The sequence below is a fragment of the Anas acuta genome, chromosome Z (genome assembly GCF_963932015.1).
Source record: "Anas acuta chromosome Z, bAnaAcu1.1, whole genome shotgun sequence".
NCBI classification, from domain to species: domain Eukaryota; kingdom Metazoa; phylum Chordata; class Aves; order Anseriformes; family Anatidae; genus Anas; species Anas acuta.
Genome location: NC_089017.1, coordinates 29,627,589 through 29,771,767, shown reverse-complemented (window position 1 = coordinate 29,771,767; position 144,179 = coordinate 29,627,589). Strand labels below are relative to the sequence as shown.

General features: G+C 39.3%; 3 protein-coding genes across 9 annotated transcripts in view; 2 read left to right on the top strand and 1 right to left on the bottom strand.

Annotated features, from left to right (window-relative positions):
* PSIP1 (PC4 and SRSF1 interacting protein 1) overlaps positions 1 to 8,462 on the top strand; it is a 36,584-nt gene extending 28,122 nt beyond the window's left edge. For all 3 annotated transcript variants that reach the window (XM_068665944.1, XM_068665945.1, XM_068665942.1), the window contains exons 14-17: positions 1,567 to 1,668; positions 1,873 to 2,092; positions 4,801 to 4,912; positions 7,715 to 8,462. In XM_068665944.1, the coding sequence (XP_068522045.1) occupies positions 1,567 to 1,668; positions 1,873 to 2,092; positions 4,801 to 4,912; positions 7,715 to 7,739 (459 nt within the window). In that variant the 3' untranslated portion in view covers positions 7,740 to 8,462. The remainder of the gene's footprint in view (positions 1 to 1,566; positions 1,669 to 1,872; positions 2,093 to 4,800; positions 4,913 to 7,714) is intronic.
* Positions 1 to 36,845, bottom strand: part of SNAPC3 (small nuclear RNA activating complex polypeptide 3) — a 44,359-nt gene extending 7,514 nt beyond the window's left edge. For 2 of the 3 annotated variants that reach the window (XM_068665948.1, XM_068665947.1), the window contains exons 1-8: positions 36,532 to 36,845; positions 28,554 to 28,631; positions 27,421 to 27,505; positions 26,566 to 26,670; positions 26,061 to 26,210; positions 20,906 to 20,988; positions 19,514 to 19,678; positions 18,359 to 18,466 (exon numbers count right to left, since the gene is read on the bottom strand). In XM_068665948.1, the coding sequence (XP_068522049.1) occupies positions 18,359 to 18,466; positions 19,514 to 19,678; positions 20,906 to 20,988; positions 26,061 to 26,210; positions 26,566 to 26,670; positions 27,421 to 27,505; positions 28,554 to 28,631; positions 36,532 to 36,794 (1,037 nt within the window). In that variant the 5' untranslated portion in view covers positions 36,795 to 36,845. Of the gene's footprint in view, positions 1 to 15,691; positions 16,605 to 18,358; positions 18,467 to 19,513; positions 19,679 to 20,905; positions 20,989 to 26,060; positions 26,211 to 26,565; positions 26,671 to 27,420; positions 27,506 to 28,553; positions 28,632 to 36,531 lie in introns of those variants that run through there. The other variant, XM_068665946.1, reaches the window with a different exon arrangement.
* Positions 36,846 to 62,780: 25,935 nt separating this feature from the next.
* On the top strand, positions 62,781 to 140,647 carry TTC39B (tetratricopeptide repeat domain 39B). Of its 3 annotated transcripts, none has more exons than XM_068666507.1 (19): positions 62,781 to 62,910; positions 85,199 to 85,233; positions 110,022 to 110,126; positions 112,722 to 112,853; positions 113,808 to 113,884; positions 115,124 to 115,191; positions 117,209 to 117,273; positions 117,472 to 117,577; positions 118,962 to 119,027; positions 120,439 to 120,547; positions 121,334 to 121,401; positions 121,489 to 121,548; positions 121,874 to 122,035; positions 123,063 to 123,154; positions 123,554 to 123,674; positions 126,097 to 126,208; positions 130,451 to 130,568; positions 135,563 to 135,679; positions 136,788 to 140,647. In XM_068666507.1, exons 1-19 carry the CDS (start codon positions 62,866 to 62,868, stop codon positions 136,882 to 136,884), a joined length of 1,755 nt encoding a protein of 584 aa, XP_068522608.1. In that variant the 5' UTR covers positions 62,781 to 62,865; the 3' UTR covers positions 136,885 to 140,647. The 3 variants fall into 3 exon arrangements, with proteins under 3 accessions (XP_068522608.1, XP_068522609.1, XP_068522607.1); XM_068666508.1 differs by lacking the exon at positions 62,781 to 62,910 and adding an exon at positions 67,255 to 67,401; XM_068666506.1 differs by lacking the exons at positions 62,781 to 62,910; positions 85,199 to 85,233 and adding an exon at positions 95,260 to 95,625.
* The last annotated feature ends 3,532 nt before the right edge of the window (positions 140,648 to 144,179 follow it).

Below are 144,179 nucleotides of genomic sequence, written 5' to 3'. Positions count from 1 at the left end.
AGTGGGAGTGCTTGGATCTTTGCATTGGGACAGATTGTTACCCAACTGAGAATTTACAGTCCGGATTAGCAGGCAGTTAGACAACGGTGATATTGATGAGAACATCTGCTGCAGATCACCCAATTAGAAGGAGGTAGATCATCTTAAGGCAGATGAGAGACACCTTCGATTCAAATGTTCCGGTCCTAGGCGGACCACCCTGCTATCTGCTGGAGGACAGCATGGAGATTACATGACAATCCAGGAAGTTCCTGGAGTGCGAGAAATTTATAACAGATGATCACAGAGCTGACAAGAGAAGACCTCTTGTTGGACTTGATTCTTGTTGGACTTGATTCTTAGGAAAGAGCTGATCAGGGATAGTAAAGGCAGGGGCAATCTTGGCTGCAGTGACTGTGAGATGGTAAGAGTTCAGGACCCTAGGAAGAGGGAGCAGGAGAAAAGTCATCACAGCTTTGGACACAGGAGAGCAGACTTGGGCCTTTAAAGGCATCTGCTTGGAAGAATCCCTTGGGAGATAATTCTGGACATAAAGGGGGAACAGGAGATCTGGTTTGCCTGAATTACCTCCTTAAGATTGGTCCATCTTGACAAATAGGAACGTAAGCAAACATGTCAGCAGGTCTGCATGGATGAACAAGAAGCTCCTGACTAAATTTGGACATGAGAAGCAAGCACACAGGAAGTGGGAACAGACCGGTGAGCTGGGAGGAGTAAGCAGACGCTGTCCAAACATGGATGAACGAACTTTGAGGAAAACCAAAACCCACCTAGAATTCTTCAAATGAGAGTAATGGAGCAAATACCTTACAACACTGGGAAGAACACTGGTTACAGAGCTACAGCAAGGATACCTAGCTTATCATAATTGCATGTATTAATTATTAAAAGTAAAAAAAAAAAATACTAATTTCTATTGAGAACAGGAGCTACAGCTTTGTTCAAGATGTAAAATACTATTGTGACCTGTGCTGGAGACTAACCTTAGTTCTAAATAGGAAGTAAAAGTAAGAGAAGCTGACAGTAAGGGAATTGAGAACTAAGTATTACAGAAGGAAGAATTTAACACAATGGTTCTGAGACATGGACCAGAAAATCACAATTGATTCTGGGTTCCCTCCACAATGTGTCACTCACCAAAGTTGTAACTGAAAGCTCTACACAAATACAGTTCTGTGTATCAGACAGCTGCTTAATTTGTTTAGCTGCCTTCTCAGTGGCAGGTCACATGGAAAAAATTGTATATCGAAAAGGCTGAGTATTTGCAGAACAGCTGTAGGTAACAAACTACTAGAATTGTGAGAGCAGCACAAAGCTTGGGTTGGTATAATGAAGGTATGAAGTTGTTTCTTGGTTTTTGTTTTTTATTTTATGTCATTCAAATAACGTGTACCTCTCGGTATGTGTTTGTATGGATTGTATAGATTGTTATAATATGAAGTACATCATCAAATTAAGGACATTTTAGGAATGTATCATCAAGTGTGGAAATGAATTCAATATGGCTATTTAAGGAGTATTAACATTTAAGTGACGTCATCAAACTAACTTCTTGTTTATCTACAGGATGTGAACAGGTGTATTGAGGCTCTTGATGAGCTTGCATCCCTTCAAATCACAATGCAACAAGCTCAGAAACATACAGAGATGATTCTAACTCTCAAGAAGGTAAGATCAGCGATGTTATTCAAAATACTGTGTTCTTAAATTTACATGGGTGTTATTTATCCCTTCGGAGAGTGAATATACTAAGATATTTCATATTAACTTAAGAATGTCATCTACCACTTGATGGTATTATTATCTGCATGTAAATTACATAGGTATTTACATGCAGAAGTGGAACCGCCTATTTTATCACTTCAATTTCAGATACGGAAATTCAAAGTTAGCCAAGTTATCGTGGAGAAATCTACTATGCTTTATAACAAGTTCAAGACCATGTTTCTGGTCGGGGAAGGAGACTCTGTTCTTTCCCAAGTTCTAAATAAATCACTTGCTGAGCAGAAGCAGCACGAGGAAGCCAATAAAACCAAAGAACAGTGGAAGAAAGGAAGTAACAAAAAAATGGAAAAAGAAAAGGACCAAACAGGTAAATCATTGTGGTTTTAATTTCTTGTAATATAAAAGACTTAGTCTCCAGCCGCTTCTGAGCCAGCTTCCAGAAACACTTGATGTATGAATTCAACTCATCTATACCTTCGCATACCATTTATATACCATTTATACCTTCGCATATCTGAAATAGTCAAGGATAATGCTCCTGTAACTAAGTTTAAAATCCATTGGTAAAACTTATGACTGTTTTCCACAGTTATTTTGCCTTTACTACATGAGTGTAAGGGCTTTTGCAAGAAATTAATTCAGCATTTTTTACTTCGTAAATCTTTTAGCTCCATTACTTTGTGGGGAAAAAAAAAACAAACAAACATTAAGCTTTAGATAGAACGACATCCTACTTCCATTCTTCAAGGAGCTTTTTGGTGCCTACATTGTTTTTGGTTTCCACCTTGCTTTTTACCAGCCTCTTCCTATGTCATGCATACTACTATATGTAGCAGCAGCTTTTAACCACTTACATGCTACTTAGTAGCATAGTTCAGTCTAATAATAAAGAAGTAGTTGTCATGAAGGCAGAAGAAGCCTTTATGCCTTAGCATAAAGCAATACTATTCCAGATTAATTCTGGGTGCTTATAAAAGTATTAGACAACATTGAAAGCCTCCTGTGGCAAGGAGGCTCTTCAGTAACTTAAAGAAAGGAGTGAAATGCAGTAAAGAGTCTTATTTGTGTTTTGAAATAGAACAAAATGAGAGAGACATTCGGAAGCTGGGTTGCAATCAAATTTAAATCCTTGACAGTGTAAGAGTTCTACCCATCCCTTAATATGATGTAGGTTCTTGATGCCCACAAGTATTGGAAAAAAGCTGAATTTAATTGGAACTTGAATCCTGGGAGCAAAACTATTTAATCAAAACTGAAACTTTTATCACTTGGATCTGGAAAAAAGCAAGTAACTGTAACTGAGGCGACTGAGGATGCCAAGGATTCAGAATAACTGTAGTTGTGTTTGCAACTACTAAGGAAGAAAGATGACCTTGAAATCCTGCTGTTTATTGCAAGAGAAGTATGTCTGATGTAGTGGGGGCTCTACACAGATCTTTCCCCAGCCCCGTGACAGGCACAGGGCGGTAGGCTGACCTTGGCTGACGGCTGGGTGCCCACCACACAGCTCTCATTCCCTTTTCTCAGCCAAACAGGAGGCGAAAGTAAGATGAGATGAGGTTTGTGGGTTGAGATATGGATAGCAAGATTGCTCGTCAGTTGCTGTCATGTGTAAAACTGATTCAACTTGAGGATTACTCTACTCTGTTCTAATAGGGAAAAAAATACTGGAAACAAAAGCAAAATGTAAAAATGGGGCATCTATAGCTCCTCTAGGCAACCTGTTCCAGTGCCTCACCACCCAAATAGCAAAGAATTTCCACCTTGTATCTAAGCTAAACCTACCCTCTTCAAAGTTTAAAACCATTCCCCCTTGTCCCATCACTGCACACACTGACAAAGAGCCCCTCCCCAGCTCTTCTGTAGTCCCCTTTAGGTACTGGAAGGATGCTGTAAGGTTTCTCCCTGTAGCCTTCTCTTCAGGCTGAACAACTCAAACTTCATCAGCCTTTGTAGGAGAGGTGCTCTCCATCCCTCTCATCATCCTCATGGCCCTCCTCTGGACTCACTCCAACAGGACCATGCCCTTGTGTCAGGGGCCTGTTGTGGTTTAACCCCGGCAGGCAGCTCAGCCCCACACAGCTGCTCACACACTGTCCCCAGGTGGGATGTGGGAGAGAATCAGAGAGGTGAGAGTGTGAGAACTCATGGGCTGAGATAAGGACAGCTCACCAAACAAAGCAAAAGCCGCGTATGCAAGCAAAACCAAACCAGGAAGCTATTCACCACTCCCTCATAGCAGGCAGGTGTTCAGCCACTTCCAGGAAAGCAGGGCTCAGCACGTGGAATGGCTTCTTGGGAATACAAATGCCATCACTCTGAATGTCCCCCCTTCCCCTTCTCCTCTCTTACCCCAGCTGTTGTTGCTGAGCATGATGCCACATGGTGTGGGACACCTCTGGCCAGCCTGGGCCAGCTGTCCTGGCTGTGTCCCCTCCTGGAGCACCCCCAGGCTCCTCACTGGCAGGGCAGCATGAGGAACTGGAAAGGCCTTGGCTCTGTGTGAGCACTGCTCTGCAGCAACTAAAAACACGTGTGTTAGCACACCTATTTTCATCAAAAATCCAAATCATAGCTTAATACAAACTTCTGTGAAAAAAATTAACTCTCTCCCAGCCAAAGCCACGTCAGGGACCCAGAGCTGAACACAGTGTGCCAGGTGGGGTCTCTTGAACTGTCCATCTGGCTTAGAGTGGTAAGCAGAATTCATGATCAAGTGTATGCTCAGAATGCATACACGCTCATGCGTGCTCAGTCTCTTACTGCTCAGGATATAGGTATGCATTAGTCCTATTATTTGTAGCCTGGCAAAAACAAGAGGAACCTGAAATCTTGAGAAACATTTTAATTTCCCATCATGAAAACTAGGGGATGAGGCTCAGTACATTGCATTTTCAGAAGTTAAAACACTATCAGTTCTTGCTTTTTGTGTTATTTCAGCTGCTAAGCATCAAGATGATGGGAAAACATATTGTTGGAGCTAACATTATTTGTAACATTATTTGGGGTTTCTTATAGCACAGTTTTTTTGCCTACTGCACTTTTTTTTTCTTCATCTGCCCTTTCATTGTTAAGGTTCAAAAGTTCTGAACGGAGGGTCTGAAACTCAAGACACCACCCAATCACAACACAATGGAGACAACACTGATGAAAACAAAGACAAGCCAGAAGTTGGGAGTAAGAAAAAGTGAGTTAGTAACTTTAATGAATTAAAGGTTTGTTGTTACAGTAAAGTGATGTAAACAGAACATGAATAGATTGAAGTTACTTAATTGTGTTGAGTTACTGTTTTATTTACAGGTGTCTTTTTTCTCAGCTTCAGAGAATAATAATGGCATACTTTTTTTTTAAAAGATTTTAAATGAGCATTTTAAAAATTACTTCCTTCACTGCTGTAGTGGAAATTAAAATTAAAAAAAAAAGATGTCTTTTTAGGAGAAAAACAGCATGTAGGGAGGTAGGGCAAAGTACATGCTTTCCACTGTATTTTAGACTACTTAAAGCAAATGATGTCCGAACCAAATTTTACAGAAACTAACAGGATTTGTAATTTTTTTTTTTTGTAAAACCAATTTATCCTGATCAATAGCCAAACTACTTCAACTAGTGTTCTGTAATTATAATTCTGGTATTGCCCAAATGCAGATTAACTGCAGACTAGAACTTCCACCTGTGAAATTTTAGGACTCTATAAAATGTGATGGTACGTAATAATGCCAGAGGTTGATGCATTTATGTTTTCCAAACATGCATATGAATGCTTAAGGGTAGTATTTAAACCTTGGTCTCACTGAAAATGCAGTTTTGTAAAAATAAATAATAATAAAAACGTAAGCAACATAGAACATAAGGAATATGTAACAGAATTTAGTGAAAAATGAGGGAAGGGTCTAAAATTATCCTTGAGCAAAACTGGTTGGTTGAAATACCAATTTGTTTTTTTTCTGAGCAGTTCTGCTCTTGTGTTGCGTGATTCTTTTTGTCCAGCAGTATGTATTACTGCAAGCTTCCCTTTCATTACCATCTTCATACAGTCCAGGAGGACTGTATGCGAGAGTTGCCTGGCATTCTTTTGGCTGCATAACAAATTAAAGATACGAGGGTGTGTATATTAACCATTATTTACAGTAGGGGAAGCTTAAAAAAAAAAAACAAAAAACACCTTAAGATGACTATGAATTTGATTTTTGCTGGGAGGTAGCCTTAGAATTACCGCTTTCTTACTATTGAACTTTCAGAAATGACACTTGGGAATTTTCAGCCAGTGGTGAGGATGCCAGACCCTCATCTGCCTTCAACAAGTATCATGTTAAGGGAGCATAATTAAGGCATGAGTGTAGATTACCAGCATGAGTTATAGAGCATAGCACATTCCTTAAATGGGAGATGTGGTGAAAACACAGTACAGTACTAATAAAGTGCAACACCCAAGCTACTTGAAATCCACAGCAAAGGAGATCAGCATTAAATATATTGGTCTAAGTATTTAAAAATAAACAACTTAACTGGTTGACTAAGGCATCATTTTTCATGGCCTGCTCCTTTCTTCTTTTCTGCATAACCTAACGCAAGTTTTCCAGTGGCAAAAAGAAAACCTCAGTCAAATTTCCCTTTGTATTTACTGTTAAAAGAAAAAGTTTAAGAACATTTGGGTGCATGCATGACACTGTAGTGGACATTGGTGAAAAGAAACCTAAGGTGGATGCTCCAGATACATAAATGACATGCCTACAACAGGCAGGTGAATATAAACAGTCTCAAATAAGCTACTTTTAGGCAATGTAATTTATATTTTTAACATTTCAATAATTGTGATTGTGTGTGTAAAACTTGTAAATATATAGTCCATGAAGGAGCTAGGTGGGGGTGTCATCTTATGCTAATAAACATTTATCTTTTTATGTGTTTGTGGTTTTTGGTGTGGCCTTGAACTCTACACCCTCCAGCACTTCTTCTGACCTAGCTAAACAAGGAAATCAGCTCCACGCCATATAAAACCTTGTACAGCTGCTTGGGAGCAGTTTCTCTGGACTTAACATCCAAGATATTCATAAGAGGTTTTGCAAGTTGTTTTATATTCATTGCTTGCTAACAGATATAAGTTAAGTAATCTATCCACATACCTGTTTAAATTCAAGCAAGCTACAGACTGATGTCTCTCCATCACATAAAATTCCTTACAGTCAGTATATTCTTATGTATATATATGTTTGTTTATTTCTGGTGCTCTGGTTTTTGCAAGCGAGCAATTGGTAAGCAAAATGACTGAAAAAATCATGAATGTTAAAAACTGTTCCTACAGTTTCCACTGCTGAATCTAAGCAAATAATTTGTAAACTTCAAGTGCAAAGCTACCTATTACATTCTGGAATTTTACTTCCAGAATGTAAGGGAACAAAGGGAATTTTACTCCCTTTGTTACTTAGAGGCAAGACATATTAATTGCCCTTCTGAAAAGGTAATTCAGAAATTTTAAAGACAGAAATTGTCTAATACTTCTGTAGTTATTTGTACTTTCTGTTTTCAGCTGGTAGAGATTTCTGTTGCTTCCTGAGGTTACTTAGTGTTTTGAACACAGTGCATTATTTGTGGCTACAAAGAAAAGTATTATAGTTAAGTGAAATGAGCATATTCCACGCAGGAAAAAAGCCAGAGTGCTTTTCCACTTGAGTTGACATTACTAGCAGCAGACTGGGAGGATGACCTGAATGGAACAGAAACCAACCTCTGAATGACTGCCACTCATGTCTGGACGCACATGGTTATGTGGTGACAGTCACTGCTGGCTTCATCTAGTGTTTGGGGGTAGTCCACTTAGGAGAGAAAGCTAACAGGTAGCATCGGTTCCTGCCTCAGTTCTCCAGATTTCTCTACTGCTGAATGCGTATCAGTATCATTTAACTCTAGTCTGTGTAAAAACATTCATCAGAAGTAAGACTCCCTTCAGTGCTTTTACATTGTCATTAATGTTAATTTATTATATTTCTAGGACATGTGGTGAAGAGAGAGCTTGAAAAAACAGCAAAAGAGTCTGCCTTCAAAAACAAATGACACCACTGGAGTCTTTTTATAAAGGGGATTGAAGAGGATTGCTAAGTTTTACATTTGAAATCTATACACTGCTAAAAGTTTAAATAATTTTATAAGCATAGTATTTTGAAGTTAAATTTTGTGGAATTAAACCCCCTTTAATCTTGGTTTAAAAGTATTTAAACACTTTTGCCAATAGTTTTGTCCAGTATTAACAGGTAACACATTTCAAAAGATTAAAATTCCATTTAGAGAAAAAATGCTTATATGTTACAAGACTTAGAGTTGTAGTATATTTTTCTCTGACTACTGTATGTTTGTCTAGTTAATAGCAGGAAAAAGTGTAAATACTTTTAACTGCCTAATTGCTTCATTTGTATAAAATCTCTTCCTATGATACTTACCTCTGTGCATAGTTTTTCAACTCTCGTGGGGATGTCTTTTCACTGTGTTTTGTAGGAGCTGGAAGCAGCATTTTTATAGTTAAAATGTTTACGTGTGAGTTTACTTAATCACTTTCTTAAACAAGCTAAGTTTGTTCTTGCAAAACTTATTGTGCCAATTTACTGCAATGTGACTTCATGGTATGCATTTGGTATGATAAGTTTCCTGAAAGATACCTGGTGTTTTCACCAAAGCTGCTGATGCACACTGGTTGGAAAACAGTCTTGAACAATTTTTAAAATAAAAGAATTTTAAGTGCTAAAGAGAGACTGGTTCTTAATAAAAACTAAAACAGTCCTAGGAACTACATATACTTCATTTTAGTACTATTTCAGTGTTGAGAGCTTTGTCTTGGCATGAACTTGGGGATTTTTAACCTGAATTTAAAAAAAAAAAAGAATTACAGTGAACTCCTTATGAAAAATTCCTAAAGGCATGAAAGGGAATGAGACATGCTTAAGCTTCTTGAAAAACACTTCTTCAAACAATTCCTATGTGTTTCCCTAAGAAACACATCTTTAAACACTTACTTTGTCTAACATCAGACCTAGGAAGACCTTGTTTGTGAACAGAAAAGGGTATTTGACAGAGAATGGACAGGTTAGAAATTAATTTTAATAGTTCTAAGAATCTTCTTTGAGTACTTCCAGAGAAGATGACAGTGTTCCAGGTGTTTGTATCACCTTGTATTGTCTTGCCTTCAAGGAAGCACCAGAAAAACATGATTTGAGCCTGCTGTGGAGACCACTGCTTCTCAATGGGGTCAGAAGCACCTATAAACCAGGAAGAATTTTTAGTACTCTACTATGACCAAAGCAGCATAGTATGTCATAGTGAAAAATCAAATTATTTCTTGCTCACATGCCTATAATTGCCATGGTTGCTTCAGTCAGCCCACCCCTTTTTGTTGCTGCTGTTTAGTTTATCTCTGCTTATACATAAAATGAGTTATTTTTCCCCACTTAAAGTTCAATAAATTGGCACTTCTTATCTTTGTTTGCAGTTCTGCTCACACAGTAGTGCCAAACAGCCAGCTATTCAGTAACAGGAAAAAAAGCAGCTTCACCAGGCACTATGGTGAATTTGCAACTGCAAACTAGTTGACGTTATAGTAACTTGAAACGCTGGCTTCAGGTTTCCCTGTTTTCCCTAATCTGAACTGTGACAGATTTGTTTTAATAATAATGCTTCCTTGCACTGAAGTCTTGCCTTACTCACAGTTATTACTCTGCATCTCCTAATTCTTGAGAGAAAATTGTTTCTTCCTAGCACCACCACCTTGCCTTTTCCTTTCTAATAGGATAGAAAACTAAACTGCATACATTAATCTTAATTCAGGATCACAGTCTTAGCCTCCTCTTCTCTCCACTTGCATGCTTTAAGTAATAACAAAAACTCAATAGTGACCGGAGGCACATGTTAGCTTATACTCAATTCACAAGCAGTCCAAGGTCTACTGTGTAGTTTGCACTAGCTTTTACTATTGTGATGTAACTTTGCCAGAATCTGCCATAAAAAAAAAGAACATTTGCTTTGTCTTTTTCTGCAAAATATGCTACTCCTTCAGAGACTGCATGTGCAACATGAAGTTACTATATACATGGTTAGCTGCTAATGCCTGTCTGAAGTAGTTTGACCACGGCTTACCTGCCCACTTACACAGTGGTACACCTGGATGCTCTTCCTGCTTCTGTATGTTGACCTTATTAGAATCTGTTACAAATATTTAAAGTTTCATTACTCTGTAATATTACGACTAGGCCAGGTAACAGTTAATGTGGAAGATCCAACAGAATGTGTCTGCGTTCAACCGCATTGCTCACCCGCAGTTGGATTTATGCAGTCTGTTTTATGCATTTGTACAGCTGAATCCATAGTATCAGAATACCCTGCATGCCTTATAAAGATACATTCACTATATTGATCTGTTGCAAGTTTTGTAGATGCAAGGATATTTTTACTCCAACATTCTTTATTACACCACTTTCGCCTTCTTACTGTCAATTGATAGAAGCATGCATCTGTAGTGACCTTAACAAAAAGATGATTTGTGCTTCAGTGTGTATTTACAGAATGGTACCGTTTCCCTTCAACCTTCCTGCCTTAAGTTGTGAGCAGCTGCTCTCTTCACAGCTGTCTTAACAGAGAGAGATGTGAAGAGTGCCTGGGGTAAGGCCTCCATCCTGAGATGCATGCTAGTAAGTTACTTATTGTTGAAACAAATAAATAAACAGCAAAGATATTCCTAATAAATGAGGTTCCGCACTCTTCCTCTACTGATTTGCATACTCCAAGAATGGTGTCAGCCCTCAAGTGTTAAATGTAAGGCCTAGTGCTTTTCTTCTTTGGTATGTTTCATGGAGTTTGTCAATAGACCCAGATGCTGCAAGCCTTGGGGATAAGGGAAGAAAGCAGCAAAGATCTGTGGTATGTAACTAAATCTAATAGACAAAATCCCGTTGTTATCATCTATCACTAGTCATCCAAGCAGGTTTTAAAGCATTATTCCACACTACAAACTGTAAAGCCTCCTGGATGCACGTTGATTAAAAGACTGACTGATAACGCTGTTGTGTGCCTCAACCACTTCACATGTAATAAAACATGATTGTTTTTTAAGCTTGAGAAAGTAAACCTTTAGAGCTGAATCACAGTATCACACTAGCTAATGCAGAGTATGTTGTTCAGGCCTTTATCCTGCTAATTACCTTGTACAAGAGTTTTAAATACGAACTTGCAGGACTTACACTTAATACTGCTGCAGCTACACTGCACTGCACTCAATTATAACAGTACTTTATAGTAAGAAGCTGGCTGTCTTGGGAAATTAAAGTCTCAAGCTGCAGGCTTTTAGAAAGGTTAATGATTAAATATTGAAGCCTGTATTTACAGAGCAGAATCCACTTACTTGATTACCGCAAGTTAAACCTCAGCATGGAAAGAAGTCTTAGGTTGCAACAATTGTGTGATTTTGAGCACAGGAATCTCCTTCCCCAAGGAAAGGCATAAACATGCAAGGAGTCTCAGAACTAAATGCTGAAACTGCTTGCAAAGCTTCTCATGGGTAGAATGGGTATGCATTTGTCTAACAAAATGGAAGGTTTTGGTATAACAAAACTGAATACCTTTCAGATCGTGATGTTGCAGGTTTGATTTAAGGTACCATCTTCAACAGCCATGGCAGGTCCCAGCATGAAGTTGCTTTTAGTAGATGGTCATGATGTTTGGCTGCTGTAGATCTTAAGTTTCAATGATCCTTAGTACTTAGTGACAGACTGCGGAAAACGGGGGCAAACTGACAAGGCCCTAGAGGTAGGTCAAAAGACAACAGCATTGTCCTTCAGCTTCCAAGCACAGGTAGCTGCTGCAGATCAGAGTTTGTGTATTTCTACAAGCCGTCACCCTTAGATTGTCACCCTCAGAAGTCTTTATAGAAATACATTAACCCAAAATAAACAGGAATTCTCTCACAGGCACTTCCTGATTTTGATCATTCCTTTGTATCAAAACCATTTCACCAAAAAAAAAAAAAGGCACTGTATTTCACGACTATGCCAAATCCACCTTGTTTTCACACACGTTAGGAAGTAATGTTAATGAGCTAACGCACATCTGTGCTTCACAACTGCTGAAGATACGAAGGGTCAACCATGCCACCACTTCCAGAGGGTAACGGAGCGCTACCAGCTGTATGCTGCTGCAAGTAACTCACGTCCACTGCTACCTACTCAGCTGCTTGAGTTTATTGCCCACCTACAAACCAGACGTAACGTGAATTCACAGAATCTCACTGATTCTAGAATGATTATCTCACTTCCCAGGGTGTTTAAGTATTCTGAGTAGCTTTCTGTGAGTTGTGCCCCTTTACAAGTACTTCTGAGAGGTGAGGACTAGGCTGTCCAACTCTAAGTCTCCTGAGGAATAAGGCTCATCCCTTTTGCAGGAGAGACACAACCAACGCACGTAACTGAGAGCAGAGCTGGTTCTGACAGCAGCACCTCTACATCCACAGAACAGCACCTACACGGCTTTTGAAGACCTCCAGGGATGCTGGCTCAGCTACTTTGCTGGGCAGCCTCTTCCAGCGCTGCACAACCCTTTTAGTGAAGAAACCTTTCCTAATATCCAACCTAAACCTCATCTGACACAGCGTCCTAGAGTCTTGTTCCAGAGTCAAGTTTACTGTAACAAAACACCGCACAGCCACCTTGATTTGCTTCTTCCTCCAGGTGCACAGGGGGCCACTGTGCTGATGTTACAAGCGCTCTGCTAGCACTGGACAGTGACCCTGTTTACACACGCTACATTTTGCTTCTGTACTTCATGCCCACAGTAAAATCAGAGGGACCTCTCCCCTCCTCACCACGAGGACAGCATTCTGTGTCGTCACCTCACTAGCAAAGCAAAAACTTTAGGAGCAAACCTCCAAGACCTTTTGGAAATTTCAGTTGAGTTGTAAAGGTTCACACTGCCAATCACTAAGTCTTTAAAAAAATCAAAGCAAAAAGGCAAACAGAAATTCAGATTAATGCCTTTTATTTAAGAATGCTTTCTAGCTTGTACTTAGTGTGGTGACTCCATGCTTTTAAGTCTGAAATGCACTGTAAAGTTAAAGAAGAAAGTTTTCTGTATTTTTCCCCTAAGATAAAAATTTGTCTATGCAAACAGATTGAAAAAAAAAAAAAAGTTTTAAAAAGGTGGATAAAAAGCAAGATCATTCTAAGAGCCTTCTACTAATCTTTAATGCTATTAATACACAGTCATGCCTGGACTCAACTGCAGTTTTTAATTCTCTAGCCTTTTTGCTTCCCCTGGTAAGTGCAGACATAAGTCTTCACATGTCAGCAGGCAGGACTATTAAAATTTCATTTGAATTTAATTCTAAACATATTCTAATTCCATCCATACCTTTGCACCTAATTTAACACAATAAGGAATTTGTAAGAAACAAACTGATTGTCTTGCTTTTAAAAAAACATAAAAAACAAACACATAGGATTATTACAAATAATTATTTTCTCATTTTTCATTGTGAAATAATAAACTTACTTTGAAGCTGTGATCACTTACATTCTAAGAACATTTAACAATTAGCCAAAACACAACTATCCAGCTGGTGTCATAGCAATTTAATTATGAATAAGCAGCTGGCTCTGATGTTGGATTTCACTCAGAGGAATCGCTCACAAACATTAAATTAAGGTCAGAACCAGCTGTCCTGTGACACCACCTGGGAATTAAAAGCATCTTTAAAAACTATGATTTATTGTAACCTTTCTGTTTTGTCATTTAAGATAAAACTGAATATCAAATAGGACCAGAACACACCACACTGTAACTTCTACTATGAGTTCTCCATTTTGTAGTTCAGCATAGATGCACTCACTTCTTGCACCCAGACTGTGGCCAGATTCTCATTCCTTATTAGAAGTATGGGACTGGCCCTAACAAAATTTCTTAACCTGTCAAAAGAACAGCTGTTGTAACCAATTTGACCGTAACTTTTTACTGGAAAGAAGGTAAATAGGTTAGGTGGAAAACATTTATACTGAGGCAGAATTAGTTTAATGAAAGAATAAATTCACATAATTCTCTTCCTGTTGCTTCTTTTAAAAGAATAAATAAAATAAAAATACACACTGTGGTGCAAGAGGAGTCCAGAAGCTGCCAGGTAAGAGCCACCTCCAGCTGGCTACAAAAGGGACCTGCTGCTGGACAGAGCCGAGCCAGGGAGCAATCCGTGCCTCTGTGGTAACATACTTAGAAACGGGGGAAAAAAAAAAAAAATACAACAGCAGCCCATGGAGAGGCCCCTGGTGGAGCAGGCTGTCCCCCTACAGCCCATGGGTCCCACATGGAGCAGATCTCCATGCTGTAGCCTGTGGAGGAGCCCCCGGTGGAGCAGGTGGATGTGGCCTGGAGGAGGCTGCAGCCCAGGGAGAGCCCCCGCAGGAGCAGGCCCCGGGCCGGAGCTGCAGCCTGTGGAAAGGAGCCCACGCAGGAGCAGGGGTCTGGGGGGAGCTGCTGCTTGTGGGGGACCCATGCTGGAGCAGTTTGCTCCTGGGGGATGGATGGACCCCATGGTACGGAGCCGTGTGGGAGCAGTGCTTGGAGAGCTGCTGCCTGTGGGCAGCCCCCGCAGGTTCAGTTTGGGAAGGACGGCATCCCGTGGGAGGGACCCCATGGGGAGTAAGGTCAGAGAGTGACCGTGAAGGAGCAGAGGAGACAAAGTGACAGGGACTGACCGCAGCCCCCATTCTCCTGCTCCCCTCCACCCCTGGGGGGAGGAGGTAGAAAAGGGTGGATGTGGGGAAGGTGTTTTTAGTTTGGTTTTAGCTTCTCACTGCTCTAGTCTGTTATTAATAGGCAATACATTACACTAGTCTCCCTTATGCTGAGTCTGTTTTGCCCATGATGATAGTTGGTGAGCAATCGTCCTGTCCTTACCTCAACCCACAAGCTTTCTTTTTTTCATCATATTTTCTCCCTCTGACCTTCTGAGGATGGGGAGTGAGAGCAGTGTGGTGTAGCTTAGCTGCCCATCAGTGTGATACCACCACACTACTGCTAAAGAAAAGCAAAACAGAAAAACAAATTAAGACTACACAAGCACAAAAATTTACAGATTGCCTCCTTAAAATTCACCACAATAAGGCATCAAAGAACTAAACAATAGGCAGGTGATAGAATTTCTAAAGCTACGTGATCTCAGCTCCAATACTGAAGAGGACTGGGAAGCTGGCGTGTTATCAGGAGGCGGCTGACAGAGGACAGGGTTGGAGAAAAGATGAAGATGAGGAAAAAAAAACACAGAAGTTGCAGCCAGGAGTGCATTGCAGGGGATTTCAAATCAGCTGTTACAGCACGGCCAAGCAGTTGTGCCCTAACAGGTTGACTTGGGGCAGTGTTGAGGGCAGGGCAGTTCCTCTTCTGCAGATTCCTGCAGGATAAGAACTATCAAACCATCGCACTTCCCAACACCTGACAGCAGGGCTAGGTTCACTACTCCATTTTAAAAATGAATAGACCAACAGTGGGCTGACTTAGAAGACAAACAAAGAGTCACGTCCTTTTTTTGGTCCTGAAAAAACACTGGTTTACATTTACACAAACTAGTGCGCCACCGGAAAGCAGCCAGGTATCTGCGTGATGGAGTTTCAAGGCATCCATGATAATCAAGCAAGCACGTGCATAATTCAGGCCACAGGATCTGAACAGCAGTTCAGTTCATCCAACGCATTACTGCATGCAGGTTATGAGGAGGCAGTCTTTTACACGAACCAGAAGGAGATTTTCTTAGGAACTGGCTGAAACTTTCAAAAGAAAAGCAGTTACTTTACTAGCTTTCCTAAAAGCATGACTAGCTTTCCTGAACAGCCAGATCTCCACTGAAATCCCCTGAATTCCAGATTAAAAATTTAAAAAGCAAGACACTAAATAGGTATATTCTGCCTCAGCAAGCAGAGTTTCAACTTAACACAAGACTAGTAAGTACAAATCGCTCACATTTTAATAGAAACAACAAAAATATAAAAAATTGCACAACAGACACTGATTTTGAACATTCACAACTACATACACTGTAAACATAGTTAATCGAGTTATTTGAAAGGCAGACTACAGTTCAGTATTTGGCAAAATGTGTTTTCCTCTTCAAAAAACAAGCCCTCAGCATCAACATGCAAGGACAGCAGGAGCTTATGGATACAAGCACCCTCTTTTTGATGGAAAGACCTAGAAGATAACCAGCACTATGAGCTGTCTCCTGGCGAGCATCCTCGTCCCAGCAAATTCAATGCACCAATTTCCAACCTTGTTCAGAGATGACAACTGCCAGTTTTCCAGGTAAGATGCCCAAAGACCATTTTGTCATCCTTTGAGGTTAACAGAGTGTTGGATGCAAAAGATTTCCCAAACAAAAACCCTAGCAGCTTTTACACAGGCATTCTCAGGGTACTATCTCTTCAAAACATCCAGATTTTGAGAGTCTAATCTCCAAGCTACTGTACTGTAGTAAAAGCATATTAAAAATGCACTGTATTAAATACACCTGAGCATATTTTTCCATGCTAACTTATTCTCTGTGGATGTATATGGTATACCAAAAAAGATTTCAAGTGCAAAGAGCTCCTTCATCCTCAGAGGAATTAAAAGTTTAACCAAAAATCCTATAGTATGCTCAACGCTCAAGTTGTTTGGTGGTTTTAGCAGCTAGAGCAACAGATTCATTGATGTAGTCCACTGAATCATGCAAGTTTTAGTTGAAAATCCCAGGATCGACATAAGGATATGCAAGAAACTCCCCCAGTTTACTGCCTTCTGCATCATAGTGGAGCATTCGAAAACAAACATCACAGAAGAAACACGGATCCTCTGGTGCCAGACTGTCATTGTTGGTTACCCACCTGCAAGTTACAAAACACAAGTGTTTTCCATGCAAGCCAAACACAGGACAAACATCTCAATGTTTCACTCAGAGGTGGGGATGGCATCAACAAACATCAGTACGGTTACACTGAACAGGTACTACGTACATTGCGTGTTTACCATCCCAGGCCTACAGCCATTTCCTAACCCCTCTGCCTGTTCTGTGTCAATCCCAGCTGACATCTGCCACTGATGCCACTGCCTGTCCTGTGGAACCCTCAGACCCGTGGAGCTCACACAGTGCACAACAACAACAAAAAATGAGTCAGGAATCTTCTGCCCAGCCTCTGGACATTTAGGTCATAAAAGATAAATCTGTTTTACCTTACAGCGAGAAACCTTGATACAGAGCATGCACACGACTGACCTCGAACTACTCTTGGGATAACCAAATCCATTTACAAGTCTGCAAGAGAGGCCTGGGTGATGCAGACAGGGCAAGGAAGGACTGCTGCACACCCCAGCGAACACAAAAATTAACATGAACACAGCTGCCAGCACAAGGAGGGGCTGTCATGTCACTGAGCAATTAATTTATGGTAGCCCTGACAGCTCAAGGCCTCTGGTGATTAAAGATGCTATCTGCACAGATTACAACATACAGGACAGACAGCCAAAGCAGCTCTGGCATCCATGGTTTAGTATCTCCCCACTTAAGCTTAGTGCTTAATCCTCGTTTTAATTTAATGCATTTACATCACCTCTGGTAATGCCCTCCCTATCCCATCTTTCCCCCAAACTGACCCTTTGGCTCCACCCCCCCTTCTGGCCAAATGCCTCACAGATTATAGCCACTTGTGAAGGCATTCTGGGGGCGCTGCTAGGAACCCTAGAAGAGGCTCCTGTCATGATGGAAAATTGGCTCTTTGCCTAATTCCAGGCAAAATCTAAGGCCAAACTAGCAAGGTAACAGAACACAGCTCTGGTGTCAAACGGGGGCAGAGTTTAAGCTTGTTGGGGGGAGAGGGGGCAGGGGATGGTGCAGAGAACACAAGGGAGGCAGTAAGGGTTTTTGTAAAGAAACCATTCAGGTCTATAAAACCAAGGAACCTAGTTTAGTGCACAGAACTCCTTGAGAGAACTTTCTACCATGACTACTGACAGGCTTTCTCATGTCTAAGAAAACAGCACTAAACCCTGCAGTAGCAAGTTCACGTTCTGCTCTTCTATCTGAAGAAAATCCGTGCATCACAAGAAGTTCCTTCAAGTGCACCAGCACAGTACAGAGCTTTCAGGCAGAGGTCTGAAGTTTATCCGTGGGGGAGCTACATGCCCTCTTCTTCTGAAAATCTCCAGATTTGTATACACTGAAGTCAGAGTTAAATGCTGGATTTAGCAAAAGCTCTGTAAGAGAATTTATATCCCGCATCTTTTGTCATAAGGTAAAAATGCATCGCACTCCCCCAACGCTGAGATTTTCAAAAGTAAACGATCAAGAGCCCAGCTGTATGTATGCAAAAGAACCTGAGCCAAAGAATTAACCTCTGCACCATTACAATTCTTCGATCATCCTGAATCATCTCCTCCCATTGACTACACCTGCAGGAAGTCTTTTCAAGGGACACCTGCCTGAAATATAGAATCTCAGAGCACTTACGGATTTTTGGATGGAGATTATTCACATCGTGTACCAAAAACATACAGAGCTCTGATTATTTTTGGAAAGTTAGTAAAAACATCTATAAAGATTTGTTTAAGAAGACACCTTAAAAAGATAAATTATGTAGCATACCTGGCTGTATACATTTTGCATACAAAGCATTTTCTGGTACATAACCAGTGTTTCTTGATTAACAAGGGATAGAGGCTCCTGTCCAGGCAATCATCATGATGAATAAGCCTTGAAGGAAATAAATAAATACACAAAATACAATAAAAACTCAGACACATTGGAGCTGATCTGAACATAAGCATGGATGCAGGACTTCAATTCCAGTACAAACTATGACTTTACTTCTGCTTAGCGTTTCTCCAAGTCTTCATCTGTATTCAGATGAGACTGCTCGTTGCACCATCTGTGGCTTTTATCATCAGAAGTAAATTTAGTTTGTGGTACTAACTCAGAAATTCTCAGAGCATCTACTCTAGTCATTCAAGCAAATAATTCAAAATTACAGTTTAAAGCTTATACCTCCTGCGTAGACTAATAGGCACAAGCATAACTAGGAGAATATTCAGAGGTTCACAACCCTGAGATCATCATCGTGTGACATCCAGACCCTTCTTTGGGTTGTGTTCCTCTGAGAGATATCGTTTATTAACAATACTTAGATATATCAGGCTTCTAGGAGGAAAAAATGATCTACAGACACTCAGAGGAGTGCTCTCTCTACCCTTTATATGTTGAGCAGAGCATACGTAACAGTTCTGTTCCTGATGTGGTTGCCACTTCACAGCCACTGTCACCTTCTCCCTCCTGTGCTTTGCCCATCCATGTTACCCCACTATTTCCATTCCTCCATCCCCTTTTCAGTTTCTGCTGCCTGGCACTAAGTCTAAACTACCAAGTCTAGTTAACTGCAGCCAGAGCTGCTATCCGCAGTGTGCTGCCCAGTGCCCCAGAATTATTTTGTAAATTTGGCACGCACTGGCTTTGCATAGAAAAGGCTCTTCACTGTGGGTGCCATTCCTCCCATATCACAAGTCATGTCATTCTAGTAAGAAACCACATTTTTTATGCAGAACAAACTATTACAAAAAGATGCAAGGGAGATCACTTTCCTCCTTTCTAAGGTGGTATATGTAATAAATCTTAAATAAATCCTAGAGAAAGACACGAGTGATCTTCAAGTTAGTCTAAGGGATATTTAGCACTTAACTGTCTGAAGTTTGTCCACTGAAGGCTTGCTTTTAATTGCCTGGCAACTCCCAAACAGCAGAAACTTACCTTATATCCGTGACGATAATGATGTGCTCACAGTTCCCTTGGTGGCAGAAAAGGTATGGAAAGCCAATTTTGAGGGACAAATCATTAAATGTGTAGTCCTCCATTTTAACTGACTGAAGATTTCCATAGCCTCTGTCATGGGCTTCTGACCACTCAATGACTGTTCTGAAAATAGAAAGGTCATCAGCACGGCAAGGCTATAAGCTGCAAACATGCAGAAAGGAAGAATACTCCTTTTCCTTACTTTTTGGGGAACATGCAATGCTCTTCAGTGGGATACAGTTTAACAGGTTGAAAAGAAAAGAGTTCACAACAGGTTGTAATGAGGTAACTTCACAGCAGTAACACAGCTCTGCAGAACTGCGCGCTGTTCTTGTAGAAGACCTGCATTTAAATCCCTACCAGGTAGCTTGATGAGGAGGTCTAGTCAGAGTGCACACTACTGATGGAAGGCACCCCATCCAGGTCAGGTCATTTGCAGCCTGACACTTCTAAAGCATTCCAATTATTCAGGTGATCATCGTTCCTTTGGCCTATGACTTTGTTTTAAAGCTGTTGGTTTCATTTTTTATTTTTATTTTTTTCCCCAAGAAGAAACAAGGGTGACAACTGCACAGCTATTTAGGATTGGAAGGGCACTGTTACAATTATTTTCAGTATACTCCTACATACGTGCCATTTCACAATAAACTATATATTCACTATGAACTGTGTATGTCATCACAGCCTTTTCCATAAAAATCACTGTTGCTCATGGACAGAAAGAGAAGCAGCAGCAAAATAATTAATTTATTTGAAATCACATACCGAGTTTGGCACAACAGGAACACAGTTCAAACACAAAGCTCTTTCATACCATTCTAACAACTTCATCTCCTAAGTCTCACTACTGTGTCATTAAGTCCCCACTTCCTCAAAATAACGGCGTATTGCTTAAATGGTACATATAGTTCCAAATAAGAGATACCCGAGACTTTGGGAATGCTGTCTTGCATTTCTTTTCCTAACGGTCTCTTTTCTGGTTTAACCATGAAGGCATTCAGCACAATTTCAAGATGGAGCAGAACAACTGATTCCCACACAGTTGAGCCTGCTGTCCTTCTAACCCATCTTCCACCTCAAAGACAAGTCTTTTGGGTGGTCATCATAACTAAGGAGGGCACTGAAAAAGAATGTTTTCCCTTTCACAGCATTCCAACACATCAAAACAGAATTTGTGAGACACAACTGCATTCTTTCTTTTTATAAGTGATATGAGTAGAAATGAAAAGTCCATTCTAGATTTACACATTAACCATTCCAGTCTTAAAAACACCACAAATCATAATAAAAATTTTACTAAATTTCCTGTCCTTTAAGGTTTTCGATAGCCTACGTCTATGAATACTGTACCTGCTCAGATCTCTGCACTCTGGATATCTTTTATCGTTATAAAAGATGCCTTCGAAATAAAAGAAAGCAGATTTGTAGAGATCCTGAGAAAGAAAGAGAAGTCTGCATTAGTGTTACAAGATATTTAACACCTTCAACATTACAACATTTCTGAGATAAACCTTGCTCCAGTTTTAGATGTTGACAAGAAGGCTCATGCAGTTGTTCTGCTGATATTATTCTCAAGGCAATATATGTTATTTTAATTCTCTTATTCCTATCCCCATCACTGCAGTTATGGATTTCTATAAAACACAAAACATCACAAGGAGCACTTGGGATGACAGAGAATAATTGCAATCCTGTCGCCTGCATGTGCACACACACACAACAGAGACAAGATAGCTACACAGGAGCAGTCCCTAGTCACATCTACATAAACAAGACAGACATGCAATTTGGGAAGGTCCAATCCCCTTACCTCTGGGGAAATCAGAAGAAAATCAAGCTTCCTTCAAAATGCTTCCTTAATTACAAAGTTTGTCACATGCAGACAGGCATGCCTGGTACCAACCTTCTCTATCAAATACTATTAACAAGTTGTGGCATTCATATCAGCAGTGCAAGCATTGTCACTTTCCAAATCATCCCAAGAAACTGAGCTAACCTATGAGCTGTCCTCACATACATAACAAATTCTGCAGAAGAACTACATAACTATTTAAGGTAAAGTCATATCCAGCCATAAAAATAGCTCCTGCAGCATGCATGTTCTTGAGAAGGAACAAAATATGGAGAAAATATCCTACTCGAATAACACAGTTAAGTATCGTTATGTTTACCTATCCAGATTGCTTGCACAGCAATATTCAGAGAGCTGTCCTTTCCCAAAACTAAAGTTAGAGCCATACTTTATTTCTACAAAATAGTAACTACGTGTGTGGTTTTGTAACTAATAAAGCTATTACAATAGGAGAAAGAAATGGAATAGAATATCATTATATATATATACACAGACAAAAGTAAGATGGGGAAGAACATACATACTTTTTATTTCAATACTTACATCATTGATACCTAAGAAAAAAGTAATTGCTTAATTAAAGCACACATCTGCTTTCTGTAATTCCTTTTTCCGTAATTTCCTATTGTTGGTTTCAAAACAGTCTTTATACAAACAAGCAGTCTGAGCAGAGAGATGACCACAAAATCTGTGCTTTTTTATCCATCACATTTAAATTGTGTTCTTCCAAGTTCTTTTGGAACAAGTCTATCCTGGACCTGGGGCTGCAGAAAAAGGCCAGCTTTGCACTGCATTTATTGTTAGAGATGAGGGGAGGTTGAAGGGCACAGACTGAAGGGCACAGGCTGCTCCGAGCTTCAGAAGGCAGCCGTTTTCCATCTCCCTTGACAAAAGGTCAAGATTCTGGGGAATCTGAGTCAGGTCTTTCCTGATTAACGCTAGCAAGAGATATGACTCACACATTCCTTCTGCTCAGACTTTGCATTATCCTTCAGCATGCAAGGAGGAATGTCTCATCACATTTCTCCAAGGGATCCCCATAATAATAATATTCACGCAAAAGATCAAAATCCTTGTTCTGTGGAATAAAGCACCTCCATATTGACTAGTTTTCTTAAACATCCCCCTTATGTTGCTTTGACTCAAATGCTCGTTTACAAAAAAATTAAAATGGCACAGATGCAAAGAGTAAAATCACAAAACCCAAGATGAAATAAATTCTGCCTACTTACACCAACAAAATCTAGAAAGTCTCCTGCCCTCTGCATCAGCTGAACAGCTACAGATGTTTCCCTAACCAATGAGAGCAAGAACTTGATCTTTCTGCTCAGCTTATGTACCCAAACTTCATTTCAAGAGAAGTAAAAGCTGGCATCAACAGCTACCTTGCATACAACAGCCTCTTTTCTGTAGCTTCTCATAGTGCCACGATGATTTAAATTAGCTTCTAGGATCCTACTAACTGTCAAGAATTTGGAAAAGCTAACACACTTCTAGTAAGTATTGCTACTACTTTCTTTCTAGACCAAAATAAGATAATTCTACCCCAATGACAGCGGATTACCTGCCTGTTGAAGGAACACACACATTTTGTTGTAATCATGCAACTTTACTGACATGCACTCAGCCTATACTCTGCTGTTTGTTGCGATTCCTAGTCATGCTTCAGAAAAAGAAACAGATGGAAGCAAAGCACACCTCTCACAAACAACTCCTGCTGGGAGGCCAGGCATAGCATTCATTTACTTTGTAGAAGTTATTTGTGTTAGGAAGCCACATCTCAACCCTGTCTTCTAGGAATGCTTTGGTAGTCTCAGATGACTCCTCTGCATGCACAGGAAGGGAGTTTACCCTCTAGTCTCGGAATCAATCAGCTACTGCTTTAGTAGCTAGGTAGAAAGATTATTCTACTTAATTTATATAACTGAAAAGATGGAGGACATCTTTCAGTTGTCTTAAACGTGAATGTGCAAAATTTTCAGTTTTATATATACAACAATACAAGCAGAGTTATAACTAATATACTATCAGTGTAATATAAGTTATGCAATATATAATAGATGATAATATACGAACTGACAAGAAACCAGAGCATACTGTTTCCAGAATGCAGAGTACACTGTGGTTTCTCTTCAGATTGCACAGAAAAAAGCAGAATGTGCAGGTTCCAGAGTACAGAGTTCACTATGGTTTCTCTTCAGATTATGCATTATCACACACCATATAAATTATACTACTTTGATAATATGCTATACTATTAATTTATAACATTGGCCAAACAGCTGAGCCTAGAGGGTGGGATCTGTGTCACAAAATCTAGTTGGAAGCCAGTAACTAGCAGTGTACCCCAGGGGTCTACACTGGGTCCAGACCTTTTTAACATCTTCATTAATGATCCAGAGGATAGGGTGAAATATACCCTCTGCAGGTCTAGAGATGACACAAAACTTGAAGGGCTGGCTGAGAAGTCATACGGTCATGCTGCCACGCAGAGGAACCTCAACAGCTTAGAGAAAAGGACCGTCAGGAACCTGATGAAGTTCTACAAGGAGAAGTGCAAAGATAGACACAGCTACTGGATAGAGTCCACTGAAGGGCCGTGAGGATGAAGGGACCAAAGCATCTTTCATATGAGGAAATACTGAGAGAGCTGGAACTGCTCAGCCTGTAGAAGGCTCAGAGGAAATCTCATCACCATGGGTACACAGAGGATGGAACCAGGCTATTTTCAGTGGTGCCCAGTGACAGGGTAAGTGGTAACAGGTACAGACTGAAACACAGGAGGTTCTGTCTATACCTCGAGAAACATTTTACGGTGACAGAGCACTGGCACACACTGCCCAGAGGCTGTGGGCCACTTTCCATCACCTACCAGCAGTCGTGGTCATCCACAGAGGTCCCAGATGACTGGAGACTTGCTAATGTAACTCCCATCTATAGAGAAGGAGGACCCGGGGAACCACAGGCCTGTCAGCCTCACCTCGGTGCCAGCAAAGGTGACGGAACAGGGCATCTTGAATGCAGTTACGCAGTGTATACAGGACAACCAGGGGATCAGGCCCAGTCAGCATGGGTTCATGAAAGCCAAGTCCTGCCTGACCAACCTCATCTCCTTCTATAACCAGGTGACCTGCCTGGTGGATGAGGGAAAGGCCACTGATGTAGTCTACCTAGACTTCAGCAAGGCCTTTCTCACGGTCTCCCACAGTATTCTCCTGGAGAAGCTGGCAGCCCATGGCTTGGACACAGACACTCTTCACTGGGCTAAAAATTGGCTGGAGGGCTGGGCCCAGAGGGTGGTGGTGGTGAATGGGGTGGAATCCAGCTGGTGACCGGTCACCAGTGGTGGTCCCAGAGGTCAGTGTTGGGGCCCATCCTCTTTAATACCTGTATTGGTGACTTGGATGAGGGAATTGAGTGCTTCCTCAGTAAGTTTGTAGATGACACCAAGCTGGGGGGGAAGTGTTGATCTGCTGGAGGGTAGGAAGGCTCTGCAGAGGGACCTGGACAGGTTGGGTTGATGGGCAGAGGTCAATGGGATGAGGTTCAACATGGCTAAGTGCCAGGTCCTGCACTTTGGCCACAACAACACCATGCAGTGCTATAGGCTTGGGGCAGAGTGGCTGGAAAGCTGTGCAGAGGAAAAGGACCTGAGGGTGCTGGTCAATGCTCACCTGAACATGAAGTGGCAGTGTGCCCAGGTGGCCAAGAAGGCCAATGGCATCCTGGCTTGTATCAGGAATAGTGCAGCCAGCAGGACCAGGGAGGTGATCGTTCCCCTGTACTCTGCTCTGGTGAGGCTGCACCTTGAATGCTGTGTTCAGCTTTGGGCCCCTCACTACAAGAAGGACTTTGAGGGCCTGGAGCATACCATACAAGGGCTACAAAGCTGGTGAAGGGCCTGGAACACACGTCCTGTGAGGAGTGGCTGAGGGAACTGGGGGTGTTTAGTCTGGAAACAAGGAAGCTCAGGGAAGACTTTATTGCTCTCTACAACTACTTGAAAGGAAGGTGTAGGGAGCTGGGGATCGGCCTCTTCTTGCAGATAACTAGAGGGTATGGCCTTGAGTTGCATGAGGGGAGATTCAGGTTGGAAATGAGGAGACATTTCTTCTCAGAAAGAGCAGTCAGGCATTGGAATGGGCTTCCCAGGGAGGTGGTGGAGTCACCATCCCTGGAGGTGTTCAAGGAAAGGCTGGACCTGGTGCTTAGGGGCGTGGTTTAGTGGGTGACATTGGTGGTAGGGGGATGGTTGGACCAGATGATCTTGGAGGTCTTTTCCAAACTTAATGATTCTATGAGTTGTGTTCAGAGATGTAAAGTCCATCTTTAGCTTTCCATTACCTCTGGTGTTTCAGAATATTGCTCAGTGTAAAAAACAGTCCACATGGACATCTCTCCACAAGAAGTCACTGTTAGGGTTACTACTTTCCAGCAATAGCACTAATGACATTTCTCTTGACATGCCATCAAAAATGTACGTCAGCTTGGCAATGCCACCAGGAAGTATTTACTTGTGGCACAAACCCCACTCAGAACCAATCTAGCTAAATATAGTACTGGAGGGACAAAAATAAAAAAACAACGAACAAGCCCCTCCCTACTATGTTTTCCAAGTTCTTACACGTAAGTGCTCCAAGCAGAAGGTTTTACCTTGCTGATGTGCTCTGGTGCTTGATCTGGCTGACTGCTGAACTCTCCACCTATCTGGAGGTCACTGACGCAGGAAATGGAGTCTCTCAGTTCAGTAAGCTTCTGGCTGCCCAGTACAAGGACTGTCTGATAGGGTTTGTGATCTTTGTGCTACAAAGAAAACAGCATAAAAGGTTCAAGTGAAAACTACTTCAGTATAAGAACTGCTCTTGACTTGACAGCTTGAGGTATTTAATAGCAGCACACAGAACAACACCTTCCTATTTAAGATTTAAATTTGCCTCAGCCTATTTTACAGATGGAAATTACCAGTTTTATGTAGAAATGTCTTTGTGTATACCAGTACCGTAAGGAAAAACATGTTCTGTAAAAGCCTTGAGAAGTTACCACAGTTGAAGAATTTATCATGCTTCCTCAGTGGTGTCACTGATTTTAAATGCTTGGGAAAGCAGTACATTACCCAAGCAGAGGTATTAGAATATAACTTAGAGGATTTAGTACCAACCTTCTGAAATATGACAGGATAGAAAATGTTCAGAGTTAAAATCAGTTCTCCCTCTTCTACTAGATCTGCTGGATTGTCTGGCCTCTTTCCAATTGCATGTGACTCCTGAAATAAAAAAAAAGATACAAATAGATATTATATTGGCAAACTCTTATATACCATGATCCCTGGATAAAAGTCTGAGAAACTCTGTTCTAACCGTAACTTGTTTTCGACTGTCTTTCTGCAGCCTTCTGAATTAACAGCCTCGTTCCTTCAACATGGAAAAGTGAAAAATTGTGGTTTCAAACATTTCCCTTTATTCCTCGGCTCTGGAGAAACTGAGGTACTTTTGCCAATTAGAGACAGCCAGCTACTGCGGCAAACCAGAATGGCTGAGAAACACGGGTTATGAAGCTCAGACCTAGGGACTTCGCCTCTACTGTTTTCCTCTTTCAGCTCTACAGAAACCAGCTGACAACTATTTATACATGAAAGCTTAGATATCAACACGGGGCTCTGCAAGCAACAATGCTATGCATTTTGTCTAGCTCTACAGTAAGCTCGTACAATGCTCAGTACACTTGACACCCTACACAATGCTTTAGTAGCAGCCAAGTAAAAGCACTCATACAGCAGTAAGGGGCTGGAGTTCCTCCTTACCATGTTTGGTATCAACAGAACAAGAGAAGAGTTCCTGTGTTATCTTCCCATAAAATGTCTTTAATCTCAGTCATTATCTGCAGATTCAGATCTGCAAACATTTACAGTGTACACAGGTTCAGAGTAATGGGGAAAAAAAAAAAGCAACCAGTAGTCGGATTTTGGTTGTGCTAGGCAGCACTGAAATCCTGTGAGACGACAGGGAAATCTTACCATCTCATAGGCAAGAGTTTCTTGCCTGCAAGCCCGATCCACAATGATTCTTTCTTCTCTCCTCTCTAGTACCTTCTTTCTAATTCTGATGGACATAAACACAGGACAAAAACTTCATTAAACAACTTCAGTACACAATCTGTAGACATATTTCAAATAACACAGGGCACTACAGCGCAGCTTTCAAAGAGCAAGATTTCTGGCCATCTTAGTACAAACAACATTTGCAATAATCCTGTCTGCCAATTACCCATACATCATCCCAGGTTGTGGATTTTAGCTTCCTCCCTCCCAATACTCAAATTACAGCTTGTTTGTGGGCAGTTTTTTAACATGAGAGAAAACAAAATGTTGACCCCGCAGAGACCCTACAGACCCTTGCTACCTTTGAGGAAGCTGTTTTTTCTAGTCCTCACGCTTTAGAAAAATCCAATTCATACTCAAGCAAAGAAAAGAAAAAAAAACCAAAACCCTAATATTATCAACCCCTGGACATACTTTCCTAAAAAGAACTTCTAAAAAAAAAAAAAAAACAAAAACCAAAAGAGCGTAACACCTAGAATATCTACTACAATACACATATTTAACCACTGTGTGAATAACAAACCCATTTTAACTTCCAGGACAAGTCTATTCACCCCTTCCTGAAGGTTCCTGAAGGTTTTCAGGAAGATTTTAAAGAACTATATGGCCATAATTTCAGTAGTAACACTTCAGATGTTACAATGGGACTGTGGGTTGCTAGAGATAAGAACTAAAGATGTATTTTTTTATTTTTTATAGTAACCTTCTTCACATGCTCTCAGGAAGTTTCCTGTGTGCTCAAAATGCACTAATTCAGAAGCACCTAGGTTCAGGAATCCTCAATTCCTCCAGGAAGAAAGATGGTGTGTTTTGTGTCATATCTTCATTAAAAAAATAAAAAAAATCCAAAGTAACATTCAAGCAGAAGGCTCATACCAACTAGCTTGTCCTAAAGTGGTGCTTCTGCCCTTAGAGTATTTCTAGACACTGCTTCAGAAAGTACACCATGGCCTAGAAAATGAACATGCAGCTAACCTCGCTGTTGTGTTTGTTTGGTTTTCTTCCCTTCCCTCAAATGAGGATACAGACAATATATGGTAGCAACATACCGAAGAGTTAGCAAACTGCTATCTTCAGGAATAACTTCCGGGTCCTTGTCTTTATCGGAAGACATTAACATATCAACACTAGGACAACAAAGAAAACAATTACTGCACACTTTTTCATACTTAACAAAAATCTCTAAGTTGTTCTTAAAAGGAACAAAGACAGTAAAATGCAAATAAACAAGGCACAGCTTATATAGCCTAAATCAACTCTACTGCCCTCATGCCCTGGTAGGACAGAGAACCAGAAGTAAAAGACTCCTTGAATTTATTCCTGGCTTTCACAGACATTGGGCAAGTTTTCTCTGTTTCGCTTTCTTCCTAACAAAGCACAGCTGCCTACAGAGGTGTAACAAGCCCCAGTAGAGATGTGTGTCCAACACTTTTTATAAAATAAAAACGTCACTTGACTTTTTAAAATCCCCACCCACCTGCTCCAATTTTCTGATGATATATGGCAAAACAGATTCAACCAAAAAGAACCATCAGACTCAACCCATATGGCAAAGCTAACAACTCACCCAAGCACATACAGGCAAGCCACCACATTCACACAAGCACTGACTGCTGTATTAAGGCATTAATTTGCACCATACTTCTTCCAGTGGGAATTAAACAACATTTCTGCTGAAAGTGGTAGGTCCACCCTTCCTTGCATCCTTCTTTTCATCCTCAGACCCTTTTAACACTCTCTCTTTTTGTGCCCATACAGTATCCAAAGTACAGCTAACAGGAATTTTTTGCTATAGTGCAAATCACTGCAGGATGTAGGATGGAAGAGCAGAACTGGTTTGGCTGCAGTACTGATTTAAACAGATTACACAAATGTCATGCTTTCATACCATAAACAAGGATGAAATTTCTCACAAAACCACAGAATGGCCGAGGTTGGAAGGGACCTCTGGAGATCATCTAGTCCAACTCCTCTGCCAAGCAGGATCACCCAGAGCACGTTGCACAGGATGGCATCCAGGCAGGTTTTGAGTATCTCCAGAGGAGGAGACTCCACAACCTCTCTGGACAACCTGTGCCATTGCTCTATCACCCTCAGAGTAAAGAAGTGCCTTCTCATCAATACATTAAAAAAAAAAAAAAAAAAAAAGTCCTTCAGAACACCACATCTGCATCCTGTCACAGTTTTATAATATAAAGTTATTCCACATCACACCACAAACAGACCCAACTATCCATGTGTAGGCTTCAGATTAGACACTATTATACTGGCATCACCTACCTTTTTTTAATCTAAAAACAGACAGAAAAATGCTGATTCAAAAAACAGTTTTTTTTATTATTATTATTTTATTATTAATCAAGGCAAATTTTATCCAACATGAAAACAGTCTGGAAAAAAATACCATTTAAAATAGAGAAGTATCACCCACTTTGAATCAGACTTGATCTGTCTCCCCACTGCTTGCAGACTACATAAAGTCAGGGCTTATATCGCTGCTTATGTCATTGTTCAGGTTGAATCCCAACAAAGCTAAGCAAACCTCTCCATATGGAGAAGGAGAGCACTGGTGGAATCCAGGAGGAAAAAAAAAAAAAAGATTGTACTATCTATTCTCAATGTAATGCATGATTTGGTTATATTCTTTTTCATTACCATCTTCTAATGTCCTCCATTTCAACAATACTAAGCTCGGGAAGTCTATAATTGCAGTAATGGATAAGTCATTAGAGCAGGACTGCACAGGAGTATACAGCAATTGAGAAACAGAAGTCTGGAACCAGCTGCTATCAGCTGACAGTAAGTAAACGTCAGAGATAAGGTTTCGGTTCAGGGTAGGTGGCCTACTTCTGATGATCCAATACATTTATTCTGCACTGACGATTACTTGTATTTACTACTGTTTAGACACTTTCACACCATCCAGATGTACTCTAAAAGAAAAATAAGAATTTTTCTGTGTATTTCAAGTTACTGAGAAGATTCGTTCAGATCTATTATTTTTAAAAACAAATAAAAACAATGCAGCAATTACTTGCAGCCCCTTAGAAAAAGAACCAACCTTATCCTTAGATTCCCGCCAGAGGAACTACAGGCAGAGACAATTAAGTCAGCCCTGTATTGAATGCAGACTGCTGCTAAAGAACAGTCATTTTAAGCAACATAAAGAGTACTTGGAGCATATACAGCAAGCATCAGCTTTAGATAGGGTTGTTCTCCATTCAGCACAGGTCACTGGTATGAACAGCCCACCCACTGAAGTAAATATAGCCCCTGGCAGGTAAAGCAATTCACAAATAACCCTTCTGTGGCCAATAAACACAATCTACATCCCACCAACTTGCCTAGGCTGTTTGTTGAAGTCTTCCTGCACTTGCATCAGTGACCCTATTTACCTAAAAGCCCTGAATTTCTTGAGGTCCTGCCATTTTGTAAACATGCCTAGGCCCTTCGCTCTTTAAGCAACACGTAGGTTGTTTGCAAGATTTGAAACCTACTGTTGTAAAATTCTACCTACATCAAAGGCAACAAAATCCCATTTTGAGAGAGGGAGTTAGGAGAATCTTACCAAGTAGAGGTGGAGTGCTGACAGCATTAAACTGGTGGATGCTACTTAGTGTCTTTGCTAACTGTTGTGCACTGTGCAAATTAATTAAAGCAAGAAGCCTTGGGCCCCTTACCAAGATCAGTCTCTTGATGGGAGTGTGAGCCTGTCTTAAGAAACTTGCAGAAACTGGTTCTGTGGATAGACAAGAGCCAAGGAGCTCTTGTCAAGATGAGGATTTTGTGGTTTTGAGTCTGCGCAAACACAAGTGGTCAACTAGTGGTGGCAAGGAAGAGTCACCAACCTTCACACCCAAAAACCCCGGCGACCACCACCAGGAGACACTGCACAAGTGCAGATGTGAGGAGGTTATGAAAATGACTTCTTGAACTAATTTTAATATGAAGCAGGGACAGGTTATGTGTATGAATAAGTGCATTGTGAAACTCCATGCATATGCAACTCTTTACTGCACATAACCATGGCAAGTTGCCATGTCACGTGCACATGATTTTGGTGGGACTACTCCCTGTGCTGCATAAACATACCTACTTTACAATCTTACTGACTGTGGAGTCTGTTTTCCACAAGTCAGTTTCCCTTCTACACAAGCATACAGTGTCAAGCTCACCAATACTTAACATATGCTTTCCTTCCCACCCATAGCATTAGACAGCAATCTCTGGCTGTGGCATCTGCTGAATGCCCACTAATCATCCACACCAGGAAACAACTCACATTCCCTAGAAAGCAGCTTCAAGAAAACACAATGAAAAACACCTGTCATGCAAGCTGTTTCCTCATTTTCCATGTAAGGTTGGGATGGTGGCTAGCACAAAGAGAAAATGACACTGGATTCCTAGGAGGCTGCGTGGACCTTTGTGAGCCTTGATACTGCCATTTCAAACTCCTCAAAGCCAGAAACCTTTGATTTCTAAAGGAATGTTACATGCAGAATACCTTTTTCAGGCTTTTGAATCAGTCTCACTGTATCACAGGCATTTAAGTCCTGAGAGACCTTGCTACACGGCCTCTTCTGTAGGCCACACTGGAGTAACTCCACTGCAGTGGAACCACACTTGGTCCACAGTCTTAGGAAAATCTGCCTTGGTAAGGTGTATGGCTATTCCCTAGGGGAATTAAGCCCAGGTAGTGGGTGTCCCGTGCCTAACTTACCAAACTGCACAGCAGAAAGCTTGCGCCAGGCGCACCTCACTCCCAGGGCAAGCTGCTTCAAGACAAAGAGTGGTCATACACACAACAGTGCACTCAACTATGGCAGGGGGGAAATAATTACAGCAGATGCCCAAATTGCTTAACGGGCATTGAGATGAACTGTAGGATAGTGACAGGGAACAACAGGCAAAGGTCGCACTTAAATAAAGCAAGCAAAGTGCTACACAAAATTCATGTCCCCTTGGAAGAAGGCTAAAAACACGAAGGCTAAGGCCAGGCCTGTGGTAATTTGGACATGGAAACAGAACATCAGCAAAGCCCTTAATCACCACGGCCTCACTTTTCTCAGAATATTCTGGCAACACAAAAATCTTCCTCAGTTTTAGAAATTAAAAACTTTGAAGATTGCTTAGTATTTTGCCCGATGCTTTTCTGCTAAATCAGATACCGTGTTTATACTACTCTCTGCATTGCACATATTTTGAGGGCTGTACTTTCATCACCTTTGAGACACTAATGCTACGAGATGCTAAATACTAATACGATAAGACACTAATGCTAGCTTAATGCAGCTTTATAACACATCCCTAGAGATATTTACAACTACCCCCTTCTAATAAAACAAGAAGGTGAATCGGGGCTGAAGAGAAATAAGGTACCTGTAAAGCCTCACCTCCCTTGACCTACCTAAAATCCACACTGATCTGAGCCTAAGCCTGTCCTACACCTACCCAACAAACCACTCTGAAGGCAAAACGGAGTAACACAGCCGAGCACCTCCAGCATTAAAACACTTCAGTCTCTCAAACATCACTACTGAAACCCAGTGTAAATCTCTGTGCTGACTGATGGAACAAGGGGCAAAACCTGACTCTCCCAACATCTTGGTTATTTAAGAGAAGAGCTGACAGGATCTCCTAGCTGGGGACTGCATTTTATACCTGCACACAACCCATACAACCGTGGTTTGCACACAAGTTGAACAGCATGCAAACTGTTCTTACTGAGTCAAATTCAAGTAAAGTGAAGGTGCAGTTATTCTCCTGCAAATGGAAAAATACACAGGTGCAAAAAAAGGAGAGATTCAACCACAATACACTGGGATGCACAGCAAGTTAAACAGCATTTAAATATTATTCCATTTCTTCTCACCAGAAGAGTCCTAAATCATGAGGAATATTTAAAGATATACTGTATCACAAATATTGTGAAAAAGACTCCACTATGGGTTTTGAAAAACTTTATCCTGAGTCTAGGAAAGATTCCCTTACTCCTGCTGTACCTGTGTTTACAAGAAAATAGGTACAGCAGGAGTATCCACATCTTGCCATTTCTCTTCTAACCAAAGCAAAACAGCTTAGCTTGCCAGAGCTTCAGTCACAAGTAGCTCACTCAAGAAAATGTGTTTATATCCAACACGCCTTCATGTCAGTGCCTAGGAAACTATATTTAGGCCAACAACAAGTGTGACCAGCAGACTGCACAAAACAGGTCTTGCTGCAGTCCACAGTTGTCAACTCTTCTCAAGGGACGAGTACAAACAGCTCAGGGCAGGCAAGTGAAAGTGATTGGAGGTGGTGACTTGAGGTTGGCCAATGTTAAGGAGAGATTCAAGAGGCTAGGACTATTTAATTTAAAAGCAAAAGCACGTGGAGATTAGGGATTGGGATTCCAGCCTGCATGAGGGAAAAGGTCACACCAGGATGTGCAGGTTTATCTTCGTTCTCCTGCAAAGCCAACAGGCAGCTGCCAGATGATCTGTTCTTTCTCCCTCATAGACCCTCTCTCCCTTTTCGCCTCCCTTTTCCAAAATTTCTTGCTCACAGCATCACTTTCCACTTTTTACTCAGCAGCAAATGGTCAGCACTGCTCCGTAACCCCAGCAAATGCAGACAGCAGATGAAATGTAGCAGTCATAGATGGAAGGAGACAGAAGAGAAGAGCATGGAATAAAGGAAGGGAAATATAAAGCACATAAAATCTACTTGAAATTTAAGCAAAAGTAGCAGCATCAAAGATCAAGAAACAGGGTCACTGCAGAGAGTCAGCCACAGCACAGGAACAGAAACTATACCTACAGAGGGAGAATTTAAAGTCATTCACAAGTGCTGCCACACCAGAACACATGACCTGTTTTTAATGCTAGCCTCTAGCATTACCCTCTATAATGCTAGCATCAGCCTCTATTTTTTCTAAGCCTAGTAATGCTAAAAAAATCCCAATCACCAAAACTATGACAGCTGAAGTAAAGCACTGGGTTAGTTAAGTTAGCACTAGAAAATGTGAGAACGCTTAGCAAGCTTCTCCTCCATAGACAAGGCAAAATATAACTCACTGTCCTGATTTCTTCCTGCACTACAACTGTCCCTAAAGGGCCTGATTTCCGATTGGCTTCCCAAACTTTCACCATCACACACAACATACACACAGGCATGTTTTGGCTCCAACTTTGAACTCGGTGCTCCTGGGCTCCAATTCTGCATGTTTCTTGCCTTTTACTGAAGCAGTGTGGTACGTTCCTACACCTCCTCCTCCCTCTCAAGCACCATCACCATTTAAACAAACAGTAATTACCAGTTAATGAACATAGAATCATAGAATCATAGAATATCCTGAGTTGGAAGGGACCCTTAAGGATCATCAAGTCCAACTCTTGACACCACACAGGTCTACCCAAGTTCAGACACATCTCAAAAAACGTTGCTGATGTTGGCTTTGCTGTCATGTTATCACCACAATTTGAAGTAAAAGCGTGGAAATATTTAGTAAGACACTCACCACACAACTTGTCCGATTTCATATGCACCTTGCACTTAGTGTACCCATATGGATCGCAGCTCCAGCTACATTACCAACCTTTGCCTTCTTGTTCACATCTGAGACTGTCCTGGTTTGGCTGGGATAGCTGATTTTATTTACAGCAGCTCCTTTGGTGCTGTGTTTTGGATTTATGATGAAAACAGCGCTTACATCACACTGGCATTTTACTTATTGCAGAGCAGTGCTTGCATAGCAGCAGGGTCTTTGCTTCATACACTGCCCTGACAGTCAGAAGGCTGGGGATGCACCAGGAGCTGGGAGGGAACACAGCCAGGAAAGTTGGCCCTGAGGAACAGGGGAATGTCCTGTACTATGCAACAGTGTGCTCAGAAGTAAAAAGAGGGGAGGATGACTGGGGAAGGCACCATACTCAGCAACTAGCTAAATATCAGTCAGCTGGTGGTAAGCAACCGCCCTTCTGTCACTCTCTTAATTTGTGTCATCCCCCCTCTTATTATTTTTTTTCCTTTTTTCTTTCCTTCTTTCTTGTTACACTTTTATCTTTCTAAGTGTTCCCCCTCCATCCAGCTGGGGGGAGTGAGTGAGCAGCTGTGTGGGGTTCAGCTGCTTGCTGGGGTTAAAGCACTACAGAGACTAAGTTCATTCTACTCCATGCATGAAAGAGAGCCACCTCCACCTTGCTTTTACAAAAACTAGTACATGCTTCTCCCTCCTTTGAGGAAACAACCATCAAGGGACCTGCACAAAGCCATACATATAGCAACAGAGCTCTGGTGCATCTTTGTAACTGATGAGCTGCGGGCAAACCACCAGCTGCGACGCTTTCTGCAGCAATTGCTGTGTGAAATCCAGCCTTTCCTAGAGGTCGGGTAAGAGCAGGTGATTCTCACTACTTATCTGATCTGGAAGTCTGATGCCTCTCAGCTTTAACATGTTAGATCCTGCTGATCTAGCACCGGGACGGTTCTCCCCTTCCCGTGCTAGCACTACTTTGCAATTCACCGGTCTGCAAAAAGGAGCAGAGCTACATGGGAGCCAGTGCACAACAACATGAGAACCTTTTTTCTTTCCCAGACCCAGTGCCGGCTGGGCAGCTCAGCAAAACAGCACTGTCCCTGCACCAAGCGTCAGGAGCCCAGCCTTGCACAGCCAGCCCCGACAGGGAAAGCAGGCAGAGGCTGAGGATGCACGGGGTCAGAAGTTACCGTAGGGTGCCAGGGCCCATCTAGGCAGTGTTAAGACTGATGTCTGGTTGCTTTCTTCACCTGAATTCCACCTCTGCAACCAGAGCACATACACACACACCCATACACCCTCAGCGCTGTGCAGGGACGCTGTTACCTGCAGCGCGCTGCGTCTTTACTCGGTTCATCACCACGACAAGCCCACACCGTAAGGAAAAGCACAGCACTGCTCTATGCAGAAACGTTTTCCTTCTCCACTATTTATTCCAGAGGAAAATAGAGGGGGGGGGGGGGGGGAGGAGGAACCCACCCACCCCCGCAGTCCCCCCCTCCCGCGGCCACCTGCAGACTGCCCGCAGCTCGGCCGCCGTCTCCAAGCCGCAGCCCAGCTCCTCCGCCACGGCCATGTCCTCCTCCTCCTCATCTTCCTCCTCCTCCTCCTTCGCCGCCAGAGAGAGGTCGGGGGGCCCCAGCTGCTGCCGCCAGGCGCAGCCCAGGGCGCCGACACTGAAGGCACGGCTGTGCAGCTCCCCCACCTCGTACTCGGGGGCGGCCGCCGCCGACATGGCCGGCACGGGCACGGGCACGGGCACGGGCACGGACATGGCCGCCGCCCCGCGGCGCCCCCTGGGGCCTGTAGTCCGCCATCTGCAAACGCGTCACGTCCTCAGGGACACGCCCGCCCCTTCCGCTCCTGGAGGAACGCGGGGGGCTGCGTGGCAAACATTAATAATAATAAATAAAGTCCTTAAAAGCGTGCGGTCTTTCGTCGCGCCTGACTGAAAATTTCTGCTACGGAACCAGCGAGGTGGGGAAGGACACCGGCCCCAGCCATCCTCCTGCTGAAACGCAAGCGTGGTGCTGGCTGAGCCTTTTTTACAGCATTAGGGTGTGCAGAAATATGATGAGTGAGGTTCTAGAGATATGTATGTATATATATACATTGTGTATGTATATGTACGTATGTATGTGTATGTATATATATCTCCAGAACCTCACATATATATACATGTATATATATATATATATATAGGCTTCACACACACACATATATATATGTATATATATATATATATATATATAGTCCCCCCCGGCCACGCAGGATTAATAATGCTTTCAGTTGCTTCAGGAGCAGCATTTTAGAGAAGGTGCAAAGAACCCTGCAGTGCACAGGCGCAGCATATTCTCCTGTTAGAGAATTTGGAAATTAGCCATAGGAACAGTGTGACAAAGCTGCTGTTATCACCACCTGTTAAGAAAGAGGCACAAATAATCCTGGGGTGATCTAACCTGATACACCTTTTTCAAGTACCAATTAAACAACAGCGTTCTCACTCGCTTCAAGTCAAAATACCCTATTACTTCTTTAAGTAGTAATGGAATAGTACTCAGAAAGGAGGGGCAGAGGGTGAGGTTGAGACCAGAAAAGTTTGTGATCAGAGGTCATGTCTCTGAAAGCTACGTGGAAGGGGCAGAATGCCAAGTGCAGACGGTGGTCACAGCATTTACCTGCAGCTTTTGCAAGAGAAAGTCGTTGAGAGGAGTGTGTAAGTACTTAGGAGTGGTTAGAATGTAAGAGCACAGCCTATGATGCAGGACCATATTTTGCTTCACTTAGCAATAACAGAGTGATCTACAGCCATGTTCCCTCCCCAGTTATATTTAGACTTGCACTGCATTTCAGTGCTAAATTCTTTCATCAGCTCTCACTCACCTTTGCCTCTTAATTACAGTTATTATTCCTCATTATGGAAGTTTTGCTAAGCTTCAGTCCATTTTTCCTGCACTCATTGACACTGTTTGTTTCCTTTTCAGCTACACCCTCTGCTTTCTTCATCCATCACATTTGTGCATCATGACACTCCCAAGCTCTGGAGGAAGCTCTTGATTAGGGACTGCTGCCTTCACTTCCTGCTGTATCCTCCCCGAAACCTTGTTGTTCCATGTTGTTCCATGAGGGGTTCTTATTCCAGTTTCCAATGCCACACCTGCCTTTTTATATGTTTGTTGTGATCTCCCATGATGGGCATGTTCTGTTTATGTTATGAACATACCTTTCCCCTTTGTGCACTTGCAACACTACCTGAAATTTGAAAACACCCTATCATGTATCTGTTGTAGCCACAGATGAGAGAAGGCTGTATTGATCTAAATGTTGGCATAAACATTTAGAAACACTTTGGGCCAAAAGTAGTAGGATTAAATCCTATTCTTCCAGAAAACAGTTGTGTAATGTTCAGAGAAGGATATTGGTTTCAAAAACCTTCTTTGGAATACCAAGCACACTAAACAATGTGGAAATCAGTGAGCTGGATTTTGTCCCAAAACCACATGAAAATGACTACAGAATTCTACAACACAAGCCAACCACAGAGCTATCACAGAGGTCTGTGCTGCTGAGGAGCATGTCTGGAAGGCTCTAGAAACTGCTGTGTTCTATTCATACTTCTTGGAATGATCAGTAAGACGTATGAATTTCGTTCACTGCCTCTCTTCCTTCTCCCCATGACAGGTTTGATTTTTTGAGTTCTTCTGTATTTTAGGGGTCTGTACTGTATTACTTAAAAAAAAAAAAAAAAGAGAGAGAAAAGAAAAAAAAAGTAGTACATAAACTTCATGCAGCACAATTGGGTAAGTAAGCTCCAGGAGTAGCTAGTACATGCTGAAGGAGTAGCTAAGGTGAACATACCTGAACATACCATAGCCAAACACATTGAGTGGTGAGTGGATGATATGTTTTCTCTTTCATTTCCCACTTCAATACTAAGAAGTTACATACCTATAAAGCAACTTCACTCAACCTAAATCTTTTTAAGAACAAACAGACCTGTTTATATTTATGGCTTGGAACCAGTCTGCCCTTTATACACTAGGCACAAGGAAAATGGGCATGTTAAAGTTTCCAATAGTTACTTTTCTCTGATGAAGAGACTTCAGTGTTAAAAGAAATTAAAGATGTATGAAGATTTCAAGCAATATAAATTCAGGCAGGTAGGAAACTGAATTCTCTAAGATGGGAAATGCTGAAACCCAAACAGCATTGAAAGACTATCAGAGCTAGATGAGAAGTGGAGATGGTATGCAAGAGGGATGGAAAACAAGCTGGAAAAAGCACATTACATGCAAAGGAGAATAAAGAGAAATTGTAACTAATGTGCTTCTGAAGCAATCAGGTTGTCTGTATTTTGTAATGCTGTGGTACCCTGAGGGCTTAAGAGACAGATTTTTAGAGTTCACATATGCACAACTCCAGTTACAGTCAATAAACATTGTGGATACATAACCTCAGAAAGCCTAAATGATCAAGGAAGTCTAAGGCAAAGATACTAATTAAACTCCTTAGTTCACCACAAGAAACACCCTTCATTCGTTTCTTGATGGGCACATCCTCAGGAATACATAACTAGTTCTGATAGCTTATTACATTCCACAGCAGTACTCAATGTAATAGATGTAGCCTTTATATAATACCTTGGTAATGGTTATGAAAGGGTAGTTCTGTGGCTTAGTCATAAATCATTGTTTTATGTTATTCTCAGTCCTAGTTCACATAACTAAATTTAGGTCATTTAAGAAAAGTGATTTAAAATACTCTGGGCTTCTGCTTCATCCAGAAAATAACCACAAAAACACTAACAGGTATGTCATGAAGTTAAGAAAATTAATGTTTGCAGGCAGTTTGAAAAAAAAACAAAACTTCTGAGAATTGGTGTTGGACATTATTTTTATATGCGCTCTGCGCTGGTGCGGCCTCACCTCGAGTACTGTGTGCAGTTCTGGGCACCACAGTATAAAAAGGACATGAAACTGTTGGAGAGTGTCCAGAGGAGGGCTACGAAGATGGTGAAAGGCCTGGAGGGGTAAGACGTACGAGGAACGGCTGAGGGCACTGGGCCTGTTCAGCCTGGAGAAGAGGAGGCTGAGGGGAGACCTCATCGCAGTCTACAACTTCCTCGTAAGGGGGTGTCGAGAGGCAGGAGACCTTTTCTCCATTAACACCAGCGACAGGACCCGCGGGAATGGAGTTAAGCTGAGGCAGGGGAAGTTTAGGCTGGACATCAGGAAGGGGTTCTTCACAGAGAGAGTGGTTGCACACTGGAACAGGCTCCCCAGGGAAGTGGTCACTGCACCGAGCCTGACTGAATTTAAGAAGAGATTGGACTGTGCACTTAGTCACATGGTCTGAACTTGGGTAGACCTGTGCGGTGTCAAGAGTTGGACTTGATGATCCTTAAGGGTCCCTTCCAACTCAGGATATTCTATGATTCTATGATTCTATTTGGTGTTTTAGTCTAGATTCCATCTTTGTTTACTAGCTCAGTCTGGAGTTCTGTGATACCTCTGTACCTTGACAGACAGAGCATTGTCCGTCACTGTTTTGTAAGCAGTGACTGCCTCAGTACAGCAATACAGAGATACAGAAATGGTTTGGGGCTGTAATTTTTTGAGACAGGGCTTCAACACTTATGAGGCTTAAATAGTTTTTCTTTGCCACACACAGTACTGCACTCCTTCATTGTGAAGATGCATAATCTGCATTCTTGAACTACAGCACCCAAAGCATTGAACAAACCCAGCTGAAAGTATTTTCTGGTTCCATCTGGGGGATTGTTTTGTAGCTTGACCCAAGTTAAGCCACAGTGTTTATACTAGGATCTTACAGAGTGCTGCATCAGTACAATCAACCTGGTGTTCACCAGGAATGGGAGTAAATGGAACTGCTTAGGAGTGTCTTGTCTGTCACTGCTTCCAAAATTCCCATGCTGATGAACAGTGATTCGGGGATGTAAAAGTCTTTGCATCAGACTTTGCATACCTTTACTCTTCTAAAGGCAGCCACTAACATTTTCACATCTTTTTCATGTCTCCCCTCAGCTTGCTCTGCCCTGGGCTGAACAAACCAAGGGACCTCAGCCACTCCTCATACATCTTGCCTTTTAGGCCCTTCACCATCTTTGTTGCCCTCCTTTGGACACTCTCTAATAGTTTTATGTCCTTCTCATATTGTGGTGCCCAAAACTGCACACAGTACTCAAGGTGAGACCGCACCAGTGCAGAGTTTAGAACTGAATTTGAGTATATGACTGAAATAAGGAACAAACAGAAGTCAGACACAAAGCAGAAATGGTATCATAGACCAGACAGCATCTAAGGCCGCTAAGTATATTATGTTTTAGTTACAGTCAGGAGCAAACAACTGTAAATAAAGTAGAATTCAAGCTGCTGCAATTGTTCCAAACATTTATGTCAGCTGTCATGAACACTATTTTCACTGGTACCTTCTCTGGAATTTTATCATAAATATCATGCTTGGATTCAGGCACAAGTTGGAAAGAAAAGCTGCAGGAATTCATGTTTGGACTTGAAACTGTATCAGTGAAACACACAGCTGGAAAGCATAACTTAATTTTCTAAGGCCAAACTACAGGTTTCCTAAGGTGTAGGAGCTTTTTGCCAGACTAGCTATATTATATATCTGACAAAAGACAAAGAAGATGTTTACCGGTACAGTTTTACACAAGGAGGTGAAATAGCATTGAAAAGGCTAGTATTTGCAGAGGTATGTTGTGATGGTAACCCTCTCACAGAATTACTTAGCATTTCGGCAGTGTAAATTGACAGTATAATTGTGCTAAACCCTAAGAAGCTATTAACCACATTTTTAAAGCACACAGGCACTTTTTTCCTTCTCTTACAAATATTTTGTAGCTAGAACATGCAAAGATTTTATGAAACACCAAGCAGAACTATAGCCAAGCTTCTGCAAGATGTCTCATCTGATCCATCATTTCCCTTTGGATGAAGACCCAGTAGAGAATCTCTTGTTTGTGCTGTGTATAACTGTCCTATACGTTTTAGAATTTTGTTTTACAGAGTATGAAGGAAACCTTGTCACACAACATTATAAATCATTGCCCAAATATGTCATTTCTGTTTTATAGACTTGGAGGACTAATCATAAGAGTACTCTGTACTTCTATGGGAAAAAGAAGTTGTGTTGTATTTTTTGATGAATATTTTTCAAAGAAAAGTCAAGTGTATTTGATGTCACTGTGAGCTTCAGTGCTTGGAAATATGCAAGATGATATCTATCTAAAAACATTTTGAGTTAGTTGTGAAACCCAAAGCGAAGGAGCTAGCTTTCATCCAGCTTTGCTTGAAATTGGTATTAGTAAATAATTCCAGTGATTAGCTAGCAGTTAATTAATTAAATAAATCACTATGAATTAATTACTTAAATTAGTAAATTATTCCAATTAACAGGGCCTGGCATAAAGCAAAGTCAGGGCCCTGAACTTTAGAAGAGCAAAATTACAGCTATTTAAAGAACTAGAGAATGAGATCCCCTGGGACATTCTACTTATTGACAGAAGAACTGATCAGAGCTGGCAACTCTTTAAGAACTTAGAGTTCAAGAGGTCTCCATCCCCATGCATAAGAAGTTGAGCAAGGAAGGCAGGAAGCTGGTCTGTCTGAGCAAGGACCTGCTAGTCAAACTGAGATATAAGAAAGAAATGCACAGGCAGTGGAAGCAGGGACACACGGCCTGGGAAGAGTAAAGAGTTGTTGTCTGTATGTGCAGGGATGGGATCAGAAAAGCCAAAGCACAGATGGAGCTGAGCTTGTCAAAGGATGTAAAGAATAACAAGAAGGGATTCTAAAGGTACGTTGGTACCATTTGAAATAAAGTCCAGGGAGAGTATAGTCCCTCTGATAAATCAGAAGAGAGAACTGGTAATAACAGAAATGGAGAAGGCTGAGATACTGAACATTTTCTTTGCCTCATTTTTTATTGTCAGTCAGGCTTTCCAGATCTCTCAAGTCCCTGAACTTCTAGGCATGGTTTGAGGGAGTAAAGTCCTTCCCACTGTAAGTGAAGAGCAGGTTTGAGACCACCTGATGAAATTGAACAGGTACAAGTCTATGGGGCCTGATGACATGCACCCCAGGGTCCTGAGGGAACTGGCTGATGTAGTTGCCAAGCCTCTCTCTATTATATTTGAAAAGTCATTACAGTCAGGTGAAGTCCCTGGTGATTGGAAAAAGGGAAGCATCACTCCAATTTTTAAAAGAGGTAGGAAGGAAGACCCAAGGAACTACAGATGGGTGACCCTCAGCTTTGTGCCTGGCAAGATCACGGAACAGGTCCTGCTGGAAGCAATGTCAAGGCACATTCGAGACAACCTGGTGATCCGAGACAGCCAGGATGGCTTCACCAAGGGTAAATCATTCCTGACCAATCTGGTGGTCTTCGATGATGGAGTGACTGCATTAATTGACAAGGGAAGGCCAATCAATGTCATCTACTTGGATTTCTATAGGGCCTTTGACACAGTCTCATGCAATATCCTTATATCTATATTGGAGAGGTGTGGATTTGAAGAGCGAACCATTCAGTGAATAAGGAATTGGCTGGATGGCTGCACCCAGAGAGTGGTGGTCAATGGCTGTATGTCTAGGTGGAGGCTGGTGATGAATGGTGTCCCTCTGGGGTCCGATGTGGGATCGGTGCTGTTTAATATCTTTGTCAATGGGGTAGACAGTGGGATTGAGTGTGGCCTCAGCAAGTCTGCAGAGGACACCAAACTAAGCGGTACAGATGATACAACAGAAGGAAGGGATGCCATCCTAAGGGACCTGGACAAGCTTGAGAACTGGGACCACATGAGCTTCATGAGGTTCAATGAGTCTAAGTGCAAGGTGCTGCACCTGGGTTGGGACAATCCCTGACATGACTGGGCAAAGAACTCCTTGAGAGCAGTCAAGTCAGTCTATGATACTCTATCAATAAAATCTTTGTGAAACATTTTGGCTTCAGAAAGATATTTCAATGTCAGATTTTAATCATAGAAAGGTTGGCAGGGACCTTAAAGATCATCGAATTCCAACCCCTCTGCCATGGATGGGGATGCCTCCCACTACACCAGGTTACTCAGATCCCCATTAAGCCTGGTCTTGAATACCTCCAGAAAGAGGGCATCTGCAGCTTCTCTGGGCAATCTGTTCCAGTGCCTCACCATTCTTTGAGGAAATAATTTCTTGCTAACATCTATTCTAATTTTCCCCTCTTTTAGTTTTAAATCACTACTCCTTGTCCTATCACTACATCCATCCCCTGACAGAGTCCCTCTCCTGCTTTCCTGTAGGCCCCCATTAGGTACCTGAAGGCTGCTATAAGGCCTCCCTTAGATGTTAGACAGCACTGGTCCCAATACTGACTCCCAAGGAACACCACTTGTTACTAATCTCCACTTGGACATTGACCTATTGTCTACAGTTCTCTGAGTGTGACCATCCAGACTATTCTTTACCAAATCCATATTCTTTGGTATCATATAAAAGAGAGAGAAAAAAAAAGAGAGAGAGGAAGACGAAGAAAGAAGTGGTTCCAGAGACTGACCTGGAAACATGTGAGTGTTTGTTAGCTGCCTTTTGAAGTGAGAGGTGAGTGAACTAGAGGAGATATGCTCATCAATCCAGAAGGGTTGTAACATCATGGATTTGTTATTCTTTTATGGGCAGCATGTCCACTCAAAGAGTTGGATTTAGCCTATATATTATACCATGTTTATTCTATTTCTGACTCTCTAATCTACCTTTATAGAAATACTTATTTATATTTTAGGGTATGTTCTTCACCTGACAGATAACCAACTGTTATTTCTTTCTTCTTCTTATTTATTTATTTATTTATTTATTTTTCCCAAGAGCCTTAGTCATGAACAAGAATCCCATTTTGCCATTTGCACAGAACAAAAATACAGCACAGAGGAAAGAGGACAGGATTAACACAGCCACCAGCATTTGGCTGAGTAGGCAGCTCTGAGGCATTGCTCTGACCAGGGTGCCACCAGTGACACCCTGCTCAGGAGTCCCTCCCTATTCCAGCCCCATTCCTGCCCAACAATGATTGTTCTTATAAGCACCTGAGGGTCTTGTCCTCATCTTACCCATTGTACCATCATCACTGATGACCTCTAGCAACATTTTTTTTGCTACCTTAAGGGATTTCTATCATACCAAATAGTGATATATTCTTTTTGTTGAAAACAAAATATTTGTTGAAAGCAGGCTGTTTCTGTATCTTGGGAAACTAAGTATGGTATGCTGACTTTTGCCAAAGTGAAATCCTTATGTGAGTGACAGAAACTGTCCATGTACCGTCCTTCTCCTCTCACCAAATGCCAGTGAACACAATATTTACTGGATGGCCTTTTTGCAACAAATGCCTACATCCATTTATTTTGCAGAGGAACACTTTTGGTTCCTGGTGTGTGTCTGGTAGTCTCTTACAGCAAGATTGTTCCTGGAGTGGAGAAATGCTGTGTTTTCTTTTCATGAATGTTACTCATCAAGGCATCGTGAACAAGGAGACTATGAGGTAATGTAGGACTGCTTAGATGACAAAGCTGGCTGGGTGGATGCTTGGTTCCTGGAGCTGGCTGGAAGAGTTGTGTTTCAGGAGGGTTCAGGTAACAGCATTTTCGCATAGACTGTATTTTAACCAGATGCTTAGTAAATTCTGCTGAGGCTGTTGGTCTCTCCAGCTGTGTCAGTGACAGTCTTTCCAGCTATCAAACATCTTGCACAAAGCATTGGAGATGCTGAAAATTTACACTGATTAAAGAGAAGTCCAGGAAAATGTTATGAAAGAATAATCTGGTGAGGATTCTTATGTACCTGCACAAGAAATTTGAGCTGCAAAATAATGCAATTTGGGAAACAATTATACGTACTAACAATATTATCATTGTCTTTGCTTTTTCCATTGACAGAGACAGGATACAATAGATCTGAATGGACACTTGGACTCTTTTTATGTTCTTACTGCAAACAGCTTACTGCCTTTTCATTCTTAAAGAGAAAAAGGTGCAGAAAAGTCCCATCCTAACTAAACCTGTTGCACCATCATTGATACTCCCCAGCTCAGATCAATTAACAGGGATTAATTAGGCAATGAGTCTTCTCAGGAAATATTTCACTGAATATCTAAGGGATGGAGACAATAGTAGGAAATTGTGTCTGAGTTTTTGGAAATCTTTTTCTGACACTTGCTAATTTTTCTCTTAGGTAAATAATTTATTCTGATGATACCTTAATAGGTATGATATAGACTTCAATCCTATAGAGCATCCAAAATTCCAACATACAGACAAGTTACCTTTAAGGACTGCTGCCCACAAGTGAGCTGCTTTCTATGCCACTGATAAACAGTACGTGAAGTCAGAGGGCTTGGGAAAAAAATAAAATCAGTAAATTTTCTGAAAAGTCAGGGGTAGCACAGATTATAATGCTAGTAATATGCAAGCTAATGTAGGCTAACTTTTCATTTAACAGAAAGAGTAACCCTAATCCTCTGAGATTTTTGCAAAGGCTTTTAGGTTAGGTTAAAAGTGCGTGCTGCAAAGAGATGATGCTGATGGAGCAGGAAGCATACCACTCTCCACCCTATCACATTCTATGGAGAGGATCTGCCCTCTGATCCTGAGGGATCTGCTAAGAACAATGGTAGTGTTTAACAGAGCTTTTCATATTTTATAGCAACCGTATAATCAAGGACAGAATAAAAACTCACCTGTGGATTCCCAATGGACCCACATAGCTTCCTGCAAGACCCAGTATCACTGCATGGACCTATGAGCATGTGGTCTTCCTTGCTAATTATTCTATTATTTTACACAAAGTGGTTGCAAAACAAACAAACAAACAACAACAACACAATCCTGAGTGTTTTTTTACACTTTGTGGTTGAAAATCCACAGGCATAAAAACAGGTCTTGAAAAACTCTGGGATTTTGTTCAGCTACCAATACATTACCTCATCTTTGGCTTTCTTTGAAATTCTAGGTTGAATTCAGCATTCCAGTCATCATTGTCGCATCATGCTATAGTCCAAGTTACTGGAGAGATTACCTCACTTCATCTCGTTATGGTATGGCAGTGACATTCCACTTCATTAGTAGCAATATCATCTGCATGAGTCAAATAGACTGTTCATGCTGACAAGCAAGATAATTTGCAGTTTCAGATTAGGATAAAAGCACACCTTGATGTCTTCAGAACAAAATATATGGTAACCTCCTTCAGCCTGGGCTTCCCACTCCATCACCAAAAGAATAATCTTCCATCTTCTAAATAAAGCCCAGCTGTCAGTGACAAGAGTGACAAGAATAACACACATTTCTTATTCTGCAGGCATAATTAAGGGAGGAACACTACACTGAGAAATTGGAAGCTCTTCCTCTAAACAAATCTGTTGAATGCCAGTGATGATAATTACTAGTGATTATTCACCGATTGCTAATGCAGCCTAGATTTAGACATTCCAAAATAGGGAAAGCCTGGCAGTTTTTCATGTTGGTACATATTCAGGATCAATTTTTTATTTTTAATGCCTAACAATAAATCCCTGTAAGAAAAAAGCTAGTATTTATACTGAAATCTGTACTAAGCTTCGTACGGTTACAGACTTAAATTACAGACATAATATTTCCACTTGAAAATAAATTGAAATCTAGGAAACAGAGAAAGATATAGTGCCTAAAGCATGTTAAAATAAAGGATGTCAGTAGAAAGATGAAATCATCTTTCTAGTAGAAGAGAGATAGACTAGGTCAAAGGAAAAAGGAAGGTTGTTATAATTCATTTGCACCCTGGAAACCATGCTGCATGAGATTTGTTGGAAGAAATCAGATCTTTTGTGAGACCAGATGGTACAGCTGGAGAAAGATGACAAGCTTTCAAGCACACAGAGCATTCATTAACTGACAACAAAGATGTAGCAAACTTACAGCTAACTACAGAACAATACTGCATGTGTGCAGTAGATCTCCCAAACCTCTTTTGAAAAAGACTGCCTAATCCAAAACTCCATAGTCCTCTCTCTATAGGGGTTTTAGGCATTCATCTAAATCTTATAAATTGGTTTTCCAACACTGAAAAAGAAGAGCATTTACTCAGAGTCTGAAAAAGCAGCTCATGTGAACCATTTGAAAACTGATTGTTTTCTTGTGTGATTTGGTACTGTTTTTGCTGCCTTCTTTTTGCCTGGAACAAAGAACTGATCTTACTGCATAACCAGATCAGCAGCAGTGTCCGTGAAAGGGAGAGAGAAGTACATAATGAGAGGCACTGCACTTTTAGGTGACCTGAAGTCCTCAAGAACCTAGTAAAAGATTCAAGGAAAGCATCCTCTGTGTCCCTACTTTCACTGATCATGCAGGTAGACTTTATAAGTGTAATAGAAAATTTTGAGCATTTAAATGCTGTGCTGAAATTTTTATTTTATTTTTTATTTTATTTTATTTTTTATTTTATTTTATTTTTTACTAATGGGATTGTAAATACATACAATTCTTAAATTCATGACATCCCCTTTAATAAAATTAAAGTAGTATCTATTAATATTGTGCTAATAAATCAGCATTCTGTTACATAGACAGTTTCAGCTGATCTGAATCTTTGGGGAATTACTCTATATAATTAGATTTTCTAGTTAAGATGAGTACCAAAATGTGCATGGTTGCAGATGGTTTGTTCCCTCAGAGAATGGTTCCCGCTTGGCCTTCAAAATACTATTCTCCCTGGATGAAATTTTGTTGCTTCTTCTGTGGACCCCAGGCTGTCTGTTCTCTCTGTGTTCCCAGTGGCAATGCATCCTCTGTACAGCAGCTGGCTGAGCCTGGTGCTATGTCACATGGGGCTTCTTATCTTATCTGAAGATGTTCTCCACATCCTCCTCTAAGCTATTGACCAATGCAGCCATACAGGGGTAGTTTAACACCATTAAACTACCACTATCTTGTTGTTTGACACCCTACATTCTCCTTTGTTTCTCATTATGAAAAAACACTGCTGGAGAGCAGACCCATGGAAGGAGATCGGGCATTCTGGTTGATGGCAAGTCAATAGTGTGCCCTGGCAGCCAGGAGGGCCAACCATGCCCTGGGGTGCATCGGGCACGGCATCACTAGCTGGTCAAGGGAAGGGATTGTCCCGCTCTGCTGTGTGCTGGTGCAGCCTCATCTCAAGTACTGTGTGCAGTTTTGGGCACCACAATATGAGAAGGACATAAAACTATTACAGGGTGTCCAAAGAAGGGCAACAAAGGTGGTGAAGGGTCTAGAGGGCAAGACGTACAAGGAGCAGCTGAGGTCCCTGGGTTTGTCCAGCCCAGAGCAGAGCAGGCTGAGGGGAGGCCTCATGGCGGCCTGCAGCTCCCTCAGGAGGGGAGCGGAGGGGCAGGCGCTGAGCTCTGCTCTCTGGGGACAGCGACAGGACCCGAGGGAACGGCATGGAGCTGGGACAGGGGAGGGTCAGGCTGGGGGGTTAGGGAAAGGGTCTGCACCCAGAGGAACAGAGGGGCACTGGGACAGGCTCCCTAGGGCAGTGGTCACAGCACTGAACCTGCTGGAGTTCAAGAAGTGTTTGGACAACGCTCACAGACACGGTCTGATTTTTGGGTGGTCCTGAGTAGAGGCAGGAGTTGGACTCAATGATCCTTGTGGGTCCCTTCCAATTCAGGATATTCTATGTTTCTATGAAAATAACTTCCTGCTGCAGGAAAGCTCAGGTGATGTCTCCTTACCTTGGGTTGCCAGTGTATGGGGTGATTCCTACAAAGTAAATAAACTGGTGTCATCTCAGCTGTTATAGGCATTTTTTGCATGGGGACACAGGTTTAAGTACTTCAGCTGCACCGTAGGAGACGAGCCGATCTTTTTAGACTCCTGTTGGTTACTACTTACTACTAGTGCTACTGGCGTGGCTTGGCTGACTGAGGGAGAGACTGTGGATCAAACAAAGCAGTTACTGTGATTCTCCTCCCAGCTCCCAGTGAGAGGAATATGTATTTATAAGCCAAGATAAGCACATTGACCACTATAGGTTGGGCTGTTGGCACACAGACCTCTTACAGGTAGGCAACATTTAGGTAATTATAGAGTCAAGAGGGTTATGCAAATATCTATTAGAGTGACACCCTACCGATGGAAGGCAGTATTGTTATAGGACTGTGGCATGGAAAGACAAGGTGTCTAGCACAGTGTCGTCTAGCCAGTATGTGCCAGGGCAGGCAGTAGAACTAGTTACTCAAGCTCCAGACTTGTTTTCTAACCACTGTCTTGTTCTTCCTATCTATTTATGTCTTTGCATGTGGCTGCATCCCAGTGCTCTGTCTTATTTTCCATGATTTATGACCTTGTATGTTGTCTCAAACAGGCATAAAATCTTGTGAAAATATGAACTGTGACAATTTATCTATTCCATCTTTATAAGAAAATTTCAAAACCTAAACCTGCAGCCCTTATTTGCATTCAGACACACCATTTTTAAGCTTCTACTTGATGCACCTATAATGCATTTTAAATCAAATCTTTCCAATTCAAAAGATTTTATTTTAAGAACTACAAATATATGATTTCTGTCAAGTAATCCTTCTTTCAGTGGGAAATAGGAAACCCACAAATAAATGTCTGGCTTCTCAACATGACCTACTGTGGCTCACAGCCATCTGTATTTACAGGAAGAGATCGCCCACATGCATTAGTCTGTAAACTATATTAAAAAAAAAAAAAGCTTTTTTTTTTTTTCTTCTTCTTCTTTCAATCTCCATCTAATGCAATTGCAGGGTGTTCACCTCTAGATAGAAGTGTCTGCACAGTTTTCATTATAGGTGTAAACAATTTAGCAGTTTTCTGAGCCAGTGCTTAACATTTGCTTTTTAACTATTGATAGTTGAAAAGATTACTGCATTATTGCTGTCAGTAGTAAGGGACGATTTATTAGCTGATTCAAATCCTTCCTGATCATTTAGCAATGGTTTTGTGTTCAGATAATCGCTGCATATTGAGTAGACAGTCAAACTGTAACTAACAAAAGCTAGAACCATGAATTTCCCCAATGCATGGGATTGTTGGGGATAAATTAGTTTGCCATTTGGAAACTCTCCATTTCTCCATGTTAGCTGACTTCAGACTGTCAGCCAGCTGGCAGTCAGAAGACCAGCGCTGGAGTCAGTGATTGCCACAAAATTTATTTTGCCACCCTATAATATTTTTTTCTATGAATATAGCTGTGAATGTGATCAGGAAAAAAGACTTAAAACCCAAAATTTCACATAAATGTCACTGATGAAAAACAGAATTAAGATCAGATTAGGACTACTTCTAAACATTTTCAGGATCAGATTAGGACTAATAACAGTTTTTATAATATGTTACTGAAAAACACACTTGCATTTCAAGTAACAAACAGGAACAGACTAGTGGAACATGTAAAGCACAGCTGTTCTTATGACCTTATGATTTCTGGGACAATAAAATCCTCTTACGTATATCTGTGTTCAGAAAATTCATCATGCCTGTGTCTGACAAAGGTAAACTGACTCAAGTTCTGTGGTTGTTCCAAAGATAAAGAAATCCCTGCGGATCCTTGCATAATAGAAGACAGCTTGCAACTTCTGAAGCAGCCTTGGGATTGTCTTGAACTACTAGTCATAGCACAACCATTTATATTACCAGAAGGCTGAGAATGTGAAGTGCTTCTGTAATGGAAGCTGCAGAGTTTGGTGCCAAGGAGCCCAAATGAAATGCAATTCAAACATTTGGAAATGCATGCTAGCATGGAGAATGCTACCTTGGCTGTTGTCAGCCTGTCTTTTCCATTTTTTTTTACGATGTTTTTCATGACTTCTGGGTATTTACTGATGTTATTCAAAAGATCAAATATATGGACAGTACTTGGTTTCTGTTCCCTGCTTTGCCACATATTTCCTTTGCATCCTGTATGAATAAATATAATGTCATTTCATACTTAAGCTTTGCATATTGATTGTCCTCAAGTTGTACTGAGAATAAAGCTTTATGAACCTAATGAAATATGATAAATTTTCAGAAATTACCTGCAGTGCTTGGTTAAATAAAGCAAACTTTGTAATAAGTTTTGGGCAGATGCAGGGATACTAGATAGATAGATGGATAGACAGATAGGCAGACAGGGAAAAGAAAAACGAGAGGAGGGGAGGGGAGGGGAGGGGAGGGGAGGGGAGGGGAGGGGAGGGGAGGGGAGGGGAGGGGAGGGGAGGGGAGGGGAGGGAAGGGAAGGGAAGGGAAGGGAAGGGAAGGGAAGGGAAGGGAAGGGAAGGGAAGGGAAGGGAAGGGAAGGGAAGGGAAGGGAAGGGAAGGGAAGGGAAGGGAAGGGAAGGGAAGGGAAGGGAAGGGAAGGGAAGGGAAGGGAAGGGAAGGGAAGGGAAGGGAAGGGAAGGGAAGGGAAGGGAAGGGAAGGGAAGGGAAGGGAAGGGAAGGGAAGGGAAGGGAAGGGAAGGGAAGGGAAGGGAAGGGAAGGGAAGGGAAGGGAAGGGAAGGGAAGGGAAGGGAAGGGAAGGGAAGGGAAGGGAAGGGAAGGGAAGGGAAGGGAAGGGGTGTGCATTAGACGCACCAATGTGAGTAAATTATGGTAAAGACAATTGTGACAATTTACAACACTTTAGCTAATAATAATTTGGGCAATGCTGAATGAGAATGAGTTTATTCCAATGCCTTTCACAGGAAAATTACCTTGCAGTTGTCACAAGACAGGGTATTTGGATGGTAGTCATGCGTAGTAGTTAATTCAGTGTGCATTCACATCTCCTGGTATCTTGTTCGTGTACCCATACTCTGAAACTGCATTTGGCACTTCATGTGCCGGAGCTGAAAAGGCTCAATCTGTTTTTGTTATGTGATGACAAAATGTCTTTGAGTGAGCATACTGAAGATGTACTGGTTTTTAAAAATCCAAAGTTTAAATTGGGATTTTTTTTTTTTTTGGTGGGAAATGAGAATGGAAAAGCACATACAAAAAATGCAAATATTTCTAATCTTAACCTTGAAACATTTGAGAGCAGAAAATAAATTGAAATAAAAAGTTGTTTGTTTGTTTGTTTTTTTCTTACTGACTTCAACATGTGTGGTATTTTGTATGTACACAGACATTTCCTTTTGGTTATATGTGACTAATAAAGGAAATTGTTACTCAGCAAATACCTACTCTTAATTCGATGTTTTAACATCTCCTGAACTTTAGCCACACAGTACTGAGTACACTAATCAAGCCAGGATTACTTCTGAGAATTTATTTTTATTGCATACAGAAACATCTATCTGAAATCCACCCATCCAATATATTTTTTTACTTGTTTTATCACAAAAATCAAATCAAATCAAATGCATGCCATTAATACACTGCTTTCCCTGTCAGGCTCTGGATTTGGCCTACAGTCAGGATAAGGCTGACACAAATATTTTCACAATTTATCTATAGGACAGCCTTCTACTAACTCCAGTCACTAGGGAGCCCGAATTTGCTACAATTTACAGATTAGCATCTGGTAAATTCACCACATGCTTTTTCTGCATAGTCCTCCACAAATCCACTCACCCTCTGGAAGTTGTTATCTTTGTTTCTCAGTTCCTTCAGTCTGCAAATCATTGGCCAAATTAGCTGCCACAAAGTACATTACGAAGTTTTTGATACAGAACGTATACTTCCAGTTCTAGTGGAGGGACATTTGAAAACTGCTGCAGAACAATCTGGTATGAAAGTGTATTACTTTGGGCACCACTTCAAGCTAACATGCCTGCTGGGGTTTTGATTAAGAGCTAGATCAGATGTAAAGTATGTAAAGTATGGACAAGGCAAGCTTGGATTTATCTACACCTGCCCTTCCTCTAGATTTATTTATTACATATTGAATAATAAATAGAAGCATTTTAGAGAAATTGGTTGTTTAAATCCTGTGGTTTTAGGACTTCTTAAATAACAGATGGCTTGAATGAACAAATTAAATCATAAATACAGCTAAAGTTCAGAGTTAATTCTAGAAATAGCACTTGAGACTTACAGTAGTTGTACTTAACAAGTTAATAATGAGTACTGTTTGCTCTAAAAATACTAGTAGGAGAGCATAACAGCTCTTATTGTTCTTGATAAGTATCTTTCCATAACATGGAATTTCATGAAGAGTCACATTCAGGCCTCAAGAGGTCTAACTAATCAAGATACTCTCAGGTCATTTGGCACACATGCCAAGTGTCATGGAGTCATAATGCATCAAATGGGGTTACTGTCCCCAGATGAGACAGCCTTTTCCCAGCCACGTGTGTGACTGGAATTCAGTCAGAGGCTGCAAAGCAGACACAGTCCCTACCCAACCAGCAGCGAAACCTCTTTTCTGAGTAAGAGGGGCACAGACCTGCCATTACAGTAGGAGCTTCTGAATACGGTGTCTTTCAGAGAAAGGAAGCCCATGCATCTGTTTTGCAGGTCTTTAATTTGTTTAAAAAGTTTTACCCTCGAAGTGGATAAATGTATCAAGCATTAAAGGAGCTAAAAGACAAGTAAATAAACAAACAAAAAATAAAGCCACGTATTTTCCTGCAATGTGAAGGGAAGTTTTTTGGATACAATTTACCAACTATAAATTGCTGTCCTGCTGTTAAGTCATATGATCTGTACTCAGAGATAAAATTATTGCTTCCTTGTGGGAAGAAGAACATGTTTGTGTACACATGACATTTTGGGTTTGGTTTTGGGGATTTTTTTGGTGGGGGAAGGACGGGGTTGCATTCAGGCATCTTTATTCTCTGGTGACTTGGACACATTACAACCATCTGTTCAGATGGTTCAAACCAGAACATGCTGTTTCGAGAGCAATGAAAGAATAACAAAATGAATAGACAAAAGATGTAGTAGATGTTTTCTGGCAAATACGACTTTGAGAACTTTTGCTAGTAAGGCAAAGAGAATTTCTGTAAGGTGAAGTTGGACCTTTTGCTTTGCCTTTTCTTGTAAAAATACTATAGGATGTGAAGAAAAGGCACTTGAACAAGATTAAGCTGAATACATATATCGTTTCAAAGATGTTGTTTGCTCTAATTACTGAAGAATTTATGAGCAAACTTTCTGAAGCTCAATTTCTTGAAGTTAATAAAAGGCCGACATGACAAAATACAGTTTGTATTATTAATGGAACCAAAGGTTTCATAAGGTTTCAAAATAAACCAATAAAAAATCAACCCTATTAAATTGCAACAATTCACCAACATCTTTAAGGGTTTATTTAGCAAGAGATGATCAGTCATTCACAATATACCATGCAAACAATAAGCATCATACTAGTAGCAATGAAAGTGAGGACATATTCATTTATTTTATTTTATAAATAATTACCATGATTTAATCTGGCTTTTTATATTATAAATAAAATGTAGGGTTGACTAGAACACTTTCGGAAGTCCTTTCCACCCTCATTACTACATTATTCTCTGAAAAAAAAAAACTTCCACAAGAGGCTGGGAAAAGGAACATTGGTATCCTTCCAACGAAAATAAGTGGGATGAAAGTTAAACACGGAGAAGCATGGAGATAAGACTGGGAGAAACAGAGATAAAATATCTTGCTGAAGTAGCAGTAAACTCCTTAGCTGTAAAGGAGTGGAGAGAAACATACAAACCTGCAGAGATGAGACAGAACATACCAAAAGACACAAACGTACCGCTTGCTGCAGGATAGGAAAGGGCTAATCACCTGGCCTGCTGACAGAAGTTATAGGTGGGTCCCTTGAACACCTGCTAGAAAATGCTCTAGCTTGGATGAGTGAGCAGAGAAGGGAATACACACTAAAATAAAACATAAAAATATATTAAAAAAACACATCTGATTTAGGAGGAATATTATAAACAGCACTCCTTTCCCCCAGAAAATTATTTGGAGAAAATACAGGCAATGGTCTTTCATATTTGTGCACTGCAAAATAAACTAAATCAAAACATATGTTTCTGTGGCTTGTAGTTTACTGAAGATTTTCCCATGTGTTGAAAGTATTTAGACTAAAATGTACAGTTTACTTCCGTGTCATCTTCAAAGTTATTCAGTTTCTTTGCTGCTTTCTGAGCTTAAGCTGTGCCAAATGCTGTTACACGTCACCTTTTTCCTTTCTCATGGTCAGTGTGTTCTCTTTTCTCCCGTAAATTGCTCTCTTTGGAAGAAGTCAGTTTTATGGTTCTCCAGGACACAATTGCATGAGTTATTATTACATTTACTTCTCAATAGGCACAAACAGTTCTTCATCTGCTAAAGTTGTTGTAAACCAAGCTCTTCTCAGTTTCTGTTGTGACCTAACTTTAATGGTAAAGTATAACAGACTACAAAATTTCCTCTCATACTTTCCTTGCCACTTCTTTTCTTTCCCCCTAATTGAAGTTGCTGGTTTGATTCGATTTTCACTATCCAACCTGAGAAAATTAATTCTGAATAAGATGACATTCAGTTGACTTGAGTCTGAAACAGATGAGAGAAAGCATATTTATTCTTGTGGGGCAGATGGCTACTTTTGAATGTTAAATAGAATTATCCTTAGTCCTCAGTAATGTTGTTGTTCTCTAAGCCTGCTAAGTCTTAGACAGTAATACTAGATTTTGCTTGGGTGTGATTCTTACTCTTGGATTTCTAGGTATCTGAGTAGGTTGGAATTTTAACAAAGAAAAACATTTGTTGAGAAACACCACGTTTGTTGAGTCAGAACCAAGCTCTGTTTTAACCCAGAAATTTCCAGGTCTGTCAATTTTTTAGCCATTCTAGATCAGGATGCCTATTTGTATATTGGAATTGTGTTGGTCTGTCTGAAGGATGAATGTGAATGACCAAGATAGAAAAAAAATGTATTGAAGCTCCTAATTTCCTATTGATTATCATAGTGTTTAGTTAGATTTAAACCAATATGCCTATTGTTTTGCTTTTGGTGGGAAATAACATTAACATTCCTGAAGTGTCTGAGGAAGGGGTTATAAGGAGTTTGCACAGGCTTGTTCTATTTCTTTATTTATTTTTATTATTATTATTTTTAATACCCTTATTCTACATTTAGATTTATCAAAAAGAAGAAGGGGGGGAAAAGGTGTTGGCATATGGATTCTGTAAGTACTTTGCCTGAAATTACTCTAGTGGAGGAGATGAAATAAGGATGTTTGGGAAGCAGTAGGTCCTGCTGACCTGTCCCTGACCATGGCAGTGGAGTTGGAATTAGATGATCTTTAAGGGCCCTTCCAACCCAAACCATTCTGTGATTCTGTAACTTTTGCTTGTTTAGAGGGGAGGAAATGGGGAAGGGGAAAGAAATAAGGGAAAATGAAAAAGGGGAGGAAATGCCATAAAAGTGTGATGGGATACATAAGGTTTGAAGAGAGAATGCTGATCATTGAAGATACCATGAGGAGAAAGAGTTTTGGTGATGGGACGCTGACCTGGTCTTCCAGATGAAGTGGAATATCAGGCAGGTCTGTAGCTTTGCTGTCTAGAATCACAGAAATTGGGGGTGACTTTTAAACCTCCTCAGATGTAATAAAGACCTTGCAGTTTTCTGGTTCTTCCCTAGAGATACAGTAAGGAGATGCACAAAATAATGCCATAGCCCATAAGTCACAGGTGGCACCTGTAGAAGTGTTGCTAGAAACTAGCATGCAAACAGCGTTTGTGTAGATACATCGGTAAGAGTGTTAGTGGGTGGCTGAAAGCTAGGCGCATTGATTGTACTATGCTTTCACTGAGGATAGCTTATACAACCTGCTTCATGTTCATAGAAACAAAGCATGGTAACTGAGAAAAAACACTGAGCTTTATCCAAAGCACATTATTGTCCTTGACCTGGCATTGGGAAGGAGGCAGGGCTTCCCTTAGTAGAGGAAAATTTATTTTGGATATTTTTCCAGACCATGTTTATGCTGGACTTTCCGGTAACTACTTGACCACCCCTCTTCTAATCATGGACATGGTGAAATAACAGTTCTGTATGACTTCTCACCAAATGCTTCATTGCCATGTGCTAGTACAGTAACTGAAGGGAAACATGGCTGTCAGATCGAAAGAACTGGTGGCTCTACTTCGACTTTAATATGGCTACCGCTTTTAATTATGGAAATACAATGTGGGAGTTCGAAATGACTGCGGATCTTTAAAAGTGCCTAATGGAAGATGAAACTCTAAGTATTTAAAACCAAAACCCAAACCAAAGCCACTGCATTGATATATTCATGAAAGAAGTAATGCCAAGATGCTTATCTTCCAGAGAAAATTCTTGATGAGTCTAGCAAAAAGGATTGAGATGAAGCAACTAATTAAGGGCAGAAAACATTTAACTGTAACAGCCCTATACTTTAAGCTTTATTTGATGACTGTATGTAGTCTTTGCAGAGTACTTGAATACTACATGTGTATGACACAGTGCTGCCTCCATGGCAAAAGGTGTCTTGGAGAGCCTGCTATCTCTGACATCTTTTAGAAAAAGTATATGCTGCTTTGGTTGGTCCATCTCCTTATACCATTCTGTTGGGGCTTGATGCCAGAGAACATATTCTGAGGACACTGGCTTTCCTGGTGATTATAATTATTGCATTGACAAGGTGGGCTACTTTATGGCTTGCTAAGCTCTCCCTGCGGCTGCCTGTGGGAAAGCAGCTGCTTTCCAGCAACTGGAGTTGATATTCTTTCTAGAGACTAAGGGAAAACATGAGACTTCTTGTTCCAGATCTGTCTGGTAGCAGCTGAGTGTGTGTGTGGTTGGGAGGGGAAGGAGGGGGAGGACACAAGAAAACAACCTGATTATCAATCTCAGCCTTCTCGTACAATGCTACGTACACACCAATGCACTCTCATGTGTCTTAACTTTAAAGAGATCACTACTGCTTCTACAGTAATCTCCAAAATACCGTTCACAAGCCACAGACTAGTTCAGCTTGTGGAAACAAACAATATTTTGAATCTGGAGGAGATCTTCATCTTAATTGACGTAACTACGATGATTTAAAAATAAAATTGCTTAGAGGTTACAGCATGGCTATTAACAGTCCACAGGAAAATCCACCATCATCTATTTTTCTGTCTTGGCTATTCTTTCTTGCTTTTGCTGAAGGTCTTTATGGCATGTCTGCTAAGTTGCTGCAAATATATACTAAAAAAATATACGTCAAGTATTTATATATATACTTGCTTAGCTGGCTTCTAACGCCATACCTCAGTACAGAAATGTAGTCTCTTGATCTTGAAAGGTATTCCTCAAACTCGGTGATTCTTATTCCTGTCAGCAAGTCTTTTGTGGCATGTTTATATGAATAGACTCACATGCAGTTTGCACTGCTAAGAGTACTCATTGCTTTAATTGGTAGTTTATGAAATAATTCTTCTGGAACTAGGTGGGACTTAGTTTCTGTCTTGCTCACCTGCCCCACCTCCATCAGTGAAACAGCTAATTGTTTAATGATTGGTATCTACAGTTCTTCTACTTGTGAGAGTCTGAGACAGTCTAATCCTACTGGAAAGTAGCCTCAGAAGTACTAAGGCAACTTCATAGGCTCTTTTTTGGCAGGCCTGTTCTCAAGCACCGACCTCCGTAAAACTAGATCTGTACCAAATGTTTACATTGAAATTGTTTTTACCCTTCTATGTTCACTATCTGATCATTAGAAGCAGAATAGGATTTTTCATCCTCGTTGAACCTTAGTATTTGATTACAGAAGCTTAAGAAAAATCTCTTTTTCCCCCCTCATTGTCCTGTGAATTTTTATAATCAGGCAAATTTCCAGTGAATAGGTATACTGCAAAAGGAAAGACTAGCAGAGCTATTAAATATCTAAATCACGTTAACACAGCAGCCTGCAGGTGCTAGATCAGAAAATGAAGGAAAATACAGGCAGGCTTCTGTTGGGTGGGAACTCTATACAGCTGTGCTATGCAGAGGGGAATGGTGTCTCAAGGTGTCTCATATCTCAGTTAAATCCTTTCAACCAATTCACTGGAATGCTCTATGGAAGATTAGTAATCAGCTCATAATCTTCCTAATTCTTGCTGTGGAGGTATCTACATTCAAATGGACGGAAACCCAAGCTGTCTGGGAACTGCCACAGGTTTCTCATCTCAGGAGATTCAGACCTGTTAGCTCTTGTAAACAACTGCTTCAGAAGTGTTATTTATTTATTTATTTACAAGTGGAAAACTACAAGGAAAAGGAATGTGCTAGGTCTTTCTTCAATGACTAAATTTCAATGGACAAGGGGAAGGATGATTAAACCCATTAAAGCCCATTGGAGGGCTTTGAGATACCCTTTTGACTACTATTACAGTGACCTAAATGGAAATATGGCCTGTGATAGCCTGTCAAAAAAACAAGCAAAATTCAGTCATTGCTCTGCCTTTCACAGAGCCTGTGTTCAGACTTCAGAAGTATTTTTTGTGGTTTTGCTACCTGGGTCAGGAATTATATGATGCAGTTCTCTCTACCATGATCATTTTAGCATATGTCTTTGTTCTGACCAGAAAAAGACCACTAACAGATATAGCTTTAATTTGTCCAAAAGCATATAAATGATCTAAAGGACTTGGTAGGGAGGAAAGAATACAACAATATAACTGCAACTTATCAAGAGCTGATCATGACAAAGTGATGTTGACCTAAAACTTAGCCTTGAACTTGCAGAGTATGTTATTTTAAAAACGCTGACTCAAATGCAGTTGTCTCCTGCACATGCAGTACTACTCATGACTACAAACTCCGTAATTAGTGTAATTTCTCCAACCTAATTTCATGAGTGTTGGTGCTATAGTCCTTTACCAGTTTCTACAAGAACACAAGGGACCACGCTAAGTTTTTGTTTGTTCTAGATAGAACTGTTAGTGAGTAATTGCCTACATGAGTAGGTGCTACATAGTGGTATATCTGGTTCTCATCTTCAAGGACCACGTTCCCAGAACTTGGAGAACTTACATATAAGCTACCTTACCCATACACTATGTAACACATAGTATTCTGTTACAGAGGAATACTAGTTGAAAATTAGTTTTGAAATGGAGGTAGTCTGCTACTCCAAGCAAAAAGATGTCTATAAGGGATTGCTTTTGCAGCTGAAGGATAAAAGTAGTCATGTCTTCAACAGAAGATGATAACCTGTGTAATGGAGCTACTGGAGCAAGTCTAGCAGAGCGCTTGGATGATTAGGGGATTGGAGCACCTCCCATATGAGGAGAGGCTGAGAGAGCTGGGCCTGTGTAGCTTGGAGGAAAAAAGACTGATAGTGAGAGGATCTTATCAGTGTGTATAGATACCTGAAGGGAAGATGTCAAGAGGATGGGCCAGACTCTTTTCAGTGTTGCCTAGTGACAGGACAGGAGGCAAACAAACTGAAACATGGGAGGTCCCATCTGAACTTGAGAAAACACTTCTTTACTGTGAGGGTGATGGAGCACTGGAACAGGTTGCCTAGAGAGGTTGTGGACTCTTCTTCTCTGGAGATATTCAAAACCTGCCTGGATACCACCCTGCACAATGTGCTCTGGGTGATCCTGCTGTGCAGGGGGGGGTTGGACCAGGCAGTTTTCAGAGGTCTATTCCAACCTCGGCCATTCTGTGACTCCGTGATTGTGATTCTGTGAACAGCGTAGGATTATGATGTAATGGTAATATGAATTTCAGGTAGAGCTGTGTGGGCTGTCCTGAATTAAATACAAGGCATGTGTGGGCCTATCGACTGCATTTGCACTACAAGCATGTTTCATGTACTGCAGATCAGTCCTGGATATATAACATCCCTGAAGTATCTTCCAGGAAGCTGCCACTGAAGAAACTTACTCCAGTGCAATAGAAGTATGAGAGAACAGAGTGTCTGCATCACCTTGATTGACAAGGACGCTGCCTTGCAGTACAGAGGAATGCATTTAAGTCAGGTTTCCTTCCTGCTAAACAGTGTAAAAATAGTAGTGCAGATAAAACAGAGCAGTCTAGATAAGACCTGAGGAACATTTAAGTTGCAAGCCTATATTGAAAGCTTGTACTTTGGCCTCAGGCTGAGGAACCTTGCCTATATCTAGACTGTAATCCCCAATGTTGCAAAAAGCCCTGATACTGCATCTACCTCCTGGTTAGCTGAATCTGCTCAGCTCCCTTTCCCTCTTCATCTGACTCTGCTTCTATCGAAAGTGTTTATTTTTTTTAACAGGGGCTGTGGCAGATGTAACTTGTAGGACGTGGTGACATGATGGTCTCTAAATGGTCTTTTAGTAGAACTTGACATCAGCTTGCTGAATAGGTAGAACTGGAAACTGGCATATTTTTAGAGAACATTACGGTGCTGCGAACTACATCCATGCCTCAGGAGAAGGCAGAGCGAGGGAACTGGAGAGTGCTCCTCTCCGCCAGCCAGCCGCTTTCCAAACTCTCTCCTCTACCGCCAGCCACTGTGGTGATCCAACAGCCCTTCCACAGGCTGCTGAACGACTCCAAGGTCCTACGGCACCACAGGTGGCAGCCACCTGCCCCATCCCCTGCGGGAGGCAAGCCTGCTGTGTCCCCTGCGGCCCCGCAGCGCTGCCCCGGGACGAGACCCGAAGCCCAGAGCGCAGCAGAGGCCTCGCCGGCTCCCCCGGCCCGCCGCTGCCCGGGCTGAGGGCCCGAGCCCGCGGGGCCAGGGCGGGGCCAGCGATGCAAAGCAGGGGGCGCGGACAGCGGAGCTGCCGGGCGGCCGGCGGGGGGCGGCGGGGCCGGGCAGGGCCGGGCCGGGCCGGGCCGGGCCGAGCGGGGGCGGGCAGGAGGCGTGCACCGGGCGGCGGGGAGCGGGGAGCGGGACCGGCGGCCGCCGTCAGCCCAGCGGGAACATGGCGAGCGTCGGCAACGGCGCCGAGGAGAACGGCGGCGAGGAGGCGAGTGCGGGGCAACGGGAAGGGAAGGGAGGGCAGGGGGCGGCCCGGGAGCGGGGAGGGGGCGAGTTGGGGAAAGTTGTGCCGGGGGCGGCCGCTGCCCCTCCCGCGCAGCCTGCTGCCGCCGGGCCGCCCTGCTCTGCTCCTGTTTCTTTATCGCCTCTGTTTTTTTTTTTTTTTCCTGCTCGTTTCCCTGCCCTCGTTCCCTTCCCTCTTTCTTTCCCTTTCAGCCCAGCGCGCTGCCGGTAGGCCCCGTGCCGGTGGGGCTCCGCCGTGGGGCGGCCGGGCAGCGGCTCCCCAGCCGTGCTGCGGCTTCCCCGGCTGCCGGTGCTGCCGCCAGGGCCCCGGCCTCAGCCCTCCCCGCTGCCGTGCTGCGCGCCCGGGGCCGGGCAGGTGCGGCAGCACAGCCCCTGCAGGTTGCTGCGAGCAGGCTCGGGGGTGTCATGGGTGTCCCAGGCTGGCTTTGAAGGAGCAGGACCGCGGAAGCGAGGCAGGCGGAAAGGCTTGTAAAAAGGCTTCTAGGAGCAGTAGCTCAAAGTCCTGGCGAGCTCGGGTGGGGATAACCCCACCTGGCTCCTGAGTGCAGGCTGTAAGAGCAGTGACTTTCGCGTTGCTTACGCTCAGCAGCTTTTTCGGGACGGTTCACAAGGCGTAGCTCCAGCAGGACTTTGCGGAACAACACTTGTGAATCACGGCGTTGCATAATAGTTTTTGTCTCCTTTCTTTTCAAAGACCTTGCTGGTGTGAATTTCAGAAGCAGGCACGCAGCCTGTGCCCTGTTTCTGAGGTGAGCTAGTGTAGGGTATAACAGAGCAGCTGACAAACGTCCATATAGGATGGGGATGCTGTATGGCTGTCTTGAATACTCACGTTTTGTATTTGGAAGTTGCAAAAGTTGCTTTTGGATGAGATGATTTAAAACAAACAAACAAATTTCTCACTTGGAAGGTGGGGATATACTACCCTGTATTTCAGGGCATGCTAAAAAAGTTGTTACTGCCCAAGGCTGTAGCATAGAAGCATAATGTGAAGAGGATGTGAAAAGCTATATTGCTTTGTGTATTTGAGTCGACTGCTGCAAAATCTTAATGCACCAAGTAGGGGCAGTGATCTCTGTGGGGCTAAGGTTTGTTTCTGACATAGGGAGTGAGTAAATACCTGTGGGAACAAGTTATTAATGAACTCCCGCTGCACGTAAGCGAGTAGTTCAGATTCACAATTGGTAACAGGTATTTAGCAACCTCTCTGTAATCCAGCTGTCCTGTATAAAAAAAAAAAAACAAAAGGGTTGCTTTCTGTCAGGTGTCAGTGCTGTATCTCTTAGAGGAAAAGATGATTCCATACAAATGGACAGGTGGACATAAAAACACCTGGAAAAGGTTTTACCTAAGCAATAGCATGCCAGAAGCAAAAAAGCTTTTTTTTTCCCATGAGCTCACAGACTGTGTAGAGACTTGTACTTGATTCTCTAGAGTGTTGGTTTTGAGTGGACCAGAATAAGTAATAGCACAAGTAGTCGACTTTTTCCTGATAAGGACTGAGAGTTCAGAGAGGAATGGCAGATGCTGGCTTGATCCTGGAGAAAGTGACTGCATGCATATCAGAAGTTGTCCCGACCGCTGGCATCCTTTGCCTGCAAGTTCATCACACTCTTTACTAATCTAGATGTGATTTCAGCACTTCAGACATGAACTAGTTGTTTTGAAGTGCCTTAGCTGTTATTTAAGTATTTAAGCTTGGGAACGTTGCTGTTAGTTTTCTTCTTAGGAGCTGTGTGCTTCCGAGTAACGTTTACATGTAACATGAAAGATATGAGCTGTTTATTTCCTTGTTTAAGTGTACATCCTTAGTATGAACGTAGCTTTTAGCACAGGATTTTGCTTTGTAGGGACTTGTTCATCCCTGAAGCTTTGAAAAAGGATGTGCTGAGCTAAACAACCTTGAAGTCATAGTCTACTTGATGGGACCTTAACTAGCAAGAAGACTTCTGCAGTCCTTGCTGATGGTGCAGGCAGCAGCTCTCTACTGTAGTCCGTGATGAAGAAAATGTGTGGTTTTCCTTATGCTTTTTTGTAGCTCGAGAAAGTACAAGATAGTATATTCATCTTTACTTGTGTTTTTTTTTTGTTTTTTTTTTTTGTCTTGTCCTACAGCTGTGGATTTGAAGCAGACATTTCAAGGAAGTAGTATGAAGTGTAACTCTTTGTTTTGTTCCCCAGCTGATGCAAGTGTAGTAGTTTTGGTGTTTTTTAATGAACACCAACTGGAACTGGAGACCTAAGTCTAAGAGGCCATGTTAACGTGAGGATGTTCATCTGGAAAAAAAAAAGCACAAACGGTTATTAAACTCAGGATTTTTTCCATGTGATGTTGCTTCCTGGGTGTTGAAGTGTGCGTAGGAGGATGTTGCTCCTGTACTAGGAGGAAGTTTGTTGGCTGTTAAGTGATCAGAGTGAGCGTCCACCTGTGATGTGTCTACCTGTGAACTTAGAACCTGATATCTCTTAGGCCCTTAAACATCGATATAGCATTGTATTTCTATACTGAAAGTGCTCATGTTAGTGTTCTTTTGAAACAAGTTATAAATATAGGACAGATAATGTTTAGGGGCAAAATTACATTCCCAGCCACTGCAGTCTTCAAGCAAAACTTTAAGCCTTCCCCTTCTCCCCCCTCTACTGTCTAAAGATTACTTAAAATAGTGGGCCAGATCTGCTTCCCATTAAGTTCACTCTGTGCTGCCCTGGTTTTTCAAAGTCTTAAAGCCAGCTTAATTGGTTACTTGGGGATTCCCTATCCATTAAAAAAAAAAAAAAAAAAGCAACAAACCCAACCTTGGCCTTTGTGCCTGTGAGGCTTGTGGCCAGACAAAAAGGATCATGATCTAGAAGTATCTAGATGCTATAAAAATGTCCTGTTTGCCCACAGCCGGCTAGGCTAAGGATTATATAGAGATCTGAAAGTGATTTCGTGCCCTTGCTGTGGTTAACTCTAAGTCTTGTATTAAGGGCAGGTTGGCCGATTCAGCTAATCTGTGCCTCAGCTCTAAACTAACCTGTTAAGGAAAATTTGTTTAATGATCTGATGATGCACACTGTACTCCTTTGAACTGCCCAAGCAAGGACAAATAGTATGTAGGGTGGCTTTACGAGCCTGAGCAGTTTATCTTCTGAACTAATTTCAGTATGAAACCAGTGTCTTCAGGACAGGCGTTCTTTAATTCAGGAACTGTTTAGTGCTGCTTAGTACTCCGTTAAAGTACTCAGAGCTCTTTATTCACTGCTGCTGCAGCTACTGTGCTTAAAATCAAAGAACCTACCAGAGTGCTTGCTTTCACCAGTAACAATAAAATAATGCGCTTTAGACTATAATAGAGAGAAAATGGCCAGTAATGCCGGCTCCTTTAATGTTTACTCTGAGGACTTTCTTTCCACTGGTTTTGGCTGGTATTTCTAACACAGAAAAATGTCAATGGGGAGAAACTGTTGTAGTTGTGCTCCCCCTGGGGACTTCGGGAAGCTGGAACAAGCTGATTAGCACCTGTTTTTTTTTTTTTTTTTTTTTAAACCTTAAAAATGAACACTTGGTGCAGATGGTGTTGGGAAGGGGCAGTAAGAGTACTTTTCCCTGTTAGAGGTATTATTTTTTTTCATTGTATCAAGATGAGGATGCATACTCACATTTTCTGTTACCTGTATTGTTCTGAAATGGTGAATTTTTATTGTTTGTGTTTTTCCATTTCTTAGCTGCCTCTCTGAAGTTTGTTTCAATAATCTGTTTGAGCTCCTTGGTTAAACTGTGAACAAATTTGAGAAAGAATGGCTTTAAGTCTTTGTTAATTTCCTGGAGAAGCAAAGAAAGTGAATGTAACTAAATGTCCAATTAAATGTTCTTAGTTAATGCTCCCTTTGGTTGGTCAGCTTGGTTCCCTCTTCAAAGAGAGGGAAGAAAGACACGGGGGTTACAGGAAAAGGTGGGGCTATTGTGGTTAATGAATTACAAGATGGTGCAAACTGAAAGAAAGCCTGGTTTATGGCTCCGTGTGTGTGTGCACACTTTCTAGAAATGGTAAAGTCCACTGAGGGGACAGACATGATGAAACCTGAGATTACTGAAAGCTGTGGTTATTTGAAAGCCGAAGACTTCTTCAGTGAGAACACTAATGAAAATATATAAAGGCTGCCAGGATGTGAGAAGCACAAGATGCCTCTTACAACGGCAGAGCTGAGAGAGGAACTCCTGGAATAGCTAAGTACCTGTGAAGCCAATCTGTTTCAATCTGTTATAATTTGCCTGTACATCTGTGTAATTTTTTTGTTTTAAATGGTGTAATATTTACCTATAGAGATGGAAAAAAAGTTGAAAATGGAAACAGCTTTTTCTGAAGACTTTTCTTCATATATCGAACTGTGGCTATACTGTTGTGGAAAACAACATCTGAGATCTTTTAATGAAGACTTTACACTGAACAGTGGAAGTTACTGTCCTTAACAGGTACAGCAGTCTTGGTTACTGTAGTTAAAGGCTTGCTGCCATCCACTATATTAGACTGTTCTACTTTGTACAAAGTCTTCAAAGGGGATAGATTGTATTAAAGAAAAAAAAAAAGCACAGGGATGAGGTTTAGAGGTTGAAGAGTAGAAAGGAGCTTAGTTATTTTCCTCTGAATGGCTTAAGAGTTGCAAGTACGGCATGTTGTAGGTTGGAAATTACCATACAGACCACCCCATTCCAACACCCCTGCCATGTGCAGGGACACCTCCCACCAGTCCAGGTTGCCCAAAGCCCCATCCAGCTTGGTCTTGAAATCCTCTGGGGATGGGGCACCCACAGCTTCTCTGGGCAACCTGTGCCAATGCCTCATCACCCTCTGAATGAAGGTTTTCCTTCTAACATCTAATCTCAATATCCCCTCTTTTAGTTTAAAGCCATTCCCCTTGTCCTGTCAGTATCTGCCCAAATAAAACGTTGTTCTTCATATGTTTTATAAGCCCCCTTTAGATACTGGAAGGCTGCGGTGAGGTCTTCCCAGAGCCTTCCCTTCTCCAGGCTGAACAACCCTGACTCCCTCAGCCTGTCTTCATAGGAGAGGTGCTCCAGTCCTCTGATCATCTTTGTAGCCTTCCTCTCGACTTGCTCCAACAGGTCCATATCCTTCCCCTGTCCTTCTTGTGCTGGGTGCCTCAGAGCTGAACGCAGGGCTCCAGGTAGGTTTTCATGAGAGCAGAGCAGAGGGGGACACTCACCTCCCCAGCCCTGCTGGCCCCACTGCCTTTTATGCAACTTGGGACATGGTTGGCATTCTGGGCTGCAAGCTCACAGTGCTGGCTCACGTTGAGCTTCTCATCAGCCAACACCACCAGGACTGCTCTCAATCTCATAGCCCATCCATCATAAGCAAACACAGTTATATCACATAATCACAGAGCTGTAGGGGTTGGAAGGGACTTGGAAAGATCATTGGGTCCAACTCCCCTGCCAAAGCAGGTTCCTCAGAGCAGGCTGCCCAGGTAGGCGTCCAGACAGGCCTTGAATATCTCCAGAGGAGACTCCACAGCCTCCCTGGGCAGCCTGTTCCAATGCTCCGTCACCCTCACCATGAAGAAGTTCTTTTGCATGTCAGTGCGGAACTTCCTGTGCTCTAACTTGCAGCCATTGCCCCTTGTCCTATCCCCACCAACCACTGAGAAGAGGTTGGCTACATCCTTCTGTCCCCCACCCCTCAGATATTTATATACACTGAGGAGATCCCCTCTCAGTCTTCTCGTCTCCAGGCTGAACAGACCCAGGTCTCTCAGCCTTTCCTCATAGGGAAGATGCTCCAGGCCCTGTATCATCTTTGTGGCCCTCTGCTGGACTCTTTCCAGGAGATCCCTGTCTTTTTGTACCAGGGAGCCCAGAACTGGACACAGTACTCCAGGTGAGGCCTGAGCAGGGCAGAGAAGAGGGGGAGGATCACCTCCCTTGACGTGCTGGCCACGCTCCTTTTAATGCACGCCAGGATCCCATTGTCCCTCTTGGCCACCAGGGCACGGTGCTGGCTCATGACCAACCTGTCATCCACCAGGACCCCCAGGTCCTTCTCCTCAGAGCTCCTCTCCAGCAGGTCATCCCCCAGCCTGTACTGATAGATGTGGTTGTTCCTTCCCAGGTGCAGGACTCTACACTTGCTTTTATTAAATCTTATTAAATATATAGTGCTCTTATTAAATATATACATGCAGTGTTGTTTTGTGCTATACTGGCAATAGAGCATGCAGCTTTATGCTATCCAGGTAAATACCAGTAGATTTTTGTCATTTATCTGTTCAGATCATACCTTATTTTATAAGTTGGTCTCTTTAAATTGTGCAGGTGAGTTAACCAAAATGTCACGAGTTAAAGAAATGGTGTGAAAGTCTCCACAGATTAATAAAAACTCTCATGTATGTAATGACCATGGGCTAAAGTGAAAATGAATATAGATATTGGCAATGGGTGGAGGTCAGAAAGACATAAATAGTTCACTGCCAGCCTTTTATTGTTTGGCTGCTGCCTCTCCTTTCGTAGTTGAAAGAAGTTTACTACACCAGTATACTATACCTTGAGTACTGTGCCTGTCTTTTCTGTTTTTATATCCCTTGGTGCTGAAGGGAGGAAGTGGCATTTAGAGAGGTTCAGTGTTTTAGATTTAACAGTGCAGTCATGTGGGATTTCCTTTTCCGTAGCATGAGTCATCGCAGCCAGTTCACCAGCCATTTTGCAGTGTGAATGTGGTGCAAAGGAGTCAGCGTTTTGATTGCCTGTGAGTATGTGCTCCATGCTACAGTGCAATTCAACGTAATAGCACCGAAGGAGGGACTACGCACATGAGCAGTGACCTAGACACACTGACATACTGTAAACGTAACCTTACACTTACGGTGAAATGTTAATGATCCTTTGGGCAGAAGTGACAAATCCAGCAACAACTGTGTATTTTTTCTGTCATTATTACACTCCTAGTGAAATGTCCTAAGGCTACAGATTGGTCATGCATCAGTAAGCTGCATGACATCTGTGTGTGAGGAGGGAAACTGCACATCTCTACCTTTTTGACAAGCCTCAGCGCACAAATTGATGATGTGACTTCTGTGTAGGGAAATGCATTCTGAATTCAGTGCATCTTTTCTGGATCCTGCAGGTTTCAGTCAATGGTTGAGGAAACAGCAAGCTCTGGATGTAGTGGATGAATAGTTAAAGTAGAGGGAATCTTTACTGAAGAAGGTAGTAGCCTCGTGACACGTGAGGAAAACTTAATGGGGGACCTTAGTAGGTCAACTCTAACTTTATGTTAATGAAATTTGAAGGTGCATGTTACTTGTGATATTTGTTGGTAAAGAGTTACCCTCATAACTTCAGAAGAGAACGTGTTTTGTTTGTACTTGCCTTTAAGTAGCCTAGAAAGAACTAACACTTTAGCTTACTGTCAAGTTAAGTCAAGATCTGATTCTGCTCAGTGTAATTTAATGTGACACTTGTTCTGGTTGTGACACTATATTTTTGTTAGGCTTTTGTCTGTCTCACTCTGATTCTGGTAGAAACACAATGAGCTCTTCAGAACACATTTATAAATCAGCTAATAATTAGTTAATTTTGTACTAATGAGGACATCAAGTGACTGCTTATTGAAGAGGATGCTTTTCTACTTTAATGAAAAAAATCTGTTTCTAGGAGAGATGGAAGGTGGCCTCTCTAGCACTGGGGAAACAGGTTGTGCTCTGGACAAAAGTCATTGCTTTAATCCTGTACAGATCTCTTCAACTGTACATAATGTTGGTTTCTAAAGCTCTGCTGTTTTGTTACTGCACTTAATGCTGCTGGTGGATTAGAAGATATCCACAGAGACTGTCAAGTTCTGTAATGAGAAAAACATTATCACAAATAGGTTGTTGCAATTACTGTTACTGCAGCAAGGCATTCTTTAAAAGGAAATAAAGCACTTAAGGAAAATCACTTCGGTAGTTTTACACAATAAAATAGAACATTTGGGTGCTACCCATGCAGCAGCTGCTGCTGTGTTCTGTACAAAGCAGTGTTCAGCCATGTAGTCCAGGAAAAACTTAACCTGAGGGGAACGAGGAGGTTAATATCAAAGATGCTTGTACTAGTTTCTCCTTCATATAACTAATAAAATAAAGAACGGCAAAGCGGGCACTGAGTCATCTTTAATACAACATAAACATGTTTGTTCTCCAGCTTGGCGTCATCTCTGAAAAGTATTAGTATTAGCAGATCCAAAGCAGTGTCTCTATAATGAGACTTATTGAGGATTGTTGACTGCATTGGAATTGATGAGTATTCTGGAATGCTATAAAGATATTCTTCCAGGGGAAGAGTAATTGGAAAGAGGTGATACTTTTGTCTTGGTAAGTCTGTAATATGTACACAGTGACCCTGCTACGTAAATAGGATTTTTCTTTGAATCTTTAGAAAGCCAAAAAAGCAGCGAGGACCTTTATTTGAAATTGCCTAGTAAAGTTCAGGGTAACATGATGTGTTCTTTTTCTTAGCTATTTCTATCTTACCCTTTTTGCTTTACTATGATGTAGTCTCCACTGTGTCTACTTTTGTATCCTGAATCAAGACTGATTTTTTTTAAAAATGTATAATTGCAGCTTGACTTATACAAATACTGTGTCTTTGTTTTATGCTTCCAGAAATGTGTGAGATTTTTCTGTTTTTATTTTTTTTTGTGACTATTTGTCATGGCTGAAGACAGATTTTGTAGGGTAAGGACAGAGACACAGAATTGCAGTTCTGCTCCTTCCTGCTCTAACCTACCAATCTTAATATGAACTATATTATGCAAGTAGAGACCTCACCAGAGTTTGGTAACTTGTGACATAACACGATCTTTACTGGAGAAGGTCTGGGAAATTTAATAAGTGCACTTAAATCTCAGCCATAAATACTTACTTAGCGTAGATTAAAAACAAACCCCAAACAAACAAGTGGCAAACCTCTTATATCCAGGACTGACAGAACTGGATGTCTTAATGAGAACATACACTATTATTAGTAACTCTGATACACTTTTCAAGTTTCTTTTGATGACAGACTGCCGGAAAGCACTGATACTCCTCTTGCTTGCACTTTCAGAAATAGTTATTTCTGTTTACGTTACAAGCGCAGTTGATGTTACACTTGAGACACCTTGCATTCTATTCAGACATGCGGTTGGAGTCTCATGGTACTAAGATAAAACTGCAGGTTTACTACTATGATTATTTAAAATGGAATTATTTGAGCTCTGTTCTTTAAACTGCTTCCAGTTGTACCAAATGCCAAGCTATGATAATAGATTACCTCTATGAAGCATGTGAACTCTGTAGCAACAGCACTTCCTTATGATTACCACACAGTCATTTTTTGCAATGGATTGTAATTTAGCTGTGACTTGAATTGTTCTTATTTATCTGTGTGTGTGTTTAAACCATAAAATGAATTGCTCTGAAGGAGGTGCAGAAGTCTGCAGAATTATGACACCTGAGGATGCATTTAAATGAGGTCTTCGGACGGCTTCCTTGCACAGGCTATGAAATTCTTTGTGGTAGGCAAGACACCAGTTGTCCTGGGAAAAAAAATTATTCTGGAAGTGTTCCCAAGTTTATAGCTGTGGCATCCAGCATTACAAGATCAAAGAATATCTGATACTATTGCATCTAGTGAAGGTGACGGCATTCACTTCAACTTCTGAACACTGATAATGGGAGAAAATGAGTGATTAATTCCTTGCTGTGATAGCCAGATAGTTTGGGAAGATGGTTTTCAATTCAGGATAATTCTCCAGTTGGTTCATGGCTTTCACAAAACAAAAGGTACCACATAAATATGTATTTTGAGTCTTTTTGATTGCCCATGCTGTTTAGTTCAAGATTGAGCCCCGTATATCAAGAATTGTGCATGTTTTTGCATTGCATGAAGGGTACAGCTCTTTCCTACTATGTATTTTGACTGATAGCTTAAGAACTTCGAAAGGGTCTTGATTTTTAATCCATATTAGAGACAGTGTCTTTACCACTCTGTCAGTGCTTCTTGTTTTACCTCTGTTCATTAGTTCCTGTTCTTGAAAACTACTAATTTGTGATGGGTTTTTACTGTCTTTAATGTTGATTATATGAATCAACAGCTAGGTTCAGTTGCAGCTAATAGTAGTCCCACTAAAAAGCATGTAATTTGGAGGAAGGGGAGACTTTTTTTTTCCTTGGTCTGAAGAAACCTGTTCTTGACAACAGTGGATTTCAGGTTTTTGAGAAGTTGTTTTACTAGCAAATAGTTACACAAGTTAGCAGCACAAAAAATGATGTAGCACTCAAATTATGAAACAGTAATGAAAGGAATTTTTATTCACCACAAAATAACTTTGTCAAATGGTTTGGTAAAAGATCATGGTGGAAATGATCCCAATGGAAAGAGGTGGAAATAGGAAGAGGTTCAAGTTAACTATAACCTTTCTTTCCCATCAAGGCAGTTTGAAACAAGCAATTTAAGGAATTTGCCTTTCCCATTCTATTCCTTGCTTTTTCAGCTGATGAGGAATTATTTTGGTCAGCAAAATGAAAATCTTCTAAAAGTAAAATAAACACCTTGTTACATTGGCTGCTGTTGCTTCCAATTTTTCTATGCTTTTTTAATTTTACTTTGAGCATCCTGTGATAACATGGTGAGAACTGTTAGGTTTTGCTTCACGTTCTGCATCAAGCATACTGAAATATGGAAATACAAGTAGGAAGGTTATGTGAGGCAGCTGGGCAGATCTACCCTTGTGAGAGAGGAAGAGTGGAGATTCTGCAATTTCAAAGTGCATACAGATGTGTCATCTGGTGTTTGTCAGATGGATCTTCCAGCTTCCCTTTTCATGATGGCTTTTATCTTATTTGGTGGGTTTGGCTGAGTAAAGTGAGTGCAACCTTAACTTCTTGTGCACTAGAATTGTACGTTTTGGGGTAATGCCTGTTCTGTTAGCAGCAGATTATCTAATGATCATTTGCCTAGACTGAGCTAAAGTTTCTGTGAAGTTTTGCCACTTGTGGAAAGCTAAACTTCATGAGGGATAGACAAATCTGAACGAGAGTGGGTGAAATTTCTCTAGCTGTGAAACTTTGCCAGAATTAGTAAGACCGTGTTTCTTTGTGTCACAGATCGGTGACGTTGATTGCTGATACCTTGACTGCATGCAGACAAATCAAGAGAATAAATGCTTGTTACGTCTGTCAAGTGCCAGCTGATGACTTGCTTCCAGTTAGTTTTTCCCTCTGATTTTCTTTCTGTAAAACATCTCACAATATTTTGCATGTTCTAATTAATTTAAGAATGACCTCTCAACAGTCTTTGGAAACCGATTAGAGAAGGTTGTTTGGACTGGCAGTAGAAAAGTCTCCACCAGCTTTGTCTTGGAAGATGTAGATACACCTAATTATTAATGCATATGGCTATGCATCAGAAGAATTAGGTCTAGAAAAATGTGAAGATGGTCTTACCAGCTTACAGACATGATAAATAGCACGCTATGGTTCCTTTTGACTTTAATAGGGCTTCATTCAATCATTTCATAGAAATTACATGATACTCAAGTTTGTAATAAATCTTGATGAGTTTGGAACAAAGTTTTGCAAGACTCTCAGGCATGTCTAATTAAAGAAGAATTAAGCTGACAGAACTATCATCTTACCTGCTAGAGAGGACAAACTTCTGGTGTCTTCTGGAGTATCTCCTTTGAGGAGAATGATTTTGCGTAGTCCCTACTTTCTCAGTCTGTTTAGTCACCTTCCTGTTCTTCTCAAGTCACTTTTCTGATGGTATTGAAAGGCAGATGTGTCCAGTCAAAGTGCATCTAAATACGTGTATTTATCTTTGACTGTAGAATTGCTTGGCAGGCAGTTTTGTCCAATAAAAATGAGTAAGAATAGTGACGTATTTGCAAATCGCTTTACGAGCATACTCTGTATTTGTACTGGACTAGCAACTCCCAATGTGTGATTTTTTAATTTTTTTTTATTTCCTGGTGCTGTTAACAAACATATGCCTAACTGATATTTCTTTGAACTTGGGGCTGTTTGTTGGGATGTGGAAAGATGGCTAACTAATTGTTTATATATGTATATATAAACTTTATTATAGCAATGATGTTCTGTTGCTACCCTACTCCTTTGACTCTTAAAAATGCTCTTTGTGCAAAAGCAACTGCAGGTCAAACTGACAAATAACAGGTCAAATAGCAGGAAGGTGCCAGTGTAAACTGTAAGAGAATCCAGACTGGTGTTCAGCCAACTTTAACTTCAGTTATATTCTCACTTTTATGTGCAAAATGTCAGATATGAATGCAAATACAAATAACTGTTGACAGCAGCCATTTGCATGTCAATTATAATGAAGTATTTTGTGATCCTTGCTGATGGTGTAACTGATTCTGCTTATTTCCACTTCTCAGTCATAGAGGAGAGCTGCTTAAAACAGTGCAAGCTCAGCCAGCTGCAGTCACAACAGGCAAGACTGATGCTAATGTACTAACGTGAGACTGCCTTAAACTTGGTGTTTAGAAGTAGATTCAGAAAAGGTTTCATCTTGATGCTCGCTCTAGTATGTAGATAGTCTGACCCACAAAGACTGATATCACTGAGTATAATCATTCCCAGTCCTGACCTCGTTTATATGAAGTGGCTGGTATGCTGCTTTATAAATGTCCTGCTTACATGCAGCTGAGTGCAAATCAAGAGTTGTCTGCTTTTTAGAACATGTTAATAATTAACACTGAACTACAGCAGGTACTTTCATTGAAAGCATCTGTTTTCTGTTAAAATTGAGTATGGAACTTTTAAGACTGCATTTTTGTATGTCTTTTGGTAAATTTGAGGTAACCAGCTCTGCATGGAAAGGTCACTGCTTTCCAGGCTGTAATGGAGACACCTTTGTTCTTATGGGTACTGATATCTAATCATTGAGCTAAATGACAGTGAAGTTTGTATTTAGCTACAGTTTATTTAGCCAAATTTACAGTAGAGCTGGGTTCTACCTTATCAACTACTGTTTTCTCTTTGTGTGTGGAATGTTGTGTTTTTTATTTTTTCTTAGCACATGACCCCTGTTTTATATATATATATATATATATATATAGTTTATATATACATATATAAAAATCATATCACCTATATTAGTAAAGATGGTGAATATGACATGATGTTCCACGTGGATGAGACTGCATAAAATACCAGTGTTTTTCCAAAGAGGAGAGTGGAGGGTTTGGTGTCTGTTTTGGAGGAGCTGTGTTATCCTAAAAGTTTTCCACAGCAGATGAAAAACTTGAGCTCTCAGAAGCCAAAGATCAAGCTCAGTAGTTCAGACTTACTCTTCAAAATACTTGGAATAAATAACTTTGAAGAAGCAGATGGATCATATTTAGAGTTCAAGCCAATGAACTTGAAATACTGCGTAAGCACAAAAATACATGTTTTTTTTCCTTCAGAGAAGGAGTTATTTTCATGTAGAAAAAAAGAAAAAAAGTTGCATTGAGTAGAAACAGAACTTGTGTGTTTCAGTTCAGTTCTTGCTTTCTAATGCCACAGCCCACTTAAGTGACAATTGAATTCTGTCCGTAGGTGACACCATCATCTGATTGTTAGTATGCAAGAAAGGTGTCCGCAACAGATTGTTTTATAGGTCAAGTTCTCGGTTACTTTTTTCTAGTTTATACAGCTTCTACCTAACGTTTTGAAGTGTGTGTAGGCATGTTACACTTCTCTTACTTCAGATGAATCAAATGAGTTTGCTTAGGTGAATTTATTTTTAACCGAGCAGTATTATAAAGTGAACTTTCACAACTTTAAATCAGTAAAGCTTGCAGTATTGTTCATCTCCGTTGTTTTTTTTTTTCTTGAAGTAGTCATTTCTGATATATGATTCTTTGAGAGTAATTTTTGAGGGGAGGAGAAGCAGCAAAATAATGCTCATATAATCCATTATGAAGGTATTTTATGTTATGTGGAGAATATGCACGCTTCTGGGAAAAAGGGGAAAGAGCGGTATTCAGAAACTACCTAAAACTACCTCAATATCCTTTTGATCCTATGCAGTGAAATTCTGACAGTAAATTCTGTAGTGGAATACTGTCTGTGGCTCAAGTTTCAGGCTATGAGTTAATTTGAACAAAGTATTGTCAGAACTACAGATAATTGCTCCTTGTGTAACAAAAGCAATCAGTTTTCATGAAACTTGGCTGATGTTGAACCTAGTAATTTGTGCTTAGCTGAGCCATAGTGTTATGTACTTTTCAGACTTCATCTGGAGCCACGAAAGATGGCATCCATTGTTACTCTTACTTAACACTCTGCCTGAAGAAGTGTGAATTTCACTCAGCAGGAAAAAAAGACATGATGAAAACCAATGTTTACAAGAAAGAGGTTTTACTTCGTACTGATTTTGTGCTTGTGTGATGCTGTGTTTGTGTGTGATTTTTTTAAAGCTTTTTCAATGAGCAAGATATATTAAATATTTCTGCTTGGTAAATTGAAGTGATTAAACTTTTAAATAGCTTTTACATTAAGTCATGTGTTCTAGCTCTTGGACTATTTTGGGGAATCTTCTGTATTTGTACATATTAACCAACCTTCAGTATGGTTGAACTCTAAGGAAGTAAAACGTTTTTCTGTTTTCATCCTCTCAGTGTTGCATGCTAAAACTTTTTTCTACTGTTTTCAGATTAGTTTAAGGATCACAATAACAACAGGAATTCATATTGAATGACTTGTCAAAATGACCTTCTAGCCTTATTCCAGGTTGTTACTTCCCATAATACAAACCCAGCCAGCATGTATGATTTCTTTCATTGTTTTTACATTTACAGCTCTTCACTTGAGACTGTGTTATATTCATTGATGCTAGTCTATTAAAGGCAGTGTTTTCTTGTTATGATTTGTGTTCCTCTAACTCTGATATAATTCTTCACAGCTGGAGATTTCGTTCACATCTAGGATATTGATTAAAAATCATTTTGAATGAAGCCATGAGGGTATTTTATTAGAAAAAATGTAATGATGGTATTCCACTGACAACTGTATTTCCTTATGTTTAGTTGGCTGGTTGTTGATATAAAGTATGTTTTATGGGAGACTGCTTAAACTAGATCAGCCTGCAATATGAAAGAAGGTTTGTCAAATCTGAAGCGTCTGTTTTTATACAAGAAATGTTTAGTAGTCTCAAATCATTTTTTATATAAAAAAGTCGACTTTCATAATTATACGTTAATTCTTTATTAATGGTAACTGTGACAGTAGCTCTGCAGTACTGTAGCAGTTCTTTGCTAAAATTATTTCAGTGTACTTGACAGAGTAAGAACCCCTCAATATTCTTACATAAATGCAAAATAAGTGAGTAGACAACTGACAGTGGATTATGCAGTGGATTTGTATTTCATTAAATTCCGAGTACACTGTTGCCCTAAAGGAGAACACCAAAGTACAGAGCATGATAAATGGAAAGAAAAAAGTTGGCAGAAAAATGTCTCTGATATGTCCTGTCTTTAGCATTAAAAACAAACAAAACCAAATAAAATATCAACAACAACAAACAGAAAAACAAGCCTAAAATGAGAACCAGTGTATTGCTGAGATTTGAAGGTGCAATCCCACTGAAATGGGATTGTCCCAGTTATTTTCTTGCTTTAGGGTCAGTCGTACTCCTGTGCTGCATGTCTCAGAATGTACCCAATTTCACTGATGTTTCTCATCAGAGCTCTCTTCATTGTTCTCAGCTTAGTCATAGAACAGAATCACATAATCATAGAATAACTAGGATTGGAAAAGACCTCCAAGATTATCTAGTCCACCCATCCCCCTGCCACCAATGTCACCCACTAAACCATGTCCCTAAGCACTGGGTCCAACCTTTCCTTAAGCACCCCCAGGGACAGTGACTCCACAACCTCCCTGGGCAACCCAACGAAATGCCAAACCACTCCTTCTGAGAAGAAATGTCTCCTAATTTCCAACCTGAACCTCCCCTGTCACAACTCGAGGCCATTTCTTCTAGTCCTATCCCTAGTTACCTGTGAGAACCCCCAGCTCCCTACAGCTTCCTTTCAGGTGGCCGCAGAGAGCAATAAGGTCTCCCCTGAGCTCCGCTTCTCCAGACTAAAACAACATCAGTTCCCTCAGCTGCTCCTCATAGGGCTTGTGCTCCAGGCCCTTCACCAGCTTCGTAGCCCTTCTCTGGACACGCTCCAGGGCCTTGACGTCTTTCTTGTAGTGAGGGGCCCAAAGCTGAACATGGTACACGAGGTGCAGCCTCACCAGAGCAGAGTACAGGGGGACGGTCACCTCCCTGGTCCTGCTGGCTGCACTATTCCTGATACAAGCCACTCAAGTCAACTGAATGGAGGTATGTTGTCCTCTTGTATCCTTGAGCAAGGTGCAAGCTCCACTGTCTGCTCATTTTAAGGGGCCTTTCTGGGGCTATGGAATTTGAAATGTGTAGCCACCAGTTTCTTTGAATTTATTATGAATGTACTCCTGACTCGGGCTAAAAAGGAACGAATACATACAAAGTCGCATAACAAGTAATAATAAAAATTTATATTTTCTGTATTTGGATTCTCTTCAAAGTACATTTTTAATATTTTATTCCATTTGCTAATAAAACTGTGGTGAATACTGTTTTCTACAAACTGGCTCTGGTCAGAAATTAAGATTATCGGGAGGGCTTCTCTTTGATAGTCCCAGTCCATAGTGTGGATATTTCAGTTCAGCGTTTTTTCCCTATCTTCTCATAGTCACACTTTTCTCCTGTACTGAGTATTGATCATTAAAAAGAAAAAATGATATAGCCCATGTTCCACCAAGACAATACTTACCCCTACATGCTATGTGCATGTTAGTACCATTTCAGCTTGGTCTGCACCGTTTTAGTTAGAGGGAATAGGGTGGATCTCTCTGGATTTTAGAAAATGGCTGCTGAGTGTGTCAACTAAATCTTGTTTAAACTCCATAGAGTCCTATGGGACAAATTCCTCTGCAGAATGATAGTTGCTCTGTGATTGCAGTGCAAGCTCTGTTGTTCTTCCTATTGCGGTATTTTAGACCTCTCTCTCTGTGTATGGGGAATCCAGCAACTGACATCCAAAAAGGCAAATTCTTATGGACAAGTAGAGGTATGAAGTGTTCTTGGCTTTCGACAAAGGCCTGATTCTCTATGCATCCTTTTCGCTCAGCCTTGATCTTGAGGGGAGGAGCAGCACTGAGGTGAATTACAGAAGGTAGAAGAAGACAAAAATAATTAGATGTACCCATACTTGAATATAAGTTTGGAAAAAAGCATCAGGACAAAAAGAATCTTGAAGTGTACGTGCTTACTAAATATACTGCTTTTTATAGATTGCCATTACTATTTACTTTCTGGGGAGGGGAGTTACTACTGCGGTTTTCCACAGCTTGACTTAAAGCAGCCCTCCAATTAATACCTAAAAATAAAGCTGTAAATAGACAACTAACTGTCTTACATCAACAGCTTTTAATGCTGGCTAGTATTATTTCACCACTATCTTACGTTGTCTCATTTGTCTGTCTCCGAGAAAAAGTGACTATGTGATTCAAGAAAAGTTTTTTTTTTTTTTTTTCCAGACAGCTTTATTTTTGAGGTGTTGTGCCAATTTCTTTTCCAGATTTGTGGGAAAATCTAAATCAGTTTTCGTCATGCCATCTAGTGGCACTTTAATTTACATTCACGTGTTAAGTTATTAGGTTTTCTGGAAAAGGTGCAATAAAAATTGTTACTCAGTGTTATGTACTGAGAAACATTACTAAACTGTTTCACTTAGTACTGAATAAAGTGTTAATGTATTTTTTTTCCTGAGTAGAATCATGAAAAAAGAGATTGCAGATGGGTCCACAATAAAAAACGAATTCTATTTCCTGAATATTTATGCTGAGTGTTTGTGGCTGTTGTAATAAGGATATACTTCAGGACTTGCTGCAGAATGGACCCAAGTCAGCGGAAAGAAATGGATGAGGGACTGTATTATCCTAAGTCTATGGCAAGTCTCTCTAGCCATGCAAACAAAGGAAATTATATTCATCCAATAACACTCGTAAAATGTTGAGGTCACAAATATGTCTGATTTAGTTACACATGGCATTAGGTTTGAAGGAACTTGTTTGCAGACCATCATCTGTGCTTTGTAAAATCATCTATCTTGAATTAAGTAATCTTCTTTACTGTAGACTGACTTGAATAAGCACCTCCTGAAGTTAGTTATGGCATTTCAATTGTATCTGTTGTCTGTAGGCTGCGGTGCTGTGATGAGCAACTAAAGATGGAATCTTCGCTAGGCTTTAATCAAATGTGCAAGAATGTCTGTCCTTGTCTTTGGGCAGCCCAAAAGATTTTGTACTTTGAGGGATTGATAAACATTACAAACCACTTGATTTTTTTTTTTTTTTTGAAACATATGTAGGTATGCATGAAATATATAACTTCATGTGTTCAAAATGTACTTGATGTAACAACTTGATGTTTTCTTTCATAGAACAGGTTTAATTCACAAGTTAATTGTAACAGGCTACCTGGAGAAAAGTGATTGTACCCTGAATACTTCTGAAATCTTTTATGTTTTTGTAGGAACATGACGAATATCATAACTTGATTTGGGAAGAGCTGTTTTGGGTACCTCAGTTGCAGTCCTTCCATTTACACTTTTTTTGTGATGACTTTTTTCCTCCCTGTAGGAGACATGGAATGGAGTAGAAAATGGCCACGTTTCTCACTTAATGCCTTCAACTTTCTTCACTATATACAGAATCATTGAGATACTATAAAGTCAACTACGAGCTTGCCTGAGACTGTTTAAGACAGAACAAGATGTCTTACTTGAATACATTTTAATTCCCCTTCTGTATCCAGTGGGACAGTGAGGGCGCATAGAACAAATGCAATGTTTTTAACCCCTTCTGCGATGTTTTTAAACCCTGTGAGGAATCTTGAGAGGCCATGACTGTGACCTGTACTTTGGAATTGGGAAAATATATTGTTGTTCTTCACCTTCTAAATGTTTAGACATGCATTTAACTGGTATGAATAGTAAGGAACAAAAATCAGCAGGAGCTGGACAGAGAAGGTCCACCTAGATACAATGTGTGAGTTATCTCTTTCTGCTTGTACATAGCTGGTCCTCTCAGGTTTAAAAGAGCTTTATGTGCTAGGAGCAGGCAAGAGGTTGACATCAAAAGTTTTATCATGTCAGTATAAACTTCTGATTATTACTGTTATTTGTAAATATCTGACAATTGAATCTATTTTTTGCATGTAAAGTTGTCCTCATAGGAAAAACGGAAACATGCTCAAAAACTGTCAGTATGTTTTATTTATTTTGCTGAATTTCTCCTCTTGTTTCTGGAAATAGCTCAGGGAGGCAGTCTTCAGAGAGGCAAGTTATTAGAAGGCTGATGACTTTTATCAGTGTGTGGGTGAGACATGGGTAACACAGTTTTTATTTAAGATGTTTGTTCCTGTTGGCATCTCTTCAGCTTTTACAAACTCAGTTCATCTTTCCTCAGATCACACATCGTTTTACTGTCTTCTGTGTTGACTACTGTACTCTTCAGAGTATCCCTTATCCTGTCTACTATACTATTGTCAGCCAGAAAATTTAGCTTGAAAGAGAGCATTTGGGCAGTCTGTTAATAACATATCTTTAAGTATATTTATGGCACTCCTTGGCAGTGGCAGCTGCAGACAATAAAGAACGTGCTATTACACTCTTTCAAGCTACTGCAATTGCATGTTCTACCTGTAAAGAATGATAAAAGTCATGTCCTTTTGCAACGGTTATTATGAATAGAAATTTTCCTGTAGATAAAATAAGTATTATTTTCAGGAAAGTAGATCACAGTATCACAGTATATTGCTGAATTAGCAGAGAAATTGTTACAATGTTTGATTATTTATTAGCTGTTTTCTGCTGGTAAGTTTGCCTAGAAATACAGAATTCACGGAGCATTGGTGTGTCTTCTGAAGTATTTACTGAATGGTAGATTCAATCTCATGTTATGTTTAAGGTGAGTTCTCTTCCTGACTGCCTGGTGGAAGAACGGACAGGCAACTTGGGGAGAGTACAAGGAAGTTGCCAGCATACACAGAGAAAGTCAGGAAGGTTAAAGTCCAGCACGAGCTCAACCTGGCCACTATGGTTAAAGATGACAAAAAATGTTTTTACAAATTATATTAATGATAAGAGGAGGGCCAAGGAGAATCTCCATTCTTTACTGGTCTGGGGGGAACATGAAGATAAGGAAAAGGCTGAGGTTCTTAATGCCATCTTTATATCTGTCTTTAATAATCAGACCAGTTATCCTTGGGGTAGTCAGCTTCCCAGACTGGAAATCTGGGATGGGGAGCGGAAGAAACTCCCCACAGCTCAGGTGGAAATAGTTAGAGATCTGCTGCTCCACCTGGACTGTCACAAGTCCATGGAGCCAGATGGGATCCACCCAAGGGTGCTGAGGGAGTTGGCGAATGTGATTGCTGGGCCACTTTCCATCATCTATCACTGGTCATGGTCATTGGGAGAGGTTCCGAATGACTGGAGATGTGCTAATGTGACGCCCATCTATGAGAAGGGCTGCAAGGAGGTCCCAGGGAACTACAGACCTGTCAGCTTCACCTCGGTGCCAGCAAAGGTAATGGAACAGGGCATCTTGAATGCAGTTATGCGGCGTATGTGGGACCACTGGGAGATCAGGCCCAGTCAGCATGGGTTCATGAAAGCCAAGTCCTGCCTGACCAACCTCATCTCCTTCTATAACCAGGTGACCTGCCTGGTGGATGAGGGAAAGGCCACCGATGTAGTCTACGTAGACTTCAGCAAGGCCTTTCTCATGGTCTCCCATAGTATTCTCCTGGAGAAGCTGGCAGCCCATGGCTTGGACACAGACACTCTTCACTGGGCTAAAAATTGGCTGGAGGGCTGGGCCCAGAGGGTGGTGGTGGTGAATGGGGTGGAATCCAGCTGGTGACCGGTCACCAGTGGTGGTCCCAGAGGTCAGTGTTGGGGCCCATCCTCTTTAATACCTGTATTGGTGACTTGGATGAGGGAATTGAGTGCTCCCTCAGTAAGTTTGTAGATGACACCAAGCTGGGGGGGAAGTGTTGATCTGCTGGAGGGTAGGAAGGCTCTGCAGAGGGACCTGGACAGGTTGGGTTGATCGCCCAGTTGACCCAATGGGATGAGGTTAAACATAGCGAAGTGCTGGGTCTCACACTTTGGCCACAACAGTGTGAGCTGTTTAAGGAAAGGTTGGATCTGGTGTTTAGAGATATGGTTTAGTGGGTGACACTGGTGGTTGGAGCAGACGATCTTGGAGGTTATTTCCAACCTTAATGATTCTGTGATTCTAAGGTAAGTATCATGCAAGGATGTTGAATTCCTTAATGAGGTTATGGCATAATGAATTTAAAATGAAAAAGGAAGGACTGGATCAGTATATGGAACAGAGAGATCCTGAAAATTACCAGATGGACAAACCACAACGAGGTCAGGAAATTGCCTGAGCTGTTAATGGCTGGAAAACGTGTGGTGGGTGGAAGAATGTAGACGTTTACTCTGTTCTTTGTTTGCTACACGACTGTGTAGTCTAGTTTTGGAAACTGGATATAGAAGTAGGTGTCCTTTGATCTGAATCATTCTGACCGTTTTATGTTCATGCATCTCTTCCTCTATTTTAATTTGAACTAAAAGAAGAAGAGACATCATCCTGATGTCTGTACTAAGTAATTCGCATAAGTCCTACTAATGCCTGAGTTGGCTGTGTATGCACACTATCTGTTATGCATTTTGGACTTGACATATATAATCTGGTCCATCTGCATACCAGCTATATGCTCAGAACACTTTACATGCTGTTTTTTCTGTGCAAGTAAGCTGGTGCATCCTGAATGCATTAGATGTGCTGCAGAAATTACTGAGGTGTAAGCCTGTATTCCTTTTAGAAGTTTACATGGTAGAAGTTCGTGAGTCTGAAGAAGTCGTCGTCTGTGTTTAACTTGAGACTATAGTGTGTTAACTTGAGACTGTAGTGTGATATGGTAGGCCAATAGGAAATGTATATGTTTGGGTGGTGATTTGTAGTGAAACCATAAGGGAAAGCCAGTAGGCTGTGAATATTCTGAGTATTACTGTATGTTGCATAATAAATGCTACCTGGTAAACGTAACTTTCTGCCATGTTACAGAAGGAGTCCCAAAATACACATGCACATTTAATTAAAACAGCTTTTTTCTTTTCCAGGAAAATTTTGAAGATGCCTTTGAAAACATCCCTGTGTAAGTAACATTTTTAATAAAAACAAATATTTTTAAAGCTACTTATACAGCAATAAAGTACTATACGCATATCTTCTCAGGGCACTGTAGCTTTTTTATGCACTGACCGTGTTCGTGTTTTCAGAGCAGTTGAAGTCCCAAGAGTTGGGAAAAGTGAGTGTAATTAGGTTGATGGATATGATAAAGTACTTGTCAACAAATGTGAAAGTTGTAAAGAAAAAAAAATAGTAACTTGGTTGCATACTGATAGCTATAGGCAAATATTTGTATAGTGAAAAATCATAACCTAGTATTAGTGGAAAAACTTCAGATGATAGGACCATCAAAACAAGACTTTTGAATGCAGATTGCTACACCAATTGCTGCACAGGTATTTTTTTCCTGATGAAGTTAGGTATAGTCACTTCTTGAGCGTTACATTTAATGCTGAAGCATTTGTATAATACCTAGAGTAGTAAGGTATGCCCTCTATATGAAAAATGCAATGTAACTTCCTGTAGTCAGAAATAAATGGAGAAGAATCTTGTACATTAGTGTCAAGAACTTTTTCATGTTAATGACCACTCTTTCTTCCTTAGGCTCACTAGCAGGTGCTGTAAGATTAGATAACTTCTTTCTTTGGCTCTTGCTTCCCCTGGGTGAGGGGAGAAAGTGACTCGAATATTTACTTTAAGGATATTTATCCAACACTCACTCAATTCTGTGAGAACGTTATTTCATTGTTTTTGTTGATGTTAGACATGGATATTTATTATGCAAAAGTATGCAAAACTCTGGTAATCTTTTGTGTTTATGTCTTCAGTGCTCATAGCTGCCATATAGAAGCTTGTTACTTGTTACAGCTATAGAAGTTAGGCTGATAACAGTTTCTGCTTGCTAGTATTACTTCTGCCTGTATTAAACCATTATGTAAAAGAATACATGTCCTCCTGTAGGGTGGTAGAGAGAATATTAGCAGTCTGTAGCAGAAGCAGTCTTCTACTTCTAATACTGTCCCTGTGCTGTTACATTGTTGATTGATTCTGGTGAATGTGTATTCTAAAACAGTTTTTGCATTTGTTCAGATTTCACAGCCTTTAGTTCACTGTGTTTCAGTAGCATAGGACCACCTGCAGTTCTTGTGGGGTACCATTAGAGAGATCATAAAATGAGACTTATTATCTATCTTAAATGGGTTATTAGGAAAGGAAAACAGCTGGCAAGTCTGTGTTGTATTAAAACAGCTTCTATTTTTCAACCCTAGGAGAAGTCACAGTGTGACTAACTGCATTCACCGAGCTCTTATTCTTTTTTCTAAAAGATAATGTCATTATAATGAATCTGATTATTCCAGTATTGTTTTTGTAGAAAATGAATTCATCTTCACATCTCAAGAACTGTTTCAGTTTAGGGAATAGCTACATCAAAAAACTTGGGTTATATAGGCTGTGTAAAAGTGGCATTTGAACAGACTCTGAAAGTATCCTGCTGGATTTGAGTTGATTGCATTGGCTGTTAAAATAAGCTGAACTAGATGTAGTAAAACTTCCATAGATGATAAGGGCAGTATATGTTATTATTTGGAAGCCTAGCTCATTGACCTGTTATGAGATGTGCATTTATGTGCTAAATGTTCTTCATGGAATATGTCTTTTATTTCTTTGGTTGGTTGATTAACGTGATTATAAGTCACCAGCTTTAACCTTGAAATAATGCAGGGATTAACCTGTCTCACTGATTGGCAGGCTACTGAACTAGTAAAGACCTCACTTTCTGTAGATGTTGAAAAATATATCTACTAAAATGCACTATGCTTTAATCTTATATTGAATGTTTGGACTCATAAATGTTGCTCAGGTGTGTCCCCAGATAGACAGCTTTTAAATAATACTGTAAAAGAAGCGTGTACTTTCATATTAGTTGATTGAAGGTAAAGAAGCAATAGGACTCTGAAACCCAACAGGATGTACAGATGATCAAACAAGTATGTGAGTTTCCAGCATCAGATTCTGAATGCCTTTATTTTTTGAGTACATTTTTAGACTGACAGATAGTATAAGTGAAAGTACTAGTAATCTTTGAGAGAAGAAATATTTCTAGTTTTCCATGTTTTTTTCTAAATTCTTTACAATTTTTCCAACTTTACAATTTGTGTTTTAAAATTGTTATGAAATCCTGTAGTGTTTTTTTTTTTTTTTTTTTTTAGTTTTAATTCTTCGTCTTTGGAAGAAAAATTTGAAGCTCCATTTTAGTAGTTTCAATATGCAGTTTATTCCATTGGAGTTGTCTGGTGATGGTTAACTGACAGAGGATGTCAAGAATAAATGTTTGAACAGCACTGTTCTTCCAAACCGCTAAGACTTATTTTTTTTGTCTGGCTTAGAAATTTTAATTCAGCTGCTGTAATATTAATGGAAAACAGAATTTGTTGTGTTTCTGTATCAGAGGACTGTAGGGGCCTGTGATATATGGAAAGGCTTTTGTTACTTTCACACAATATTACTGACCTTGAATTGCTTTCATCAAACTTTTGCAGGTGGGGAAGTTGTTGTAGGCTTTGGTTAGTGAAAGTGTAAAAGGCCTGTAAAATCTTAACCATAATACATAGAAGAAGGAAAAGTAAACTGATTAAAGCTTCACAAGATTTTTGAGAAGTATTAGCTTTAGTAAGCATTTAGTAAGTCATTAAAATGACTTAGTGTCAGCTTTTATTTTACACTTAAATGTTCCATTGATTGCTAATGGCCACAGTAAGTCTTGAGCATTTCTGTTGTTATTTTCTTCTGGATTCTGTGTTCATTGTAGGTGACAGTGCTCATGGCCAATTTCTCTGAACTGAGCCTTATGTCTTACGAACCTATACCTTCCCCTACCAGATGACTCAAGCTTTCTCTGCACACATCCTACATACCTCTCCTTTCCCCAGCTGCATCTGAATCTTCCTTGCTCCTGGGTGGTGGTTTCATTTTTCAGCCGGCCAACAAAACAGTTAACTATGGTTCTGTAGCTTTTCTGTCAGTAGGTACGTATTTCAGGTATTTCTGCACTATCTAGGTGTTGATTTTAATTATCTCTTGGATTTACAGTTTCTTTGTTAAATGCAATTGACTGAAACTGCGAATAGGCTAAGATATTAAGAGCATGACCAGGCAGTTGGCATAACATTGTACATTATTTCTGTAGAAAATGAAGCTTGTTGAGAAGACTGCTCAGCTTATGAGATTTAAGCAATAAGAATAGGACAATCTCATTTGAAATAATTGCTGCTGATGACTTGCTCGGTGTTTAGATAATTAGCTGCTTCGCAGTTCTGGGGATTATGTAGAAAATACATATATTCTGTATCCGGGCAGCATTCACCACTTAGACTCTTTCCATTCTCAAATTTTTCAAAAGGTACAGCTATTTAAACAATGTGCATAAGGACTACAAAAAGCAAGCCTTCAGACTTCTTCTGAAAGTTTTAATCTTGTATTCCTTGAAATTTTTTTATTGTTTTAGTTTTCAAATAATACTGATAAGTTGCCTAAGGGAAGCTTTTCCCGAATCTGGACCCATTCTCGTTATTTTTCACCTTAATCAGTCTAGAATTAATGGTATTTCTTTCTGTTACTAATACAGTAATAGAAGTTTGAAAGCATTACTGCATTGAAACAGCACTGAATGCTTGTTCACTTCATTGTACTGGAGGCTCAACATTTTGGGAAGCTGTATCTAGTTTTTTTGATTTTGCTGTTGATAAAATTCCTTTTGGAATTTTCTAATGTATCTATGTTTCAATCTCTTCTAATCAGATAAGAAAGTTAAATTGTTATATCTCTTACAGTATATCTGGCATTTATTTGAATGGTTTATTGCAGTTTGATCATACTCAGTTGAATTCAGCTGAAATTAACCCTTTTATTGGGTAGAATCTTTTTTATATATAAGGGCTTTTTCTGTTTACTTACAAGGAAAGAGCTTATTCAAATTATATCAGATCAACTTATTCTTTTAGAATTCTCTAAATCAACAAGTGGGACCTGTCATCATAATATTTTGTGTATCAGTAACATAAAATATTTATAAAGGAACAGTACTGTGTATATTGCTCCAGTAAATAACACACAATTTTACTAATTTAACTTCTCTTTAACTGGCTGTCTTCCATATTATTATTATTATTATTGCTTAACTACAGGTAGGTTGTGTAGGTTAGATGCTAAAAGACCAATGAGTTATCTTAAGAGGTTAAAATCCTTCCCTAAATCTCTAGTGCTGGCTGCTGTAACTGAGGACCAGTCCAGGAGGCAATCAGTCTTTGCTCCGATTGTCTAAATGGATTAGATTATTTATCTAGACTCTTTTGTGATCTTGTGTTAGGTACTGTATGCATACTCAGCAACTCTGACAATTTTTGGAATGATCACAAATTTCATGGTTCTATTAGAAGTGTGGAGGGATCGTTAAGTGTAAATATAATTCTTTACTTACTGTCATTAAAGTCAAAGTACGGCTGTTACAGGCAGTCTGCTGTTTTGCTTAAAACAAGCCATAGAATTTCACATATTATTTACTCTGTCAAATCTAGCTATTAAATTTTTGTAAGTACTTTGGCTTGGCCATAATTTTTGATGTAGCATGTTCAACCTTATGAAAAGGATAGCTGGGATCAGTGTGAAACTAAATTTTGCCATTACGTGGTACAGTTAATTCTACATTACTTCTGCACTGGTATCCTCTGTGGTAAAATAACTCAATAGCTGGAAATAAATCTTTCTGTTTTTGAAGTTCAAGCCTTTGACAATAATTAAGTTTTGTGGTGCTCAGCTGCTGCTTACCAAATGTATCAGCATGTTTCCACCTGAGTGTTGGCTTACTTTAAGTGTTGTACAAGTCTGTTTCATAAGGTAGCTTAGATTCTTGGCGGGTAATAGAATTATGAGCTCAAAAAGATGTATAGATAGAAAAGATTGGTTTTATCCTTTAATTCTTCCTAAAATGTTTCATGAGCATCTGAATTTTATTATGTAAAAACTCAAATACAATTCTAACCTTAGCGACCAAGGTAATTACCAAATTCTGCAATTTGTTCCTTATGTATTTCTGCTACATTAATTTTCCCCTGAATTATTCAGAAATTCTTTCTATTGAATATGGAGACCCATGTTTTCTGTTGTCAGAGTATTATTTTGGAAGTTATTTTGTCTTTGTTTTTACAAGATGACTAAAAAGTAAGGTATGTGCTCTTTCTACTTCTTAACCATATTATGCTTAATCTTGTATTAATCTTGTCATTGCTGTGTTTTTTTTTTAATGTATTCTCTGAAGCTTTAAACTTGTTAAGAACTTAAATGCTCTTTCAATTATATTTTATTTTTCTCCTGTTTCATTTTACTAATTTTTCCTTAAAATTTCATTAGTATGTGACAGGAATGGGTTACCATCAGATTATCATACTTTCCTGTAGTCTACTTGGTGTGCAGTCTTTTTCTTTGAAAACACCATCTTGCCTTTACATTAAGTAGTGGTGTCATTGCCATTCCTGGGGAATGAATGTTGGTCAAGGTTTAGTGGGTGACATTGGTAGTAGGGTGATGGTTGGACCGGATGATCTTGAATGTCTTTTCCAACCTTAATGATTCTTTTAATAACATTCACAGTGATTATACTATGGTAACTGGCTGGGTATGTTTTATAGAGGATTACTGGTAGTTGTCTTTGGAAAGAAATGCAATTGTCTGCCTGGCTGATCAAAACCATTCATACACAGGGGCAACCTTTGTGTTGCTCTATTTGTACAGAAAATTCTGACGCCAGACCTCTAGTTCTGGCGTCGGTGGGAGAGCTGGAAAGATAGTGAAATCTCCTGTGAATACAGTTCAAAAATGAAATAGGGGAAAGATCTAAGCCACAATTCCAAAGAGAAGCAGACAAACGAGTTTTGATGAATAATGGAATTCATAGGATTTTCTATATTTTTTTTCAGCAGAAATGCTGATATTTTGCTGCTATATTACCATTCCTCTTCTGCATTTCCTTTTCCTACCCAAAGCTGGATTTTGTTAATCCTTGATCCTACCAAAGCAGCTCTGTGTGGTATTACTGGGGTGATAGATTAAGTGCCAGAAGTGTTTAAGGAAGTTAGAGCAGGTTATCCTTGTAATCTCAGAAGTGTAGTTAAGATTTCGGTTATACCTGCACATGTGTGTGTTTTGTCAGTTAAGGAAACTGAACAGCTGAGGAAGTGACCCTAAATTCAAATTTGAGTTCTGGGAGCCAAAAGCTTGTAAGAACAATCTTGATCTCCATATGCTTGAATTCATATTCGCACATTGTCTCAAGATGGTGAGAAACAGCGATGACAACTTGTGATCAAAGTTGTATTTTCTTATGCTTGGTCCTCAAGGCAGGGAAAAAAGTGGTCCTGTAAAGGTGATTTTTGTATCCAGTAAATAAGATTTTCATAGCTATGCACATATGACACACTAACTACTTTCTGTCGTCAGTATCAAGATTTGGAACAGCAGTAGTCAAGAAAGCAGCCTAATCTGACCCCTAATCTCTAACCCCAACAGTTCTGTAAATTTGAGGGGTTTTGAGTGGGCAATAGTTATATTATTGTTAAATCTTCTGTATTTATTGCAACTAAACCTTTTGCCTCTAGCGTAAGACTTGTTTGTTGTATTTCAGTAGATGCTTTCAGGATACATCTTACAAATTTTTGTTGTGGTGTCTTCTGGTGACTTTGAAACGTGCAATTCCATGTGTCCATAGCTGCTTAAAACGCATGTGTGGGGGAAACCAGTGACAGACAGATAGACAGACAAACAAAAAAAATCCCTCAAACCGAACTCTACAGTCTGAATTGTCATGGCTTGAAGGGGAAGCCTGATGCTGGAGCACACTGGGACATTCTGCACAGAACTTCCCAAAGCTCTGCATCTCTCCCATGCCATTTTTCCTTGCAAGCCTTCACTGAAAGGGTCCTGTGCAGGATAGAGCAGCCTATTTTATATGACCCAGTGCTGGCCAAGAGAAGCTTGTCTTCATTGAGGGTGAATGTTTGGGTAGCTGCTTGTGGTTAGCTCTTCTATGAAAGACAAATTAACACTATAGTAGTAAACACAGATACTATGTTTAGGTCAGGGGTTCCTGGTGTCTTCAGGGTAGTAATAGACTTCTGGAGCCTATTGTGTTAGTTTTGATGTTAGAGAGTTAGAATGTGTGATCTGCTGATCACATCCATATGTTATCTCTTTAAATTGCTTTTGGGAAATTAGCGTTTGTCTTATCCTGTGCTTTAATGAAGAATGCTGTGATAATTTGCAGTCATCCAGTTCAAGAGCTTTCTTCTTTGAATATTTCAAGGACTTTGAAAGGGATGTAGATTGTTACCACAGACAGTTCTGTGGTAAAGGATTTATACTGAAATTTTTCTTAGGTTTATTTTTTTATATTTTGCTGGAATGAGGAATGTGAATATTCTTTCCTCATTTTTTACAGTTATGTGATCAATCTGTGATCTCAGAGTACTTAGTTGTGTTCACAAACTGTTGTCACAATTTTTGAATCATGAATACTTTGAATAAGGAAATGAAAAAATGAGCTCTGACTTGTAAACAGATGAAAAAATAAAAACTTGTAGGTTATAACTTCTTCAAATATTGAGAAGGATGATCCTTCCTAGGAAATGGGAACTGAAAACCAGTTCTGCCACATGCTTTATTTTAAACTATTAAAAACCACTTTCTGATCTTTAATACTGTCTCTCTTCTGTTGACAGATAATTGAAAACTGTCTTGGAAAATTTTGGGAAACAGTTGTGAAGGTGGCTTGTGTGAGCAGCTCGTGTGTGTCTGTGCTTTTTTGGTTAGGTAATCTCAGGAAAACATGTTTTGATATCTGCAGGTGGAAGGCTCATTTTTATCAGTTAAAGGAAGTTGCTGCATTTTTGTGGAAATTGGCTCCTGTCTCTCTCAGCTTTTACAGGGTGGTGTTTTCTGAGGTCTCAAACATGGCCTAAATTTAAGACAGGACATGGTTTGTGTTCTTTGTGAACTGGGTAGGTTTTTATGCGGCTATTCAACGTTGATTCAAGACTGTCTTTGTCTCTAGCGTGCAGTTGAGGTGAGAGAATTCCTGTCATGTCCTCTCTCCCTGCCTCAGATAATGGTAATGGAATTATTGACAGTACACATAAATGCTATTTCCAAGTTGTGTGGTGGAGAGCTCAGAGATCCTTGGTCTTTAATGGTATCAGGAGCAACTTCAAGGAGAAGGTGGAAACATTCTGATTTCAAGGTTGCTGTTGTCAGTAAGTTGTATTAGTCAAGGCAGCTGTCAGTTTCATCTCTGCCTTTCAAACCCTAGAGTAGCACACGTATGTACAAGTGGTTGTGTCTGTTTTGGTGCAGCCCAATGAACAGTTTGACATCTTTAGGATACTGTTGTTATGCAGGGAAGCAGTATTTGAACTCTATAAATGGTTTCAGTCTTATACTTCAAACTTTTGGAAATTTGACTTATTTTAAGAAATGGTGTTTACATGGAAGTTTTAGGTGTGAAAGTGCTTAATCAGCCACAGCATGTAAGATTACTCTAGTTTAACTTGTGTTTACTTCAGAAACGAAACACCACATTCCCTCTGCTGTTGCTTTGTGTGACTAGGGAGAACAGAGGGCTGGTGTTGCATCGTGTCATTCAGATTTGTAGAACAGAAGAGATGTGAAACTGGGCTGGCAACAGAATTGTATTTGGTTGGAGAACCTGACCTGCTAAGTGAAACAGTTAAATTAGCACATGGTTATGCTGTGGGTTAGTTAGGCAGGCAATGGCATGTTGTGACCCTCTGGGTGTTTTAGGGTAGCTTGATGGTGAGCTTGTGGAATTGCTCATAACTGTGGTGGGATCAGGTGATCAGAAGAAACTATAAACTAGCCATTGCTGGCTTGGAAGTTAATGTCAGGGTGGTATGTATTAGAACAATTTCTATTTTTTTCATCGTGGATGCTTGGCATGAGTGACTTCATTGACTGCCTTTGCTTCACTGAGTCAAAACTCCTGTTTTTTCTTTTTTCTTCTGGTTGAGAAAGCCCTATTACTTACACATATTACTAAAGTCCTTTGTGTTGTCTGACGTTTCTTTCTGTTCACAGTCCTTGGTTGCCTCCAGTGTTTTAGGAAATACTGTGCACCTCTATGTCTGTGATGCATATATATATTTGTGTGCCAATATATGTGTGATGCAAAATGCATTACTTTTTGTATTTTGAAAAGTAAATTGTTTAAGTAGATAGCCTTGAAGTACGACTTAATTAGCACCCATCTGAAATAGTAAACTTTAGTAAATGCAAACCTATGGTTTCCTGCATTGTTTTACAGGCTTTTCCTGATTTTTTTTTTTTTTTTTTTGTGATTTAAGCTCAGTTTGTGATTGTAGGCATAATTATGAACACATACCCTTAGCCTAGGTGTTCTAGCATTAAAGAGCAATTTTAGAAGGTAACAAAAGAGGATGTAGTTTAATTTGCTGCTGCTTAGCTCCCATGTGCTGAGCTTTCCCTTTCTCTCTTATCTGGAGAGATTAGACCAAGGGGATGAAACTATTCCTGTTGGAGCTGTTTTGCTTCTGACTCTTACTTTCTCCCATTGGTACTAATGTTCATGAATATAACCAATTCATGTAAACTGCCTCTCTGTGCTATTTTATTTTGCTCACAAGATTTTAAGTAAAAAAAAAAAAAAAAACAAACAACAAAAAGAACACTTGAATTTACAGGGAGAAAGTGTCAAAGGGTTAATAAAAACCATGCTCATTTGCTTGAGGACTACATAAATAATGAAAATCAAACACGAGACAGTTACTTTTCTTCTGTGCTGTTTGCTATCAATTCCTATGTGTTTGCTCTATTTTTGCTGTGGTTGCATTAGTATACTTGTCTGTTTCTGTCTGACTTGAAAGAAAAGATGGTATAATTATTCAGGGAATGCTGTGGCAACTCCCTTTTTGTCTTTAAATATAAATCACTTTGCGTTCCTCCTGTCTCCATTTTCTCCTTGCAGTTAGGAGTGATGGATTAGAATTAGGCTGCAGCACAGATTGGGAAAATCTCCCAGCATCCTCTTCCTGCAGAGGCATCAGCTTCCAGCGTTGACTGTAGCTGCTGCCACTCTGACATTTCTTTTAAATTCAGCAATGGAGAGTGCCTGCGATGCCGGGTGCTGGCTTGTGAACTTTTATTCTCTTATTCTTTTTGCTTGATAACTCATTAATGAAACCTCATGGATGCTGAAGAGTGAAATAGTCTGTTTTCTCTGTATGCTTTTCTCCTGTCTTTTTGTTGTGCGGTGGAAAAAGAAGAGTGAAAGAAGAAGCAATTATTTTTGTATAAGGAATATATTTACTTACCTGAAGTTAACCAAATTAACCCTGTGAGTACATTATCTCTGCCTATTAGTCCCTGAAACTGTGATTGTGTTAGACAGATTTATGGAGTTTTATCTGTGTAAATGTACTTTAGCAGGTATGCTGAACATTTAATAAAAAACATTTTGTAGTTCAGATGGAGTTCTCTGGAGAGGAGGGGAAAAATTGTATTTGGAACGGATTTAAGAAGTAATTGTTTCTCCTCTGCACTTTGCTGTGGTGAACAATGCTTCTAGCAAGCAGCAGCATCTATGCTGATGTCAGTGCTTAATCAGCTAGGATGCTGTAGGTTGTAGAACACCGCAAGGTATGTGTTTTGGATGCTGTTTTTTAATATGTGGTAATTTAAGGATAGTATCTGACTTGTAATCATTTCCTGCATTTATAATACACGTATCAAGAGAAGAAGATATACTCTAATTAACCATTTGAGGTTATATGATTTTTTGACTTTAATGTAATGCAGTTCTATGCTTTATAAGTACAAAATGCTAAGTATAATGCAGTGTGTTTTGAGAGATTTTTAGCAATTTAAGGTCTCCAAATTCAGCTATAAGTTCACTGTGTGATAAATTCCAATAAATTATTGTGAAGTTAGGTAGAACACTCTTATTGGTAGAACTACTCTGTCCTAATTTTCTGTTTTGGATCAGAGCCAATATTTGTGTGACGCAGTGCAAGTCCCATAAACATCTGGCCTGATCTGGTGTCCTACTTGCTGAATGATTTATTTCTTGTCCTTTCCATAGCAAGATAAGTGGAATTTTTATTCATTTTGTGTAAAACTGTCAGTAAGCTGTGGTTATTACTTACATATGCTAGCTCAGTTCAGGAGGATCTCTTTCAACGTAATTCCTTGTCAGTGTGTCCTATGCCCTACACCTTATGAGAAACGTTAAACAATCAGAAATTTGGAATACAAACAAAAAATAATTTTATTTTTATATACATGTTGTATGTTAAGTTCTGACTGTATTGTTCTCCAGCACATTCAGATGCTCATTTTTATAATCAGCATAGCCTATATTGACCTCAGATGGAGTAATTCATAAAAACTGTTAGTCTGATATGGGGTTTTCAAACATAGGAAATTCTCAGTTTACCTGCAAAGATTGCATATTAAAATATACATCTGAAAATACTGTTGAATCACTAAATTCTTTTAATAAATCTGATAACAATTAACATTTAATAGTGGTATATATTTCCCATAGTGTCCAACAGAACAGCGTAAAGCAATTTTTTTTAACCTGCAGACCATCATGGTGCCTTTTTTTTTTCTTTCCCCTTAGTCAAACTGTGGTCACTTTTAAATACCTATGATCTAACTGTTTTACTCATGGCGTTTAGGATTACATGTTTTTCAAGGTTGTGTCAAAGTCATGGTGTAGGGGCTTGATTTGCTTGACTAGGATTATTTCACAGTCATTCTCCTGATAAATTGTATGTGCATATTCAGATAGGTAGAAGCTCAGGTAGTTGCAGTGTGCCTTGTTCTCACAATATGGCTGATGCAAATTTTCCGTAATGAATCTTGCGTACTGTGCATGTGCAGTACCAATTGCAGTTGAACTTGAACAAGTAAAGAACTTGGTGTCAGATAAAGCTGCTGATGTTCATTTTCTTTTTAAATTGTAAAAACACCTGAAAATAATTTGATTATTGGGATACCAAATTTGGTTAATGACGAATCCAAATATGACCTTCTAATTTTCTTAAAAAAAAAAGTGACTACAACAGTAGCCTTTTTTTTTTCAGAAGGGTGGACTGGTGGCATTGGCAGTGGTGGATGCTGATCAGCCAATAAGATGAGTTTAGTGTTGGCCCTTTTATTTTCTGTGCTGTTTGAGACTTAGTGGGATGAAGAATTTTACCTCAGTTTTCTTTGTGCTGACCCAGTTTTGTTGCATCTGTAGACCATACATGAGGACAGAGCAATTGATATTTTTTGTGCTGTACAGATGCAGTATCTGTCTAGATATTTATTATTAATGCAGTGTTTCTGATATGAAACACCATCAGATAACCTTTTATCTGCCTCCCCCACCCCTTCAAGTTGTGGAGGTAAAATAGAGCAAATATTTGCATGCAAAATCTTTTGACAGCTTTGTTGCGTTCTGTTACCAGGTTCTCATGAAGCAGTGCTGTAGGCACTGAGTTTATTTTTTTTTTTAACTAGAACAAACACAGTTCTAGTCGTATCCCAAAATATTTGCATTGTTTCAATGCAAATAGTAAACAACACACCTACACTTCGCATGTTTTCCATATTTTTGCTGTAAGAAAATGACAATTCCTTAATTGTTTTCAGTGAATGCACTTGCCCAAGCCTGGCTGCCAGATGGCCTCATGCTCACTGTCCTTCTCCCTGCCTCTCTTCAAAGAGCTGCAAAATTTTTTTGATTAAATACTAATTTTAATCTATTATTCATCTATTACTATTGAGAAGGCTAAATGGCAGCATGGTACGTGAGATTCTGGGGGGGGTGGAGGTGGAGATCACTGAAGACATGATGTACATACAAAGCAGAGGAGAATTCTGAAGTATTAGATCTTCAAGGTAGCATTAATATCCTGTTGAAAATTTTAGTAGAGTTGCTTACAATTTTCAGAGAAGAAAAGGAAAAAAAGCCTCCTAGTTTAGTAAACCTCTAGTCCTCAGTTAAACAACTGTTGTTTCTTTTGGAAAAGTCACAAGTGCAGCACCTGCTTTTTCAAATCTGACAAATAAGACTCAGTTGAAGAATGTAAAGCAAAGGCACATTAATGGTCTTCTGAAAGGTGGTGGTCTGACACCTAAAATGTGATGTCAGATGAGAATTATGAGAAGGAATTTTTATTTGACATTTTTTGTTTTATTTGAATGTTTGAACACACTTGATTCGTAAGACAATATTAAAAATATTTCTACCAATGTGAACAGTAGTAATTCCTAAAATAAAGCAGTGTTCTCCTGTAGCATGTATCTAATTTTAGCTTTCCAGAGCTTCCTAGAACTTCCTCTTTTAAAGAGGAATAGAGGGTGAACACCCTCTTAAAATGCTGTCACTTCACCCTAACTTTTGGTCTTCTCTTGCTTCTGTCTATCTCATTGTTTAATCATATGTATCTGATCAGTTGTGAAGTTTAATGAAAACTATTTTTTTTTTTATATAGCTAATGGTCTCATTTGTACGAATTCTCCAGTGTCTAAATAAAACAATTTAGTGAAACTGAAGCTTTGCTTGCAAGAATACTCTTCTGGATCCCTTTTCTCTCCCTAAGTCCCGTTTTCACAAAAAGTTGAACTCTATTGAACTTTTTTGAAACTGATGGGTTTTAAACGCTTCAGGAGAGGTATGTTTGAGAGAAGTCATTTGAACTCATTTGTTTCCTAGTCCCTTCACCAGCTTTGCTGCTCTTCTCTGAATGTGTTTCAGCAACTCTGTACCCTTCTTGTAGTGAGGGTCTCAAAACTGAGACCAGTATTTGAGGTCTGGTCTTACCAGTGCCAAGGAGACAGTCACTTCCCTTGTCATGCTAGCCCCACTGTCTCTGATGCTGTCATTTCAGCCAGTTGTTGACCATCTCTTGGTCAACTTGGCATCTCTTCTTTCTGTTGTATCAACTGCACCACTCAGCTTGGTGTCATCTGTAAATTTGCTGTGTGCACTCGATTCCACTGTCTGTCACTGATAAAGATACTAAACAGTACTGGTCTCAGGACAGACCCCTGAGGTACATTACTGTCCTTCACTTATAGACATAGAGCCACTCTCTGGGTGCAATCATCCAGCCATTTCTTTATCCACTGAATGGTCCGCTCTTCAAATCCACATCTCCTCAATGTGGAGACCTGGATGTCACATGGGACTGTGTCAAAGGCCTTACAGAAGTCCAAGTAGATGAAATTGGTTGGTCTTCCCTTCTCAACTGATGCAGCCACTCCATCATAGAGGGCCACCAGATCGGTCAGGCGCAATTTGCCCTTGGTGAAGCCATCTTTGGCTGTCTTGGATCACCTCTTTGTCTTGCATGTGCCTTGACATTGCTTCCAGGAGGACCTGTTCCATGATCTTGCCAAGACAGAGCTGAGGGTCACCGATCTGTAGTTCCCCAGGTCCTCCTTTCTACTTTTCAAAAATGGGAGTGATGTTTCCCTTATTTCAGTCACCAGGGACTTCCTCTGACTGCCAGGACTTATCAAGTATGATGAAAAGAGGTGACTACATCAGCCAGTTCCCTCAGGACCCTGGGGTGCATGTCATCAGGCCCCATAGACTTGTACCTGTTCAATTTCATCAGGTGGTCTCAAACCTGCTCTTCTCTTACAGTGGGTGGGACTTTGCTCCCCCAGTCTCCATCTGTGGGTTCAGGGAAACAAAAGACTTGGGAAGTCTGACTGGCAGTGAAGACTGAGGTGAAGAAGCTGTTGAGTACCTCAGCCTTCTCCACGTCCGTCGTTACCAGTTCATCCTTCTCATCCATCAGAGGGGCTGCACTTTCCTAGGACTTTCTTTTCTGAGTAACTTATCTATATAATCCCTTCCTGTTCTTTGCATCCCTTGCCAAGCTCAATTCCATCCGTGCCTTGGCTTTCCTGATCTCATCCCTGCAAATCTGGACTGCATCCCTGTACTCTTCCCAGGCCACATGTCCCTGCTTCTGGTCCCTGCAAATTTCCTTCTTGTGCCTCAGTTTGACCAGCAGGTCCTTCCTCAGCTATACTGGTTGTCTGCCCTCCCTGCCCGCTTTTTTACACAAGGGGATGGAGAGTTCTTGTGCTCTAAGGAAAGCATCTTTAAAGAGCTGCCAGCTCTTCTTGGCTCCATTGTCTCTAAGGACAGTGTTCCGGGGATCTCATCCACTAGGTCTTTGAATAGCCTGAAGTTTGCTCTTCAGAAGTTCAGGGTTCTGACTTTGCTCATTGCCAGGCTCATACTCCTTGAGATCAAAAACTCAATCAGGGCATGGTCACTGCAGCCCAGACTGCCTCCAGTCTTCACCTCTTTAATGAGCTCTTCTGTGTTGTTGAGCACCAGTACCAGTAATGTTTCTTCTCTCACTGGTTTGTCTAATACCTGGACCTGGAGTTATCCTCAAAGTACTCTAGGAATCTCCTAGATTGCTTACGGCAGGCTGTTCAGTATTCCAAACAGACATCTGGGATTAGTGTGTTTGTCCTGTGTGCATTGTGTGGTCTTTTTTTTAATTTGTGTTTGTTTCAGAAAACCATGCATTGTAGAATAGATCACAGTGTAGTAAGTGTTCAGACTAATTCGTCTGTTCGTTGGCTAAAACAGCACTGGGTAGTTTTGCTGCCAGTGGGGTTTCCTTAAATGAATGTTTAGCGTACAGACTACAAGCATGTGTTGGTGAAGTTCTGAAACAGCGAATACACTACGCCTTCAAAGAAATTACTTTATCAAGTCTGTCTTGCATCAGAATGAAATGTTTGTGAATGTTTCCCATAAGCTGATAACATTTCCATTGAATATGTAAACTGCAGACATTTTATGTATGCAAAATTCATGCTTCTCATAAAAAGGATGTGTGCAGAATGAATGTAGCATTTGCTGTGGAGATAAACTCGATAGTGGATTTATTTTATGGGCTAAAAAAGAAGTTTGTGTCCTTGCTATACTGGTCAGATAGTTGCAGTTTGCAGAATTTTTATATTAGTAGTGATAATAGCCTAGGATAGGAAGTGACTTATGTTAATTGGAAATCATTTCAAGTATCTAACCTTTTTCTGGTGTGTGATTGTAAGTGGTGTGCAGTTTGGATTTTAGAGGAAATCTTAAAACAGTTTTCAATAAGCTTTTTGTTTACTGTAAAAAGAACGGTTCTTCATATGGTCTTACATCCTTCCTTGCTGATTTTTTAAATTAGCACATTGGGTTAAGAGTCCTTCTTGTTTGTGAATTGGAAGTGATTGACAACTTAATAATGTTCAGATCTCTTACAATGTAAATGATTTAAGCTACTTCCATTTGTTAGCTGTGAGGAACATCTAAATGTGAGAAAGCTTACACAATTTGATTCTACGTTTGTGCATTGTTCTCCAAATGTGAATAACACCTAGCATATGTAGAAAGATAAAATTAAGCTGTATGGAGGTTTGCCTGATAAACCTTGCTTTTTCACATGCCAAAAGAGGTTTACCAACACTAGCAAAGTTTGTGGTGGTGAAGGGTGTGTGTGGTTACTTATAGAGGAGTAAGTAGTTCTCAGTGAGGGAGTTGCATGCACTTAATATGCTCAAGCGCGATGCACAGAAGATTCTTTGAAGTACAGGTTTGTGTTTTTCTTTTTTTTTTGAAAAACAAAAACAAAAAAAACAACAAAAAAATCCCACACTTCGGAGTGTTTAGGAGTACTCTCCTGCAATAAGAAAAAAAAATCAAACATAACTAGAAAGCTTTGCTTTTGCTTTCATTACAAGAAAGCTAGTCTTTGCTTTTATGAACATTTTCTAATGTTCACAGTATGTGAATCTAAACTGTACTTACCAAGGAGACTTCAAACCTTCAACTACACTTAACAGAACAATCTGTGACATAAAACGTAGACCTAACACAATGTCTTTTTTAAAGAAGACAAGGTAAATGCCCAAACTCTTCTGTAGGCAGTGAGATTATTTTATGATAGACTTCATTTGAGAGATTTGTGTCAGTAAGTAACATTGCCTATTAGGAAATTACCCAAACTAGGTTTTGGTATACCAAACTAGAAGAGCAGAGTATTACTATTGGCTCATATATAAGTGATGAATGAGAGGGATAAGGTGAAACAGGTTTTTCTTCTCAGTCGCTCTCTTAATAGTGAGGTCAACTGTGTTTTCAAAATGTGAAGGAAAATAACTTGAAAAAGATCTTCAGATCACAAAGCCAATAACTGAGTTATTGGAATGCTTCTTCAGATGTAATAGACACATACACATAGAATACACACAGAACTGAAGGTGTTGGAAGAGACCTTGGAAGATCATTGGCTCCAACCCCCCTGTCAAAGCAGGTTCCTCAGAGCAGGCTGCCCAGGTAGGCGTCCAGACAAGCCTTGAATATCTCCAGGGAAGGAGACTCCACAACCTCCCTGGGCAGCCTGTTCCAGTGCTCCGTCACCCTCACCGTGAAGAAGTTCTTTTGCATGTCACTGCAGAACTTCCTGCGCTCCATCTTGTGGCCATTACTCCTTGTCCTGTCCCTGCAAACCACTGGAAAGAGATTGGCCAAATCCCTCTGTCTCCCACACTTCAGGTATTTATACACATTGATAAGATTCCCTCTCAGTCTTCTTTTCTCCAGGCTGAACAGACCCAGGTCTCTCAGCCTTTCCTCATAGGGAAGATGCTTCAGGCCGCGTATCATGTTTGTGCCCCTTAGCTGGACTCTTTCCAGGAAATCCCTGTCTTTCTTGTACCAGGGAGCCCAGAACTGGACACAGTACTCCAGGGGAGGCCTGAGCAGGGCAGAGTAGAGGGGGAGGATCACCTCCCTTGATCAGCTGGCCACGCTCCTTTTAATGCATGCCAGGATCTCATTCACCCTCTTGGCCATGAGGATACGGTGCTGGCTCATGGTCAACCTGTTGTCCACCAGGACCCCCAGGTCCTTCTCCTCAGAGCTCTTCTCCAGCAGGTCATCCCCCAGCCTGTACTGATAGATGTGGTTGTTCCTTCCCAGGTGCAGGACTCTACACTTACTAAATCTCATTTGGTTTCTTCCTGCCTATCTCTCCAGCTGGTCCAGGTCTCACTGAATGGCAGCACAGCCTTCTGGTGTGTCAGCCACTCCTCCCAGCTTTGTGTCATCGGCGTACCTGCTGAGGGCAGACACTATTCCCTCATCAAGGTTGTGAATGAAGATGTTAAACAAGACCGGACCCAGCACTGACCCCTGGGGAACACTGCTAGTCACAGGTCTCCAGCCAGACTCTGCACTGCTGATCACCACCCTCTGGTGATGATATGGATCACCACCAGAGGTGATCCATACATCCATACAGAGATGTATGTTACTGTCAACATGAAAGCAATTACCACAGGCGATTGGAAATCTTTATAGTTGCTAGCTGCATCCATGAAACAAAGGCCAAATGCAGTCGTGTAATTCACTGCTGATCTGAGGCATAGCTCAGAATTAAAAATGTATCAAAGAGGATGCCAGGGACAGAAAGCCTTCCTGCTGCAATTACACAAAGTACCAGGGTCATTTAAGTTAAATAAGTTATGGGTTGATGTGCCAGTTTTAAAGTGTTTTGGATCCTTGCTAAGTAGTAAAACCAGTGGAGACCATCAGGAATGTTCTGGAGTGTTAATACATAAAATAAAGAAGTTAACTGAGAGGAACTTAAAAAGATATGGAGTCCAACTGCCTGACTGCTTCAGGGCTCTCCAAAAGCCAAAGCATGTTACTGAAGGCATTGTCCAAACGCCTCGTGAAGACCAAGAGGCACAGGGCACCAACCACCCATCTAGGAAGCCTGTGCCAGTGCCTGACCACCCTCACGGCACAGAAATGTTTCCTAATGCCCAGCCTGGCCCTCCCCTGGCACAGCTCCGTGCCGTGCCCATGTGTCCTGCTATCGGTGACCAGGAGCAGAGACTGCCACCTTCCTGCACAGGCCTGCACACAATAGTCAAGGCAAGGCCACACCAATGCTAAATCACCTCTATATGCTGTGCTGTGTTAATGCACCCCAAAATGCAGCTTGCCCTCCTGACTGCTGGGGCCTACAGCTGGCTCATGTTGAATCTGCTGTTCACCAGCATCCCCAGGTCTCTTTCTGCAGGGGTGCTCTCCATCCACTGGTCTCCAAAACGGTGCCTGTGAACAGCATTACTCCATACCAGGTGCTGTTTACCCTTGTTGAAATTCATGCCTTTGATGATTGCTCAATGCTGCAATACATATCTTGATGCCTCTGCAAGGCCTTTTGTCCTTGCTGTGAGTCATCATCAGCTCCCAGTTAAATATCATCAGCAAACTTGCTAAGGATGCACTCCAACCCTACATTCAGATCACTGATAAAAATGCTGAACAAAACTGGCTGTAGATGTGAGTCCTGAGGAACAAGAATTGAGCCTTGGGGAACACATGTGAGATGTGAACATGAAATGATGATTTTATTGTCTCTCCATGAACTGTGACATTTGATGCTGTAGTGGCAGTACAACTTTTGATCTGGTCTCAGAGAAGTTCTTCCAGGGAGACACTGGATTCCAACACCCCGAGACTGGAAGGCTTGAGTTTACTTTATTAAGTATGTATGGTAGTGCACACCAGCACAGAAATCTGTACCTCATGGAGGAAGCTCTGCACAGTAATCCTGTGCAGGTGGGAGGGGAAGAGGGATCCTATCAGCTAAAGGTGATAAAGGTCAGAATCACCACTGATCTTGGACGTTACAGAGGATGGATACATTTAAAGTAAAGCGGTGTTCAAAAAGACCATGAGCTTGCTAGCCAAGAAAGAAAATGGAACATTTGAACAGATTCAAGCGAGGCTCATCTGCAATTTACCATCAAGAAATCATGCTCTGAGGCAGGAATGATGGCAATCAGTGCAAATGTAGGATTTTTTATTTATTTATTTATTTTTAGAAAAGTAATTTATTTGAAATCTTTGAAAATAGCTAGCTATTTTCATTTGCTGGAAAGACAGAGCAAATAGAATGTTTAGTCTAAGCAGGCATGTACTGAATGAAATTAGTTTCCTAAAAAAAACACAAGTGTGAAGCATGAACATAGAAGCATTGGTACACAGTGGTAGTAATGGTTTGTTACTGAGAGACTAACTCTTTTCCTTCCTCATATATCAGAAACAAAACTGAGCCTATTAATGTAGGCAAGTAAAAGTGAATTTTTGACAGCGATCTATTTACAGATGCTATTGGAATTAGCTGATAAAATTGAGTATTTTGCAAAACTTTCATTATGAATTACTCTTACATTTCTTGCTGCTATTCTTTTGAGAGCATGTTTAAGACTTTTAAAGAAGACATGTAAACAGATGTACATTTATTAGTCATACAAATACTTTAATTTAGACAAATTTATTCATATATTCATACGCAGTCTAGATACAGTAAAATATATGTTCTTTGCTTATATTTAGTAAATTAAAATGTTTATCAAGAAAATATTGATTAACAATGATAGGATCACACACATACATATTTCTGATGATTTTTGTTAATGGGAAGCATTAATCCAGTTGAACAGATTTAAACGAAGTTTAAAGTCCACTGTTTTTCCAAATAGGCAGGGTGCTTCATAGGCTAGATTCAGTGGTTTTCTCCAGCCAGAATCTAGAAAGAATTTTACTTCAGCAGTATGAACAGTTATTAAGATCTCAGGCCTTAGCAGGTTCCTAAACTAAATACTCAAATGGGTTATTTTTTCTGGATTTAGAAGCTACAGTATGCAAAAATACAAAACAAGTTTGTGGTTGGCTTTGATACTTTTTTTTTCCTTAAACTAAAGATGCAGAAAGTGTGAATGTGTGAAGAGATAAATACTCTGTATGTCTCCCATAAGGGTTTCTTGGTCTGTGGGATGAATTTTTTTTCTCCTTCAGAAATGATTGTGGAAAGTGTCTTCAGTATAAGAATTGTAAGGCAAAGAAATTTACATTTAAGATTTTGTATTTGATGTTCTAACTCTTCACAGATTTTTTTTTTCAAATTTAGATCTGAGAAGTCAAATCTCCTGTTAATATCAGTGCAAGTAGCTTCACAAAGATAAAAAAGTGTGTGTGCACTGAAACTTTGAGAAGAAAGTTCTTAAGCCTTGTGTGACCAATAGTAAATTGCTGTTTCCCGATTAAACACAAACAAACCTGAATGCTTAATATACCACTTTCCATTTTCCCCTAGTCAAGGAGGAGCTGGTAGGAAGGATTAATCAGGGTGTTAAAGACTTAGAGGAGAGAGTCCGAAATCAAAGAGATTAAGCAAACCTTATTAAAAGGGGAAAACAGAAATTGTACGTGATCCTGTTGAAGTCATAAAGAAAATGGTGTCTAGTTTTGTAGCCATCTTGCAATAACGCTACTATGTTGGCTTTCCCCGCTCTCCCACCCCACCATTTTTCATGGAGAGGTGAGATTCAGAGATTTGTATGTATATATGTATATTTGTATGTATGTATGTAGCAGAGGGGGAACCGAAAAATAAATGTATGGATTTACTCAAATACACTCCTATCATTGAGTAGCCTTTATTATCACCAGTCCAGTGAAGATAATTCATACAAACTTTTATACTGAAAGATTTAGGGCTTGGAAAATGAAGAAGAAAGAAGGCAAAACAACCATTTTTTTTTTTTACAGTACATTTGCAACACTTCAATTGAAGTGTAGTCCCAAGGCTATGGTTTATAATAAAACCAAAGAATTTACATGAAAGTGCACACTGTAAACTTTCTGAATAAAGATAAAATATCATAATATACTCCTGTAATTAATGTAACTAACATGTAAAAAATGAATGTCTAGGTAAAAGATTGGGTACAGTTAGCCAGCATAGTATGAATTGTGAATTGTACCCTTATATTCTGTATTTATATTGTATCTTATATGTATCTTCATATGTATATGTATCTTCATATCTTATATGAAGAACAGCATGCAAACAACAACAAAATGCTGACTCTTTTTCATCTGCATTTTGTTATTATTACTTATGCATTTTTATGTAGACCTAAATAAAGTTTCCATGCAAGAACTTTCCTGATTTTTTTTTTTTTTTTTTTTTAAATAGAAGGCAAGTTAGCTATCTTCAAGCTAGACATCTAAGTAAGAGAACATAAATGAGTACAGGCAACAGGACACTGGGTCGTGTAGGCTAGAGATAAAAAGAACACATATGAACTAGATTTGCTTACCATATGTTACTAATAAGTACTGGCTAATAAAGACTTCAGTTACCTGTGCCTATACCGCAGGGCAGTCATGAGCCACATTACAGTCCTTGTTCCCCAGGCTTTGGACAAGATACTGGGTGAAATCTGAGAGTCTGACCCTCTGGCAGTGAATCTTAAGCACCTGGGGAAGGAGAAAGCTTCTGTGCTCATAAGACTCTTGTTCTGTTTGCCTGGATCCCCAGCATGCCCCAAGGAGAATATCTGTACAGGAAGTTCAGTAAAGCTCAACCAGACGAAGAGCAGTGAAAAGACTGGAAAATGAGGAGTTTGCTGAAGTCTAGACTTTGCTGTCTGGTACAAGTAGCAAACTAAGAGTTACAAAAATACATCTCGACAATCAGTATTATATTTTGTGTCCTTTTGTCAGGACTTCTGTAGCTTAACTATGTTATGCCTTCTTTCATAAAGAGGACCTGCTGGAAAGTTGTAGTGTTGTCAGAAGATACTAGGAATATCAGAATCAGTGAGACATCTAATAAATATTGTAAATTTTCAGTTGAGGAGAAGCCTCTAGATGACCAGCAATAGAGTGCAAGGACTGATAACATATCACGACCATAGGTATCCCTAAAACCAAGCTGTCATGCATAAACAAAGACTGTCAAGCAAATAGAAACTGATGAGCTTTCTACTGGGCCTTAATTTTGTGAAATTATTCTTGAAATAATTGCATTAGGAAGCGAGTTAGAGCCAGGATGTAAAGAGGACCTGTACCTTTATCTCATCACTTAAATAAAAAAGGGCCTTTGAGGGTCATGAAACCATATGTTCTTAGACAAATGGCTAAAGTGGTATTAGTTCATCAAGGCCTTGTTACTTGCTTTGACTGTTCTGTAATATTTTGTTAATTTATGGGATTTATAAAAGACAAAAAGTAAAATAAACTGTAATATTATTAAAATATTTGAACAAGGGTTACTTTTCCTGTGTTGACAAAAGCTACTGTAAAATCACGGTAGTATGTGATCGTGTATATGTGATCTGTATTGTCAGTTGGCCAAAACCTTCTGTATTATTTCTTTAGGGATTGCTTCAATATTGTAATCAGCAGAGCACCATCAAATAAGAACAACAAAAAATCTGTCCCTAAATAGTAACTAGTATGCAGATTTCTACTCTTTTTTGGCCAAACTATACCATGGCTCAAGGCCCAGGATGTGTGGCACTTTTTTGTTTGTTTTTGTTTGTTTTTAAACAGTATCTTGAAGACAGATTGGGAAGGAAGTGATTTGTTGGGCAATTCACAATTTTGCAATTCACAGTTACAAAGTGCAAAATTTGCCTCTTGGTAGGCTCAATAATATATCTTTAGTAGTTTCAAAGTACTCAGTTACAGATCTGGTATCTCTACAGAAGGATTCATTTTTCAAGTACTGCTCTAAAAAAAGAGCAGAAAGCTGAACTAGTGTTTTTGGAGGTCATTTAGTCTTAAGGTAATTTTCTGCCCCTGAAGGAATACAGAAAGCATAACTAATAATTTAAAGCTTTTTTTTTTTTTTTTTTTTTTGGCGATGGAGAGTGCTAGAGGGGAGAGGAGTTTGATTATTCTATGTGAAAACCTGTCCAATCATATTCTGATATCTCCCTTTCCCCCCCTTTTTTTTCATGTGTGTGTTTTACATTTAGATTTAGAACAGATGCATTCACTGTTGTTTGTCTTTCATAAATTCCTCCTTCAGGATTCTTCTGTTCTGGTCAGCACTTAAATATTCATCTCATTGACATGATCTGTTGCTTACCACTGCTTAACCTTTCTTGAATAAAGCCCATTATAGAGCCTAAACCTTTTGTTTTAAAGCTGTAGACAGATTATCTTTCCCAGATCCAGCTGTGCTGATTAAAGGCTATGTAGCTGCTAGCTGTTCTTTACTACCAAGAATGCCCAGTGTGTTACCTGTTCCACTCGTGGAGCAATTTGTGAGTGCTCCCAATGTCAGGCAAAACTGGCTGAGATAACACTTGTTAGATGTTATGCTCTTAAGCAAGTGCAAGTGACTTTGCTTGAAGTGAATCAGGAAGAACAAAAGCTTTTTGCGTGGCTGCAAGCTTCTGACAGGTCTAGTTTTGGGCATAGCTGTTTACAGAGTGAATGTCTGTTTATTAGCTTTCTCGAACAAGAGTATTACTGTGTCATCTCTCTCCAGACTCAGATCTGAATACAAAATCTGACATTACATTTGTGTTAATACTGACGTATGAGAGCTTAGGCACAATAACTTGTGTATTTGTTGTACAAGTAGTAGTAAAAATGACTCCATCGCATATTGACTGGTAAACAGAGGACGACAAAGCCATAAACATCATTTTAGTAAGAAAAGAGAGTATTCCTATGTAGCATGGTTGAAGTGATAAGAATCTGACTTGGTTTTGTAAGGTCAGATTTTAAAAATGAACAATAAAATTGCTATGTAAGACCCATGGAGTTATATAAGAAAAATATATATAAATATATAAAATACATTTACAGTTTGCCTAAATTAAGATTCTTTTTTTTAGGGCATCCAAAATGGATCTCAAGACTGCTCTGGAAGAATGTTCAATGGCACTGAATTTATTTCTAAACAATAAGTTCTCTGAAGCCCTGGAATTACTTCGTCCATGGTGAGATCATGTTATTTGCTTACGTTACTGTAAACAGATAGTGTGAAATGTGATAAGTGGTAGCTGAAGATTAATTTATAGCTCTGAAAATAATAGCTTTCATTTATTCCCTCATGTCCAAAAACATTTCTCAATATTCTGGGCCTTTAGCAGTGCACATATTTCTCCTTAAGTCCATCACAGACCTGTTAATAAAGCACTTAATTGGTTTGTTATAGTTTATCATTAAAGTTGTCTTTTCTAGTGCATAATGAAAAAATGGAAGAACAGGACCTTATCCAATGTATCTTTGATCAGAGAATTTGTGCAAAGGAACTGCTTTTTGAGCAGATTAGTAAAGCTAATTAGGAAAACTCTAAATTCTCTTTCGAATGCTTTTAAAATTACATCTGTGTGACAGTAGTGTTTACTTTTAAATCAAACCTTTCAATTTAACAACTGTCTATCTTCTGCCATGTTGCATTTGGTCAGTATAATTAAGTCTTCATAAATTGATGGACACAGTTATGTAGCATGTTCTAGAGAGCGTGTGTGCTTTTGCTTTCATACTATCACTGTAGTAAGAACAGTACTGATAAACCTGTAAATAAACAATATCAGTGGTTTATCTGCTTGCTCTGTTTGTTCTGCCTTTCAAGTTTTTGAAAGCACTCTCTTACCACTTCACTGAGATAAAATACAGATGGGGCAGATCCCTTAGTAGCAGTGCTGAAGCCTATAACAAACAGTACAAACTAATTTGTTCTGGAAGGTGTTGCTAATAGTCACGCCAAATCATCTGCTGGGACTCTTTCCATACCCACATCCATTACAAGTGTAGGTAGCTAGAGGATACTGAAAGGTTGATTGGGTGAAGGTAGATGACCTGTGACTGTGGGGAAAAGAAATACAGGAAGCTGGGATCAGATGCAAATTCATGGTCCTTTTCCTGTCTGCCTCCTGAAGAAGATGCATTTTGTGGGTATTTCAGTGAGGGGGTTTTGTAGCACATGTAGGTAGTGGCATAAAGTTCTTGCTCTGTTGTTTGGTAATAGTAATATGGGGTAAAAATGATGTGTTGATGATTTTAAGAAGGTAGACTACAAAATTACATGTAGTAGAGCAACATTTTGAGAACTCCCAGCTGTGAATCTGTTTGCAAAAACTTTATTTTGGGGTATTATCATAAAATACTTAGTACCACATGCAAGGTTTGTGCTTGTGTGTATTAATAAAAGAACATACATATATTTCCAAAATTTTAATATATATATATATATTTCCTTATATATATTATTTTGCCTTATAAAATAAAAAAGCCATGTAATTCATACCCCATTTTATACTGCAGTTTTTTACATATAGTGAAGTGTTTGTTTTAGTTGATGTATTCTATGAAGAAAAATATTATAAACTCCATGGTTTCAGTACTTTGAGTCCCTGGCAGCTAATAGACTCTAAGCCTCTTATACAGCATATTCAGCTAATCTGCAAAGGAGGACTTAGCCCAGTGAAGAAACAGAAAGCCACCTTTCAAAAAGTAAAAGCCCAATTCTTTTACAGAAAAATAGCCTTTTAATGAAAGTTAGACTTGAGTCTTTAAAATACCTAAATAAAAATAAGCGAAACAGTTGACATCTTTAAAAAATAAACATTCCAAGGATCTGTCTTCCTTTCATCTGCTGAAGTTTTCTGTCTTCAAAACTGTGCTTGTGGTGTGGCTCGTTGATTGAAAAAACATGTTGAGGAAACTGGAGAGGATCTAGCAAAGGGCTAGCAGGATAGCTAGAAAACTAATACATATGACTCCTGAGATTGCAAGTTGAGCTTGTTTCAGTTCGTCAAAAAAGACTTAGGGGATTAATCTAATAGTGGTTTGTAGCTATTGAGGGGAAGTTTCAAAGATAGAGACAGTCTTATCCATAGTGGCAGATGGTAAAACAAATGGCAGTTACCGTAAGTTGAAGCTTAGGAGGTTCAAACTGGTCATTAGGAAAAAGTACATGTACATTGAATGACTAGTAGACAACCAGAGGAGTGGGCAGACTTCATTTTCCTGAAGCTTTCAAAACCCAGCTGGTAGGTTTCACTCCAGTTTCCCCTTTCCAACAGTTGCTTTGATGGTGTGAGAAATTTTTTTTGATGTTGTGAAAGCCAGGCTGATTCAAAGTAGCCTTTTATGCAGGACTGAGCACATGGGTACTGGCCTTTAACAGATGCAGATTGTTTTATCTCTGGATCAGTTAGTAATTTTATAAGGATGTCCCTACCTCTTATGTTAAGTGAAAGCAGAGCTGAAAGAGTATTTATGTCAAGGCTTAATTAGCTAAATTGAACAGATATGCCAGTGGACTATAAATGGGTGTATAATTAAGTGCAAATGTTTGTGTAACCAGTTTGTATATTTTCTGGGACTTGCTGCAAATCCCTTGTGGAGGTAGACAAGTAGCACTGTAGGGAAAATACTGATTGTATTTACTAGGTTATGTCCCTAACTCTATTTTCTTGCTTTATTCTTCTGTCCTTACACAAACTCATGTAGGTGTCTCAGCATTTAATTTTGTCTTTTAATTTAAATTTTGGTTAAAATGCACAAGACTTGTATGTTTGCCATAGGTCTAAAGATAGTATGTACCATGCCCTTGGATACAGCACTATTTTAGTTATGCAAGCTGCTATGACCTTTGAACAACAGGATATACAAATGGGAATTTCTACAATGAAAGACGCTTTGCAAACCTGCCAAAGGTAAACTTGAGAAATTTACATTTTTGAGGTATTTTTTTTTGAGGTTCCTCATTTATGATTACTTATTTTTGCTATGCATCATGTTAAATTGTAATGTTGTAATTTCATTGATGGGGCCCTGCCCTTTTCAGTATGCAGAAGAGTGTAAACAGATAATAAGCAAATGTTTAATATTTGTGATGAATTACTTTCTGGCATGTAAAATGCATTCTTTTTCTGAATGTAGAGTTGTGTATTCGGCTTCTGCATAAGGCTGAGGTGTTTGTAAATAGCAGTGAATACGTTTTTATAATGGCATACCTTAAGATAAACCATCACCTTTATAATATGAATAATTGAGATTTGTTAAAACTAAGATGTGTGACTGATACGGGATGTCCAGTGTAAAATTCCATGTCTGACATAAATACATCAGTATTTTATGACTTTTTATGTTCTCATTTTTGTTGAAAACGTAGCTCCTTGATTTTCATTGTAATTCTGAGACCAGGTTTGAGAACAAATGGAAGAATAACTTGACTTCAAATTTTTATTGTGGCTTGCCCAGCATCATAAAGAACTCTGCAGGAGTTTTGTTAATGTGTGTGACTTTTTCTCAAAAGTCTTGTTTTAAAAGCTAGAGGTCCAATGAGAAACATGTGATTCATTCCCCAGCAGTGTTCTTGCATGTGAGCTGAGTTAGGCGGGAACCCCATGGCTGGAACTGGGGAATGGTATGCTCTTGTATACTTAGCATAGATTAAATGCATACTTGAAAGGTATTTTAAGGTTGCATAGGCTTCTGGGCCTGTCAGCGGCCACGATTAGACTAAAAAAATTGTAGCTATTGACCTTCCTAAGAATGTCTACAATTTGTGGTTGGAAATAGTTAAGAATTATAAATAAGTTCAAGTTCTTGTTGAAATGTCACTTATGCTACATGGGTTTCTTTTCTTCCATGTATGACTGATTCAGATTCAGGAAAAGAAACACAGTGGTAGAGTCCTTGTCCAATCTAGTTTCTAAACAGTCAGTGGATCAGTTGAGTGAAGGTAAGTGGTTTATAATACAATTAAAATAACAAAATGAAAAAAGCTCAAGAACACCCAGCCAACGCACACTAATATGCTTAACTCTTTAATTTGACTTTAGTGTCTTACAGTTAAAACAAGAAGCAACCCCCTCCCCCCCTCAAAACCCTGCATGTTCCATCTTCAAATATTGCAGAGTCCTTTGGGAGCAATGTTGATTAGTGCGGACCAATCACTTATGTGTCCTTTTCAATGCATAGTTTCATGAAATGGTGTATACAGGCTTATTTGTTAGACTGAGCATGCATGATGAAGTAAGAGAGCAATGTGTTTGACAACCAGTTACAGGACTGAGGAGAGTTTTGTTTTTGTTTTTTTTTTTTTTTTAGCTTAAGACAATTGCCAAAAGGTTTAAGAATCATTGGTGCTGTGGAATAAGTCCTTATCCTTAGTTGTATTTGAATCTGAATATATTAACAAGTTTTGTGCTTGTCTGTTTTGCCTTAAGGTGTTTTGGGAAATGGTATCAGTACATTGTTCATGGCTCTGAAAATGCTGATCTACTATTTCCGATTCAGGCAGAATCAAGTATGCATTTTTTTCTAACCTGACACAAAAGAACCCTCTTTAATACTGGACACATCAAACTCACCATGTGTGCATTGTACATACAGCAGCCTTATGCATGTGGCTGGTCTTGCAGCATGCAGTTACTCTCACTGCAGAGTAACTTGTGTCATGTGTGTTAAGTCAAATGGTCTTTAGTGGTGCATGAGGACAGAAAGTCTGCCTGGGGCTTTCAGATTGCTTAGCATGACTCAGTAAAAACATGTTTGTAACATTCTACTGGACTTAGGGAACAGCTGAGCTGTTGTGAATGTTACTGTTCGTCTGTAGAAGTTTTCTAAGACAGTGTTTGAGGAACTGGTTGCTTTAGGCTCAGTTTTAAACGTAGTGTCAATGCAAAGTGCAGGAGATCATCCATCAGCATGGTAAGTAGCTTTTGCTTAAGGCTGAAGACAGCTCTGGCAAGATCAAGGTTTTTGTCTGAGGAGAGGTGAAACAGAAAACTGTTTTTAGCCAGCTTCTCAATTACTAGTTCTGATGGGATCTGTTTGTTACTGCTGTTATCCAGCAGTTACCAAAAGAGCAACAGCAGAATCCTACTTTTTTTCTTGGCAGCATTTTATTAGTTCCATTGAGCTTGAGAATATTAACAACAGCAATGTTGACAGTAGATAACTTTTCTTTCTTGTATAGAGGAAATGCATGCTGAAATCTGCTATGCTGAATGTTTACTGCAGAAAGCAGCTCTCACCTTTGTACAGGTAAAACCAACTGTTAATTTTGTATCTTTTTGTAACAGTTTAATGGAAGGATGTTCATGTTTGTAGAACATCATCCCCACAATAGATATGTTGTTTAAAAAACAAACTTCTTCCTCTTTGAATGAATATTACTTCATGACAGTGCTTGAAAGTACAGCAAATGCTATGCTATCCAGCAAAACTCTTGCTTTTTGTTTTGTTTCTTTGAATAACCAAAGATGTTATTGTTACCCAGGAATGAAAAACCGAAGGTATCATACAGATGGTAGATTTAAATTAATGCCATCACTTCTAGAATAGTCTAGGACTTCAAAAAGACATTCAAATACGAGGAAATGTATAACAAAATGTCATTTTAAAATGCAGTTGTTTTTTTTTCTTCTTTTCACAAAAAGGATGGAGTGTTTCCAACTTACAATATTATACCTGATATGTGCTTGTCTTTAATTTAGTATCACTCTCTCTACCCCTTTGAAATATCGTCATGAACAATATAGTAATGAATTATTATAAAATGGGCATGCCTTAGCATTGCTGAGGTAATCTTATGGTTCACATAAGGGTCTGCATTTTGCTGCTGTCTTACGCTTCTTGTTTAGCTTATGTTTCAGAGACTTAATGTTAGCGATCTAAAAATTGGTTAGAAAACAGTTGTTGTTTCCTCATACTTTCATTGCTTGTGTGTTGTTGTTCAACAAATGTTTAATTAATGTATTTTAGATAATTCCTTCAGATATAAGTTATGAAGAAGAAGTAAAGCACAGAGACATATTAAGATCAGATGGGCCTAAAAGGTTAATTTGGCTCAGCTTTATAAACCACTTAATACAATACTTAGGCCAGAAGTGTCAGGAAATGTTAGTAGTGGAATGCCAGTCTTATAACTGCCTTTCTCTATTCCTAATAAAACAAGAGCAAACCACTTGTTGGTTGTTTATTTGCTTCTTGATTTTGTTTTTTAATTATTAAAGAATTTTTAAATATGCGTCTTCAATTATGGGACTGTATGAAATGAAATACCTTTAAGGGAAGTGTATCCTTTCTCTAGAGCAGCATCTGCCTGTCCATCATTTCAGTTCCACTGCAGTTTGCTGTAATACCCTACTCTGATGACTGCTGCCATACACCATATTTTTCATCCTTAATTGACCTTGATTCATCTGAGGATGATGATGATAATGAAAATGTAGTCAGTCAGAAAGAGGTAGAAAGAATGCTTGTACTAAAACATCTGCATTTGGTTGTCCAGTCTTACAGACAGAACAGTTGAGGTTTTTCAAAATGGTGATCCATTTATGGAAGCCAACGTTTCCTTCAGTTCCAGATTCTGATGCTCTTCTAAAACTTTTTTTTTCTTTTTTTTTTCTTTTTCATGTCATACATGCTGTACTTGGGTATTTAATTGGGATTTTTGAAATGCCGGTACACATTCCCCTTCTGTGCTAATTCTAAGAGAAAAAAAAATCTCTTGCTTAATTGTTAACCATCTTGCTATTCAGGAACTTATTTTTGATGGCTAATAGATTGTGGTTTTGATTTTCTAGAGGCGAATGAATACATGTTGGATAGTACGTGTAGTTGCTGTTATTAATGATGGGAATTCATCTGTTTAGGGGATTTTTCGGTATATCTTCTGCCAGGTCTCAGGCTTGCTTGTGTGTGTCAGAAACGGCTTTCCAAAATTTTTTGTAAAGATTCCTACAGCACCATCTGGTGGAGAGTTTTCTGTTTTTCACTTAGATGCATTAGAAATCTAGTTAATAGTAATGGTAGCTCTGACCACTCTGCTTCTTTTTAGGTTGTAAAACTTGTCACATGCAACAGAAAAATGTTTCCCTAACAACTTAATGCATTTTCTAACTTAGGCTTAGAGATCATTCTAATAACTGAAATGCATTTTTAAAATTTCCAGTGTCTTTTTAAGTTCTAAATCAATTAAAATGTAGCTTGAAGTTTATGTCTGTTTATATGTAATAGCTAAAAACATATTTTGTATAATTAATATTTTTTGTTTCAGGATGAAAATATGATCAACTTTATCAAAGGCGGCCTCAAAATTAGGACGAGTTATCAAATATACAAGTAAGTCCTTAGAAAACACTGAGGTTTAATGTTGGTATAAGGAGGTGCATTAATGCCTCCAAATTTTATATATATATATATATAAATAACATTACATTAAATTATATATATATATTATAATAAAATAATGCAATGATTATACTTCATATAATTTCTAAGTCATGTTTACCATCTCCTCCCTTTTTCCTGTATCAAAAGGGAATGTCATCAGGTGCTACAGATGACTCAGGGGAACAAAAGCAAAAATGAAACTTATCACCAATTTGAAGGAGGAGTAAAACTTGGAATCGGAGCATTCAATTTGGTATGACTCTTTCAGACTGTATAAAGTTGATTGTAGAAATTCTGTAGGATTCTTTGCAAATAGGGTACTGTAATCCTATTTTAAAAATATTTATAAAATGTTTCAGAAACAGAGATGCATGTTTTGTAGCTTTTATGCAACATGAAAAGTGCAGTGGCTTTTTGCATGCATGCCTTCTAGGGTCTTTCTACTAATTTATTTTAAATAATGTTTAATTTTATTTGACTAATTTATTTATGTATTGCTTGAGAGGAAAAGCTGCTACATGCTATGTGTAGTATGACATTTTAAGATTCTTCTACAGTTGGTTACAGGATCCTCGAATGAACATTTTTATGGTAACCCACGTATACTGTTCTATGGCTTCCGTGGCATACTGTAGATTGGCACTGTGAATTAATGTAGACCATGAGCAAGTTTGGGAGAATAAGCAGTAAGTTACTGGATTTGTACAAGAGACGACTGGATACATCTGCTAGTGTTTTTGTTTACAGTTTACTACATTGTCTTTTAGCGTATGCCATGACAGCAGTGAGAGTTGATTTTTGCTGGTATTGTAATTTCTGTATCATTCCAGACTGGAGCTGGCCAGTTCTGTGTATGGTCAGAAGAACTCAGGTTTACCTGCACCTCTCAGTCTTTAAAACCCAAGCAGCTGGTAGATGTCTCTGTACACAAGTGCTCAGACTTATTCTTCGTGAATTTTCCTCAGCAGGAAGCCTAACAGAAAAAGTCTGTTCTGGGCAGTGACTAGAATGACTAGAGCTTACAAAAGCTAACCTTGAAATAGACCTTCCAGTAATGTTTTCTGAAAAGATGATTGTGATCTTTAAAAGTTTTCTGTTGTGTTGAATGTGAAGATTGCAGCTTCAAGAGCAGAAAGTGCATGTAAAGGAGGGTAACAATAGCTAATACTTCTAAAAGAATAGCTTTCTGGTCTGCTAATTCCATGCCTCTAAAGAAGGAACAAGTAGAATTTTGTATACCATTGTATCATTCAACTGGGAGTCAAGGAAGATAACAATTGTGGATTGTAAGTGCTACCAAAATAGATAATACTTGCTTCTGATTCCATATGGCTCAAATTTTTTGAACAATTCTGATCAGATCTGAACAATTCCTCACAGAAGGATCATTATCTGAAAAAACACAGATGGACTTTTTCTTGCTGTTTCTATGCTGGCTGATCATAAAGAGTCAGAATTTTCCTTAAGCTGCAAACTGATTGCATATTGTTGATCATGCATGTCTATTTTTGAGTTCTTTTGTGTTTTACTTTTTCACTGATGTGTAGTGGCATTTGATATAGTAGTTTTTGGTTGAAGCTTATAGTGTTTTTACGCTTTTTTTGAATGTATATATTTTTGTTTGAAATGTATTACAGATGCTGTCATTGTTACCAGGAAGGATCCTCCGACTTTTAGAATTTATTGGATTTTCTGGCAACAGGGTATGGGATTTGGTATTTTATTTGCTTTTTCAAATTAGACTTTTCTCAGGTAATGATTGGGTGTGTTTATTGTTACATATTTCACACTAAATGTATAATGATCTACATAGCTGATTAATATTTTAGTGTTATTAAAAAGTTAAGTAGGCTAGATTATGCAGGCAAGAAAGCATATTTGATATTTGACTCTTGAGCAAGCAGAGGAGATGGCCAGTATGCTTCAGAGATGGTTCCCTTCCCATTTCCCCTTTCTGAATTCCTCCTCTCCCCTTCTCCCTTCCCCCATCCCCTTTCCCATTGTTCTGTATTTTGCAACCCTTTACAACTCCTTTTGCCACCTACAAAAAACGAAAAAAAAACAAAACACAGAATTATATGTAACTAAATTTCAAGTTATTCGTGAACCAAAGAGTCACCTTATGGTCTTACTGCTCGTAGGTTGTCCACAAGTACATTTTGTTTATATAAAATTAGACTTCAATAGAGTCCTTTTCGTTCTGTTTATTCCGGTAAAAATTCTAGTTCACTGAGCTTCATGATGAAGCTCTTTGACAATACACATTAGTGTCCTGACTGAAAAGGTGATAAAAGCTGAAAGGAAAGCTGAACACTTTTGTAGTAACACCACATTTTTTGCATGGTGCTTGAATTCTCCTGTAACTCAACAAGTTGCTATACAGTAAAACTTCTTTTTTTTTTTTTTAACCAAAACTGTTACAATCTGTTTCTGAAGAGCAACTGCTCTTAAGAAGGGAACCTCTGAACTCGTCTCGACAATCCTCAAATAGTTAAGCTGTAATTTAATGGGAATAAACTGGAATAGATAGGAAAATCTTTCTTATGTAAGAACAGAATAAATCTCCATGAATCTTTTTCAATAATCAGAAATTGAATTGTAATTTATGAAAACACTGTATAGAAGTTGGTGTGTTAGTAGAACTAATATTTTGACCAGAACCAGAAAATAGTGGCTGACTTGACAGGAGAAAATTAAGGATAACCAGTGATTTCTCCAAAGGAGGACTCTTGCCTAGAAGTAGCACTGAATAAGCTGAGAGAGTTCCCTACCAAATATAAAGACATTATTCTAAAAGGCTCATATCCAGAAAGTAGTGGAGAAAAGATTTAGACCCGTGTGGCTGCATGGTCTGTGACATTGATACTTCACCAAAGCAATTAAACGCATGGGTAATTTTATTCAGCATTGACTTAGTCTACTCCTTGCTGAGTGCTGTCAGCTGTGTCAGAACTGTTTTGGTAGAATATTGTGTTGGATCTGAGATAATGAAATGCTGAATTATGAAATACTTGTATTTAAAAGGATAAAACATGCAGGTGAGCTAGAAATGATTAAGAGTACTATAGTACTATACTCATAATTAATTCTTCATGTGTTTGTATTTTTTCTTAGGAATTAGGCCTCCATCAACTACAGGAAGGTGCATCTGGCAGCAGTTTGAGGGCCATTCTGTGTACTTTCACCCTGCTGGTTTATCATACTTACGTCTCCTTAATCCTTGGTGAGTCCCGCTGTGTTCAGTCATGCTACACATTTTGAAAGATATTCTGCTTTTTGAACTGAATTTAGCAACTGTGGCTAGTAGTTTAGTAAGAGGAGTTTGCTGTGTACTTTGTTACGATCTGAAAGTCACGCCTCTAACAGAGCTATAATTGCAAAACCAGCAAGGTATATATTGTTCTGTTGACAACCTATTTCATTTGAAGGGCTATCCTAACATGCAACAGCAAAATATTAGAAAACACTTCTCAAATGTGAGGAAACGATTGCTTTTGCCACATGAACATTACTATTAATTCTGTATGCGTCTTTGACATACATGTTTATGTTCTTTAGTTTCAAAGTATTTCAGTCCTTGTCCCTTAGGCTCATCAGGAAATTAGGGATAACTTCATTTCTTTCAGGTTCACCCCTACTTTGTAACTGAGCTCAAAATTAGTAAAGGGGGCAGCTGAAGAACGTTTTCATAACTTGACAGAGCAATTACAGGGACTTGAAAATGGAAAAGGAATTTATAATGTAACGGTTTAAAGAATATTAATGTATTTTAACCTTTGTCTACTTACAGGCATTTATTATCTTAAAAACTATTATTTCTTGCAAGACAAGAACTGATTTTTATAGAAACATAATATGATCAAATAATATTTCTGCTTTTGAGTAGAGGTGGTCATTCTTTAATTTATTCAAGCCATAAATAGGATTTTGAAACCACAATCTTAATCTGTTACACTTTTTTTTTTTATTTATTTAAAGTAGACTAAGGTTGGTTTATTGTGGTTTCTAGGTACAGGGGACACCAACCTCGAGGAAGCAGACAGTCTTCTTGAACCCTACCTCCAGAAGTTTCCAAATGTGTGTATTCTCAATACATTTTGTAATAGTAATGTATTTCCTTAAGCTTAAAGTAGTAACTAAGTATTTTTCTCCTTTCCTTTCAAGGGTTCCATTATTCTCTTTTATGCTGCCAGAATAGATATACTGAAAGGAAATTTTGAAAAGGTAAATCAATTGTTTTCTTTTTAAGATTTTTATTTATACAGTGTTCAGCTTGGGGTGAAAAAATATGTATGATTCATCATCTTGGTAACTATTTAGTTGGACTGATAATTATGCTCATTTTCCTGTTTGTGTTTAGTGTTAATATTGATTCCAGCTTTTATTCTAAGATAAGCTGAGAGAGAAGATTATTTCATTTTTCTAGTCAAGAGTGTTCTCTGCTTGGGTGCTACGAAGGGATTTGCTCTGTAATTAAATGTGGCTCTATCAGGGAGATTTAACCTGTAATTGAACCAATTTTCATTATTCTTACTTTTCTAAATCCTAGGCACAGTTAACGTTCCAGGAATGCATAGCAGCCCAGCAAGAATGGAAGCAGATTCATCATCTCTGTTACTGGGAACTGATGTGGTGCTACACATTCCAGCAAAACTGGCTTCAAGCGTATCGATATGCAGACCTCCTCAGCAAAGAGAACAGGTGGTCTAAGGTAAATGAGCAGGCAGATATTACTGTGTTATACCAGTAGCTGCTCCACAGTTAAATATGCATTTCAGTGTGCGGAATCAGTGGAATTTTTCCTTTCTTCTGAACTCAAAAGCAAAGGGACAAGGGAACCAAATGGTATATTGTGTGGACAAGGGGGAATTTTTCTTATGGTACCATTACGAGAAATGCTTCAGTGTTGGGGTGCTTATCAGAATTAAGAGAAAGAAGAGGGAGAGGAAAGTAGTTAACTTGCAATTGTAATTTCTAATATTTGCTAATAAAACTTGGCAGAAGAAACTGTGTGTGTTTGTTAATTATAAAAAGACAAAAGAAGGCATAGTCAGTACATGCTTTGTGACATGAAATAAAAGGCTGCTGGAGACATGCAGGGTAATCTACCTTCTCCTTGTAAAAACTGTTCTCACAGTATGACCCCAGCACAACATGCAAATGTACATCCTTTGTCTGTTCTTTTCTATGTTGTTCTTTTATGCTTAGTGGAAAAGGGAATATGGCCAGTTTTTGAAAAAAGAGGAAGTGTGAAGTGTAAATGTCTTGAACAGAGTTATAAAAGTTTATTTTCTTTTCTGAAAAGTCCAGTTACTGAATTTCCCTTGATTCAGTTCTCAGATATGTTTTTGTTTGCTTGTTCGTTTGTTTTGTTTGTTTGTTTTTAGCTTATCTCTGCACATAACAGATTAGATGACATTTCTGGACTTCAGAATACTTTTATCTGTCATTAACCTAATTTTTTTATCAGTTATTTAGGTAGTATATTGTCATATTCTTTGCAGAAAAGACCTTTAATATTGACTAACTTATTAAGAATATTAGCAAATATACTGAAAATAAAATTATAAATTATGTGAAAAAAGAGATGCGTAGCTAAACTTCAGTAGTTCCACTTGCATGAGAACTACTGGAAACACTTCACTGTAACAATTGGGGTAAGATATTTCAGTCTTTATTGTATTGATTGAACAGAACAAATTAGATGCAGTAATATATGAATTTTTCATTTGAAACAGGCAATATATGTATTCCAGAAAGCAGCAATTTTATGTATGCTTCCAGAGGAAGATTTGAAAAAGACTGGTGAGGACATTGTGTCTTTGTTCAGGTAAACATTTATAGAATAACTACAAATGCAGTTGTCATGTCCCATCCCCATTCCTGCCCCGCAAATGTTTTTGACTTAAATATCTTTGTCTTGTATCATTTGCTCCCTACTTATAACCAGCACCTTTTAAGCTTTTCTCATTATTTTTTAGCATCACATTGTTTAAAACACTGCTTTTATTAGCAACATACATCCTGCATATGCAGGGTGTGTGGTGTGGAGAACATAATAATTTACTAACTGAAATAAGAGCAAATATTTCATATTTTACTAATATTAAGGAAATTATGTATTTAGGCAATCACTAAGTATTTAGGAAATACTTAATATTTTACTAAATGAAATAAGAGGAAAAACTTCATAAAGTGAACTGTCATATCCATTTTTGTCTCCTTTTAGACAAGTGGAAGGTCTAAAACAGAGAATTGCGGGAAAATCTATCCCAACTGAGAAGTTTGCAGTAAGGAAAGCGCGGCGCTATGCATGTTCTCAACCAGTGAAGCTGATATTACCTGCCTTGGTACTTATACTTGCTTTCTTTTTGTCCTTTTTGAATGGGGAAAAATGACTGTGATTTCTTACATAGTGAAAGAATATTATCGTTGGGTACTATGTGTCAGATAGTTGCATTTTTATTTATTTTTTCTTTTTAAAGAATTATTGGCATTCATGCAAATGGAATGGCCTTGGGATTTTTGTAAAATGGAGTTAGGGGCTGAGTAATGCTATCAACTAGCAGTACAAAACCAAGGCCAGATTTATGTGAAAATTCTATGTGAAAATTCAAACACATAGAGCATAATTTGTTGTTAGTACATGGGGCTGAAAGTCATCTTCAGATCTACATTGGTTTCTATCATGTGTAAGTACACGCTATTTACTGTGACAGGTTCTCGGTCAGTATCCCACAGGCTCGTTAGGAAATTGACAACAACTTCAGTTCTTTCTATATCATCATCTGTTCTTCTGGTGAAAATGAAAAGCCTTTTTTTTTGTGTTGAATCTGAGTAAAAGGTATAGAAATTGATACTACACAAATTCTGTTCTAATTTCATATGCTTTTCACTTCAGAAGGCATTAGTAGTGCACAACCTGTTTGTATGTACACCGTAATGATACTTCATATACACTTATGCTGAGATTTTGGAATATGGGTAATATAGCAATTACTGGAAGTGGAAAAAAACACATTTGAGAAGGAATTTCTTACGTTAAAGCTCATAGAAAGAGAAGTCCAAAGAAAGTTCATCCAACAGTTTAAAATTTAGTGGTTCATGTATTTGATTTTGTTTACTCATTTATGTTTAAAGACCTAAGTAATGAGGTTGTCCTGGGCTTCTACGGCACAGTGCTATTCAGGTGTGAATATGTATTTTTGGTCTTGCTGTCAAATCTAGTATCTTTAAATATAAGAGTTTTTCCACCGTGGGTTAAGTAAGAGAAAACACAGGGTATTACTATAATAAATGCAAATTAGACAGGACTAAAGAATTGAAATGAGTCCAGTGTAATGTAGTTAGTTGGTAGTGTCAATAACACTTTCTTTTAGACTTCAATAGAACCATTTTTTTCTCTCTCTGAAACAACGAATAGCTACAGCAGAAACATTTCAGTGGTGTATTTGTTTCAGAATGACATCATTTCATATTTCATATTTGCAATTACAATGCAAAATGATAAACAAAATTATACTATAGTGTTTGTGATGATTGAGTGGAGATATTAGCAAAGATTTTTCTTGTTTGGAATTAAATCTGCGTAAGTATTCTCATTCTCTTTGAATTTTATCACATAGTACATTAAGTAATACATTAAACAACTGCTTTGCTTACTATTGCACTAAAACATCTGGGAAGCTTTTTCTAGGATTTATCTTGATTTTTTTTTTAAATAAGATTTGGAGGAATATATTAGAAGCAGTTGGATGTATATGCTGGAAACATTTTTTATCTGGGAAGTTTTATCTACTTTACTGCTGTTCCACCTGGAATATAGAAGCCAATTAATTATAACATCTCTCTATATAAACACACGTATGTATGTGTGCGTGCACACACATATATACATTTATAATATATATTCCATCCTTTGTGAAAACCTTTTTTTCAGAATGGCCATTAAAACACACATTACTCAACATTCATCACACAATCTCCTCAAACTTTGCTTATGTCAACAAAAATAATTCCCTACACCAAACTCAACATCATCACAACACTGACAAAGATGGACAATTTACACACCTTTACCCCTTACTCCTTCACCACATTACAAGAACACAAATTCACTGCAGTTATTACTCTCTCTAACAGCGTCCAGTCTGTATCTCCAATTCCTTGAGCCCCACATTAGGTGCCAAAAAGGACTGTGGTGGTTTCACATAGATGGGCAGCTAAACTGGACCACACCACTTCCTCTCCTCAGAAAGTTAGGGAGAGAAAATATGATGAAAAAAGTAAAGCATGCGGGTTGAGATAAGGACAGGGAGGTTGCTCACCAATTACCATCATGGGCAAAACAGACTTAGCGTAAGGAAGATTAATGTAATTTATCACCTATTGCTAACAGACTAGAGCAGTGAAACTAAAAAAAAGCCTAAAAACACGTGACCAATGTTAATTTGCCTCTCCTATGCACAGGTATTCTACTGCAACTGTAATTAAATGACTTTAAAGACAAACGTGATTGTCTTTGTAAACTGCCATGTAACTGACTAAGTGTCCAGTACACATTGTGGGGTGGTTATTTGAAGTAACATGGATACTTTTGTTCTTGGGCTTCTTAACAGTGAGTGTTAAACTTTGAAACCCTTAATATTGTTTAAAACAAGTTTTTGTAGGCAGTATTTTTATTTACTCAAACTATTGAATAACAGCCTTCAAAGGGATACTGTTCAGTTAAATATTTATGCAATTCTATGGGTGTCTTTGCTTTTTTGTCAGGAAATGATGTATGTCTGGAATGGCTTTGCAATTGTGGGCAAAAGAGTGGACCTTACTGAAAATTTATTGGTAACAATTGAAAAAGAAGAAACTGCTCTACAAAATGAAACTAGTAAGTAGTTGATCAAGATGGAAATAACAAGCTAGTAAGAAATGTTGACATTTTGCTTTGCTTCTGTCTTAGAAATGTTCTGTTGCTGACTTAGGCAATGTGCTGTTAAATCTGGTATGAAAATTTTGGAGCTGCTTAAACTTTAGTGCTGATTCCTCGGTATGCCCTTTATCAAACTTGATTAATGCTAGGGGCTAGATTATACAAAACTCAAGAATTTGAGACTCTTACTTACATAACTTAACTGAATCTTATTAAGACATTACTGTCTCAGAGAATGTCCTTAGACCATAACCCACTAATTTTATAAATGCCTGAAAAATACTTCTGCTGAACCAGTTTATGCCATACTTCAGCTGTACTACAGAGGACACATACTGAGCAGAATATGAGTAAGTATGAAAGAGAAGACAAAGTATTATGATTCTGTTTTTTGTTTTTTTTTTTAACGTCTGCCAAAATCTAATGTCTGGCAGCTCTAAAATAAAATGTATTTTTAATTAGTAAGCTTTGACCATGGATTTAGATCTTGAAGTATAAGAAGCATAGATATTCAAGGTAATATGAAGTGTATCAGTCCATAACTTCATACTGGAACTTAATTTTCTTGAGGAATAAGAAAGTTGTGCTGGATAAGTACATGGCATTGTTTACTGTTCCTTAAATCAGGCTTTATCAGGTTGCTCCTGTTATCTATTATGTGAGCTTCTCAGCATATTTCTCCTTTGAATTCTTCTAAAATGAGTAATTATTAGCTTGTTAGTAATGGCAATTCACAAGAGCAGTTTCTATTGAACCCAGATTTTAGTCATACTTATCAATAATTTAGAAAGTTAGTTTACCCACATTATGAAAACATGTAATGAGTTTTGGAAACACTAAATATAGTATTAATTTCACCTGTTTACATCGATAAGAGCAATATTCATGACTGAGTATCAAAACTCATTCAGTTTGTTATTACCAAATAAAAATGTCCATTAAACATTTTTGCTGAAGTATAGCTTTCCCCAAAGCATAGTATTCCAGTATAAAAATTTTTTATTCCAGCCAAAGCAGTTGGAAATTGAATTTTGAACTGCAGAATTACAAATATTCCCCTGAGCTCTGTGCTGCAGGCCTGGTACAGTGTGAGGTGTTTTGTGCAAGGCAGGAAATAGAAGCAATGAAATGTGCATGCTAGTAAAGAAAATGAGAAGTAAGCACACAACAAAACTGATAGTAACAGTAATCTTAAATGTTACAATTTTATTTTATTCCAAAGATATACAGGAAAAGAGAAGCATCTTTTAAGTAAATGACAAAATGGTGTGAAATATGCTACCATTGTCTCATAGCTAAATATGTAGTTTTCAGATAAAGCAAACATGACAACTGGATTGCAGTGGGAGGAGAGGTGCTCTGTTTTTTCTTTTTGTTGTTGCCACATTAAAACCAAGAGGTAGCAAAATGCAAGACATCAAATAAATTATGCTGCCATGGATGCAAAGAATGCTGGCAGAAGCTGTAGGGAATCTGGAGATCTTTTATCCAGACGTTATTGTTATGACTATCTAATCAGTTAGAACAGTGAAGTAAATTTACTGTCCTAGACAGAGATGCTCAAGATATCAACATAAAAGGAGTAGAATAAAGCAATTGCAAGAGCACTGAAATAGAAATAGGTAGATGATTGGAGAAGGTATAGAAGATATTTATTACTAAGGGAACAGGTAAATTCCTTTCAAAAGAGAAAGTAGCTGAAAAACACTTCAGGATCTCCACATCCACAAAGGCAGAGGAGAAACTGAATGGTCTGTTCAGTTTTGGTCTCTTTGTTGCTTTAAAATTCTTGAAATCACTGGTGTGACTTATTTGTAAACAACTGGATGGTAGAGAATCATGGGTGACAATCCTTTTTATGAATATACCTCAAGGGAATAGGTCATTCAGGATGAGGTTGCTTTCTGTCAGTGAGATACATTCCTGCATGGCAAAATGAGCTTATTTACACTATCCAGACAAACAAACCAAGAAGTCCAAAGGAATCAGATTGCGTATTCGGAGCTGCTTTTCCGAGTTGCTGAGATATGTCTCTATAGCATTTAGGTGATGGTTTAATTTATTATAGAAAGCGTACGTTTTTATGTAGATAGAAATGAGTGTCTGTATTATAGTATTATGAGAATCTGAATTTCATTCGGCTTGGACTAAATGGTAGTATTTTGGCCGTAGATTGTGGTATGAAATATTTAATCAGCACTTGGAAATCTGTAGTTAACAGTGGCTAGAATAAGTAACTTATTAGTGCTTCAAAATAGTATTCCTTTTTAAAAACATTATGTTTTTCTCATGGAAACATGCAGATTACAGATACAATGTAATTCTGATACAAAGTTGTTTTTTATGCTTTTTTTGTAATAACTGCAATGAAATACAGTTTTGTTCTGTACTTTCTATCTGTGAGCCTGGTTAACTTTTAAAGATGCGGAGTCAAACAAAATAAAGGCACCAGAATTGCTGCTGAATGTACACCCAAAGGCAAAATGAGGCAAGGATACAGTATTTTTTTAAAAGACAATTGTCAGTACTAGATAGCTTTAGAGGACTTCTAAGGTGTCATCACAAAAAAAAAAAAAAAAAAAAAAAAAGTAGGCTAATTATACACAGAGGTCGTGTAGGGATTGAGACTTCTCAGAGAGAGCTGTTGATGCTACATTTGGTTCATGTAAACAGGCACAGCAAGGAATCTGTCAGGGACTGAAAATGGTTGTAGAGAATACTGAAAATATTGATGACAGAAGGAGCAGGATGAAACACTTTAGGAAGAATCTTTTCCTCAGGATTTCTGTGTATTGTATTTTTCCACAGTTGTGTCATTTCCAAAATATAAAAAAGATTTTTAATGTTAAGAAAAAAATATTCCTATGATTATCTTGTGTGTTTCATCAACATGATATTATTTCCTGTGGTACAGGGTACTGCAGGAATATGTGTTTTACACATTTATTGCCAAGGATCTGTTTTAAGTTGGCCTGTTCATTTACTGTCATTGTTACAGTAATTTAGCTCACTGTCTTTTCTTCCTCTGGGACATGCCAGCGAGATACTATCAGTTCTTTCTTTTATTGACATCAATGCTTATCCCCAGTAATTTTGGGGAATGAGACTTTTAGGAGATAAACACATAAATCTAGTACCTTATCTAGTAAAATGGGCTAGAGGAATGCAAAATACTCATCCCTTCTGGTTCTACCTGTCACTAAAAGCACAGTCTGTTAGTTGTTATCTGTAGAGAATTTCTGGGTTTAAACACAGACAGAAATATGCCTGAAAGTAGTGGGAAAGCACTTCATGGAGTCCTAAGATGCTCTTGTCTTGCATCTTTCAGAACTGTTTATGTAGGATTTTTTGGCAGACTATTAAGAAAAAAAAAAGTGACCGTAGAGATCTGGTAATTAGTTGTAAACAACATGATCTGAAGGGAGGTTGTTTTGCTTCCTGAATTGTTAATATATGTGCAGCCATCTGTCTATCCATATGTGTTTTCTTTCCTTTCTTTTTCTTCCCTACACCTAGCAAAGGATATAAACCGATGCTACAAAAAAGGACCACATTGGTTAAGGCTACATTTCTTAATTACTTTATAGAAGCCTTTTCATCACATATTTTCAGTCCTATTGAACATAAAACTTTCTTGAATTTTCCAAGTGAACATTCATAATTGTTAGAGATGATGCAAATACTAACAAAGATGGTTTCTTGAATTTCTGTTGTAGTATTATGTTTCCTAAGAGATATGTAGGAATGAATTGTAGGGTATTCTTGGGCTTTTCATATTACCGGTGCTGCTGGAGTTCTGCCAGTACTTTGGAACAGTGGAAGCTTTTGAGATGTAAAGGAGGTTTCAGTCTCAATCCAGGTTTTCTTTTCTGTTTTAGATGATAAATGTATAGAAGTCTTTAAATTGTGCCAGATTATGCCCACTTTGTACTGACTTCCTGATTTAGAATACTGGGGAACAACTAGATGTTTAGATTTCTTCTTTTCCTCAGTCTCTATCCTTAAAGAGAAAGATACAGAAGCTATGAACATATCCTCTCTAGTAAGCAATGTTTAAAACTGTGCCTGTGGATTATGTGTTGAAATACAGAACTCTGAGAAGCAAACCTCAGAGTCTGAGTATATATTCACTACTGAAAAATGTTACCTTTTCACGATGATGTCTTCAAATTGTTTGATGTGTTTTGCTTTTGCCTTCAGACCACAATGAATACTATATGGATGACATGTGCATGTTGCAGCTACTGAAGGGTCTCTGCCTTAAACACTTGGGAAGACTCATGCAAGCTGAACTGTGTTTCAATCAAGTAATTCAAAGGTAAGAATAATAGAAATAGACTTTTCACTTTTATTTTGTAGGTTTGAGTGAAACTTATGATATTCTTGCAGAAGCCTTCACATTAGAATTTTAAATAATTAAACTTTAACATCCTGCTAGGGAGCTGGAATTAAAATAGTTCTGAAAATAGTTGCACAAAACTTTACCATTGTTTTTTCTATAGTAATTTGACATTATATAGCTTTTATATAAATAGGATGTGTTTTAGACCACATAAGTAAGACTGATGGGTAATGCATTTATATATATACATTTGTAATTAGTATTTTTATATTTGCAGAACTATCAATAGAAGTGAAGGTAATTCATGTGGATTTATTGTTTGTTTCAGTATTTAGTGCTTCCTGAGTTAACACCACATTTAGATTAGAAATTATTGAAGTTGTTGCTATTTTCAGTTGAAAATTTTAGTTTCTTGTGTTATGGATTTATTAAACATTTTAGGTGTCAGGTTTTTTCTGTAACTTTGAGTCATATATTGATTGTGAACTTGGAATTTTTAAAGTAGTTAGGCTGAAAACGTGTTATTTTACAATGTTCATACAATTTTTCTAACCAATAATGATCTAAAAAAAATATTTTCTTTCAAAGGAATATGTTATCTATGATTCTAGTACCTGTTGCAGCTTTCCTGCCAGCAGGCCTTGTCTTGCCATTTCTAAGATTCCAGGAGAGTTTGGTCAAACACTTTGCAAGTTAGAGTATAGGTGCTTTTGATAGTTACATGTTTTCTGAAAATCTCTCTCCAAAGGCAGTTGACACTGTGGAGACTTCTAGGGTTGAGACACTTCAAAAACCGTCAGAAAACAGTTCTTTTAAAAGATGTTTTGGATGGGGAGGAGGAGTTTTCTGGTAAATTAAAGATCTGAGTTTCAGTTAGCTTCAGTCTCTACATTTGTTGGGCTACTACAGCACATTAAGACTGTCATATAAGCAGTCTCCCTGCTTTAAAGACATGCTTTCTATGAATCAAAACTTGCCTTGGTGGATGAAATACCTCTAGAAGTGTTGTTCTCAAAATGTTGACACTTTTTCATTGCAAACTTTTTTGTTCTGAAGAATTGTTTGATATTATTTTATCTAGATAAGAATTGAAGAGTTGATTGTAAAGGACATAGGAAAGGCCAAGGTACTCAATGCCTTATTCACATTATTCTGTGAATCTTCCTCTTCCTCTTGGTGGAGAAAGGTCAGGTTGGGAAACATTAAACAAGCCGGACATGCATGTGACCATCTCAGCTGAATATACCCAATGGGATCTACTGGTACATATTCATGAGTGATGAGGGAATTGGCCAATGTTCAAAGAATCACAGAATGATTGAGGTTAGAAGGGACCTACACACATAATCTAGTCCAGCCCCCCTGCTCAAGCAGGGTAAATGTTATTCAAAGATATATATTATTTATGGCAACTGGGGGAGGTTCCTGAGGACCATAAGAAAGCAAAGGTCACCCCTATATTCAAGACGGCAAAGGAGGAAGCTCGGGGTAACTACAGACCAGTCAGTTTCACATCAGGCCCTGGAAAGCTGGAGAAGAAAATTCTGGAAACCATTTCAAATGCATGAAGGTGATCAGGAGTGGTCAGCAAAGGTTTATGAATCATGCTTAACCATCCTTATAGTCTTCTACAGTGCGATTACTGGCTCAGTAGATGAAGGGAAAGCAGTGCATGGTTATCTCCAGTTTAGAAAGGCTTTCAACGCAGTCTACCATAATAGCATCGTAGAGAAGCTGTTGAAGTCTGGATTAGACAAGGGAGCAGCAAGGTGGATTGAAAACTGGCTGAACTGCAATGAGAGGTGGATTGAAAACAGGCTGCAAACAACAGCATGAAGTCAGCTGGAGATGAGTCACCGTTAGAATATTGCAGGATTCAACACTGGAGCCAGCGCTGTTTAACATATTCCTTAAGGACCTGGATGATGGGACAGAGTGCACCCTCCGCAAATACGTAGATGATACAAAAGTATGCTGCCATTTTGAGCAACCTGGATAGGTGTACTGGGTCTGACTGGGATGCAGTTTCCTTTTCCCACAGCAGCCTATGTGGTGTTGTGCTATGTGCTTACAGCTAGAACAGAGTTGATGCCGCACCAATGTTTTTGTTGTTACTTAGCAGTGCTCCACAACATTAAGACTGGCTCTCCATTGCTGGCCCTACCAAAAGGCATTAGGCTGGAGGTGTTGGGAGGACATCACTGGGACAGCTGACCTAAAATGACCAAAGGGATGTTCCATAGTGTATGGCATCATGCCTAGCAATAAAAGCAGAGAAAACAGAAGGTGGGGCTCTTGTTGTGAAAACATTTGTGGCCTGAGCAACCACTACATTTACTGTTTCATTTACGGTTTCCCAAGGGACGGCAGAACAGTGCTAGCTGATGGAAATGAGAAAATAATTGTTTTCTCCCTTTGCTTTTGCCCTGCCTTTTTTTTTTTTTCCCTTCCTTCCATTAAACTGCTCCTTATCTCAACCCATAAAGCCTTTTTTTCATCATATTTTCTCCCCGTTCTTTTGTGGAGGTGGAGTGAGAAAGCGATATAGCCAACTTGGCTGTCTACCAATGTGAAAACACAATGACAGGCTAGACAAATGGGCTGACAGCAACCTCATGAAGTTCAGCAAAGGGAAGTGACAAGTTCTGCCCCTGGTGAGGAATAACTATGACGGAGCTCAGGCTGGGGGCAGCATGACTGGAAAGCAGATTGTCAGAAAAAGCCCTATGGATCCTGCACATCATGGTCAACCCCAAGTTGACAGTGAGCCAGCAATGTGCTTTATCAATGGGCTGAATTAGGAGGAGTGTCGTCAGCAGGTGATCCTTCCTTCCTGCTTAGTGCTGGTGAGGCCACATCTAGATTACTGAGTCCAGTTCAGGGCTTCCCAGTACAAGAGAGACATGATCATACCAGAGCAAGTCCAGCAAAGGACTACAAACACAGTTAAGAGATGGGAGCATCTGTCATATGAGAAGAGGCTGAAAGAGCTGAGACTGTTCAACCTGGAGAAGAGAAGGTGGAGAGCAGGGGCTTGGAAGGGTCATCTATATGAATCACATAATCATAGAATATCCTGAATTGGAAAGGACCTGTAAGGATCATTGAGTCCAATTCCTGCCTCCCCCCAGGACCACCCAAAAATCAGACCATGTGTCTAAGAGCATTGTCCAAACAGTTCTTGAACTCAGGCAGCTTGGTGCTGAGTCCACTGCCCTGGGGAGCCGGTGTACTAGGTCTGGCTGGGATGTTAACTTTCCCTGCCCACACAGTGCTGTGCTCTGCACTTGTAGGTGGAACAGCAGTGTTATCACACCAGTGTTGTGTCCACTGCTGAGCAGTGCTGGCACAGCATCAGGACTCTCTTTAACCCTCCTAGGGGGTGGGCAAAAAGTGAGAAGAGAAACATCACCAGGGCAGCTGACTTAAACCAACCAAAGGGATATTGCGTACCATGTGGTGTCACACTCAGCAATAAAAGATGGAAACAGGAAGAAGAGGGGAGGGGTGGGCTCTTGTTGTGAAAACGTGGGTCCTCCTCTCGAACACCGGCTACGTGCGTTGAGGCCCTGCTTCAAGGACGTGGTCAAGCATCGCTCAGTTGTGGGAAGTAGAGAGTAATTTCTTTCCTCTGCACTTCCACATAGCCTTTATTATTTTTGTTTGTTTGTTTTTTATTTCCCTTTTTTCCCTTTCCCCCTCCCTTTTCCCCTTTCCCCCTTTTTTTCCTTTAGTCAAATTGTTTAAATAATAATCTTTCCTTAATAATTATTTTTTTCCCTTTGATTAAATTAAACCTTATCTCAACCCGTGAGTTGTTCTTTACTTTACTTTTTCCCCTCCTCATCTAAGGAGGGGGAGTGAGAGAGCAGTTGTGGAGTTTAGCTGCATAGCACAGTGAAACTACCACAGCCTGTCCCAGTGCCCAAGCACCCTCTGGGTGCAGACCCTTTCCCTAACCCCCAGCCTGACCCTCCCCTGTCCCAGCTCCATGCCGTTCCCTCGGGTCCTGTTGCTGTCCCCAGAGAGCAGAGCTCAGCGCCTGCCCCTCCGCTCCCCTCGTGAGGGAGCTGCAGGCCACCGTGAGGCCTCCCCTCAGCCTGCTCTGCTCTGGGCTGAGCAAACCAAGGGACCTCAGCTAGGCCTCATGCATCTTGCCCAGTAGACCATAAATTAATTAATTATCAATACCTGAAGGGAATGTGTTTTTATTTATTTATTTTATTTGTTAAAAAAAAGAAAAAAGAACCAAACTTTTCCCAATGGTACAGTGGCAGGAAGAGGTGTAATAGGTGTGAACTGAAACACAGGAAATACTGTTTAAACATAAGAAGAAACTTCCTTTATTGTGAAGGTGGTCAATCACTGACCCAACTTGATTAGACAATGGAGATATTTAGAACCTAACTGGACACAGTCTTGAGCAGGTTTCTGTTGTTGACCCTGCTTTGAGGACAGTATTGGACTAGATGATCTCCAGAGGTGCCTTCCAGTCACCATGATTCTAAGTATTTCTTATATTGAAGAAAAACTGAATTTCTGTATTTCTTTGCTGATTTGTTCAGGCAAGCTTAGGAATGAAGATCTCAATTTTGTTTGCAGGAACAAAGCACTTATATTACACTGCAAGACTTAACAATTGTGTCAGCTTTTTGTTCCTTTTTTTTGAACTGTAAGTTACATAATAGGGCTCCTGTCCTGAGAATATGTTCATGGTAGCTTGGGTAACACAACACAGTACAAATAATAACTGGGAATGAATAAATCTTTGCTTGCATAACATCACATTGGTAGTATTTTATGCCCATGGCTTACAAGTTTAATTGATCTGCACAGTGTCAACTGGTAAAGAAGTTCCAGAGTGTTTTGTATGATCATGTGCTTCTACAGGTAGTGATTGCATTTAAAAGTTAAATGTTCACCTGAGAAAATGTGGTAATTAACCATTCTTTATTTTTATGATTTTCTAGTGAGAAGCAAATAAAATATGATAGCTATTTGGTGCCATTCACCATGTACGAACTGGGTCTTCTGTACAAACAACAGGGTGAGAGAGAAAAAGCAGTAAGATACATAGAAACTGCAAAGTAAGTGGATTTTTTTTGTTGTTGTTTCAACAGTTAAGAATAACTGAGTAAGTTTAGCAATGAGAACTTCTTTTCTTTTTCCCTGCCAACCCCTTGCCAAAATAAAATTAATTATAAATCTTTATTCTTGAGTTAAAAAAAAAAAAAAAAAGTTCAGTTTTACAGTTACAGTCTATGGTACTACTTCAGGCATGGAGGAATAGAGAATATCAAACAACAGAGACTTTGAAAGGAAAATATTTTGTTTTATATTAGTGTTTGGAAATGCTGAGGCTCTTTGTCTGACAGGAAAAGGCTGGGCTCCTTTGCAGGTGTGGGATGGAGCTGGAGGATCCAGAGAACGGATTAATAGCACCTGTGTGTCAGAGAGCAGCTGTGGGGCTTATATATGCTACAATAAAAGTGTTGATGAGAATAGGTTAAAAGCTAGTATAGTTCTGACCACCTCCCATTTTCCTTTTACATCCTGTTGCAGAAGAGTGGTACAGAGCAAATTTTACTGTACTGCAGCATGTACATTGTAGTAGGCGATGTAATTTGACCCTTGTATGTATACAGAAATATACCAATCATGCAATAGAGAAATATACCAATCATGCGGTAATGTTCTAAATATAGATTAGAAAGAACAGCCTCCTAAAATGCTTTTTAGAAACATAATAGCTTTTTGCTTTTTTTGTTTGTTTGTTTGTCTCACATGCCTTAGTTTCTTTGTTGTTTTATTACACTGCTGAGTTCTGTTCTGAAGTTGAGATTATATTTGGGGCTAACATTCTTTTCAATAGTTTTTTAGTTTGTCTTTTCACAGCAAACTTCTGAAAGGATTGTTGAAGGATCAAAATAAGTGAAAGAGACATTAAGACATGGTTGTAATTTAGCAGGATATGTAATTGTTATTACTGGTATAGATCTCTGCTCTGTTGATGGAGAAGACTTCAAATGCCATCAGAACACTTTAATTCATCTCTGTATCAACTTCTCTTTTCTGTGGAATGAGTAAAGACTGTTAACTCTGGTACTTCAGTGAATGTATGAAATAGAAATAGTCCAGGTCAAAAATGTTTTTCTTAGAGCTTTCTAGCTGATAAAGTAATTTTATTGTTTGCAGAAACAACTACAAAGAATACTCCATGGAGTCCAGGTTGCACTTCAGGATTCATGCAGCACTTGACAGCTTGAAAGTGTCGCCTGCTTCAACACCTTGAATGAGGAGGGATGCTTTTCATGCACACAATGCATACAATAGTCTACACAATGTTTTTGCAATCTTTTTTAAATCTTTGAAAAGAAACAATAATGATTATTTTCTGTCATCTCTGATTTGATGTATGTCATTCCTTTTGACTGTTCTTTTTCTGTATGGCTCATATACTATATCTACTTGATACTTTAAATAATACCTTATATTTTGTTTGATAAAAATAATTTAATATTTGACTTGATGGGGGATATTTAAAAAACAGTTGATGGTGCAATAAAGTTTAATTCAAACACTTTATTTTTTATATGAAAACAGATGCTGGCTATGCAGTGGAACTTGTGATAATTTCAGCCTTTTGTGAAGGTTTGATTTTCTGCAGTACACTTGAGACCTTTTTGCCTCTGGAACAACAATGCAATGGCAGTGGATAACCTTCACCCATATTTGGCATACCATATTCTGAAATTTGTGTTCCAGAGGAAAAAAAAAAATCATCATCTTTGACTTAATTTCATTTTGGGAACAAAATGAATTTGTCTGAAGTGCAATATTTTTATTGTATCTTTCAAGGTAATGTTAAGCAGGGCTACAGGTGTAAAATCTCTGCAGCTCTATTTCACTTGAAATAAGAGGTCACAGGGGACATGTCTCAGTCACAGAGAAGCAGGGCTACTAGGGACATTACAAGGTCATCTATTCTACATGTATGTTACTGCCCTAAGGCAGAATCAAGCCTTATGCTATTCCTTACAGGTATTTGTTTAAATTGTTTAATAACCAAAAAGCAAACAGATTAAAACAACCAAAAACCAAACCAAAACAAAAGCGTCCATTGAGAGGGGTTTTGTAACTTACACAAGCAGTGTTTCCCAGTGCTTTTATTATTTTTACTTGGATTTTTTTTTCTGGTACTACCCCAAATAATTCTTGGCACAACTGAAACCTACTTCCTATCTTCCCTGTCATGGATGTGGGGAATAGCTTGTTCTTTTCCTTTTTTGAAGCAGTCTTTTAATTTGAAGACTGTCTCATGTTAGTCATCTTGGTTCTTGGCATCCAACCAAAACAAATTAAAACTTGCAGAATTTAACTATTTTCCTGATCTATAGGAGTAACTGATATTGATGCAAATTGTGTATCAAAACTGAATCCACTTTTAAACTTAAAAAATATGTTAAAATATACTAAATGAGTTTAAAAAATGTGCATATTCGAACCATAGCTTTCTACCAAAAAGTATGTAGGAAGATACATATATTTATACATTTCTATATGTTCTGTTTTCCCATTAATATGTGGACAGCACTATCAGATTTAGTTTCCCAATTCATTATTAATACTTCTGCAGGTTTTGCTAGTGATTTATTCATAACTAAGAATATGTTTGATATACCGAACACTTGAGAAGGTTTCCAGAGGTAGTTGATGCCCCATGCCTCTCAGTGTTCAAGAGGCATTTGGACAGTGCCCTTAAAAGTACGCTTTAACTTTTGGTTAGCCCTGAAGAGGTCAGGCCATTGGACTTGATGGTCTTTGTGTACATCCCTTCCAACCAAACCGGTTCGGTTCTATTCTGTTCTGTTCTGTTCTGTTCAGTCACAAGTGTTTTGCAAAACCTGCCAATCTCCATACTTTAATAAATCTGTTATATTTGCTTCCCATGGTAAATTCATAGTAATTACACTCCTGTATGTGGTTCTCTGTCCTCAGCTGCCACCCCAGAGAAAATAGAACAAAAGAAATAGGTGTAAAGCCTATCTTCAGTAAATGAGTGACAGTAAAATTTCTAATTAATCAGTCAATCTAATGTAAATGCTATAGATGACTAAGAACACAGCCTTCTTTTATGTCTTTTATGACTTTATAAATGAGTGATTTAGTTGCATATAAGTGCAGGTAAAGTAAGAGTTATATTTTTTTTCAAAAAAAAAAAAAAACATCACCGAAGACTAACATATGCCACCACCTGACTTCTCTGACTCCTAGCCCTTTTATGCATACCTGATCATAAATGACAGGCAGCAAAAATAAATTTCTGTATGTTATATTTTCAGACAATGTTTTATTGGCCTATTTGTATATTTATGTGTTCATTTTAGGATTATTTGTGATTCAGTCTGATTATTGGATTACAAAAATCAAATGGGACCACTTCATTTTCTTCTGAAAGGTGGTGAAAACAGTAGCTGGTGGAACTTCTATAGTTTGTGTTTCATATAATTATTCACTCCACTAACGGATTAGATCAGGGACTACTGACTCAGGATGGAGCATGAAATAGTCTCTGATATCTTGTCATTGTGTAGTGTCTTATATTTATTATTTTATGGGTCATTCAGAATAGCAATCAAAATTAACAAAAAATAAAAAATGAGCTTTCTTAGAAACTGATTTTTTGAAGGTCTAGTAAAAAATGTAGCACTGTACTTTTTTCACTGCTAATAGTACTGACTACAAAGGTAAAAAAGAATTTTGTTTTCATCAGCTCAACCTTCCAAAGTCAATATCACACCCTGTGTATGTTAGTTTTCTTTGTCTCTTTCAGGATTTGCCTTTTTGCACTCATGCAGAGAACAGGCATATACACAAAAACCTGCAATATACTCTGTAGTGCTTTGATGCCCTGAGGTCCCCAGCCTAAGTTCTATTTACACTCTATGTCCCTTTCTTTGCTGCTATTCCAAACTTGTTTGTTAGAATCTTGAGCAATCAGATTTTCGTAGCTTTTTTCTGGGTATTTTTTTAAAAGCTAATGGTAGGAATATAAATGCGTGAGACTGACTTGTAACCTTTCATATAAGGTAGGTCTCAATAGATCTGTAAGAGATGCTTTGTCTTCCAAACACTGTGCATAGCTATGGTCTGCTCCTACTTCGTGCATCATTGATGCAATAATATTTAGTACATTGTGTCTGAGTTAGGGTAAGTGATTTGTGGGTAAGAGTTTCAATGGAAAGTCTTACGTTATTATTTTTTTGATATCTGCTGCATACTGTACCGGGCCTTAAATACAACTATGATTTAGTTTTACTGTGCTTCAGAATCTTCACCTCACTTGCTCATGTTGTGTGGTAATTTTGCATAATGTGGTGAAACCTTGAAACTGAACAAGGTTGAGCATTTATGTGAGACACTGTAACATCTATTGATAATAGTAGTAATTATATTCAAGAACAAAGCTAAGGCCTTAGTTTAAGCAACCAGGTCTGAACTTGCATAGTAATGTTATGACAAAGGTCATTCTGGTCTTACTGGTGATAGACGGGTATATATTTTTTAAGGTGAGGAATAATAAAGCAGCTTGGCTATAAGACAAAGCTTCTCTTCAGTTAAGAATTGCCTACTTGGAAAATACTACAAAAATAACCTTGTCTGTGCATATCAGTCAAATGCTTAATCTATTGGGGAAAGATTATTATGTTATGATCTTTAAATACTAGTTCACCACTTTAACAAAAAATAAAAGAAAATACACATTAAAAGAAAGCTGATTAAAGGTTGTGTTTCATATCTGTTCTAAAAGGTTGTGTTTCATATCTGTTCTAAAATACATATGTAGCAGCTGTATTGAGCAAGAAAAATTTACAATAATTGGATCCTGCTATGTTTCCAAAATACCTTGACAACTAATGTATTAAAGAAGCCATTTCTTCTAACAAGTCCAGCTTAACTTTGCAATTATTTTATTATTAATCTTTGTGTTTAATGTCCTTTGTTTCTGTATGTTCTTATATTGCATAGTTCAACAAAGAATGTTTATATTTGCACTGGTGGTGCAGTTTATTTCCTTCTAAACTGTTGAGATTTGCACATGTTCATGTTTGTTACTTCAGTAAGGACAAGGTTAGAATAACGGACGATGAGTGATGAAGTGTTTTTGGCATTAAGAGCATGTAGAGATGTTCAGTTTGATGAACAGATTCTTTCTTCAGAGGAACAAATCACGTTTTGTGCTTTTGCTACTGAATGCAACATTTTGCACAGTATTCTTATTGTACATAACATTCAGCTGAGATTTGTTGACACAATATCAACAAAAAATGCATATACTTAAGTTTAAATATGCTATGATAGGCATATATCTCTAATACCTATCTTCTGATTTATCGAAGTGTAGTAGAAAATAAATAGTCTTTTAAAATATATGTAGTAAATGTACAATAAAAAGCTACTTTAACTAGTCTTGACTTCTCACCAGAGACCGGATAATACCATTAAATTACAGGAGTGATTAATAATTAATTAGTTCTTTTACCAACTATGTCATTAAATTCAGTGAGAATGACACATAATATACCCACAGGAGCTTTTTAAAATCCCAGCATGAAAAATGGGGAGAATATAAATAAATAAATAAATAAATAAATATTATATTTTATATATAGGTGCAGGACTTGATTTTTGTAACATTCAGAAAAGTAAATGTTCAAAAAATTTTCTTTTCATTCAGTACATTTAAATGATTCCACAGTTGTGTGTCATTTTAACTGATGCTTCTAACCAGTTAGGCCAACATTTTTATCATAGTTTGAATGATAAGAGTGGAGGTTATGGTTATCATAAGAACAGAGATAGTGGATGACTTACCTCAAAGAAAGGCAAAGAATGGAGATGTTCCTGTATATCTGTCGTTGTCTGAAAGGCACTAATCTACCCTCAATTTTTACATATACCATGGTACAGAATAAAGCCTTCATGGATAGATCAGAATGCTTGCAACATATTGACTAAAGATAGCTTACTGAGTAGAAGAGGGAATAGAAGACACACTGAAGACTTGAGCACAAAGATAGGAACTACATTGGCATTTATGCAACCATTTTGCAGAAGCTATGTTACATTTTTACAGTCACCTGACAAATTCAATACTTGTACTTCCTGTATTCTAACTAGGAGAATATCTGTGGTGCTGGGTCCATAGCTCAGTTTTTTGTTTGTTTGTTTGTTTGTTTTTTTGTATTTTTTTCTTTTTAGTCTCTGGTCTCATCATTTACTTTTTATTTTATTTGAAGGACAGCTTCAGAAAGAAATTTAAGCATTGCAACTCTGAGCTTTGCATTTTGTAGAAGAGTAGCCTCTAGGAAAAAATCAGATCCTATGGTTAGCATAGTAAATTCAGGGTTTAATTAATGCAAGATTACATGCTATGATTTCAGGGTAAGCAGGTAGTTCCACTGTACAGAGAAGCATGTGCCAGCTAGTAATCACAGTTAGGAATACCCTTCCAGATTTTGTCACTCATTTCAAGAGAACTTCTTCAAATGCGTTAGCAGTAGGAGGTGCCTGTTTTTTGTGCTGTGCCTTTGTACCATAAATACAGTAGTTGGAGCACTGAAGCTGTGTAGGCCACTTTCAATACCTACCTCATCTAAAGCTGTAGGTACTTAGTACTGATGACATGCCACCGTGTGGAAAAACTGGTAAGGTTGTCCTTAACAGCAAGGAAATCCCAGTTGAGATGTTAATATCCTTCTATACTTGAGCATATAAATGTGGATCTCAAAGCTTAATTTTCTTATTGTAAAATGAGTGTAAGAGTATCTTAATATACTTTTTTTGGGCATGCTTAAATGACCTGCTCTAGCTTCAGTATCTAAAATCAGGGTGGAAGGATATGTAAAAACAGGTTAATACTACTTATATAGCTTATGTGGTTGAGGCTTAGCTTGTTTCAGAGCATTAGGAGATCTTGAATTAAATGATGTAGAAAAGAGAGCAGTATGAATTTAAATTATTATTATTACTTTTAAATACTCTTTTTCTCAAGGGAACAGGTATTTTATCCAAGCAAAACACAAAAATAAGCTAAATATGCTAAAATATGTCTAAATATGCTCAGGTACAGGTATAAAAGCACAAAAATTCCATCAAAAACAAACAAACAACAAACCCAATCCCATGGAAAATGCTCCTACTGTATTTCACATGAATTTTGCTAGAATACCCATATTCTGTTTCATTTATTCCAGTCAATACAAATACTATGGATAATGCTTGAGTTTATTCAATAGTGAATCTTTGAATAGTAGCTAGGTTAAATCAGTTTTGTGTTAGCTGAAAGAAAAGAGAGGTCTGAATGTGAAATTGTAGAATCATACACTATTCCAAGTTTGAAGGAATCCACAAGGATCATTGCGTCAACTGGCTCCGCACAGGGCCATCCAGCAATCAGACCATATATCTGAGAGCATTGTCCAAATGCTTCTTGAACATCATCAGGCTTGGTGCCATGACCACTGCCCTGAGGAGCCTGTCCCAGTGCCCAACCTCCTTCTCAGTGAAGAACCCTTTCCTAATCTGTAGAGAGGCGCTTACAGTCTCTATAGAAGATGAACAGTCCAACAGGATGCTACCTAACACACAGTATACTCTGGAGTATAATGACAATTCGTGACAATTCACTGTCTGAAACTGGTAGTGGAGCCATCCAAGGAAAATCTTTGCCCACCATTAGTATCTCTGCTCTGTGCTTTCCTAGAATAATACAAAGCCAAGATCGCTGCTCATGCTTGCTGGCTATAGCAGTTGCCCCCGTTCAGGTACGAAAGAGAGCATGTCAGTAAGAGATAGCCAACAGAGAAAATGCAGGGGAAACTGGGGAGTGGGACAGCAGTAGGGATATATTCAATAGGGATTTCCATAGCACCCCAACCATTAAACAAGGGAACATGAGACTGTGGAACCAAACAGTAAGGTGAGGGAATAAAGCAAATGCAATTGTGATAGAAAGGTGTTATGTAAGAAAAATTATGGAGTTTAGTTATCAGTTGCTGGGTAAGAGTAGATAATATCATCCAGAGGTAACACTGGAAGAAAACATTTTTTTCTGCTTAAGAAGTGATGAGGATAGACATCCCATCAAACCATATCAGGCACAAGTAAGTATGCTACCGAAGAGACTATGGAGAATGAATTCTGCTCCTCCAAGGAATGTATTCAAACAATGTACAACTGGCAAACCAAATTCAACCTTAAGTAGTTACTTTGAAGTCCTTAAATCCTTCTGGCTCCTGAAATCTAGACAGTGGCAGATTTCATGTAGCTTAATCATCACCTGTTGATGATTAAGGGCAGAGGGTATTTGAGTTCCAGTATGAAGACTTCATCTCTGTCATCAGCGCAGCCTCTGCCTGTCTGAAAATCTTGCAGAACTGTGGCTAAGGACAGATACTTAGGGTGCCAGATGTCTAAAAAACATACTAAATATTGGACAAAAACATGGATATTTGAAATGACAACTTTTAAATGTTTGATGGTTTTAGTTACATTGAGAAAGCTTGCTTTTATTTTTATGAATTG

What these genes read in the sequence shown, in the direction of transcription:
- TTC39B (XM_068666506.1), top strand. Translation starts at nt 95,480, where the DNA reads ATGCTGAAGAGTGAAATAGTCTGTTTTCTCTGTATGCTTTTCTCCTGT. An exon ending in AAGTTAACCAAATTAACCCT is followed by an intron (nt 95,626 to 110,021) that starts GTGAGTACATTA and finishes TCTTTTTTTTAG; the next exon opens with GGCATCCAAAATGGATCTCA. An exon ending in AGTGGATCAGTTGAGTGAAG is followed by an intron (nt 113,885 to 115,123) that starts GTAAGTGGTTTA and finishes TTTCTTGTATAG; the next exon opens with AGGAAATGCATGCTGAAATC.